This window comes from Macaca fascicularis, chromosome 4, assembly GCF_037993035.2.
Source record: "Macaca fascicularis isolate 582-1 chromosome 4, T2T-MFA8v1.1".
In the NCBI taxonomy this organism is placed as follows: Eukaryota; Metazoa; Chordata; class Mammalia; order Primates; family Cercopithecidae; genus Macaca; species Macaca fascicularis.
In genome coordinates, this window is record NC_088378.1 from 2,664,517 (window position 1) to 2,807,734 (window position 143,218).

Consider the following 143,218-nt stretch of genomic DNA (forward strand, 5'->3'; position numbering starts at 1 on the left):
GTGCAGGACACGGGGAGGAAAAGACGTGGCTGCTTCCCACCGTGGTGTGGGGAGCAGGGCGGGGTGCAGGGTTGAGCAGTACACACAGAAGGAGGCAGGCCATGCTGGAATTTGCACAGGTGGGCACTCGAAAGGAGTGTGGGCAGTGACCAGGATGGGACAGAAGGGGCCACAGGAGGTAAGACCTTCAGGACAGCAGAAAGAGCAACGCTGGGCGAGGCAGGATGAATCCTGGGGTGGTCGGAAGGCTGAGAAGCACAGCTACAGAAGGCAGGCGGCAGGGTAAGCTGTGTGGTCTCACATCTGTTTGGCTGTGCATTCGTCGGTCCTGGAAGCAAGATCACACTTGGCCAGGTGGCCTCACTCCTATGCCCGTTACTGCTGTTACCTTCTCCTGTGTTTTGGTCCTGACCTAGGTATTGCAATTAGCATGTAAGCAAGGAGAGGACCAAAATAAGGAGGCCGGGGTGGGGGTGGGGGCGGGATACTTACAGTCTGTATCTCTCAGGGGAATTTCCTGAGGCCTCCTTTCTGCTTGGTTTCCCCAAAAGAGCTTCCTGGATAGACCCGTCCTCATAAGGGCCTTCAGCTCCTTCTAAGCAGAGAAACAGGCCACCTCTGCCTTCCCCTGGCATGGATTCTCTGATTTTCGGATTCTCTGTGAGTCTGTTGATGTCCCAGAAAGCGAGGCCAGAAGTGACCTTCTTCTTGGGAAATTCTCCCTCCTAAAGCCTCTACTGACTTGAACACACGGCCAGGTTTGCACAACACCGTGAGTAAGACTTGCCAAAGGAGGTTGTACATTCCTGCCTCCAGGAAAGACCCTGCTATCCCAAAGAAAGGAGTATTTCACTGCATTACAGTTTAAACTCTTGAATAATTACTGTATTTTCCAATTCTCATTTGAAATTCAAAGAGAGAGGGTAGAAGGAACAAATTCATGGCTTCCGGGCGCCTCCTCCATCTCCAGCGTCACAGCCTCTCCTCTTTGCTAAACTTTTCGTTTAAACGCAACACTCTTTCCTCATTTTGTCATGGCATTTGTCAGAACCTTGAAAAAAATTAAAATGCAGTTGCAGAACACTGAGAGATTCAAGGAGAGCTAGGGAATCTGCAAATAATTTTTAAGATGAAAAATGAAAATAATAATGCTTTGAGTGTCAGTGGAATTTGACGGTAAGTACAGTTTTACTAAGGCCAGGTTTTCACCTAGAGGCTTCAACTAAGAACATAATTTTAAGATGCCCAGCGCTGGGTTTTTTTGGACTGCCTAATAGTAAAAGGTATTAGCGATATCAGAGAGCTGTTTGCAATTTCTTGGGGCCGTATTTGCATTGATCATCTCTGATGTTACTCACTGTGTTTGCAGATGGAAGACATGAGGTTAAAAGATGTCCAGATCCATTTTAGAGATGATCGAAGTGAAGCAGTGAGATCATCTATCATCTGACAGGAATTGGGCCAAAACCAGATATCCCCCATCCAGCCAAGCTGCAGAGCCTTCCAGCACAAATGCATCCAACCACAGCTCACCTGGGACTGTGGCCAGGAGCCAGTTAGCCGGGATGGGAGAGCAAGTATGACAAAGTGCAGAGGCTCTCAGCCCTGGCAGGATATTCAGAACAACCTGGGGAGCTTTAAAGTCCTGATGGCCAGGCCACACCCCAGGCTGAGTGAATCAGAAGCCCCGTGGGACCGTGCAGTCGCGTTTTTAAAGTTTCCAGGTGATTCTCAGGTGCAGCCAGGACTGGAACCCACCAGTGTCAGGAGAGCCCTGAGGTCTGGCCCTGCCACCAATGGGCAAGGCGGCCCGGGGAGCGGTTTCCTCTGTGGGCAGTGCGTGAGCCTCAGACCTGCTTGGCCTGACTTCCTTTCCTCTACAGGATAAGAATATCAGACACGGGCACTTCTGTGCACATTTTCTTTGAGAGCCCGACTTCCAAAGTTGATCAGTGTGAATGTTTTGTGAGTAGGGCTCAGGAAACAGCCTTCTTGTGATTTTTTTTTTCTTTCTCCATGAAACTGGAGTAATACTTTCTTCTTAAAATAATATTTATGGAGCAGTGCTTCAATATATTTTAAACATTGAAATAGATTTACTTGATTTTTTTCTAAATATGAAAGATATATGGGTGTTTTGTAATAAATATAATCAATATTGAACGTGTAAAATAAAAGATAAAAATAACCCAAAGTTCCTCTATCCAAGGGTAGTAGAAGTGATACATATCCACCACTCAAAATTGTCCTTCCAAAATTTTTATTACATATGATTCTACCAAAATAAAATGATGGTGTGCTTTTATTTGTGAGCAGTTTTTCTCTCCTATTGATATGCATGCAGTCAGATTTATTTCTCTCTTAATGGCTGCACCTAAGTGACAGGAAACAGTAGCGCACCACACAGCCAGCTCTCTAGGTCCTAATAAACGTTTTCCAAATGAGTGACTGAACGAGACCCAGGAAGGGAGGAGGAAATGTGGCCAGATATGGCTCAGGCGATGCTGTTAGAAATGCTTGTTCCCCGGTGCCATAAAGAAATAGCACTTGAACATAAATTTAATCTCCTCAGCAAGGCCATTTGTATTTTCTGCAGAAAGGGTACACTCGCCAGCAGCTTTGCCCTGAGAGTACACTGAACAAAGGGGACAGGGTCATTTATTACCTGACATGTCCACCCTCCTGCTGCGTCCAGTTTCCATTGGCTGGAACAGGACCTCACATTCTGTGTTTGTCCCTACTGGCTAGCAACTTAGAACTTTTTAACAGAGGCAAAGGCAGAGGAGAACAAAGGAAGGAGGAAGTAACTTGTGGAATGCTGAGAAAGGTAAAAACACCTCCGAATAAGGAAGAGGAACAGGCTATGACCTAATGCCCCCTCGGACCAGCATAAGCATGCCAGGGTGGATATTTAGGCTACATTGTGGGAGCTAAGAACGTAAAGTACATTGATTTATTACGGCTAGCAGATATTTAAGAATGTTAGCACAGGTCTTTGAATCCATTTTGCTTCTAAGAGAAGTTACTATTTATTTCTAATTAGACGGGGAGGAGATTCTCTTTGAAAAGGAACCTCTACTTTACTTTTTACAGCACCATTGGTTTTAGCTGCTCCTAATTCCAGCAGTGACTCTATGGGGACTTGGAGCCCCAGCCCTGGTAGGTCAGGTGGGGTCAGCGTGGAGACGTGCCCTGTGCTGCCATCAGTCGCACTGACCCTGGGAAACCAGAATGCAAAGGTGGCAGCTCCGGGTCACATGCCAAGATTACGTTATACAAACAAAAATACTTTTATTATATAAATAATGAGTTCCAAAAATGCTGCTGTCATCACCCACACCTAGCCTCATTTCCAGCACTAGTTCCAATCAGAGCCATCAACTTTTCAAAGGAAGAAAAGCTTGACTGACGTTTTTCATCCTGGGAAAGGGGGGTGGCTCTTGATGGCTCTCAAAGAGTGTCTTTTAATAATGTGCACATTTAGAAACACACTTTAAATAGCAAATAATAAGCAATAAAGCATTTTTGATAGTATGTGAGGCGCCCACTTGAGAACCGCTCATTCTCTGTTCTTCTCATCTCCCTCCCTCTCTCCATCTCAATCTCCCCTCCCCATCCGTCTCCCTCACCCTCTCCCCATCCCTCTCCCCCTCCATCTCCCTCTCCCTCTCCCCATCCCTCGCCCCTTCCATCTCCCTCTCCCTCTCCCCATCCCTCACCCCTTCCATCTCCCTCTCCCCATTCCTCTCCCCCTCCATCTCCCTCTCCCTCTCCCCATCCCTCTCCCTTTCCATCTCCCTCTCCCTCTCCCCATCCCTCTCCCCCTTCATCTCTCTCTCCCTCTCCCCCTCCATCTCCCTCTCCCCATCCCTCTCCCCCTCCATCTCCCTCTCCCCATTCCTCTCCCCCTCCATCTCCCTCTCCCCCTCCCCCTCCCTCTCCACCTCCCTCTCCCTCTCTCTCTCCCCCTCCCTGTCTCTCTCCATCTCCCTCTGTCTCTGTCTCATACACACTGCATATCTATTGATAGATGAGATAGATAGAGAGAGAGAGAGAGAGAGAGATAGATAGATAGATAGATGGATAATCTTCTGAACCTCCTCTGCTTCAGCCATTTTTGTGGGAGGAATATTATGCTAAAAGTTCTAAAATGGCAGACTTGGTTTCTCATTGGAAATGTATAACATTTTCTTGAATGATTCTGGGAACACAGGTGTTATCATGGGGGTGGACATGCATTTCCTGTAAGCTATTAGGTAGAAATGTACCAGTGGCAGTCACCTACAGTTAGATACTAATGTGGTAAATGTGTTTCCTTTTAAAAACTGAGTCGGTTTTCCACACTTCACACCATTCTGGCTTCTTAGGAGTAGAAATGAGGCTCCCAAAGCCTCTAAGAAAATCCCTTAGGTCTCAAGGCAGAGCCGTGACCAACAGTGGCATGATCCCCGCATTCGCTCTAAGCCTTGGGTGGGCAAGCATGGACTCTGGCTCCAGCCAAGGTGCGGCACAGCCCGCCTGCAGGGCAGTTCTCCAGCCATGCCCTGCCACACGGATGCACCTGCTTTGACCAGGAACCGCCTAGATCTGGGCAGAGATCCTGGTTTTGGAGGAATCCAAGCAGAAGTTCCTAGTGAGGTCTTTATAACCCACGGGTCTGAAGCGTAGCTAGGCTGTGAAGCGGTGAAACTAGGTGCGAAGCTCTGTTTCTATTCCTAAACAATGGGGACTAGCCGGACCTGGTGACCCCAGGCAGCTCCAGACTTCGGCAGTGCCTTCCAGATCACAAGGGGCTCCTCTCAGTCATCACCTGGACAGCAGATTCGTGTGCAATGGCCCTGCCTTGATTGAAAAAGAGAGAGGGGGATGTGTGCGTGTGTGTGTGTGTGTGTGTGTGTGTGTGTGTACCATTCACTCCTATTTTTGAAAAAGAATGGAAAAGCAAACCAAGACAATTTTTATTTTGTCAGAGGGAAGGAAGTGGGTGCAGGTGATGAGGACAGAAGTCAGGCTTCTCTCAGAGTTCCCTGCTTCATGGCTTTGATTTGGGAAACATACATATTTAAATTCAAAATGAAATGAGAAAGAAAATAGGCACCAAAATGGAAAACAAACAAAATTGATTATGTTTCAAACTCTGACTGCCGGTAACTTTAGTTTTTTTTTTTAACATCTTAACAACTTTACTGAGGAAGTATCATTGGCATACAATTAACAGCATATCCACAGTGCAGCTTGATGCCCTCTGGTGTTTGGACACCCATGAGCCCATCGGTTAGGACGGGCAGCGTCGCCCTCTCCATGGCCATGGTGTCTCCCCCAGCAGCCCCTTCCTCCCCAGGCCCCTCATTGCAGGACTGCGGCTGCTCTGCCTCCTGCCACTATAGATGACTCTGCCTTTTCCAGAGTTTTATGCTCACGGAATCACACAGCAAATTCCCTAGAGTGGTCCAGCTCCTTTTGCTCTGTCATGATTCTGGAACTGCCTGTGCTGCTTTATGGATCAACAGTGCCTTCCTTTTCATCGCTGAGTAGTATTCCATTTTGTCAATATACCAGAATTTGCTTACTACCTACGACCTTATTGATGGCAATTTGAGTTGTTTCTAGTTTTTAGCTATTACAGATAAACCTACTGTGAATATCTGTGTGCAGATGTTGTAGTTTATTTTCTCTTGGGTACACACCCAGGGGTGAGACAGCTAAATCACATGGTGGGTGTGTTTATCTTTTAAAAACCCCCACACCATTTTCCACAGCTGCATCATTTTGCTTTCTCACCTGCAGTGCATGAGAACCACAGTTTTTCCACATTCTCACCAACACCTGGCATGGCCGTTCTTTATCATTTATCCATGTTAAAGTGTATATTGAGGTCTCATTGTGGTTTAAATTTGCATTTTCTCAATCTCTAGTAATGTTGAACATCTTTTCAGGTCCTTATTTGCCATCTACCTATCTTCTATGGGGAAATGTCTGTTCAAATATTTTGCCCATTTTTTAAAAATCAAGTTGTCTGTTTTCTTATTGAGTTTTTAGAGTTCTTGATGTTCTCTGGATGTAAATCCATCATTATCAAATATGTAATTTGCAATTATTTTCTCTCAATTTGTGGCTTATCTTTTCATTCTCCTAACATCATCTTTTAAAGAGCAGAAGTTTTTAATTTACGTAATTTATGTTTACAGTATGGGTTTTGTATGGGGGTTGGGTTTTGTTTTGTTTGAGATCATGCTTTTGGTGTCATATTTAGGAAGGCTTTTCTTAATCCAATGTCATAATGATTTTGCCTATGCTTTTCTCTAGGAGTTTTCATAGTTTTAGTTTTACATTTAGTTTTATGATCCATTTTAAGTTTTATAAAAATATAGTGCATGGTATGGACAGCAGTTTTGTTTGCTTGTTAGTTTGGAGCACATAGGTATACAACAGTTTCAGCATCATTGGTTGAAAAGATAATCCTTTTCCACCGAATTGTCTCTAAACACTTTCTGAAAGTCCAATGTCCACATATGTGTGGATCCACTTCCAGACACTCTAATCTGTCTTGTTGATTGGTCTACCTTTATGCCAATGATACACTGTGGTATATAATATGTTGTACACCACAGGCTTATAATACATCTTATTTATTATGGTAATCTAAATATTATCATGCATTTATAATAAATCTTGAAATTAGGTAGCATTGGTCTTACAATAATGTCATTATTTTTCAAAAGGCAATTTCAATCAGAACCCCTGAAGGTATTTATTTTTTGGTGGCAACCGACAAGCTGATCCTGAAATTTATCTGGAAATGAAAAGGTTCTTGAACAGCAGAACATCATCTAGTTCTTCATCCTGTGCTACCAACTCTTCGGTAGGTCTGTGATTATTTGAAAAATAAACGTAGTTTTTAAAAAATTAATTAATTATATTTCCCAAAAAGTTGAGATCCCTGAGTTCAGCTCTCTTTCATTCTAGAAAACAGCCCTTCAACCTTCTCGTTCAGAAATAGAAAAGCGAACTTCACTCCTCATGTATCCTCATCATGGGTCTCTTTAGTCTTCATGGTTTCACCTTCTCTGTTCAGCTGTGACCTGCATACTGATTTTAAACAGGATTAAAACATCATTTCGTTTTCTTACCTCTCTAAAATTCTGATGTCCTCGAGAGTTTCCCACAGTTGTTAGTGATTCTCCATTTCTAAATATGGGATCGCCTCTCCCACAGTCCTCTCAGGCTGTGATTGTGCACACACATTAAAGTAATTACGGGACACTGAGAGGACAGCAGTGACTGCGTTTGCTTGTGCTGATGTGCTTCCTCAGGGTAGCTGTGAAATTACACGCAATTAGTTGAAGATTCTCCTCCTGAACAAAAAAATAACGCCATCCACTTACGAGGTAGTATTGTCCTCCCTGAAAATCCAGGCCCTTAGAATGAGCAGCGTATGAAGACGTGTTGTTTCCTTCCACCCACACGTGAAGGGGAAAAGGTCCTCGTTACCAGCCAGTGTGTGCCAAACACATCCCTGATGTGAACTGCACACCAATGCCCCTGTTAAAAGAAAAACTTTAGCAGAATTAAGTTTAACAGAGTTTAATTGAGCAACGAACCATTCACGAATCAGGCAGCCTCCCCAGCCAGAATAGGTTCAGAGAGACTCCAGTACAGCCACGTGGTGGAAGAATATTTAGGACAGAAAAAGGAAAGAGATGCACAGAAGACGGAAGTGAGGTGCAGAAACAGCCGATTGGTTACATCTCGGCGTTTGTGGTATTTGAACATGGCTTGAACAGTTGACCGCTTTTGGCCAAAACTCGGTGACTGATGCAAGAGTAGGCTACGGTCTGTTTACACCTCTACTCGTCATAGTTCTCCGTGTACACAGAACCTGTAGGTTGAATTTAAAATATGTAGGTAGTGTAGCTGTAGGCTACACTTGATTTAAGAGATCGCAAAAGCTTCCCAAACGCTCAGCTCTCAAATGTGCCCGTTCTGCCAGCTGCTCAAAGATGCCTTCCACCTCTGCATGCAAAATGTTCTGTGTGTTGGATAATCAATAGTGCAAGCAAGAACCCTGCTGCACCAGTAAACTGGTGTTTGTTAGCTGGGAGACCAAAGCCATTTAATAGTAATAACGATAATTAAACATTCAGATTGGTGTCTGACAGGAGCGTCCTGAGGTGAGGACAGATGCAGCTGAGACAAGGAGCAAGAGGATTGGCAGGAGGAAGCACCGGAGCACGGGGTGCTCACATCCACCGAGGGCTGCCCCTGCCAGGCACCATCCTGGGTCCGCTGCGGTGCTCACACCTGCCTAGGGCCGACCCTGCCAGGCACCGTCCTGGGTCCGCTGCGGTGCTAACACGCTTGATCTTCTCAGCGTTTCTAGAAGTGGATGCTTTTGCACATTCATCTCACAGGTGAGGAACGTGCAGCCTGGGGAGTTTCCAAAGTCAGGGAAAAATATGTCACTGTTGGAGCCCGAATTTGAACCCTGGTCTCCCTGAGTCCACACCTGAAGGAAAGAAAGGAGCAGTTTAAAAAGAGGCAGAAAGATGGTGCCAAGGGAGGCACGAAAGCAAAGGGAAGGGGCTGGGTGTGGCCCCCGGCAGCTTCTGCAGACCGCATGTCACTGCGTGGTGGCTGGGACCGCTGGACGTGACATGTGGAGACCTCGCGCCCTTTGTCCTGGAGGTGAGATGTGGGGACCTCGCGCCCTTTGTCCTGGAGGTGAGATGTGGAGACCTCGCGCCCTTTGTCCTGGAGGTGAGATGTGGGGACCTCACGCCGTTCCTAGAGGTGAGAGGTGGGAACCTCGCGCCCTTTGTCCTGGAGGTGAGATGTGGGGACCTCACGCCGTTCCTAGAGGTGAGATGTGGGGACCTCGCGCCCTTTGTCCTGGAGGTGAGATGTGGGGACCTCGCGCCCTTTGTCCTGGAGGTGAGATGTGGGGACCTCGCGCCCTTTGCCCTGGAGGTGAGATGTGGGGACCTCGCGCCCTTTGCCCTGGAGGTGAGATGTGGGGACCTCGCGCCCTTTGCCCTGGAGGTGAGATGTGGGGACCTCGCGCCCTTTGTCCTGGAGGTGAGATGTGGGGACCTCGCGCCCTTTGCCCTGGAGGTGAGATGTGGGGACCTCGCGCCCTTTGTCCTGGAGGTGAGATGTGGAGACCTCGCGCCCTTTGTCCTGGAGGTGAGATGTGGGGACCTCACGCCGTTCCTAGAGGTGAGAGGTGGGGACCTCGCGCCCTTTGTCCTGGAGGTGAGATGTGGGGACCTCGCGCCCTTTGTCCTGGAGGTGAGATGTGGGGACCTCGCGCCCTTTGCCCTGGAGGTGAGATGTGGGGACCTCGCGCCCTTTGCCCTGGAGGTGAGATGTGGGGACCTCGCGCCCTTTGCCCTGGAGGTGAGATGTGGGGACCTCGCGCCCTTTGTCCTGGAGGTGAGATGTGGGGACCTCACGCCGTTCCTAGAGGTGAGAGGTGGGGACCTCGCGCCCTTTGTCCTGGAGGTGAGAGGTGGGGACCTCGCGCCCTTTGTCCTGGAGGTGAGATGTGGGGACCTCGCGCCCTTTGTCCTGGAGGTGAGATGTGGGGACCTCGCGCCCTTTGTCCTGGAGGTGAGATGTGGGGACCTCGCGCCCTTTGTCCTGGAGGTGAGATGTGGGGACCTCGCGCCCTTTGCCCTGGAGGTGAGATGTGGGGACCTCGCGCCCTTTGTCCTGGAGGTGAGATGTGGGGACCTCGCGCAGTTTGTCACTTGCTCCAAGCGCTCGAGATTTCCCTGTAATTCTCATAAGGAAAGAGGGCGCCTTTTGCTGCGTCTTGGGGAGGATTTGCCGCAGCTGCCTCTTTCTGGAGCCCTGGGTCAGGCTGAAGATCCCCGCGTCCCCCCGCGTGGACACCAGGGGGCGCCCCACCCACACCAAGGAGGCGCAGGCTCCCACGGCCGGAACAGGGAGGAAGAGTCCAACCCACCCACGCGGCTCACACTCAGTGTCCACTGGAAGCAAAGCGTTCAGAGTTTCCGTGTGCTGTGACTGTGGGGAGCCAGGCTGTGCGGGGACCGAGTCCGTGAGTGCGGAGTTCAGCAGTGACCGGGCTGACAGTGACGCTGCTGTCTGTCCAACACCCAGGGCAGGAGGGTCCTTCCAGAAGCTGCTGCAGTCCGCAGAGCACGGTGGCCCCGAGGGCGCCCCGGGGTCCAGTGCAGGGCGGCACGAGGCCGGGTCAGCTCCAGAGAGATGCGGGCGGCACTGCCCACGGGGCCCCACTGCCACCCTCAAGGCAAAAGTTCCTGTGTTTGTCTCTTTGCAGACACCGGGGCTTTTTATTAAAACGCAACATCCCAAATCAAGCGGTAAAGATAGAATCTGAATCCTATCTCTGACATCAATTGTCTTTTTTTTCTTTCGTGTTTTTTTGTTTTTGTTTTGTTTTGTTTTGTTTTTTTAATACGGAGTCTCGCTCTCTCACCCAGGCTGGAGTGCAATGGCGTGATCTTGGCTCACTGCAACCTCCGCCTCCCAGGTTCAAGCGATTCTCCTGCCTCAGCCTCCCGAGTAGTTGGGACTACAGGTGCCCCCCACCACATCCGGCTAATTTTTGGTATTTTTAGTAGAGATGGGGTTTCACCATGTTGGCCAGGCTGGTCTTGAACTCCTGACCTCAGGTGATCCGCCTGCCTCGGTCTCCCAAAGTGCTGGGATTAGAGATGACATCAATTTTCAATGAACTGGGTTGGAATATTTTTTAAGACATCGCAGGCTGTTCTCTAGGCAAGGGTACAGGGAAACTGTATTCTTAATCCGCGCCGGTTGTAATTACAGTGGTCTAACAATTGCTCTAGGAAAACTACCCAGCCACAGATGGCAAAAGCTACAGAAATACCATGTCCTTTACCTGTTAAATCCACACAGAGGCTCTCAGCTAAGAAAAAATCCTAAGTATGGAACATCATTACACACAAAATATGTTCATAAAAATCCCATTTCTAATAAAAATCATTCAAAAACTCTTTGAAAACCTTAAAGTAGGGGTAATGCAACTCTATTGAGTACCTCCACTCAATAGAATATGGTCCAGGCCTTAAGATCTGTAGTCACCATTGTATATAACATACAAAATATCCTTTATTGCATTTGTGACTATGTAAAATATAGGCATAAGAAAACAAAACTAGAAGAAACTGAGCCAAAATATTAGTGTATTTGTGTTCCAATAATGAGATTCTAGCTCTTCTTTTCTGGGCTTTTGAAATGGTATGTGATATGGATTTATTTTAATTGACAATTGGAAAATAAATAAAATGTATTTATTTTTAAAAATATATTTTAAATTGTATTATTATGAGAATATTGAATGTTGCTCAATAGAAAGCCAAGATCTACCGTGACTAAGTCTACACCTCCAAGAATGCCTGAGCCAGAGTGCTCCCCAGAAATGACAGCTTACAGGCCTGGCACTAAAATAATGGTAGCCAAGGCTGGGGAGAGCCTGTGGTCCTGCTTTGCAGCCCAGAGGAGGGAGGCGGCATCAGGGTCGGCAGCCAGCAGAGGACTCCTGGACAAGCTACTTCCCTCCACTCTGTATCAGTTTATCTGCCTATAAAAGGGGTGTGAAAATATGCCACACCTTGCAAGCTTTTTGTTAAGATTCAAATGAAATAATTCATATTGGGCCAGGTGCAGTGGGTCATGCCTATAATCCCAACATTTTGGGAGGCTGAGGTGGGTAGATCACGAGGTCAGCAATTTCAGACCAGCGTGACCAACATGGTGGAACCCCATCTCCACTAAAAGATACAAAGAAATTAGCCAGGCGTGGTGGTGCATGCCTGTAATCCCAGTTACTCCAGTGGCTGAGGAAGGAGAATCGCTGGAACCCAGGAGGCGGAGGTTGTAGTGAGCTGAGATCACACCATTGCACTTCAGCCTGGGCAACAGGGCGTGACTCCATCTCAAAATAAATAAATAAATAAATAAATAAATAAATAAATAAATAAATAATAAATAAAATAAAAAGAAAGAATTCATATTAAAACTCTTGTATAAAAGATGATTACAAAAAAAAAATCCATAGCAATAGATGTGCATCAGGTTTCCCCTTCCGGGTGACACAATACTAATTCATTCATTCACAAAAAACGTCTTGGTCTCATCTAACATGCAAAGCATCCGTCAACGTGCTTGGCACTGAGGACCTGAAGATGTCTTGGTCTCTTCTAACATGAAAAGCATCCGTCAACGTGCTCGGCACTGAGGACCTGAAGACGGAGAAGACGTGATTTCTTCCCTTGACCATTTTACAAAATCCATATGGAAAAGCCAAGAAGACCTTCAACAACTAAGTCTAATGCCGTGCTTCTCTTGTTGGGGATATGCTCTACATGTTTGCATTAGCGGAAGTAACCTCGGAGTAACTTTATGTCACCCCATACTGCGGTAATTTTTTGATTTTTAAATTAGTGTGGATTTTTGTTACTTCCTGGATTGTTCTATAATAACCCTTGTTCTCTGGGAAAATAAGCACTTTCCATTTTAAAGAGGAAAACAATTTTGAAATTTTGTTTACGTGATTTAAGTGGCAAATAAGAAACACAAATGAATTTCCATATTTCCAGATAACCTCAAGTAAAGGTGAAATGCTTGAGCGTCATTCCTCCTCCAGTGTGGTTAGTCTGTGGATATCATTTGCCTCTGTCTGCCTTGACTAGATGCTCCCAGGGGTCCCACCCTTTCTCCAGTGTCCGAAGGGCTTTTTCTCCTGGTCTTCATTCATTTTGGCATATTAAGAAATTGGGTTTCATGTTCCACCTAAAACCACAGGTGAGGTAGCTCTCTCGCGTTGCAAAGCCGCACACACTGGGGCTCTCCTCGGGAGCCCGGGTGGCTTCGGGTTTGAATTGCACTCCGGGCTTCTCTCCAGAGTAAAGATGACTTCATGGTGGCAGGAGGGACTTCACAGTCATTTGGAAAATTCTACCAAGAAAATTGTTTTATTCATCCCGCAAACCTTGTTATTCCATTTTTAAGTGCATTATCCTCTTCTGAAACCTCACAGTTGCCCACAATAATCCACACAAAAAACCTCGTGTGTGTGCTTGATCATTGGGCAGTTATGCCAGTTCTATCAGTGATAAGTAGAGGCGTGTGTTCACACTTTAGAACGCTTTGCTCTCTGTGTACCTGATGACGAAAACAGAAAAGCAAGGAGCATGTTTCTGTCATTTATTATAGCAGAAGAAAAGCATTCAGCCAACATTTGCTATCTTTCCACTTCCGGATAACAGCCCTTCTAAGGGATGTGAGGTGATCCCTCATAGTGGTTTTGATTTGCAATTCCCTGATGGTCAGTGATGTTGAACACCTCTTCCTATACCTGTTGGACATTTTTATGTCTTCTTGGGAGAAAATGGCTGTTCAGATCTTTTGCCCATTTTTTAATGGGGTTTTCTACTATTGAGTTGCATGAAGGTTTTATACATTTTGGATATTAACCCTTGATATGGTTTGGCTCTGTGTGCCACCCAAATCTCATGTTAAATTGTAATCCCCAAAGTTGGAGGTGAATAGATCATGGGGGCAGAGTTCCCATGAATGGGTAGCATCATCCCTCAGTGTGGTTCTGGTGATGGTGAGTGAGTGAGTTTTCATGAGCTCTGGTTGTTTGAAAGTGTATGGCACCTCCCCCACCTCTTTCTCCTGCTCCAGACATGCCATGTGCTGGCTCCCTGTTGGCCTTCCACCATAACTGTAAGTTTCCTGAGGCCTCCCCAGAAGCTGAGCAGATGCCAGCACTGCTCCAGCCATGCCATGTGCTGGCATTCTCCTGCTTCAGTCATGCCATGTGCTCGCTCCCTGTTGGCCTTCTGCCATGACTGTAAATTTCCTGCAGCCTCTCCAGAAGCTGAGCAGATGCCAGCACCAAGCCTCCTGCACAGCCTGCAGAACCAGGAGCCAATTAAATCTCTTTTCCTTATAAATTACTTAGTCTCAGGTATTTCTTTATATTCGTGTGAGAATGGACTCATACAGCCCTTTATCAGGTCTACGGTTTCCCAATTCATGGGCTGCCATTTTATTTTGTTGATTATTTCCCTTGCTTTGCAGAAGCTTTTTAGTTTGATGTAGTCCCCATTTATGCATTTATTTATTTATTGCTTTTGTAGCCTGAGGTTTTGATGTGACATCCAAGAATCACTGCCAAGGCCAATGTTAAAGAGCTTTTAGTCTCTGTTTTTTTCTTGTAATTTTGTGGTTTCAGGTTTTACATTAAAGTCTTTAATCCATTTTGAGTTGATTTTTGTGTTTGTTGTAAGATAAGGGTCCAATTTCATTCTTTTTCACATGGAAATCCAGTTTTCCCATTACCATTTGTTGAAGAGACTGACTTTCTCCATTGTGTCCTCTTGGTGCTCTTGTCAAAAACTAGTGGACCATCCATGTTTGGATTTATTCCTGGGTTCTCTCTTCTGTTTCATTGGTATATAAGCCTGCTTTTATGAAAGTACTGTACTGTTTTGATTACTATAGCTTTGTAATATAATTTTAAATCAGGAAGTGTGATGTCTCCAACTTTGTTTTTCTTTCTCATTCTTGTCATGGCTATTTGGAGTCTCTTATGTTCCATATACATTGTAGTTTGTTTTTTTTTCTATTTCTGTAAAGAATGCCACTAGGATTTTGATAGGGGTTGAATTAAATCTATCCTTTGCCTTGGGCAGCGAGGACATTTTTGCAACATTAACCATTTCAAATCATGAACACAAGATCCTTCCATTTATTTTTGTCTTCTTCAAATTTCTTTCATCAATGTTTCATAGTTTTCTGGATACAGATCTTTCACCTCTTTGGTTAAATTTATTCCTCGGCATTGTATTTTTTTCTTCGCTGTTGTAAATGGAATTGTTTTCTTGATTTCTTTTTCAGTTAGGTTATTATTTATATATCCTACAACTTAACTGGATTCATTTATTAGTTCTAACACTGGTTTCCTTTTGTGGAACTCTGGGGTGTTTTACACAAAGGATCATGTTCTCTACAGATGAAGATAATGTTACTTCCTCGTTTCTGCAGATGCCTTTTCTTTTATTTATTTATTTATTTATTTATTTATTTTTCTTGTTTGATTGCCCTTGCTAGGACTTCCATGCTGTGTTGAACAGAAGTGGCAAGAGTGGGCATCCCTGCCTCATAGCAGATCTCGGTGGAAAAGTTTTTAATTTTCCCTCTTGGACACAGTTGGTGGAAATGTAGATTGGTACAGTCATTATGAAAAACAATATAAGCTTCCTCAAAAAATTCAAAATAAGAACCACCATATGACTCAGCATTTCCTCTGCTGGATATAGATTCAAAATCCATGAAACCAGTATCTCAAAGAGACGTCTGCACCCGCATGTTTATTGCAGCGCTGTTCACAACAGCCAACATGTTAGGGGAGGGGAACCTTATGTGTCTATTGGCAGACAAATGGCTAAAAAAAACTGTGGTACATACATATCATGGAATATTATTTAGCCCTAAAAAGGAGTGAGATCTTGTCATTTTGCCACAGCATGGATGAACCTACAGGACATCCTTCTGCTGGGTGAAATAAGCCAGACACAGAAAGAAACATATTGTGTAATCTCACATGTGGAAACTAAACAAATATTTTAAATCAAATATACATAAAGAACAAAACAGTGGTTACAGGGACGTGGTGGGCGAAGGGAATGGGGAGATGCAGCAAATGTGTAGGTGTCTGGAGATCTCATGCACAACATGGAGAGATGTAGATGTGTAACTGTCTGGAGGTCTCGTGTACAACATGGGGAGACGTAGATGTGTAGGTATCTGGAGATCTTGTGTACAACATGGAGAGATGTAGATGTGTAGGTGTCTGAAGGTCTCGTTTTCAACATGGGGAGATGTAGATGTGTAGGTGTCTGGAAGTCTCATGTACAACATGGAGAGATGTAGATGTGTAACTGTCTGGAGGTCTCATGTACAACATGGGGAGATGTAGATGTGTAGGTATCTGGAGATCTTGTGTACAGCTTGGAGAGATGTAGATGTGTAGGTGTCTGGAGATCTTGTGTACAACATGAGGACTGTGGGGAAGGAAGCATTTGGAATTCATGCTGAGTAGGTTCTAGCCACTACTGTGGTCAGGCTGTGTGTCCCCACCCAAACCTCATCTTGAATTGTAATCTCCAAGTATTCAGGGAGGGACCTGGTGGGAAGTGATTGGATAAAGGGACTCTTTCCCCCGTGCTATTCCTGTGATAGTGAGTTCTCATGAGATCTAGAGGTTATATAAGACAGTTTTCCCTGCTCTTGCTCTCTCTCTTTCCTGCTGCTGTGTGAAGAAGGTCTGCTTCCTCTTCAGCTTCCACCATCACTGTAAGTTTCCTGAGGCCTCATCAGCTATGCAAAACTGTGAGTCAATTAAACCTCCTTTGTTGATAAATTACCCAGTCTCAAGTAGTATCTTTATAGCAATGTGAAAACAGACTAAGACAGCCACCTTGTCACAAAATCAAACAAAATGAGTAACTAAGTGAGATAACGGATATGTACTTTGGATCACCATAGTAACCTTTTTACTGTCTATGTGTACCCCATAATATCATGTTGTATATTTTAAATATACACAACACACACACATTATATATATATATTTTTTAAAAAGCATTTGGGTCTAAAATAGGCAGGGTTATCTGGGAACCTGAACCCCTAATGTTTCTCTTCCGCTCTCCACTCATCTCCACACCTGGAGAAATAAATTCTGATGACATTGAACGTCAGAACTCAGCTCAAGCCCAGCACAACTTTGCCCTAAGAAACAAGTTTATGGAATGATTCATGAGGACGTACTTGCAGACCAGCTGAGCATAACCTCCATGTCTCTCTCCCTTGGAGGTCTCCACGATAAACACAGGAGGGACCTTTTCTGTAGGTGAACGTCTGCCTTCTGCAGTGGCTGCCATCTGGGCCCTGGGCTGGAAACTGCCTTGAGTTATTCTCTGCGTAGATCCTTCCTGAGAACAAGGGCATGGACCTACACTCCATAAAGGGTAGGCAGCTGCAGTGGTTTTGATCAGCCCCGTTAGAGTGTTTAACTGGGGCTTGCAACAAGAAAAGAAACTATTTTTTTTGAGATGGAGTTTCACTCTTGTCACCCAGGCTGGAGTACCATGGTGCGATCTCGGCTCACTGCAACCTCTGCCTCAGGTTCAAGCTATTCTCCTGCCTAAGCCTCCCGAGTAGCTGGGATTACAGGTGCCCACTACCACGCCCTACTAACTTTTGTATCTTTAGTAGAGATGGGATTTCACCATGTTGGCCAGGCTGGTCTCGAACTCCTGACCTCAGGTGATCTGCCCACCTCGGCCTCCCACACTGCTGGGATTACAGGGTGAGCCACCGCGCCCAGCCAAGGAAAGAAAATTTCCAAGAGTCATTTATAATAGAAGAGACCGATCTATAAGCAAAAATCACCACAGCCTCAAGTGTGCTGGCAGCATCTAATGGTGCCCGCACCTTCCAGGGTGAGTGTGGGGCACTGCAGCACCTGAGGCTGGCAGTGGGCAGCCTTCCCAGAGGCCTAACCCAAGCCTGCATCCCTCTCTCCAGACCCGCTCTGCTCTGCACCTGCTTTTCAAGCCAGGGTCAGCAAAGTGTAGCCCACCAACCGTCCTTGTAGTGTCTGTGAGCTGAGGATAGTTTTATATTTCAAAACATTTGAAAAAATAATCAGAAGAAGGAGAAGATTTCATGAGGTGGAAATTATATGACAGCTAAATAAACATCCATGTATAAAGCTTTGAATGTCATCTTTGCTTTCTCTCCTGCCACCTAAGTACCTACATCGTACCCTCAGTTTTACCTACTGTCCCACAATGGCTGAAACACTTGCTCCCTGGCCCTTTGTGGGATAAGCTCCCACCCTGTTCTGTGTGGGAGTGGCTACTCTCCCCCAGCATGAGGCTGCTGCTGCCCCACGAGACAAACCCAGGACAAAGTGTTGACTCTCTTAATTCTGGCCTCAGCGCCATGCTCCAAATCCTGGTCACTTCTTTCTGGGCCAATTCTGAACCGCCCCCCCTGCCATGAGGTGAGGGAGCTGCTTATTTGTGCCCGGTTTGCTTATCTTCATGAGCAATGAGTTCATGTTACGTGGAAGAAATGGGTGGAGGAGATGGGACCTGTGAGCTGGGTGGGCGGGTGCCCATGGTCAGGAGAGGGGGCCTGTGAGCTGGACAGGTGGGTGCCTGTGGTCAGCCAGTGCCTCTCTACCTGTGGGTGTTTCTCTCTCCATCTCAAACCTTAGGAAGAAGCCGACAGTGGCCTAGTGTTGTCTTCATGCCACATTCTTTCAAGTGGATTGAGGTATTCCAATAAAACATAACAATTCTATTGGAGCTGTGTTTTGCTTTGTGTTTTCCCAGTTGTCAGGGGAAAAATGATCATCCATCGGGAAGCTGAGGCTAGGACCTCACACCGCTTCTGAGTATCAGAGCTGAGACTGGAAGCCAGGCGCCTGGAGGGCTCTTCACAGCAATGCTATAATCAGAAAAAAACACAATGTGATTCCCTTAATATAAAGTTCAAAACCAGACCAAACCACAGAGGGGGAAAATCTTTAAAGATAAAAATGGGTGAGTGACAACCCCAGCCCCCGAGTACCCCCTCCCGCTGTGCAGGACGAGCCTGTGCCCTGGGCGGGTCCTCGGGAATCTTTCATTTTTAAGCAGGGCAGTGGGTGTTGTCAGTGCTCCTCTTACTAATTAATATTCTCTAGATGTCTGTGTTCATTCCACACGCTCCTGTACCGAGCCCCGCTCAGCCGCAATAACACCTGCTCCATCTCCCTTCAACACTCTGACCCAAACGTGGGTCTGTGGTCAACCCAAAGCCAAGGCAGGGTGACAGCACGGAACTCAACAGAGATAAAAAGGTGACGTGGACCTGGGGGTCACCATCAGACAATGCGGCTTCCACAGCCTCTCTCATCAGGACCTGGTGGGGCCCAGAAGTCTGCAAGGTCAACAAGCCTCCTGCTCTGTCACCCGCACGCAATGCTCAGGGTCTCCAGGACCAGAATTTGGGAACCACCAATCTAGAAAATGCAGCCCACAGCTGAGCTCTTCCCTTCACAGTTTCACCTGCACCTGTGCCTTCCGGAATTCAAGTATTGCTGAGCACCTACTATTGCCTGGGCTCTCTTCTAGGAGAGGTGAGCACAGTATTTATACAGCCTGACTGTGCTGGCTGCAAAGAAAACAGCGGGGTGCAGGAGGCCGGGGGCAAGGAGGCCCCGGGCAGGCCCTTGCTGGACACTTGGGCCTGGAATGGACACCCACTGCCTGGAAACCTCAAGGTCCCCACGAGCCAGAGCAACCCAGCGTTTTTCACGTCTTGCCTAGTCTCACCCCTATAAATGCTCCTCCCTGTTGGGGAGGTCTGAGGAGCGCCCTTCCCTAGGGGGATGGCCTCCCTTCCCTGTGCAGGGCTCCCAGGTACCTGGACCGGGCAGTATCCACCAGGTCAACAAGCAGCCAGGCAAGGAGCCCTCTGTCCATCTGGCTCCAGAGGATGCAGTTGTTCCTTCAGCCTCTGAAGCCAGAGTCAGTTTCGGGTGGGGTGTTCTGGCCCTCTGGGGTCACGTCCTTCTCTGCATCCCTGACTGCTGCCAGGCATGGACTGGAGCCCCAGCAGGACTCACCCCATCCCCTTGTGCCTCCTCCACACCCTGCTGGCTCCCGTGGAAGTGAATGCGTACACAGGTGCCTCTGCATCCGGCTCTAACATGGTTGGTGACTCCATGCCCTCCCTCTCCAGCCTGGCTCTGGGGGCTGAGCCTGGGCAGCAGGTGCCCTCCACACCCATACTCCCTCCACACCCATACTCCCTCCTCTCCCATACTCCCTCCTCTTCCATACTCCCTCCTCTCCACACTCTCTCCTCTCCATACTCCCTCCTCTCCATACTCCCTCCTCTCCATACTCCCTCCTCTCCCATACTCCCTACTCTCCCATACTCCCTCCTCTCCATACTCCCTCCACACCCATACTCCCTCCTCTCCCATACTCCCTCCTCTTCCATACTCCCTCCTCTCCACACTCTCTCCTCTCCCATACTCCCTCCTCTCCCATACTCCCTCCTCTCCATACTCCCTCCTCTCCATACTCCTTCTTCTCCCATACTCCCTCCTCTCCACACTCTCTCCTCTCCATACTCCCTCCTCTCCATACTCCCTCCTCTCCATACTCCCTCCTCTCCACACTCTCTCCTCTCCCATACTCCCTCCTCTCCCATACTCCCTCCTCTCCACACTCTCTCCTCTCCCATACTCCCTACTCTCTCATACTCCCTCCTCTCCATACTCCCTCCACACCCATACTCCTTCCTCTCCCATACTCCCTCCTCTTCCATACTCCCTCCTCTCCACACTCTCTCCTCTCCATACTCCCTCCTCTCCATACTCCCTCCTCTCCATACTCCCTCCTCTCCCATACTCCCTCCTCTTCCATACTCCCTCCTCTCCACACTCTCTCCTCTCCATACTCCCTCCTCTCCATACTCCCTCCTCTCAATACCCCCTCCTCTCCATACTCCCTCCTCTCCCATACTCCCTACTCTCCCATATTCCCTCCTCTCCATACTCCCTCCTCTCCATACTCCTTCTCCCATACTCCCTCCTCTCCCATACTCCCTCCTCTCCCATACTCCCTCCTCTTCCATACTCCCTCCTCTCCACACTCCCTCCTCTCCATACTGCCTCCTCTCCATACTCCCTCCTCTCCATACTCCCTCCTCTCCCATACTCCCTCCTCTCCCATACTCCCTCCTCTCCATACTCCCTGCTCTCCATACTCCTTCTTCTCCCATACTCCTTCTTCTCCCATACTCCCTCCTCTCCCATACTCCCTCCTCTGCCATACTCCCTCCTCTCCCATACTCCGTCCACACCCATACTCCCTCCTCTCCATACTCCCTCCTCTCCCATACTCCCTCCTCTCCATACTCCCTCCTCTCCCATACTCCTTCTTCTCCCATACTCCCTCCTCTCCCATACTCCCTCCTCTCCCATACTCCCTCCTCTCCCATACTCCCTCCTCTCCATACTCCCTCCTCTCCATACTCCTTCTTCTCCCGTACTCCCTCCTCTCCCATACTCCCTCCTCTCCATACTCCCTCCTCTGCCATACTCCTTTCTCTCCCATACTCCGTCCATACCCATACACCCTCCATGCCCATACTCCCTCCTCTCCATACTCCCTCCTCTCCCATACTCCCTCCTCTCCCATACTCACTCCTCTCCCAAGGGGACCCCTGGCTCCTCATGCTCACAGCTTCCCTCGGCTGCCCCCCAGCTTCCCCCAGCTGCCCCACCGGCCGGGGGTCTGTGCTCACCCCTCCCTCAAGGCCCAGCATAGACGTGCAGGGAAGGGGTGAGGTCCTCACTCCAGTGGTCAGTGGCCACGGTGTCCATGCTCAGAGCTTCCCCACAAGCACGGGGACTCAGCCCAGGCTTCTTCCTCCCCGAGGGTGTGAGGGTCCTGAGGGTCCCTGCAGCCCCACCCCCAGCAGAGGCGGCGCAGCCCAGAATGTTCCACGGCCAGGATGAGGCGCCCGCGCTGGTGACTGACTCGCTGGACGTCCTGCTTAGGAAGCCGTGTCGCTGGCATGGGCCTCGCCTCGCCAAGGTTTTCACACAAGCCCAGACCAGCCCGTGCAGGGACTGCCCTAGTGGTTCCTGCTCCTTACCTCTGAAAATCCAGCCTGAGGGAGGATGCTCTGTAAATATTTCACTCCCTCCCCCTCGCCAGCAGGTTCACACCGCAGGACCCTCTCCCCGCAGGGGGGGAAAACATTCTGCTTTAAAAGACACCTAGGAAAGGGATTCCCCCACCATCGCAGAGGAAACGTCCTCTGCTGTTGTTTGCAGTCGACTCGCTCCTCGCACCTGCTCATCTGAGCTCTGCCGTCTCTTCTCACAACTGGGCGAAGTGGGCTCTCAGGGAACCTTTGCCGATACCCTGTGTTCTGAGTGCATGTAGATCTGGCCTCTCCTGGCTGCACAGTTTCTGTCACAGTTTCCTTCTCTGTTTCCACCTGGATTTGTATTTACTTGAGATATTTGCTCAGTGTGCTAGTCTGCTGCCCCGCGTACAGGGGAAATTCAAATGATGGCTGCTGTTATTATTTCTCATTCCATCTAGGTTCCAATCCTCTCAGGGACAAAACAGCACCCTTCACTATTGTAGCCTGACCCTAATATTGCTAATAATAACTGATATTTATTGAGTGCTGGCAAAGGGGAAGGCCTGTTCTAAGAGCTTCATGCATATGAGTCATTAACTCCTTACAACCACTCCATGGTGGTCAGCACCATTTAGAGACCCAGTGTACAGATGTGGAAACTGAGGCACTGAGGGCCTAGCACCCCTCACCCAGGCAGTGTCATGGCTGGGCTCACAGATGTGGAAACTCAGGCACTGGGGGCTACGCCCTCACCCAGGCAGTGTCAGAGCTGGGTTTACAGAGCACTGACAGCCTAGCACCCCGTACCCAGGCAGTGTCAGAGCTGGGCTTACTGAGCACTGACTGCCTAGCACCCCGCACCCAGGCAGTGTCAGAGCTGGGCTTACAGAGCACTGAGGGCCTAGCACCCCACACCCAAGCAGTGTCAGAGCTGGGCTTACAGAGCACTGAGGGCTTAGCACCCCGCATCCAGGCAGTGTCAGAGCTGGGCTCATAGCCAGCAAGAGCTACTTAACCCGTTGTTTAATGCCTAGGGCTATTCATGGTACAATTATGGGCTCGGCCATTTTGGTCCTTAAAATAATGTATTCGTATTCTTGGAGGCAGAGGAAGAAGATGGTCATTATTCTTCTCTCCCTGAAGGACCAACGCTTTACCCAATGGTGTGCAGTTTCCTGGAAATGTACATTTTCCCACAACTAGTAGGCGTAGCACTAAGTGGGTGGTGCCAGGACTCGCTATACGTGGAAATGCACAAATCTCTGCTGTTTCTTCTTACTCACGGGAACTCCATCAACAGCTTCACCACCAGATTAAGCCGCAACAATGGGAAACACCCTCTGAGGAGTGGCTGCCAGGACCTTAAGATTTTATGTGATTAAGAAAATAGCACTCTCTTTGCTAGAAAGCCTCTGGGTGCTTGCACAACACTTTAAGACCAAAACTCATAAATAACATTGGCAGTTTAATTACCCAGGCCAGCCTGAGAAGCTAAATTGCATCTCCCCACCTCAAGCTCTCAGACATCTGTCAATGACGCCCAGAGTTAACACATGATCTAAGTGCCTCAAGTTCCTGTTAACACTTTCCACAGGCAAACGAGGGTCCCTCCCTGTGCCCCTGGTTTCTCGTGTTCACCAGGGTGTGCGGGACATAGGACCAGGTGTCTGACCTCAGCAAGCACCAGGTTTCCAGCTGAGGGGCTCGGCAGGGACGGGTTCTCCGGGCATGCACATCAGGTCACCTGCAGAGCTGCACGTAGACCAACCGTGGAGAGGCTGGCTACACCATGTTGGGAGGGATGGGGAGGGCCGGCATGAGGGACTTTTCATAGTTGCCCCGTAGTTCACAGGCAGCCAGGGTGAAGGCAAGCACACGGGGAGGCTCTCCTCATGGTGGCCGGAGACCACGCGGGACACCTGGCAAGCACGTTCACGTCAGACACAGAATCTGCACGTGGTCCTCCCGACTCCACAGGTGGCTCCCTGCGCCCTTCCTGGTCTCCACCCAGCATCCCGATTTCTCCACAGCCCTTCCCCTTCAGTATGTTAAGATTGAAAAGGGGTGCGAAGGAAAGGAAGTCACCACACCGTGTGATCCGGCGTGAGTCTTGCTCTGCTGCGATTTTTATCCTGTGTCTGGAGTGGCAAGTTGGTCCTGTCCCCCTTTCGGAGAACTTTGCAGGCAGCACCAGGGCTATTTGAGCCACTGGGAGCTTCCCCTCCTGAGCACAGAGCATTTGGAAGCAAGCTGGGGTTCACCTGCGGCGAGCTCTCAGCTGGGGCAGCCACAGTCCCTTGAGGAACCTGTTTCGGCTGCAAATCAGACCTTTCTCACAGCCACTCACAGCACGGCCGAAAACACACCTTTTTCCTGGAAAGTCTATCTGATTTCTTAGCATCTGAGATTCTAACTCAGGCCAGTTCCACCTAAAAGACATATTTCTTCTGACAGAAGCGTAAGTTTTCCTGAGCTGTCAACACACCAAGCAATTCACGTCCCCCAGTGCACTCCCAAGCCGTCCCCAGAAGGAGGCAGTGGGCTCCCCGCTTCTCACCACAGGCTACTTCTCCACCAAACACGGAATGCGTGCGCACCGCCCGCCCAGAAACAGGACGAGCCCGTCCAGCCAAGGTGCTGTGCCTTTCCATCAGTCTGTCATTCCTTACACCTCTTCTGGATGCATGCCCAGCAGAGAATTAGTGTCTGAAACCTGCAGACTTCCTGACAAAGAGGAGCTCTTCTGGCTCCGGCCAGGGGAGCCAAGTAGGGCCTGGGTGCCGCCAGGGCTTGTCTGGACTTAGTGGTTCCCTTGTGCCAACTCATTGGACGTCAATTCAAATGAGTGGCATTAAAATGTGAGGAGAAAATAATAAACCCACACGTCAAGAACGCCCCCTTGATGGAGAGGAAAGTGGCCCAAACCACCTGTTAGAGACCCAACTTTCAGAAGGCTTTTTGATGAATGATTAATTAGGCAGCCGGTGGCACCTGCCAGAGCTCTGCAATCTGATCAATCTGTTCTGAAATCAATCAACGGCAAAGTATTGAGTGCTTACTGCAGCCTTCCACAAATGATGTGCGACAAATGAAGTCCAAGCATGTAGCCACCTTCCAGTACCTTGCAGTTTCATACAGCACGTAAACGTAACTCATGGGAAGAGAGGTTTGAAAATAGCCACACAGACGTTTTCCACCTACACAGCAACACACACCGTTACTGTTTTCTAGGAAACGTCCACCGCTCTGCCACCTACAACACTCCCCATTGCCTTAGACACTCTTTCCAAATTAGAAAACAAAACAAAAGAGCCAAAGTTGCTGAATGAAAATCCGAGCTGAGCATGAGAGTGCACATGAGAGGCTGGAGACAGTAAGCGTTCATGGGGCCGAGTTCTGTTGGGGAAGGTGAATAGGGTCTGGAGGTGGACGGTGGTGATGCTCACACCGCAGTGTGAATGTACTTAATGCCACTGAACTGCACACTTAAAAATGGGTAAGACATTGAATTTTATGTTACATGTGTGTGACCAAAATAAAAAATATGTATTAGTTGGAAACAGGGAGAAGATGAGAAATCACTGTTATAATCTTTTGGCCACATAAAATGATCTCAGTCAATTCATTCGACTGCTGCTAAAGAGAAAAAGCAACAACATATTATTTCTCTCATTAAGAATTTTCTTTTGGAAATTGACATCGAAGTCCTGCTTGTTTCAAGTCTTTGGTGATGCAACAGAAACTGACCCACAATTTATTCAGGGACACTCACGAGGCGACCACAGACTTCACGACGACCTAGAATTCCTCCCTTCCGTGTTCTAGCTGGACACGCTGCTGACAAAATGTCCCTATGTCATACTGCATTTACTCAAGCTCAGAGAACCCTCAATTTCGGATGCGATCAGTTTCTGGACACGTTGCCTGGAAGACTGAAGCGATCCTGCCACTCGCTTGCATTTAGGTCTGAGCACCTGACCTGAGTGCCTGCTTGCCGAGTGCATTCCTGACATGGGCTAGACACAAAGAGAACGAAATGGCAGGCTGGGAATTCAAGCAGAAAGCATCCCGAGGTTGTCTGGGTTCTGTAAGAGTAAAGAATGGGCAAAATTAGCCTCCAAACCCTGCCAGCTCCCCTCCACCACGAAACCAGTTGTTAAGGAGGAACCAGTGGTGGGACACATCCTCCACAAAGAGGAAGACGTGGATGTGCCTTCACACCGATTCTAAGACAGGCGACCCGAGCCCATAGAGGGAGACGAGGCCCTGGGTGGCGTCAGGGAGGACGTCTGGTAGGACGGACATGGGAGAGGTCTGGGGGGAGGGCAGGTGCATGCCCCAGCACCTCAGGGGCGGCATTTACAGCCAAGGGCACCCTACAAGCAAAGGGGCAGCACAGCTGAGGGCAGTCTAGACTGGACCTCGGCAGGCCGTGAGCTTGAGAACAGGAGGGACCGGACCAGGCAGAGCCCTCCAGGGACCATCTGGATTTCCTCCATGGAGCCTGCCAGGACCACATGGATGTACCTGCATCCACCCGGAGACCACACTGGGTACCAGTGCTTTACCACTAGCCACAAATGCCAAAGGCAGGGTGCTGTGGGAGAGGTGTTTCTCCAGAGAATCTTGAGCAGCGGAGGCATTCTATGTGATTTCTGTGTGCCCATTTCTTCGTAGACAATGGGATTCACAGTGTGGTCAGTCTCAAGGTCCCTAGGAGGTCCGCCTTCAGAGCCCGTGCTCTGAAACCACAGGATCCCCTCCTCTGATGGTTACTATGAAGTCTGACATCCTCAGGCCACAGGCTGGCCTAATACGGGGCTCGAGTCAGTTACTGGGATCCAGTTTCTCCATTGTATAATGGGAAGGCTAATGTATATTATATATACATTATGAGGAATATATACATTATGAGGAATAAACTAATGAGGAATAAACAGACCAATGTTTCTAAAACACATTGCCTTATATAGTAAATGCCTTATAAGAGAAAAACGGTCTAAAAGTTAGACTATGCATAGAATTTAATTCCCTTTAATTCCTTGCCTTTCAGGATTATCTAATTAGTTATAAATATTTATATTTTGTTGATTTCCTATTATTTAAACAGGTTATACTTATTTGAAATTAATGCAATTAAAAAGTAATAATCAGTCTAGCAAAATTGTGTGAGAACACAGTGCCTAGGCGTGGCTGTTGAAAGTGTGAATCAGTACAACTTTCTGAGGAGCAACCTTTTCAATGTACATAAGCCATTCACCTTTTGTGTCTGTTTTCTAAAGATATTAAATGGAGATGGACACGTATTTAGCTGCCTGTGAACGTGTGGTAGCAGGTGTGTCCATCGAGGTCGAGTCGGGAGATGACACAGACCCAACGACTTAACAAAGAGAATTCGACATAAATAATCACTAGCCGTGTATTCAAGACTGAAAAGAAAACACTGAGGTGCTCACCGGGTGAGCTGCAGGAAGTAGAAGGAGCAGGCTGGTGTTCCCAGGGACTTCCTGGCAGGAAAGACACAGGTGGCCAAATGCAGGCCCAGACCTACAGAACCAGCACTGTGGGAGATGAGGGCTGAGCAAGGAGTCACTCCGTAGGCAGCACAGCAGGGACTGGGGACCTGCATCCAAGCTGCAGATTCATAAACTGTTACATGCACCAACAAAGATTGAACATCCATGTAACCATGAGCCAGGGCAGGTGACACAGACAGAGGACAGCACTCATCCAATGCCAAGCAAAGAGCACAGGTTACCCATGTGGTGTGGTGTGGCTCTGTGTCCCCACCCAAATCTCAGCTCGAATTGTAATCCCCCCGTGTTGAGGGAGGAAGGTGACTGGGTCATGGGGGCAGTCTCCCCCATGGTGGTCTCGTGATAATGAGTAAGTTCTCACAAGATCTGATGGTTTTATAAGCATCTGGCATTTCCCCTGCTTGTACTTCTCTCTCCTGCTGCCATGTGAAGAAGCTCCTTGCTTCCCCCTCATCTTCCACCATAATTGTAAGTTTCCTGAGGCCTCCCCAGCCATGTAGAACTGTGAGTCAATTGAACCTCTCTGCTTCATAAATTACCCAGTCTCCGGTATTTCTTTATAGCAGTGTGAAAACACACCTATGGTAGGTGTGACTGCACTGTGTGCACTATGTAATTTCATTTTTAGCATAAAATATAAGGCCCCCAAAAGATAGAAATGCACCCTAAACAGAGTTGTAGAAATGTGACTCTGGAAGGTGAGATTTTGAAAACTGTTTCTTTTTCTTTCGTTTGCTTTTTTCCAATTGTTCTATAATAAGCATGTATTACTTTTGTAATGGCAAGAGAACAGTATGCTTTTTGTTGTAACAGATTAAATGTATGAACAAATAGGCGAGTCTAGTTCACATTTAGGTTTAGGGCTGGGGAATCCTGTCTGTTCACACCACAAAGAAATGACAAACCCGGTTCCCAACACTCATCCCACCCCAGTTCCGGGCTGACGCTCCCAGAAAATACCTTCCTGTGGAGAGTTTTGCAAATAGAAATCTTTCTAGTGATGGTAAATATTGGTAAACATACAAAAACGCTTCTTCCTCTGGAGGCTGTTTGCTTACTTTCCTGGTCACCGTTAGTTTCTGCCAACCATTCTTTGAAACCTCAATGGATTTTGTTTAAATTTCCCGCTTTCTCTTTGCTTAAGAAAACGTTATTTTTTTTTTTCATTTACTAAGTATTTGTTATTGACCCAGTTATTTATTTATACCCCTCCTCGTTTTATGAGGAACTTAATAAAGTTGGCATTGATGTGTAAGTTTACCAATATACAATTAAATTACATGAAATGGTCAATATTCAACTTCTTTTTTTTTTTTTTTTTTTTGAGACAGTCTCACGTCTCACTCTGTTGCCCAGGCTGGAGTGCAATGGCACAGTCTCAGCTCACTGCAACCTCTGCCTCCTTGGCTCAAGCGACTCTCCTGCCTCAGCCCCCTGAGTAGTTGAGATTATAGGCGCCCATCACCGCACCTGGATAATTTTTGTATTTTTAGTAGAGATGGGGGTTCCCCGTGTTGGACAGGCTGGTCTTGAACTCCTGACCTCAGGTGATCTGCCTGCCTTGGCCTCCCAAAGTGCTGGGATTCAGGTGTAAGCCACCACACCTGGTCTATTCAACCTTGTTAAAATAAAAAAACAAACAAACAAACAAAAAAACCCAGCAACTTCACCTGGTTCAATCCAATGTAAAACACGTATCTGATACTGAAACACACTCTGTAAAATTAATTTGGATTTTATTTTCCATTCAACTTTTGTTTAATTGTCAGATCATATACAATTGCATATGGCCATGTACAAGGTGGTGTGTGGATACATGTTTACATTGTGGGATAATTAAATCAAGCTAATTAACATATTCACCACCTCACATACTTGCTGTTTTTGTGGTAAGAAGATTTAAAATCTACTCTTTTAGCAATTGTGAAATATATGTTATTCCTAGATGGAATTTTACTACGCATTGGGCAGATTCTGGTTATAACACTGAAATGGATTTAGGTTTTACATGGCTAACTTTTAGATCATGTTTACCTATAAAACCTATGCCTTTCTTCTAAATTCTTTTCCTTTCCCCTGATCCTCCAAAAAAAAAAAAAGATGACTCTGACAGGCTTTCTTCACATCAGAAAGTATTTTACTCACATCTCTATTTACACTCTACAATGGTTGTAATTACAAAATCTATTAAAATGTTTTTAAATACTTTAAAATATCATACAAACACAACCATATATGTGTACAATATAATTTAAAAAGGAAAATAATCATATTTCCCCAACGAAACCTAAAATCTGTATTTCCTAAAATATTCTTATATAATTTATATTTTTTAAAATATAATTCACTAAAATAATGTGCTATTATTTTATTGTGTACTGAATTACTACATATTTGGATATCCTCTTTTATCTCATCATTCTAACTAAAACTGGTTAGTAATTGTGAATCTTGTTTTTTCTATTAGCTCCACGTTCCTTCCGGCATATGCTAGAAATTTTCCGTTATCTTCAGCATCTTTGATCTTTGTGGACAGAATGCTGAATGTAGGTGTGAAACTTAAATGCAAATGAAACTTAACTGAAATGCTACATGCTTTCTGTTTTCCTCAGTAAGAAGCATGCACATAACTAGCACTAGCTAATGCAATCTGAGTACTTACAAGATATCTCACATTGTTCTAGTTGCTTCATGTCTGAGCTCCTGTATTTCTGCGATTTTTGTTGGCGATAACTGCTGTTAGTACCCTCATTCTGCAAATAATGAAACTGATGCAGACACAGCCAGTAAGTGGCCAGAGGTCACACATAATCTTTGTGTTTAACTGGTAAAGTGGAGAAAAAAAGCAAGATTCACCTCACTCTCATTACTGAGGATGCGGCAGTGTGAGTGTGTGTGGGGTACTGGTGCAGAAAAGGATGGCGGCCACTGGAACTAGATCCCCACTCACATCCCGGGAAAACCAGGTGGCAAAGGAACACAGAGGGCCACAGTTCCTCTGCCTGGACCCTCAGACCAGCAGGCCAGTTCAACCTGAGGCTCAGCTGCACACTCCGGCTCACAAAAAGAATATGCCACTTCATATGCCTTCTAGAATGGCTACAACAAAACAGACAGACAACACCAGGTGCTGACGCGATGTGGACTGATAGGGGCTCCTGCACACTGCTGGTTGGATATGCAATGCACAGCCACTCTGATAACTGGCAGTTTCTTAAAAGGTTAAGCATCTGTCTACCCTAAGACCCAGCCACTCCACCCCAAGATATCCACCCTCTTCCAAGAGAAATGAAAACACATGTCCACAAAACGTCTCATCCAAGAAGAATCAGGGAAGTTCATCTATAACAGCCACAGACTAGAAATAACCCAAACGCCCATCCACTGGTCAAGAGACAAGAGAGGTTGCAGTATCACCATCAAGCGGAGGGAAGGATGATTCCTGTAAGATGGACAAATGTCAAAGGTTCTGGAACAAGCAGGGCTAACTTAGGGTGCTAGAAATCCCAACAGTGAATGCTTGGACACCAGGCCAAAGAAAATGCATGAGTTATAGAAAGGCTCTTCCCTGATTCGATGTGTGTGTGAGTTACACGGGTGTATACAACAGTCAAAACTCATTAGACTGTATCCTTATGATCTGTCCATTTCGCCATGTGCTTAAATAAAGAAACAAACAAATGATAAATATGGATAATCTATGATCCAGCAATTCCACTTCCTTGTATATCCAACCAAAAGAAATGCCCAAGTGTCAGGGCAACAACAGCGGAAAGAGGAAACTGGATCCTATGTTAGTAGCAGAGTGGATAAACTCTAACTATGTTCATGGGGATATATTATTATTCATTCTGCTACTAAACTGTAACTGTATCCCCAGGGATATAGTTACATCCTGCTACTACATACAGTGTAAAAATGAAGGAACTGGCTTGGCACACTGGCCAAGTAATCCCAGTGGCTCACCCGTAATCCCAGCACTTTAGGAGGCTGAGGCGGGCGGATCACAAGGTCAGGAGTTCAAGACCAGCCTGGCCAACATAGTGAAACCCCGTTTCTACTAAAAATGCAATAAATTAGCCGGGCATGGTGGCACCTGCCTGTAATCCAGCTACTCAGGAAGCTGAGGCAGGAGAATAACTTGAACCCGGGAGGTGGAGGTTGCTGTGAGCCGAGATCTCACCACTGCACTCCAGCCTGGGCGACAGAGCGAGACTCCGTCACACACACACAAAAAATGAATGAACTGTTGCTATGTGGCATACCATGGGTGTGGTTCAAACATAATATTGAACAAAAGAGGCTAGACACAAAAGACAGCATGGTGCCATTTATAGAAAACTCACCAAGAGACCAAATAACCTAGGACATTGCACGGCAGGACATGTTAGGAGGTGGTGGGGGTGGTGACAGGAAGGAATGCACCAGAAACATGTGGGTGACAGGTCTGTGCCTACTTCCTAGCGGGTGTCTCCACGTGTCAGAATTCTGTCTGCAGCCTGGTAAAAGTAAGTTGTGGAAAGATGCGATACCTGTCCCCTCCCTCTCGTTCTTGGAACTGACGTCTCCTGGACAGAGCCTAGCAAATGGTAATAATCAGATGGGTCGGCTCCATGTACAACATCAACCTGCTGTTTGTTTGCCTGTTTTGTTTATGCTTGTGAGTTCTCTGTCTAGGCTGTACCTTGGACACTTGGGGACTCACTGCTGGGGGAAATGAAGAGGTGAAAACGCTCTGAGTCCTCCTTTGCTATCAGGTCAAGAACTAAATTACAGAAAGATCCTAAGAAAATCAATGTCATCCAGGCTCATTTGAATAGTTTGCCACAGAGGATAAGTAAAAAACAAACATAAAAAGACCCACAAGTCCTCTTTTGAAGTCTTTCTTTTCATTTTATATTATTTTTTTTCAGGTAATTTGCAGATTGCAATCTCACCTTTTCAAAGCAATGGGACACGCGTCTTCATACCAAATTTCACTCAAGTGTCCACATCTGCAATGCACTCTGGGCAGAGAACCTGTGTGCACATCTGCAGTGCACTCTGGACAGGGAACCTGCGTGCACATCTGCAGTGCACTCTGGGCAGGGAACCTGCGTGCACGTCTGCAGTGCACTCTGGGCAGGGAACCTGCGTGCACGTCTGCAGTGCACTCTGGGCAGGGAACCTGCGTGCACGTCTGCAGTGCACTCTGGGCAGGGAATCTGCGTGCTCGTCTGCAGTGCACTCTGGGCAGGGAACCTGTGTGCACCTCTGCAGTGCACTCTGGGCAGGGAATCTGCGTGCTCGTCTGCAGTGCACTCTGGGCAGGGAACCTGCGTGCACGTCTGCAGTGCACTCTGGGCAGGGAATCTGCGTGCTCGTCTGCAGTGCACTCTGGGCAGGGAACCTGTGTGCACGTCTGCAGTGCACTCTGGGCAGGGAACCTGCGTGCTCGTCTGCAGTGCACTCTGGGCAGGGAACCTGTGTGCACGTCTGCAGTGCACTCTGGGCAGGGAACCTGTGTGCACGTCTGCAGTGCCCTCTGGGCAGGGAACCTGTGCACTTGTCTGCAATGCACTCTGGGCAGGGAACCTGTGTGCACGTCTGCAATGCACTCTGGGTTTATGTCTAAAGGTATGGTGCTTTGCTTTATTCTTTACCTTGCCCTAAGAGATAAGCATTGCTTGGAGCCGTTCCATAGCAATTATCATTAATCTTGTTGTGTAATCATAGACAGGTCTCCTAACCTCTAAATCATCTTGTTTCTTCAGTCAATCAGCAGGGTTTGTTGCAAGCGGAATGCAGAAGCCATGTAGGGCCACAGAACAGTTACAGACGATGAGGAACAGCGAGCGTCCCCCTCCCACTCAATGGGAGCCACCTGCACCAGCCCACGCCACAGACCACAGCAAGGATGCGCACCTAAGAACGGTGGCGGTTAGAGCTAAGGTATGGGGACTATACACCATAAATATTCCTGAATTACTTAGTTCAGAGGTAGGGATAACATAACTGCTTCTTTTAATTATATGATCTAAAGCATACATGAGAATAATCGCCAAACTCCCATACTAGGCGATATGGTGTGGGTCTCTGTCCCCGCCCAAATCTCACATTCTAGTGTAACCCCCAGTGTTGGAGGTGGGGCTGGTGGGAGGAGCCGGATCATGGGGGTGGGTCCTCCATGAAGTCCTTAGCACCCTCCCCTCCATGCTGTTCTCTTGAGGGAGTTCTCAGGAGATCTGGCTGTTTAAAGGGTGTGGCACCTCCTGCCTCTCTTCTAGGTCCTGATCCAGCTTTGCCTTCTGCCATGAGTGAAAGCTCCCTAAAGCCTCCCCAGAAGCAGATGCCACCATGCCTCCTGCTTAGCCTGTGGAGGAAACCTCTTCTTCTCCTTATAAACTAAACCTCTTTTCTTTATAATTACCCAGCCTCACGTATTTCTTCATAGCAAGGCGAAAATGGACTAATACACCAGGTATACGCCAACAGTTGAATAAATATTCATTTAATTTAATTTAACACAAAATTATTTAACAATTACACTTATACAATTATATATATTTCCCCCAAAAGTTTATTTCTCAAAGATTAAGGTGTATCCTTCCTTTGTAGTCATAACTGAGTGTCTGCTGGTTAATGGTATTGCAGTTTATATAAAATAAAAATGGTGGAAACACCGTGTGCCACTTTCCGGGACTTGCTGCCCCCTGCAGGGTGTGTGTGCATCTGCAAGTGAACCTGTGCACTGCCCTCCCTGGTCTAAGCATCAACACTCGTTTTTATTTCCACGAACTTCAATAAGCTTCTTTCTAAAATACATAATTCACATGTAAAGAAATTATTCCTTCTGTAATTTAATTTCCTCTCAATTACTTAGGGTCCTCATGATGAACAAGATTTTCGTGCTAATTTTTTATTGCTAGTGACCTCACACATTACTGAGCTCTACCCCTTGCATTGAGTGACCACAGATTTCTTCTGTTTCGTGTTTTTTTTGACATCCTCTCCTGTAACTGTAATATGGAGCTGTTACATACCAATAATAAACATCTCCAGTAAATTTTTGACAAATATTTAAACAGATAATATTTAATATCTCCAGTAAATATTTGATAAATATTTAAGCAGATAATACCAGAGAAGGTGTACAAATATATAACATGCGTCAAAAAAATTCAATCTTAATATTAATCCATGAGACTGACCCCTCCTTTCTTGGGGGAAGTTTCTTTGAAGTTCAGTGGAACTTCCTGTGCAAATGTCCCATCTTTTTGCTGCTCTCTAGAGACAGGACAATGGCAAGTTTTACTCCCAAATCTTTAAATCTACAGTTTATGCTGAAAAACTAAACTATGTAAAATTCATCAGTCACCTCATAAACATTAAGATACATTAGGAAGCTCATACAAAAGTAATGGTTTAAATATGACTTCAGACTTAGTAAACCATCCTTTCAGTTTTGCAAAACAAAGGAAAACAGCATTAAAATCTCTATTATATCAAATGTGGTGCACAACAGACAACTGAAATGTCACCAGCCACAAGCAGCCCGTGAAGAAGCATGCTTGCTGGGCATCCTGCTGGCAGAGGTGCATGGCGGCTCCTTCTCTGAGTACGTTTCACAGCTTGTACAATTTACATGTCATCGCCTTAAGGCAGAGCTCTCATTCCCCTTCTTTTTTTTTTTTTTTTTGAGACGGAGTCTAGCTCTGTCGCCCAGGCTGGAGTGCAGTGGCCGGGTCTCAGCTCACTGCAAGCTCCGCCTCCCGGGTTCACGCCATTCTCCTGCCTCAGCCTCCGGAGTAGCTGGGACTACAGGCGCCCGCCACCTCGCCCGGCTAGTTTTTTGTATTTTTAGTAGAGACGGGGTTTCACCATGTTAGCCAGGATGGTCTCTTGATCCCCTGACCTTGTGATCCGCCCGTCTCGGCCTCCCAAAGTGCTGGGATTACAGGCTTGAGCCACCGCGCCCGGCCCCCTCATTCCCCTTCTTAAGCAGGTAGTTGGAATCACATGGAGCTGTGAATTACACAATCCATTAGCAGCTTCTCCTCGCCCTACAGGGAGGCGACTCCCATTGTTCTCAAGGAACAGCTGCATGCAACAGAACTCCATGCCCAGGAACCAAATGAAGATGGAGCCAAATGAAAGTAACTGCCACCACCTGAGCCGCAGTCACCTGAGCCACAGACACGCAGAAGTCCTAAGAAGTCTGGGCGGGGAGGGAAGGGAATTATGAGCTTCTGATAACATTTTATGAGATTCTTTTATAGATCAAGGAAAGTCATCTGCTGACTGATGAACTTAGGCAGCACCTACCAGCATAATCCCAATTTGCCTTTAGCAGTAATGTAATTATGAACTTCATATGGTTGCTTCGTCATGCAGAGAAGTCGGATGTATTTGCTGTGACTTTATTAACAGCCATTCCCTTTAATAAAACTAAATAAGCTGCTATAGTCTTTACCAAGTTTTAGATGAGGAACACCTGTAACTTCTCCCACTTTAAAATTTCTCTTGACTACTCATAGAAGTGAGGCCTGAAGACTAGATGAAGTTGGTAGTTTTATTTTATACTTCAAGGAGAGTCACCAGTTTTTAAACTTTTGATTTAATGACACAGGTAATTCTTATAGAAAAATAAAAATACAATAAATAAGAAAGCAGTTTACCTCTAATTCCTTTACCCATATGTAACTAGTATTAACATTGTAAATGTGTAATATTTCACACCTTTCTATGCACAAAACACCCATGTCCACCACAAGCACACACACGCGCACACATGCACAATTTTCAATTAAGCCAATGTTTTCTAATCTGGATTTTTGTCCTAAATAATATTATGAACAATTTTCCATGTCAACAATATCCGTGTACTCTAGTGAATGCCATCCTGAGATGCCAGAGTGAGTGATCAGTGTGAGGAGAGATGAAACAGGTCAGCAGCAGAGGCTGCAGAATCCAAGGACAGTGCCAGGCGTGCAAGCGTCGTCCAATATTGAGAGCAGGTCAAAGCAGCAGGGACAGGGAGTCCATTTAGCCAGTGGCCATGGTGCCAGAATAATCAACCACATGGGAAAGATGCTAGACTCCTACATCACACCACACGCAAAAAGAAATTCTGGGTGAATGAGAGATACACATTGAATATTAGAACCTGTGTAATATCAGAATGAAATGGTTCAAAGTATTGCCTTCATGTTGAAATGGGAGAAAACTTTACGATGCGACAGGAGTCATGAAACACATTTAAAAAAGGAAAAGAATTACGTGCTGATATGTCAAAGTTACCACAAAGCTGTGAAAAAAAGAGATTGGGGGAAATATGTGTAGCACACATGGCAGACAACTGGTAGTAACCTGAATATATAATGAGATCACACAAATTAATAAGATTTAAACAATGAAAAAAACAATATATGTACATGATCCCCAGTGAAAGACACAGAACTCGCTGATGTACACACAGAAAGGTGCTCAAACTCACTGTAAGTCACGGCACTGCATGCTGAATAAATACTGAGATGCCATTTATTTATGACTCAAATCCAGGGGAAAAAAGTTGTAAACTGATGACATTGGTGTCAGCAATATATTGGGTTTGGAGTTAGCCCTGTAACACATTGCTTGTTATGGCAACAATGAGAAATAATTGTACAATAATAAAACAAAACTACACATGCCCACTGACATCAAGAATCCCATCTTAGAGAATACAGCCTATGGCAGTAAAACCAATGGCAATAAGGCGATACCTATGAGGTTGGTAGTATTGCTACACACAGTGGGAAGAAACCAACAACTGAACGTTCATCAGTAGAAAAATGATTGAAGTATATCCACGTAAGGAAACACTTTTTATTAAATGTTTATGATTTTTTATTAAAATGCTTATTTTTTATTAAAAGATGATGAAACTACAGAGTTATATGTGCAGTATGAGTGTATAGTATGAGTACGGAAGTGAGATGATAGATAGATTTGTGAAAGACTACACAATAAAACATGTAAGGAAGGCTTGACTTGAGGAGGATGGAGAGAAGAGGAGGATGGAGAGAATTTTCCTTAATATCTATTGCATATCGTATATTATTTTTGTAATAAAACAATTCATAATATTTAAAAAATTATACGATACAGGAGATTATTTAAAAGACCATGGTGCAGTTTTTAAAATGTTCTTTGAGCTCAATGATGAACCAATTACAATGACTTTACACAGCAAATATTACTAGACAGCTACCACAGACCAGGTACATTGTTCTAAGTGTCTAAAATACACCAGTAAAAAACCAAAGGTCTCTAATCTCACCACTCTTACAGTCTAGTGGGGAAGGACAAACAAAGAGTTATCATCATTTTAAGAAGCCAAACTATGAAGTATGAGAGGAGATAATGTGCTATGAAAACAACACTGTAGGTCAGTGCTCAGGAGGCTGCAAGGTGGATGGGAGCCCTCCCAGAAGAGGGCACAGCATGGAGGTGAGAGGGCACAGCATGGAGGGAGGGCTCAGGAGGCTGCAGGGTGGACGGGAGCCCTCCCAGAAGAGGGCACAGCATGTGCAAAGGTCTTGGGCATCTGAGAAACAGCAGATGCAGGGAGTGAGATGAGAGAAGGGGAGGGGAAGGGGTCCAAAGGAAGAGGGTCTCAAGGGCCATCATAACCTACAGCTTTCCTCTGTGTGAAGCTGGGGGCCATGCCAGGGTTTTGAGCAGAGCAGTGACAAGGTCTGACACCCACTGTTGTGTTCAAAACAGGCCACGTGGGGGAAAGTGCAGGAGCAGGAGGGCCCACTGGGGATCCCTGCAGTGGAGCAGGCAGAACAAGGGTTCCTGGTGACCGAGGGCTGAGAGGTCATGGGATAATTCCAGTACATAGCACACTGCTTAGTTGGAGCTCGGTATTTTCAAGAAGTTTGCTATTGGTGTTGTATTAGTCTGTTTGTACACTGCTATAAAGATACTACCCAAGATGGTAATCTATAAACAAAAGAGGTGTAATTGACTCACAGTTTCCTATGGCTGGGGAGGCCTCAGGAGGTGTAATTGACTCACAGTTCCGCATGGCTGGGGAGGCCTCAGGAAACTTACCATCATGGTGGAAGCAGTATCTTCTTCACAAGGTGGCAGGGGAGAGAAGAGTGAATGAAGAAGGAGCTTCCAGCCACTTATAAAACCATCAGCTCTTGCGAGAACCCACTCATTATCACGAGAACAGCATGGGGGAAACCGCCCCCATGATCCAATCACCTCCCACCAACGCCTGGGGATTACAATTCAAGATGAGGTTTGGGTGGGGACACAAAGCCTAAAATGCATCAGGTGTTTAATGGCTAATATTTAAACAAAGGTAATGTTTATTTATTTATTTAATGAGGTTGCATCCTTATAAACAGTGGTTAAAGACCAAACATCACTTTCTGGAGCATCAGTTTTAATAACCTCATTTATTCTCCATATATATCATGATTTATTCAACCAAGTGCTTACATAGATTGCTTCCACAGTGTGCAATTACAAAGAGTGTTGAAATAAGCAGCCTTATAGAGTCATCTTAGAATGTTCTGCTGATCAGTTCTTAAGAATCCATTGCTAGAAGTGAATCAAGGAGCATGTTCATTTTAAGGCTTTTGACTGTTCTGCCGAATTGCCCTCCAGGAATTTTCTCCTGATTTGCAGGCCCACCAGCAGTCTGTGGCAAGAGGGTGCGTTTCCTCCCCAGCAATGGGTGTTATTATTATGGTTATTCTTTTTGATCTCTGCCAATCTGACTGGGGAAAAGGAAGTTTTCTAATTTGATAAATGGTGTGTGTATTAATGTCGGCTTACTACAGAAGTAAATTAATCAACAAGAAAGTAAATTAATCCAATAGAGAAAGTGACCCACAGCCACAGCAAACGTACAACAACATGTTTTAATTATGTTATGCCTCTAAATGGACCCTGCTGACAGGCATGCATGCTTTACCTGTACTTATAGTCATAATGTAGTTACAATTTTACATGCAGTTTTTTCTTCCTGGCACTTGGCATCTTATAAACCTTTTCTTCATTGCTATTTAGTATTCCAAATTATAACTGTAACAGTTATGTGATACATAAAAATTGACTAAATTGTGTACTTTAGGAAACTCTAATGATCATAAAAGAAAAGGAGGGGAGAAGGCCTGTCCCTCAGAGCTGGACTTGCTGTCTCCTCTGTGGAGTTTAAGGGGGATATGAGGAGGAGATGCACGCCTGACTATGTGAGCCCCGAAGAGAAAGTCAAAGGTAGAGAAACAGAAAAGCAGACATCACGCAACATGGGTAATTTAGAAAATACAAACGAAAAATTAGTATTCAAGAAGTGAATGCATCCACAAAATAAAAATTGTAAAATATGAACATGACCCAGAGGCTAACAAAGACCTATTAGAAATTAAAAGTATGATCAATAAAATAATAGAAGTGCTGGAAGCCAAAACTGAACAAAACATTCAAAAACAAAAAGATAGTAAGGTAGGAAATATGACCAAAAAAATAAACTCAGAAAGACTTACTCATGGAAGTCCAAATGAGAATTAAAATACTGCTATAAGGAGACAGAAGAGATAAATAAAAAGGAGAAATTGTCAAAGAGATAGAGAAAAATTTTTCTAGAGTCAAAGAACAAAGCTCCCTTCATGTTGAAGTTTACCAAATGCTGAATGTGATGATTAATTTTATGTGTCAACCTAATGCCTGCTGAGCCACAGGCCTTTGGTCAAATGTTATTCCGGATGTTTCCGTGAGGGTGTTTTCAGATAAGATTAACATTTACATCGGTGGACCCTGAGTAAAGCAAATTGTCCTCCCTGATGTGGGAGGCCCTCGTCCAATCAGCTGAAGTCATGAAGAGAAAAAATCCAACCACCTTTCAGCAAGAGGGATTCTTTATCAATGTAGGGAGAGAAAAACAAAGCTCTGATAAAATGGGTAAGGATTCCAAGTTTATGGTAAGTAAATGCTAGGACCAGTGAAACAGGAGGTGGGGTGAAGGAGTCGGAAAGCTGGTAAAATTGTAAAATTGCCAACAATCTGGAAGTGAGGTGGGGCCTTCGTACAAATCACTGTGAAGACCCTTAGTCCTCCTTGTGGAGGCCTCAAAAATGTTCCCTGAGCCCAAACTCTTTCTCAGAAGCACCTGTGATAGTGAATGGCATCTTGTATGTGCGTGAGAGAGAGAGAAAAGGAAAGAGAGAGAGAGTGCAAAAACCCCAGCATATCCTACAATCAACATAAATTTCTATGACAGAAGGGGAGAGTATGATTGAAACAAATAAACCAAGTCTAACTTTTCCAGACCTGTTTTTTTTTTTTTTTTTTTTTTGCCTGTGACCTTCTGAACAGGGGACAACGGCAGAACAAAGGACTATGCAATCACTGGAATTCCTAACAGAGCTCACATTCTAGGACTCAAACTGAGATTGCATCAGTGCCTTTCCTCTGGAGGCTGTGCTAGAAGACCTGGTTACATCCTTCACCCCAGACAGCTCTGGATGAGACACAGTTCACGCAGGCAGTGACCCCATGGTTCTCCTCAAAATCAATGCTATGACACAATCCAAGACACAGAGGACCCCATATTTATCCAGTAACAAGCTCCTGACTACCACCAATGAGGGCTGAGCTGAGCCCACACGGGAGAGAGAAGCCAGCAAGCCAAAAACTCATTGTAAGAAATTAGAGGAAATAATCCAGTGAAGCACACCCACAGAAAATAGGCAGAAGGAAGTTGAGAAGGAAAACAACTCGTGTGGATGAGTTAGAAAGCAGACACCAACAGAGAGGACCACCAAAGCCAATAGTTGTTTCTTTGCGAAACTGATAAAACTGTGAAACCATTGCCAAAATGTAGCGAGAACACAAATAACCAATGACAGAAAACACGTGAGGAGGCATCATGGCAGATTACAAGACACCTGAAGATACTAGCTCAGGTCGCGGTGCCAGCACACTTGAAAACGTGGACAAAAGGAACAAAAACCTATGGAATAATACATCTGCAACAAATTGACATGAGAAAAATAGAAAGTCTGAATAATTAAATGACTATTTAAAAGCTTGTATTCAAAATTAAAATTTTTACACACAAAAATCCCAGGTAGAAATGGCTTCATTAACAAATTCTGCAAAATACTTAAGAATAAAATGGCATGGGCCTTACACACATTCTCGCATAGACTATCAACAGAGGGAATACTTTCACTCCAGAAGGTCAGCATACTATTGATTCTGAAAACTTGAAAAAGAATAGACAAGAAAGGAGAATTATGAGCTAATCTCCTTGGGAATATAGATGCAAAACTTTAAAACCAAATACTATCCAACTAAATCTAGCAATATATAAGTGGGACAATATGTCATAACCAGGTTGATTGATTCCAGAAATGCAGGGCTGGCTTTATATTTGCAAATCAATCAACGTAATTAATGAAATAAATAGGGAAAAAGGAGAAAAATATTTTAATCCCCTCAATATCTTAGAAAATACCTTTGAAAAAATTCAACATTATTCTAGGAACAGATGGTTATTTCATTAAACTCATACAGGATATCTTCAAAGCACACACTCCATCGTCTTAGTGATGAAATACTGAAAACCTTCCCACTGTCCTTGCAAGTGACACATGGACAAGGAAGCTTGACAGCATCACCATACAACATTCTCCTTGAGGCACTAGCCACTAAAATAAGGCAAGGAAAATGAGTAAAAGATTTAAGGGTCAGAGATAAAGACATAAAACTGCCATTAATCTCAGATGATATGAATGTATATGGAAAAGAATCCCAAAGAATCGCTGGATAAATGATTCAAATGAATAAATGAGTTTAGCAAAGTTGTTAGATTTTTTGTTGGTATTTTTATCTATCATCAACCAAAATAAAATGAATTTTAAAAAGGTAATTGGCAATAGCATTAGGGAAGCAGGAGTCCAGGAGAGCCAGTGTAACTCAATTTTAAAACCAACTCCTGTCCTGCCTTACAGTGCTAAGATGTTTACAGCCAAGGAAACAGCTCGGTCATGCCTGCAAGACAAACTCCTACCACAACAGAAAGTCCAGGTGTCCCAATACCTGTACCAACATATGCCTTCAAGATAATTATAGTAATGCTCCAATGTACTGACACACTGAAATGTCAAGAATAGTTTTCTTTAAATCAACAGAATAATTCTGTCATGCTGTCAGCCCACCCACATATAGTCACGGCTTAATATAGACTTTACATAGCAAGACCCCATATAAAAAAAACTTAAAATGAAGAGGTGCATTCCTCCACTTGCTTTCTGAGGACATCAAACTCAAACTCCGCAATGGAGTAGTATCTAAGAAACTTGCTGCTTTCACTGCACTCTACCAGTCACCTTGAATTCCTTCCTACATGGGATCCAAGAAGTGTCTCTTGGGGTCTGAATCAAGACCGCTTTCTGGTAACAATAGCGTCAGAAAAAAAGAAGAGGAGGAGGGGGGGGGGGAGGAGGAGGAGGAGGAGGAGGAGAAAGTAGAGACAAATCTAATGAGAGCTCTACAAGACCGCCACATCTTTCTATATAGAAAGTTGTAAAATAATAATTAGAGACATTAAAAGAAATCTCTGTATACATATATACCATGAAACACTACGCAGACATAAAAAAGAACTAGGTCATGTCCTTTGCAACAACATGGATAGAGCTGGAGGCCATTATCCTAAGTGAATTAATACAGGAACAGAAAACCAAATACCACATGTTCTCACTTATAAGTGAGAGCTAAACATTGGGTTCACATGTACATAAAGAAGAGAACAGTCCCCAAGGCCTATTTGAGAGTAGAGGGTGGGAGAAGGGGTGAGGAAGGAAAAACTTTATATCCAGTGCTATGCTTATTACCTGGGTGACAAAATAATCTGTATGCCAAATCCCTGTGGCATGCAATGCACCTATACAACAAATCTGCCTATGTACCCCGAACCTAAAAGTATTAAGAAAAAGAAGAAAACTTTTATAAATAAAGGGGTATTCCTTGTCTGTGGATTAGTAATAGAATGTTCAAGATTCTAAAGATGTAATTTCTCCCCGGATAGACTACAGAGGCAATGGAGTCCTATCAAAATATAGTAGACTTCTGGTATTTATTTCCTTGCTGATTCTAAAATTTATGTAATATAGCAAAGTACCAAAGATATTCAAGACACCCTTGAAAAATATGGTGGGAGAACTTGCTCTACAAAATATCAGCACTTCTTTTAAAGACAAAATAATTATGACAAGTGCAAGAATAGACAGATGCACTAGCCATTCAGAGACGAAGACCCAGAACATTCCCGAATACACACAAACATTTTACTCAGGACAAAGGTGGCAGCAACATGCAAGGGTTCAAAAAGGACAAGACTTTTCAATAGACATTGCACTGGAATATGTGTTTAAAAACAAGTAAATTGTGACACTCCCTCCAAATACAGCACATGAAAAGCCATTCTGGGTGGATTCTAGATCTAGATAAGAAAGGCAAAATGATAAGGTTTCTAGAAGATGCCATTAAGTAATGTCTACAGTAACCTGGGTGAGTAAACATTTCTTCAAAAGGGCACAAAAGGATTAATAATAAATAAGACTATGTAAAAATTACGAACATCTGTACCTCCAGTCTCTCTCTCTCTCACTATCTTCATCTCTATCTTTAAAAGACATCTAAGACAAACCCAGAGCTTACGTCATACTTAACAGGAAAGACTGAATGTTTTCTTTTGCCCTTTCTGTTCAACATGGCGTTAGATGTTGTAGCCAGAACAATTAGGCAGGTAAAAGAAGTAAAAGGTACCCATCCTGGAAAGAAAGCAGTAAAACTATCTCTATTTGCAGATGACACGAGCTTCTAGGTAGAAAGTACAAAGAAATTCACACACACACAAAAAAACCCCAACTATTGGAACTAATAAACAAGTTCAGCAAAGTTACAGGAATCAATATACAAGAATCTTTTCTCTTTTCTTCTTGAGACAGGGTCTCACTCTGTTGTCTGGCTGGAGTTCAGTGGTGCAAACACAGCTCACTATAGCCTTGACCTCCAGGGTTCAATGGATCCTCTGACCTCAGCCTCCCTCCTGAGTAGCTGAAACTATAGGCGCATGCCACCATACCCTTGCTATTTTTTATATTTTTGGTAGAGACAGGGTTTCATCATGGTGCCCAGGCTGCTCTGGAACGCCTGAGCTCAAGTGATACACGTGCCTCAGTCTCCCAAAGTGCTGGGATTACAGGTGTGTGCCACTATGCCTGGCCTTCCAATCAATATTTAATTTTTATACACTAACAATGAATGTTCTGAAAATAAAATTAGAAAACAATTCCATCTACAATTGTGTCAAAAATAATAAAATACTTAGAAAGTGCAAGACTTCTATGCGGAAACTACAAAGCACTGTCAAAAGAAATTAATGAAGACCTAAATAAATGGAAAGACATCCTATGTTTATGGTTCAGAAGATTTAACCTTAAGGTAGCAATACCTGCAATAGGTAAACAGATTTAGTTGCAATTCACATCCAAATCCCAGATGGCTTCTTTGCTGAAATTGACAATCTGATCCTAAAATTCATACAGAAATCGAAAGACGCTGGCCAGGAATAGAGGCTCACACCTGTAATCCCAGGACTTTGGGAGGCTAGGCAGGCAGATCACCTGAGGTCGGCAGTTAGAGACCAGCCTGGACATCATGGCAAAGCCCTGTCTCTACTAAAAATACAAAAAGTAGCCAGCTGTGGTGGCATGTGCTTGTAATCACAGCTACTCAGGAGGCTGAGGCACGAGAATTGCTTGAACCTGGGAGGTGGAGGAAACAGTGAGCTGAGACCGTGCCACTGCACTCCAGCCTGGGTAACACAGCAAGGCCCTGTCTTAAAAAGAAGAAGAAGAAGAGAAAAGAATCAAAAGATACAGATCAGCCAAAACAATCTTGGAAAAGAAAAAATTGGAGGACTCACATTTCCTGACCTCAAAACTTATTACAAAGCTACAATGATTGAAACAGTGTGGTACTGGCATAAGAATACACATATATTCCAACGCAATGGAACTGAGAAACCAGAAACTGATTTCTGGATCAACTGATTTTCAACAAGTGTCCCAAGACAATTCAATAGGGAAAGAATTGTCATTTCAACAAATGGTACTGGGACAACTGGGTATCTAAATGTAAAAGAAGGGGCCCCTACCTCACACCATATACAGAAATTAATGCAAAATAGAACAAAGGCTTAAATGTAAGTGCTAAGACTACAGCAAAATCTTAGAAATCATAGCTGTAAACTTTGTCTTTGGATTAGACAATGGTTTGTTAGGACACCCAAAGCATAAGCAACAACAAAGTAGATAAACCAGACTTCATCAAAATTACAAACATTTTTTGTTGCAAGGGACACTATCAAGAACAAGGAAAACACTCACAACATGGAAAAATTATTTGCCAATCTTGTATTTCATAAGGGAAGTGCAAATCACGTCTGATAAGGGAATTGTATATTGAATACTCACATCTCAATAACGAAAACACAACCTAAATTTTAAAATGGGCCAAGGATCTGAATAGACAGTTCTCCAAAGGAAGTATACAACAAGCACATGAAAAGATGCTCAACGTCCTTAACCATTAGGGAAACACAAATCAAAACCACAGGGAGATACCACTTCACATCTGCTGGACTAAAGACAGAGGTTGGTGTGCACACGGAGAAAATGGAACCCTCATACCCCACTGGCTGGTGGGATTCCACTTGGGAAGCAGTCTGGCAGTTCCTCACAAGGTTAAGCACAGTAGTCACCTACGATCCAGCCATTCCACTCTTAGGTACAGTGAAAACATTGCCACACAAAAACTCATACAGGAATGTCCTTGCAGCATTATTCATGATCGCTAAAAAATGGAACAACTCACATGTCATCAACAGATGAATGGATAAACAATATTTGGCACTGCCATGCAGTGGAATATTATTTAGACACACAAAGGAATAAAGTTCTGATGCAATCTGCAGCACAGACGCACCTTGAAAACACCTACCGAAAGGAGCCCCCACAGAGACCACCTGGCGTGTGACTCCATTTCCATGAACTTCCAGAAACCGCAGGGTGGTGGTTCTATGTGTGGGGGTGCGGGAGAGGGAATGGGGGTAGCTACCGATGAGAACAGGGTTTCTTTTTAGGGTAGTGAACACAACTTCGTTAATATACTAAAAAACTGTGGAACTGTACACCTTAAATAATGTGAGTTTTATGGTATGTGAACTGCATCTTAAGCTATTATTTTAAAAATTTAAAAAGCAAGCTGAGCAGCCTGGCCAACATGGTGAAACTCCGTCTGTGCTGAAAATACAAAAATTAGCCGAGTATAGTCGTGCGTGCCTGTAGTCCCATCTACTCGGGAGGCTGAAGCAGAAGAATCGCTTGAACCCGGGAGGTGGAGGTTGCAGTGAGATGAGATCATGCCACTGCACTCCAGCCTGGGCGACAGAGCAAGAAAAAAAAAAAAAAGCAAGGTGCGGTTTCCAAACTGCAAGGTTTTGAAATCTCTACTGCGATTGTAATGGTAACACGGTCCTTGCAATGTGATAATGTCCCAATAATTTATCTTTATAAACATTTTAAAACCTTAACAAGTCCTTTCTCCGCCTTTGTTCCACTTGCGCCTCCTTGCCCCTCTCCCCCGGGCTCCTCCTCCCGGCTGGCCCTCCCCGCTGAAGTCACGGACGCGCTCAGCTGGCCCCGGGGTCTGGGTGCGCCCGCCCTGCCCGCAGTCGGCGAGGGACCCTGGGGGGTCTGCGGGGCGGGCCCAGGGGCAGCCGCGGGGACCTCGGGGCGCGTGCAGACCCCGCCCTCAGCGACCGGCCGCAGATTCCAGCCCACCTTGGAGACCTGTGGAGCCAGGGGCGGAGAGAGGAGGCGCAGGAGGACCCGCGACACAGCTCGGGATCCGCGCGCGCTGGGCCTCCGGCGCAGCTGGTGGGGTTCGGGAGGCTGGGACCCTGCCCGGGAGATGTGGACGCCGGGCGGACCCCCGGGGCCCGCGAGCTGGGACCGCCGTAGGTTGGGCGCGAGGTTGCGCGCAGCGTTCGCGGGGCTGCAGGAGCTCCAGGGGCTGCGCGCCACGCAGCAGGAGCGGGTACGGGGCGCCCTGGCCCTGCAGCCCCCGCCCGCGCCCGCCGCGCCCTGCGGTCCCCACGGTCCCCACGGCCCCGAGCAGCAGCTGGAGGCGGCGCTGGCCGCGCTGCAGGAACAGCTGGTAAGGACCGGGCGCCGGGACTCGGGGCTGCGGGGTTTGTGGGCCACAGGCGCTGCTCCCTCCCGGTGCCGGCCGAGACTGTGTGTTAGTGGGAGGGGGGCGTCTGATGGATGGAGGGGACGTCCTTTGGGATTTGATTGGAATGCAGTTGGGTCTCCAAGGAGGGGGACGCGGAGGCCCCGCGCGCAGGTGCCTAGAGGTGAGGCACACAGATGAGGACCCTGAAAACTGCCCGGGGCTGCAGCCCGCGCTCCACCCTGCGGGGATGTGCGCCCACCCACGCCAGGATCCCGAAACTGGCAGATTTGGGGGAGACACCCTGTTGGTTAGTTACAGCATTGTTCTGACCTACGGGTACTGACCGGCTTTCCCCGGGCGGAGGTGGGCTCGGGACCCTGGCATCACTTCCCTGGGTACCAGGTCCCCCCTGCCGTCTTGGGTTAGGGGCAACAGTGTCCGCGTGGTAAAGCGCACCCCGACTTGTCCTCAGGAATGTGCTGACGTTTCTTACAGGTCGCGTCGCTGTAATAAAGTATTGGGGGAAAGCACGTCGCTGACAAAGGCCTCTTCAACTTTAAAATGTGACCTGACCTGTAAGAAGAGGCGTGTCCTCTGATCCAGAGGAAAGACTCTTTGATTTCCTTGCCAGGGGCCCTCCTCAGCACTACCTGGACGCTCTGAACCCCTCCTTTCACACAATGAAAGAAACTCCAGTCATTACCCCTCTGCTTATTATGTTATTGTATGATTTTGTAAAATTTACTGGAAACAACGCACAAGAGTTTTCATAGTTGCTGTATTTTCTTAAAGACAAACTAAAAAGGCTAGAGAAAGATATCTGTTTACTCGTGTTACCTCTATTACACTAAGTGAAATTTCTTTTACATTAGAAATTTAAGTCTGTCCTGTTAAAAGTTGCTGCCTCTGAACGTTGCCCACGTGAAGCTGTGGCATGACCGTCAGCCTAGCTGGCTCAGCCAGGTTGTTAAAGTAGCAAACCCTTCTGGATTAAAGAATCCCAGTGTCTGGGATGCCTCCCAGGATCCCGGTTATCTCCTGACCTTGTGGAAGACGGAGGTGGCAGACTGTGTGGGATTAACCTGGGCTCCCGGGCTCCCAACTCTGCCCCTGATGCCTCCTGAGAGGAAAGTAGCTGGTGTACAGACTTTGTTTACTCACCCAGTGACCAAATCCTGACCGTGTGTTTAGGTCATTTGTGTGTTTGCACCCAGACACAATCTCAGCTTCTGCTCAGCACGCGACAGCCACAGATGTGTTAGACGCATGTGATGGGAAGGGGGTGCTGCTGAGATGCTGGCTTCAACTGCTCCGTCGAGGGGGTGCGAGTGCAGGTGATGATTAACTTGGCTTAAGAAATATACAAATCAAACTTGCAAGTGCTCAGCCTCTAATTACAAGTAGCCTTTTGGAAGAGAAGATCAAACAGGTTTTTTGTTTATTTTATTATTATTTTTTTAATGTGGGGACCAGAAGGAACATGCAGACTTTGTCTTGAAACTTTGTTCTCGGGATGGATTATGTGATCAAAAGAGAAGAATAATTGAATTTGTGTGACATCAGCCCAGGGCTTAACACTTTCACATTTTTCTTACAGGGAAAAACATTAGAAGTGATAGCAGTTCTATAGTGTTGAATACAATGAAAAGCCTTGCTTGCTGGAGCAGTTACACACTCCAGCAACTCCCACCTAACTCAGGGTCCCCTCCGCCCACCCTGGTGCTCACCTGGCCATTGGTCATCATTCAGGTGTGAAGGCAGGAAGAACATTTATCAGGCCCTGAGCAGCTTTAGCCTACGGGAATTCTCAGGTGAGAATGATTGTTGGCATTTCCAGGGATTTAAACAGTCAGGAAAATAGCAGCACTCATCACTTCAAGGCTTATCGCAATGTGCTGCACCTTTTTAATTGCTGTGTCACAAAGGAGAGTGCAGTAGGCGGTGCTTAGTAGGATTCTGTTGAATAAATAAATGAGTGGCTTTTATTGCTGCAACAAAAGGGAAAATGATTTCAGAATTTGGGATCCTCCTGTTCTGAGTTTCTAAGCTGATGAGATCCCCATGCCCTCCGACCCAAGTGGGTTTGCTGCTGCGTGGCCAATCCAGAGAGGGTCCTCATGTATGTTTGTGAGGAAGGTTGTCCTTCCCAAGAAGTGCCGGCCATTCCCATATTCATAAGGGTTGGGTTCCCCAACAAGCCCTAGATAGAAAGACTGCATCCACTTCCTGGAACTCGAAGCCCACGTGGAGACCAAAAACCCCATCCTTCACCAGTGGGTACTGTCTCCACAAGGGGAGAGATGCAGAAGAGCTCCGGGAGTCTGCAATGAAATCTTATCCGGAAGAATTTCCCCATCTTGACATTGCTGGTCGTGACTTGTTCTAAAAGTGGCAGCTTGCAACGATTCCTTTTCCCTGGCAGCTTCCCACATTCCATGCTGCAGGAGCAAGCTGTACGTCTGATTCTGCAGCATAAACTTGATGCCCGGCATTTTCCTTGGGCCGACTGTGCTTGCTTTGTGAACACACAGGGGAACCAAGGGAGGCAGGGTGAGAACTTGCTCAAGGCCACGCATTAGGGCCAGCCATCCCCAGAAACCTGCAAGGCTTCGGTGGTGCTTTTTAATCCGTGAGTCCAGTCTGTGAACCAGGGACCCCTTTGCTGTTGATTGACAGGCCTCTTTTAAACTTAGGTAATAGCATTTACCTCTCTCCAGAATGGAGGGCATAGCCTTGGCATTCAGGCATAGAACGTTTCCTTTGTGCGTTCTAGCTCTCAGGGATAGAAAGGAGGTGTTTCAGATCCCATCTCCGTATCCTGAACAGTAAGGCCTTTTTCATGTTGATCCTCCGCATGTGCCATACAGGTGTTGCGATGGCTGGACTGTTGACTTGCACACGGAAAAGGCACAGCACGTGGAAATCAGGTCATTCTCTTGCAGTGCATAAAGAATGCATTTCAAAGAAAGGGATTAGCCTTTTTTTTTTTTTTTTTAAAGCACCCCCTGGAATAGAAGTCCTCAAACTTTTTGTTGTCATAAGGAACTTTTGTGGTCCCTGGGAAGCTTGTTAAAATGCAGGTTTCCAGGCTTACCGGGTAGGGTCTCAGGAAATGAGTGGGGCCTGGAGCCTGGGGTCTGCAGGTATGCCCAGCTGATCCCACTGCCTGGAGAGGCTTGGTATGAGCGCCTTTATACCAGGCCCTCCTGCCCTTTCCCCAGGCCCAGGGCTTTGGCACAGATGCCCCCAGAGCACACTTTGGCCAAGGTTGCCTGGAGTTAGCCTGAACGCTTGCAGAGGGCCGCCTGGAGTTAGCCTGAACGCTTGCAGAGGGCCGCCTGGAGTTAGCCTGAACGCTTGCAGAGGGAAGTAGGCACGGAGGCCACCCAGGGCTCGCTTGCTGCTGTGGAGTGAGTCAGTCCAATCGTGGACATGCGTGGAGATCACACTCTGGGGCTGGCCTTGCAGTGGACTTTCCTCCTGCCTGGCCGCATATATTTTGTGACGTGAGCACAAAGTCTAACCCTAAGAAAGAGTTAATGTAAAGCACAGTCATACAAACCCCAAGTTAGGGACAGCAGTCGGGGTTAGGGACAGTGGTCAGGGTTACAGGCAGGGAGTAAATCCTGAATGGTGGAGTCCTGCAGACGCAGAGGGGACCTGAGGACGTAATAAATAACCTGTGAGTGCCTGAGAGCTCTGTGCGTCCTGCAGCCCCTAGACCATTAATCAGAAACCAGCAACTGAAGGCCTGGCTGGCCAAACATTAATCACAAAGCAATTAACCCAGCACAGACACGGGGGCGGGAAGGGGGCTGGAGGAGGAGGAGGACAAAGCTGGCTGGGGTGCAGGAGAGTGTGATTTGGAAGAGGAGAAGGCACATAGATCCTTTTAAACGTTGAGGTGTGGCCTCACCAAGGAACTTGATTTTCTGTCGGTACCTTGGGTTTTGTTTTACGACAGGAAAAAGAAAAATCATGGGCTATGAGAATCCACGCCGGCCCCTTTGTTTGGATCCAGGCTTCCTCTTTGCATAACTGGTGTGGGAGAGCCCGCCTGTGTGTGCTGCGCAGGCTTGGTTGATGGTGCTGTTCACTTGGATAGCGGTTTACCTGTGTGAAAATGTGCAGGGTCAGAAACCAGTATGTTTACATGAAGCTGGGTGATGCTGGAAGCATAACGTTTTGATTAAATTCAAGATTGGTTTTTGCCATGTTCACATTCACAGATAATATTATGGCTTCAGATTCTGTCACTGTGCAAACTTTGGAGGTTTTTGGGAGGCCCCGGAGTTGGGTCCTGGAGGAGGAGGTCTGCTCCTGGCACAGAAGCTGTGCGCTGGGTCGAGCCCGGCCTCCATTCCCTCATCCATGCTGATAGTGGGCACTTGCGTTTGGAAAATCGGAGAAGTCTTTCTCTCATCAGAACAGGAAAGCATTGCAACCTGCCTCTGTCTTGTAATGATTTCTCATATTGTGGAAATTACTGAAGTAATTCCCCGAGGCCCAGGTTATGGGACTCAGGGGAACTGCTCCTTTCCCACGTAAAATTTGAAATAGAATTAATCATTTTCTTTTTTTTTTTTTGAAACGGAGTCTGGCTCTGTTGCCCAGGCTGGACTGCAGTAGCCGGATCTCAGCTCACTGCAAGCTCCGCCTCCCGGGTTCACGCCATTCTCCTGCCTCAGCCTCCCGAGTAGCTGGGACTACAGGCGCCCGCCACCTCGCCCGGCTAGTTTTTTGTATTTTTTAGTAGAGACGGGGGTTTCACTGTGTTAGCCAGGATGGTCTCGATCTCCTGACCTCATGATCCACCCGTCTTGGCCTCCCAAAGTGCTGGGATTACAGGCTTGAGCCACCGCGCCCAGCCAGAATTAATCATTTTCTTAAGAGAACCAACCACATAATTACATTCATTAATTATTTGCCTTAATCGTGATTGTTCATCAAAACAAGAAATGTTTTAGAATTGAAAGAAAAACACACACACATGCTCATAATAAGCTTTTTAGAGTTGGGGAAGTTGAGGCCGGGAGAAGGCACAGCCTCTCAGGGCAGGGCTGTGATAGAAACTTCTAAATACACAGTCCCTTGGCCAGGCACATGCCTGTAATCCCAGCACCTTGGGAGGCCAAGGCAGGTAGACCACTTAAGCCTAGGAGTTGGAGGCCAGCCTGGGCAACATGGCAAGACCCCATCTCTACAAAAAATACATAATTAGCAGGGCATGTTGGTGCATGCCTGTAGTCCCAGAGACTTGGGAGGCTAAGGAGGAAGGATCACCTGAGCCTGGGGAGGTGGATGCTGCAGTGAGCAGTGATCGCACCACTGCACTCCAGCCTGGGCAACAGCGCAAGACCCTGTCTCCAAAACAAAACAAAACAAAAGATCCTGAAGGCTGATTTTCACACTGCATTTACTCCAGGTAAAGCTGACAGTTTCCATGTTTTGCTGAGAACCTTCTCCCCTGGTAGCTCTGCCAAAGCCTGTAACAGTTCAAAATGTTACTTATTCTATCAGGGAAGGGGAAGGGACTTATTAGTGAAGGAGGAGCTTTTCTTTCTTTCCAAGGGACTTTCTTACCTTCTTGAAAAGTCAAAAGGTTTGTGCTCTGCAGGCACCAGGAGCCCAGAGGCGGCCGAGTAAAAGGACGCCACCGCACCCAGGCACAAGATGCGTAAAGCATTACCACAGGAGGGTAAACCCTTATGCTGGCTGAAAAACGCAGCCAAATAGACGGTGCAGGTAGTTCCTGTCTGCCAAAAGGAGGTGTTGCTTTTGATCCTGATTTCAGTCTCATAAGCTGTAGTATACTGTATCCTTATAAAGAAATGTAATTTGGAAAGTGCGGATAAGTGAAGCAGCCTGAACTGGAGAAAACCCGTGTGCGTGTGTGTGTGGGGGGGGAATGGGTCAGTAGACCTTTCTTTTTCTGACGGTGGAGCAAGGAAATGGCTTCAGAATGAGCAGGCGCAGCAGCCAGATTTAGAAGATGTGTTTCGTGTGGACTCGGGGAGTTCAAATTACATTCACAATGCATGGTTCACCCCTTTGAGCCTTAAGTTTTGGTTTCCGTAGGTACAATAGTTCCCTTTCTCTTCTTTCCCTTCTCAGTCCCGGCTGAGACAGCAGGACATCGGCCTGAAGACCCACCTGGACCAGCTGGACCTGCAGATCAGCAAGCTGCAGCTGGATGTGGGCACAGCCTCAGGGGAGGCCCTGGACAGCGACAGCAGGCCCAGCTCAGGTACCAGGGTGCCCTGACCTCCTGGACACAGGGGCAGGCATGCAGCCCAGGCAGAGGTGAAGCCTGTCCCGCCAGTCCCTCTCGGGCTGAAATTCCGTTCCACTGCTCTCCCGGTGTCCGTGCAGGGAGGCGGCCGCTTCATCAGGCCGATCTGAAAGTCAGGAGGCGACACCGAAGCCTTTCTCAGGGCATATATATTAATTGGCTACCTCGCTCTTATTTTTTTAATTTGCAAAAATCACACTGTGGTCTAAGTGACATTGTTGGACTCAGGAGGCCTGGGGCTGAAGCACCTCCCCAGCCTGGTCTCCTTCTCAACTTGGCAGGCGCCAGGGAAGAGAGAGAGACAGGGGCCAGGGGCCTGTCCTAAACAGGCTGAAATCCAGAGGAAGAGGCCACCCCTTAGGCAGGCATCGACCACCCAGGACTAAAGGGACCACTTGCCAGGAAAAGGGAGGGCCAGTGCTGCTGAGTGGGGGTGGAGCGGGCTCTCATCAACTCACTGACAGCCCCCGAGAATAATCCTGAACATCTTCACCTGAGCCACACTCTCCCAGGCCGGCCGTGTGGACGACGGCCCACAGCCTCTGGTAGCCTCAGCTCAGGGGTTCCCCTGGGCCCCCCTGTGCCGTGACAAGCTCAGGAGCAAAGGGGTCCCTGGGCTCTTCTGGATGGGAGTCACTGACCTGCCTTGTCTGCTGTGTCCAGGCTTTTACGAGATGAGTGACGGTGGATCCTGCTCCCTGTCCACGTCCTGTGCCTCTGTCTGCAGTGACCACATCTCCCCCTCGCTGGGCAGTTTGTTGCCTATGGCCCAGGCCCCCAAGGCCAGGCCCAGCATGGGGGACTGGAGGCCCCGGTCGGTTGATGAGACTACTGTGCCAGCGTGGAGACCCCAGGCTACCGAGGAGGGCACCAGGCCCCGGGGCAGCATGGAGAATGCAGGCCAGCCGTGGGGCACATTCTGGCCCAGGCCGGTGTCTACAGGTAAGAAACCGCCAGGGAAGGTGGGGGTCTCATCTCAGGCACAGGGGAGGACGGAGTGCAGTCCCCAGCTGTTGAGGGCAGAGCCAGGGACCCCACATGGGCGCACCCCAGGCTCTAACGGATGCTGGAAGGCCTCCGTGGGCCCTGTGGTGGTTTGGATGGAGGCAGGAATCAAACGTGGCCATGTGCATCACCACTGGCTCTTCTAACACACAGCACTTTTCCCTGTATTTAAAATGGACATCAGCAAGCTTAAAAACAATCCTTCAAAAACCCTAGATCCACTGGTGTTTGCAGGGAGAGTGGGGTTGAAGGCGCTGGTGGGGAGAAAACAGGGCTCATGCCTGGATCCCACCCCCTGGCGCGGGAGGGGCTGTAGTTGTCTTCAGACTGTCTCCAAAGGCACAGATGTCATTTTTGGCCTTGTTTTATTTCTAATACAAGGCCTGGTTTAGTAACAACCATTTGGTCTTTTCTTACCGAGAAGCCCCGTGGTTTCCTCCAGGGCATCTGCAGGGACTAGCTTCATGCCTCTGGCCTCCCTCCAGGCTCCATCCACCGCTGCGGGGCCTCTTCAGCCTCCAAACCTTCAGGGAAATGAGGGCGCTGAACTGAGGACTCTTACTCCCCATGCGTCCTCCTTCAAGGGGAAGGATGAGAATGAGCTGAGGGGGCTGTGCCGCAGGCACAAACAGTGCCCCGCACCCTGTGTCTAGATGCAGACGGGGCCCTGCGCCCTCTGTCTAGATGCAGATGGGGCCCCGCCGTGCCTAGATGCGGACCCCGGTGACTGGAGTCGCCGTCTCCCATGGGACCCAGGAGTTCCTCCAAGCAGTGAAGGAGCAGCGCTTCCTTCCTGGCTGCATTTCATGCATGAAGTGAAATCAACAGCACACGAAATCCTCTCTGTGTCACGTGTTTGTTCATTTTTCTCGTTCCTAGGTGATCTTGACAGAGCCCTGCTGGCAGACACGGGGCTCCAGAAAGCCAGCGCCGATGCTGAGCTCCTCGGGCTCCTCTGCCAGGGGGTGGACATCCCGCTGCACATGCCAGACCCCAAGTATCGGCAAGACCTGGTGTCCCAGGGCGGCAGGGAGATGTACCCGTACCCCAGCCCCTTGCACGCCGTGGCTCTGCAGAGCCCCCTGTTTGCCCTGGCTAAGGAAACCCCACAGAGCGGTGGTCCCTCGTACCCCAGGAAGACCCCCCCAGGCCCCGCAGGTCTGAACACCATCCAGACTGGGCCGGTCCTCGAGGCTGGTCCGGCCAGAGCCAGAGCCTATATCGACAGGCTGCTGCATCTGTGGGGCCGGGAGACCCCAGCAAAGGGTAGCGGGGGAGAACAGGGACCTCTAAGGCATGCAGCGTCCCCATCCCCACAGAGGCAGGGTGGCTGGAGTACAGATGGTGGAGGGCGACTATTGGTCTTCGCCCCAGGGAGGGAGGATGAAGGAGGGCCAGCTCAGAGCAGAGGTGCCGGCAGGGGCCCCCAGCAGCAGGGATCCATGCCTCTTGAGGGTCCCCAGCACCCTGGCAACCTTCCAGAGGAGGGCTCCAAGCCCTCGAACAGCTGCGTCCTCAGGGAGACCATGGCGTGGCCCTCTCCCAGCTTGAAGGCCCAGCAGACACCCCCAGCTCAGGACTGTGGACGAGGCAACGTCATATCCCCATCCAGGATGCTGGACAAGAGCCCCTCACCGGCCTCTGGGCACTTTGCCCACCCGTCCTTTGCTGCCAGTCTGAAAATGGGTCCCCCCAAGAGCAAGGCCGAAAAAATCAAGAGAAGGCCCACGGACAAGGTGCTGAGGTTTGCAAGGCAGCCGCCGCTTCTACTGGAGAGGCCTGAGGGAGCCCATGCAGCCCCCCAGCCGTCCCTGGAGTGGGACCCGGCCCACTGGTCCCCAGGGAGGGGTGGGCTCCCGCGGAGGCCGGCCCTGGCCTGGGAGGCACCCGGGCGCTCCTGTTCCGAGTCTACCCTCTACCCCATGCCTGTCCTCGTCCCCGTGGCGGTGGCCCCGCAGGAGGGCCACCAGACCTCAGCCCAAGCCCTGTTCCCCTTTGAGGCAGCACTGCTCACCTCAGTGGCCAGGAGGAAGCATCGCCGCTGGCAGTCCACCATGGAGATCTCAGCCCGGGCCCGCCTGGCCAGCTGTCCCGAGTCTAACCTGGGGCCCCCCAGGCCAGTGGCCAGAAGAGCAGGTGGCCCACAGGCCCGGGGCCGGCCCTTGCTGGTCCGCCAGGATGCCCAGACCAGGAGCAACTCAGAGCCCTCCAAGCACTCGGCCGAGTGTGACCCGAGGTTCCCCTCAGTCATCCCGGAGACCAGCGAGGGGGAGTCCAGTGACCACACCACCAACCGATTCGGAGATCATGAATCCAGCAGCAGCGACGAGGAGGGCAGCGCCCAGAGCAGGGACTGTGACCTGGCACTGGGCTATGTGGCGGCCGGGCACACGGAGCTGACCTGGACCCAGGAGGTCCCGGTCAGCTCGGGGCCACTCCTGTCCCCCGTGCCCAAGCTGTGCCGTATTAAGGCCTCCAAGGCCCTGAAGAAGAAGATCCGTAGGTTCCAGCCGACGGCCCTGAAGGTCATGACCATGGTGTGAGGCGCAGTGACTGCATCAGGAGAAGCCTGCTGCACACCGGAGCCCTTTTCCCGCAGCGTCCTGTGCATGTCTGGGTTTCAGTGTCATCTCGCCAAGCCGCTTTATCTTCCGAGGCCACCATTTAACAGGAGTCCCCTCCTGTTACATGCTCTGCCCGTGGAGTACGCCGTGAGTCCCCGCCCCAGCAAAGACTTCCATGCAGAGCTCTGGTTTCAGATGCCAGCAGCCTCCCCGGCCGACCTAGCGTCTCTTTTCAACGTCTGCCCAGGATACTGCTTCCCGGCAGGCATCTTGTTTCCACCTTGTCATCCTCCCATGGCCTTCCCCTGCCCTCACTCCCCTCTGGCTGGGGACGCGTTTCCCAATCCTTTGACCATTCCTCCCCAAAGGCGTTTTAAAGAGGCGGTTGCAGGACTCCGTGCTGGAAATTGAATTGGAGTTTAAACTCCACATTACGCTGTCAGCGTACACAGACACCCAAATTATGCCATGATCTCAAATAAAAGGAACTTTTTTTTCCCTCTTAACTTCCTCCTCCCTGTTTCCTTGGGTGGCACATGGTAGGGGCACCATCATCTTCATGCCTGCCCATCACAGGGCACACACCAGCTTTGGGCGGGGAGGGCACCTTATGAGTGAGTAGAGACTAAACTCTGGTTTTAGTATAAAAAGTAGGGCATAGGCCGGGCGCAGTGGCTCATGCCTGTAATCCCAGCACTTTGGGAGTCTAAGGCAGGCGGATCATAAGGTCAGAAGATCAAGACCATCCTGGCCGGGCGCGGTGGCTCAAGCCTGTAATCCCAGCACTTTGGGAGGCCGAGATGGGCGGATCATGAGGTCAGGAGATCACGAGACGATCCCAGCTAACACGGTGAAACCCCGTCTCTACTAAAAAATACAAAAAAAAAAATAGCTGGGCGAGGTGGCGGGCGCCTGTAGTCGCAGCTACTCGGGAGGCTGAGGCAGGAGAATGGCGTAAACCCAGGAGGCGGAGCTTGCAGTGAGCTGAGATCCGGCCACTGCACTCCAGCCTGGGTGACAGAGCAAGACTCCGTCTCAAAAAAAAAAAAAAAAAAAAAAAAAGACCATCCTGGCCAACATGGTGAAACCCCCATCTCTACTAAAAATACAAAAAACAGAAATAAAAAAAATTAGCTGGGTTTGGTGGCACGTACCTGTAATTCCACCTACTCGGGAGGCTGAGGCAGGAGAATCACTTGAACCTGGGAGGTGGAGATTGCAGTGTGAGGAGATTGCGCCACTGCACTCCAGCCTGGGTGACAAGAGCGAAACTCCATCTCAAAAAAAAAAAAAAAAAAAAAAAGTAGGGCATAAAAGTTTTTTTTTTTTTTTTTTTTTGGTGTTTACTTTTCCAAATGGAATTTTCCTCAACTCTTCAAGAAGAAAGATAGCAGTGCTTTCAGGTAAGCTGCCTGGTGAGGGTCACAGTATTTTCACATCAGAAAGCAGCTTTCTCCTGAAAGATAAGAATTTGACATGAAGGTGGAGAAGGCCATTGAAGCCCCCCATGGACATCCTGGGCCCCTTAGGGCAGATGCAGCTGGGCAGGATCGTGGAAGGAAGCCAGTCAGAAAACCAGCGGAAGACGGGAGTAGATTTGGAAGGAGGCGTGAAATATTCCTGGAACAAGGAGTTGGTTTTAGATGCCTATAGGGAACTTCACATCTAGAACAAAGTGGAGGTGAGGGGGAGGCTGCTGCTGAGCTCCCTGACAGTGAAGACAGTGGGGGCAGGGTCTGTTCTCTGTGCAAAACGCAAGGAAATGCAAGCATTTCCAGGGGCCAGAGCAGACAGATTCAAACACCCATTGAGTTCGTCTGTGTGCAGTTTCACCTGCCCTTCCTGAAATCTGCTTCCGAACAGAAGGCCAGAATCTTCCTCAAGCTTTCTAAAAACCTGCATTGAAATTTCAAAGGATGATTCAAACCCACTCACGGATGGGGGTTTTACTGTAAAAGTTAATTCACAGGGTATTTTATTAAAATGGCAACATTTTTAGAATGAAGCGTGGCTTCTCCAGGACCACTGAGCAGGTGAGGTTGTGACGACTGCCCCGTAGCCTGAGTCCCCGTCCTCACTCAGGACTGTGGGCCCAGCCTCAGTCCACGCATTTTTTTGTAGCTGACCATGCTGAAGACATGGCTAGGAAGTTCATATAAGTCATACATTCTGGTCATTCACTGGGGCTTTCCGCAGGAGCTCTGAGTGCACTATCCAGAAAGAGCAAACTTCCTTTTCATCCGCTATGGTGACCTAGCTTGTATCACAGCTCTTGGTTGCTCAGACTCCACGTTGCAAGCTACGATGACAGGGAATCAGCCCAGAAGGGGAGTGAGTGCAGTGGGTCTGGGCTTCTCAGGGTTTTCTGACAGTGCCTGTCTGTTTTAGAAAGCTGGGCGTGGTTTCCTAACCATTCAGATTCCAACGTGCAGCCTGAGGGGTGCATTCCAGCCGGAGGGGTGCATTCCAGCCAATCAAATCCAAATCCCGGCCTGCTCCACACAGCCCTGCAAACTGACCAGGAGAACCATGCAGACTCCAGACAAAATGCAGCCATCACATCGGGGGCGGGAAGGGTCCTCAGTAATCTGACAGTCCAAATCAATCAATCAATAGTTCTCTCCCTTCTCTATCCATCCTCTCTTTCTCAATAATGTGCTCTCTGGCTCTTACTTTCTCTCTCTCTCCCTCTCTCAAGCTCTCTCTGTCTCTCCCCCTTTTTAACTGTGGAGGCCCAAACATGCATTTCAGTTTGTCCCAGGCCCAAGGCCTTGCCAGGGCTCTTCTACTCTCCAGTAGGTTTGGAGTAAATAAGTAGAATTCTCACAGATTCCATGGGGGTCCTCGGAGGGTCCCCCAGCCCTCCTGCCCCGTCTGCCCAGCACCCCGACTCCTTGGCTCTGCTCAGTACTCTGCAGGACCAGGCAGCCCAGGACTTGAGGACTGCTCTGGCTCCAGTTCCCATCCCGCTTGGCCCTGGTCATAGCCTGGCTGAGTCAGCATCCCCCTTCATCGAACGAAGCTGATCGCGCCTCAGGGTTTGGAAGGAGGCGTAAGCTGGCAGTTTGAAAAGGGACCCACGTCTGTCTGTGCTCCCCAAAGTAGGGACAAGGGGTGAGTCGGCCCAGGTTGTGGCCTCCCTGTAGTGTGCAGAGTTGGTGAGGCTCCCTGACCCCTCTGCAAACATCGCCCAGGCACCACCAGGAAGACCGAGCAGATGCCACATGCAGGCCTAGGGCAGATAGCAGCCTGGGGAAAAGCTGTAAAACACAGAGCTAACCATTAGAACGCCGGTCATAAGAAGCCCGTTTTTTGAGAGGGCTGACAACAGGGTGCTGCTGGGTGTGGCAGAGTCTTAAGCACCGTGAATTCAGAGAACAGGGATTTGCAAGAAGTCTGGGTGGCCAAGGCAGACGCGCAGAAAGAGGATGGATGGATTCGCCCCGTGGTGAACATTCATCTCCTGAATGTCTTATGTTCTGTGCATATTTTTCCTCTAAACCAACATGATGGAAACCACTCACACGGAAGCAGAAATGAACCAGGAAGCCCACCGAGGCAGAGCGTGGCCTGTCATATGAGGGGGTGTGATTGATTAGATGACGGGGGCAGCTTTCAAGTGCATTGGAAGACGGAGGAGCTGTTTCCTTCTCTCTCAAGGGATTAAAAAGTAGACAATGTAGAATTTGACTTCCGGGGCCTTTAGGACTAACTTCTAGCATGCTTACGATAAAAATATTTTAACAAAAATAAAAATAACAGGATAAAATTGCTCTTTATCCGTTCTATCATAAAATATCCTCTTCTACAATAAAAGGATAAAGAATTAAAGTTAAGCTAAAGTAAAAAATATGTCAGGAATTCTAAATTATAAGGATGTGTGAAAGATTTAATTATAATATTAGGGAAAATGTCCCAACCTACTTTAGCAAATCATACGTTATCACTGAAGAAAACAGAGCATATCATTACTGATTAAATTCAGGAAGGTAAGTGGGTGCCCTAGCAAAGCTTTCTCTCTGCATCCTCCTGCATCCTCCTGCATCCTCCTGCTCCAGCTTGTAGGATAATAAAAGCCTGTCTTGGTCCATTTTGTGTTGCTGTAACAGAACTGAGTAATTGAAAAAGAAAAAAAGGCCTATTTGGCTCATGATATGGGTGACTGGGAAGTTTGAGACAGGCAGCTGCATCTGATAAGGCGTTTATGCTGCTTCTACCCATGGCAGAAAGCAGAAGGGGACCGGGCGTGTGCAAAGAGACACACGGTAAGAGAAGAAGCAAGAGAGAGAAGCCGAGGAAGCCATTCTTTTAACCACCTGCTCTCTTGGGAACCAGGCCATTCCCCCAGAGCGAGAACTCACTTAGCTCTGAAGGACTGTGTTGGTCTATTAATGAGGCCCCCATGGCCCAGACACCTCCAGGCCCCACCTCCCAACACCACCACACTGGGGATCAAATTTAAAATTTTGGCAGAGGTTTTGGTGGGGACAAACCACATGCAAACTACAGCAGAGCCCTCTTAGGATAGAATCCGAGGTTCTGTACAGTTACTGGATCCTAAACATGAAATACATAAAGTCTGATGAAAAACAGTAGTGCATCTGGAATGGATTTAACGCAGTCCCACTTTACAGGTCAAGTATTTATTTAATATCTGTGAATAAATGAAAGATCAGTGAAAAAAGGGAAAATTATTATATCTACAGATTCTATGTGGCTTTAAGGTGATGGTGCCTAGTTTATAAATGGTTGATAAAAAACATACTTATTTTTAAAGATTAAAGTCCGCAGGAATTTGTTGACTGTCTTTTTCAATCACTTGCGTAGTTGACCCTCCCTGCTAGGCTTCGAAATGATGCTGTAAACCAGACCTGTTCACACACCGGGGCCCTCAATCTTGTCACTTGGGCCCCGCCACTATCCAGCAGACACAGCCCTTTTCAAAGGGGGCTTGGCCGGTGAAAGCCACACACAGGGTCGGTTCTTTCATTCACTCAGTTACCAAACGTGCTGAGTTCACTGGGTGACTGCCTGTGCAGTCAGGGTTGGGAGGTGCCGACAGGAAGGGGCTCCTCCCCTCCTCTCCTGAGCACTGGGGCTCCTCCTTCCTTTCCTGAGCACTGGGGCTCCTCCCCTCCTCTCCTGAGCACTGGGGCTCCTCCCCTCCTCTCCTGAGCACTGGGGCTCCTCCCCTCCTCTCCTGAGCATCAGGGTTCCTCCCCTCCCCTCCTCCCCTGAGCACTGGGGCTCCTCCCTCCTCTCCTGAGCACTGGGGCTCCTCCCCTGAGCACTGGGGCTCCTCCCCTCCTCTCCTGAGCACTGGGGCTCCTCCCTCCTCCCCTGAGCACTGGGGCTCCTCCCCTGAGCACTGGGGCTCCTCCCCTCCTCTCCTGAGCACTGGGGCTCCTCCCTCCTCCCCTGAGCACTGGGGCTCCTCCCTCCTCTCCTGAGCGCTGGGACTCCTCCCCTCCTCCCCTGAGCACTGGGGCTCCTCTCCTGAGCACTGGGGCTCCTCCCTCCTCTCCTGAGCACTGGGGCTCCTCCCTCCTCTCCTGAGCACTGGGGCTCCTTAAGGCAGACTCATCCCTCCCTCCTGTTACAAACTCTTCCCTCACATAGCCATGGGCTCCTGAATCCCACTGAGTAAAATCAAGCTATTGCATAGTTGAAATGTTTGCTGGTGCAACTATCCAAATTATTTTTACCTCGATTGAGTTAAATGCTGCTGCAGCTTTTATGGCGTGGAGTAGAAAATGCAATCACATGAAAAGGTGCCCTGGAAATGAGAAAGAATGATGAAAACAGTCCTGTCTGAAAACAGGTTATGTATACAGCAAGAGCAGTGGCAGGTAAACGGTCCCAAAAACACGGCTAAGAGGACAGGACCACAGTTCAACATTCCTTACACATTTGGGGACGGCATTGCATTTGGGGTCCCAGCTGGAGCAGAATTTTGGCTCTCTGCTCGTGGAAGTAGAGCGTGGCTGTAATACCACAGCTGCTGACTCAGCCCCTGCTGCCAACCGCTGGGGGAACAGACCCAGGAAAGGATAGACAAGCTGGCTAATCAGTAACCTAAGGACAGCAGAGTCCTATCTGACACTGGGCCTTCCTAAGGAGACGGAAAGCAGTGAACCTCTGTAAAAGCTTAGAGGTAAGCAGTGGTGAAGCCGGGCAGTGAGGGGCTGGATGGGGGGCTGGGAAGAGGCAGGCAGAGGGAGTCGGGAGAGGAAGGCAGTCAAATGGAGGGAAGAGAGAGAGATGGTGCAGGAGCAATCCAGGGAGGGGAGCGGGCCCGGAGCTGGGAAAGAAGCTGGACCGTCACCAGGTGTGGACTTGTGGGTCCTCCTACAGCTCCCAGTTCTACCTGGGACAAGGGGAACAGCCACTGCAGGCTTTGAAGTGTGGAATAAACAAAGGCCTCCGGGTGTGGACAGGCAAAGGTTGTTTATTCAGGGCTTGCTGCAGTGAGTGGGCTGGGCAGGCAGAGGTGCTCACAACAAGAAAGCTTCCCGGTGAACACACAGAGCCCCAGCTGTGCCCTGTTGGAGGCCAGGCTCTGGGGACACCAGAGCTCTAATGAGAGGCAGGCATCCTGGGGGCCTATCTGGCTTTCTGGTTGGTCCTGAGTTGGAAGCAGGGACAAAAATTAGGAAGCTGTCAGCACCGATCAAGTCTTGGCCCTCCGGAGCTGACTGTCACAGGGGTTACTGTTGAGCTTCCGGGGCTGTCACTAAAGATGGCAATCTGGCTCCCTGCAAGCCTGACACGGCCACTGGCCTCCTGGGCTATGTATTGCAGATAAAGAGTTGGCTTTCTGGGCAGGTGTGGGTCAGAGTTCTGCTTTTATATACGATCCAGTCTTGGACCCTTGCGTGTTCAATTCCTCAGAAGCAGAGGTGTTGGACGTAATTGCATTTGTGTTTTAGAAAGACCCATTCTCTGCTTGGCTGAAGTTCCAGAGAAGGGGCCTGGCCCAGGGTCTGGGCATGGGGACTCCGTGCCTGGGGAGAGGCCCACGCAGGCGGCTGCCACAGGAGGATGCAGAACGCAGGGCTGCTCTGCCTCTGGAGGACCCAGCCGCTGACCGCTGTCACAGGCCACAGCAACACTGGGCTCCAAGAAAACCGGAGACTCTTCCATGGCGTTTCTTCGTCCCCAGCAAGAAATGAGAGTTCTTTTTTTTTTGAGACGGAGTCTCACTCTGTCTCCCAGGCTGGAGTGCAGTGGCGTGATCTTGCCTCATGGTAACCTCCACCTCCCGGGTTCAAGCTATTCTCCTGCCTCAGCCTCCCAAGTTGCTGGGACTGCAGGCACATGCCACCATGCCCCGCTAATTTTTTGTATTTTTAGTAGAGACGAAGTTTCACCATGTTGGCCAGGATGGTCCCAATCTCCTGACGTCGTGATCTGCCCGCCTCGGCCTCCCAAAGTGCTGGGATTACAGGTGTGAGCCACTGCGCCCCGTTAAGAGTTCTTATTGAAATCAGAATACCTTATAGAAATAGGGCTCTAATCAGTCTTTTAATTTCTATTTTTGAATTTTTAATTCCATTTTATTTCTATTTTTCTTTCGGCTACCGTCTCCTAATCAAGGGCAGGGCGCACAGCAGGACAGGACAGCAAATCACTGACTTCAGTCGCTAAAGCTTCATCCTCCTTAACAGTGACTCTCCTCCGTCCCACCCCTCACCCCACTTGAGGACATATTCTGGAATTTCCAATGTTTGCTCCTGCAATGCATTTTCCATCCTGGGTGACAGGAAGTGTCTGGTTCCAGGGCAATGAAGCAGCCACAAGGCCTCTGTGTCAGCACTGGAGAGAAACAGCTTCCGTCCTCCTGTCCCGGACCCTCCTGGAGGGATGCTCCCAAGGCTGAATGAGACGACACAGCCATTTCCCGCATGCTGCCAGGCACTGACCCGCCCGTAGCACTTGTCCCGGTGCTGGTCTGCAGCAGTGAGGGGGACCCCTTTGTGTGAGGGTTGCACTGGCCATCGTTCAGGAAAAAGCAGTAGAGCCTCTGCAGTCTTTGAAGGCCCTCCGTGCCTCCAGCGCATCGGCCTTAGGACAACGCTCCTCACGGGGGTCTCTGAGGTCTGCCTGGAAGACACTCTTCCAGCCCACCGGGTCCTGCAGCCAAAGTGCGTGGTGTCCCCTGGCCCTGGAACGAGTATCTGTGTGACCCCGCAGGTCCCTGTAGAAACAGCGCCTCCCTCACGGAGCCTCGCATTCCTTGTTGCTTTTCGGCTTTCTTACCTGGCCTCCACTGTCAATCCTTGAGGTGGGCTGGTGCTCTAGGGACTTCCTACATTGACGGGTGTGTGTTGGGTTTAGAAAGAAGCTATTGTAGAACCGTCCAACGATGGAGCCTTCAGGGGCGCCGTGGCCCCGGAGCACATGGCGGCAAGCTGGAGAAGCTGGGCAGTGCCCAGGAGTTGGCACGTGGGGACTCGGTTCGCTAAGAGTTCGCTGAAAGCAAATCCATGTTTTGCATGAGCAGCCTGTGTGTCTCCTGGCTCTAAATGGTGCCTTGTTTTGTCTGGCTGTGGCCGGGATCTGTGATTCCCTGGGAGGCATTTCACCTCACTCAGAGTCACAACGTTCAAGCAATGACAAGAACAGTGCCTAGAGTAGAATACCATCTAAATTTTATTTATGTTCATTTATTCACTGTCAATTGTCCTTTTTATTTCACCAAATTTCAAACTATTAGAAACAGCGGAGGTTATGGAACCCAGAGTCAGGCAGATCCTCAGAGTTTGTCTTTATTGGCAACGGTGAGCACAGAACTCACGTATGTTTGTCTCAGAAAGATCACAGATGCACAGGTGCTTAGGAGAACTGACACCAAGCATGTGGAAGGAATTTAACTTCTTCATGTGTTGGTGCAACTGAAACAAATTCACGCCTAATCTGGGGAGGCCTGCATGAGCTACTGGATTGGTTGAGGAAGATGAGATAATGTGAGACCCTATTTAATAGAAAGATTTTTTTACGTATAATTCTCCACATATAATTTAGGGAAAATAGTCATTTATTAAAGGACTCTCAGGGACTTGTAGTTGAGAAAATGTCAACGATTTGGGTTAAGGGACATGTTCATTAACTCTTGAGATTTATAGAATAGTTGTGAGTGGCTGACATTTACTGTCTACTATTTATTTTTCACAAGTATGTATGATTAATAATTAATATTTACAAAGTACTTCCTCAAAAATCTTCTGGTGCTCATGACAATCCTGTAAGGTAGATATCATGGGTATTTTATATCTACACTATATTTTAAAGCTAAAAGAACTAAAGCCAAAATGAGTAGTTGGCTTGCTCAGGGCACCCACCCAGCCAGCATGTGGAGGTGTCTGAAATTAACCTCAGGCCTCTGATTTCCAAAACCCATCTCTTGCCCAAGGTCCCAGCTCACGACTGGAGCGTAAGCCTCTTTGAACAGATCATGGCTTATGTATGTATTCACGTGTAATCTCCACAGTAGCTATGCTAGGCCGTTGCATGTACATGAAGGTACGTGAAGGAATGGATGGAATTCTCTTACATTAGGGAAGAAGCTAACCTCCCAGCTGAATTTTGGCGTTAGCACGACACTTAGCGTTTTTCTTGGCTGTTAAAATAAAGTGTAACAGGGTGGCAGGAGAGGATGACATACCACCACTAAATAAAAGAAATCAGACCCCCAAAGGTGTGTACTTGGCCTCTCTGTTTCTATTGGTTCATTGTCTTTTTCTGATTCAAAAACATATTTAAATTTTTGAAGTACTTAAAACAAAAAAAACAAATGCGAATACCACATACCCATTCCTCATGCCCTCACCAAAGGGATCTGGTGCAAATTAGAATGTTGCTCCATTTCCTTCAAATATTTAATTTTCAAACAATAAGTAATGTGTAAAAACTGCAGCTAAACCCCTCCCTCCATCACAGAGTTAGCCACAGTTCTGAAGTCAGGGCAGATGTCTGTTAAGTTTTCCTATATTTACGTATATTTACAGGTACATGCATGTACCCGTAACACCACCAAGCATCCTTTCACGTTTTCACGTTTTGAATAAACATCATCATTTTTCCAATGTGCATATTCACTCAGTGGTACCTCAGGATATGTGACAATTACTAGGAGAATATTTACTGAGCTCTTTGATAAGACAGACTTGGTGTCCTTCACTCACGCAGGTCCTCCCACAGACGTGCGAGGAGTAATCACTCCTCACCAGGGGCTGGGACACGGACCCACCGGGGCTGTGCCCACACCTCCACATGCCCGTGTCTGCCCCGTGCTGCCCTCGACCGGGCCATACCCCCACTGACCAGGCCAAAGTTCATCTGCCCATTCCTCTAATGATGGACTCTTATGTTGCCGTCTCAAGCAATGTTGCAGCAAACATCCATTTCTCTGTCTTTCTGTCCACCCAAGCAAGACTCTGCATAGATACCCCCATGTCTCTCCCAGGTGGCTGTATGTGTTTCTTCTGTCACAAACTACCATAGACTTGGGGGCTTAAAACACAGCAAATTTATCCTCTTACTGTTCTGGAGGGCGGAGGTCCACAGTCATTCTCCCTGGGCTGAGGTCCGGGTGTTGGCAGGGCTGACTCCTGGAGATTCTAGCGAAGAAACTGTTTCCATGCCTTTTGCAGCTTCTAGAAGCCAGTGGCTCTGGGCCTCCTCTTCCACCGTGAAAGCCGGGAACATCGGTGAGTCCTTCTCAAGCTGCACTCTCTTATCTTCTCCCTTCTGCTTCCCCCTTCCTCTCATGAGGACTCCCGTGACTATCACACTGGGTCCACCCGGACAATCAGGGATAGTTTCCCGTCTCGGGTCAGTTGATAGCCACCTAATTCCCTCAGCAAACTTCATCCACCTTTGCCACATCACCTAACATATCCACAAATTCTAGGGATTAGGACATGGACATCTCTCGGGGACCATTGTTCTTCTGACCACACACCCACCTGCCATGCCCAAGACTTCCAACTTTCTCACTTCCAAACCTTGGTATTGTCAGGCCGTTGTAATGGTGCCAAATGGAACAGATATCAAATGGTGTTTCATTATGGTTTTAATGTGCATTTATCGGTTTATAATGAGGTTGAACACTTTCCATGTTTTTCTTGGTCTTCTAGTTTCCCTTGTGAATTAACCTCTACATATCCTTTTCCCCATTTTTCTCATTTTTTTCATTGATGTGTAGGAGTCCTCAAATGTGGACACTAGTTTTTGGTGAGTGGTAAGTTACAGGGTTTGCGAGTATCACTTCCCCAGCTGAGGCTTGTCTATAAATTTGTTGATGGTGTTTTGGCTGAGCGCAGGGTTTTGGGTCAATGTCATCAAATTTAGGGATCTTTTCATTTATGATTTGTGGGTTTTAAAAAATCATATTTGGAGAGCTCCTATATAGTCTACTATTATACAGCTATTCCTTATTGTTATTAGCAGTTTAGCATCTTTGCCTTTTGCCTCGAGGTGCCCGTGATACTTGCCCTTGTGTGGGAGGAGAGCTCTGCTGCTGATTCCGGGTGCCTGTCCCCCATGACCATCTTCTCACCGCTGTGGATGGATCTGCTCTTTCCCACTGGCCTGTGCTGACTCCGGCTCTCTGGGCATCAGGTATGTGTGGTCTCCACCTGGGGACAGAGCAATTCTCTTTCACGGTTTATTTCTTCATCCTCTGTGCCACGTTAGTCAATTCTGCAGCTTTTGAAAAAGGCTTGATAATGACTCTCAGCCAAATATCGCAGCTTTTCTTCTTCGATGCTGTCTCGGCCATTCCGGCTCTTTATACTTGTGTGTGAATCACAGCATCATCTTGTCCAGTGAAAAGCCTCTGCTTGGTTTCAATGGAATTGCATTTAAATTTATGGGCTGACTTGGGGAATTATGACTATCTTCATGACAAGTCTTCATGTCAGTTAACCTAGTTCTATTCTAGGCAACTCAGCAAGTTTTTAATTTTTTTTCTTAAAATTATGCCCATATTTTCTTACATGTATCCCTATATGCCTTTTCTGTATAATAAATAAAATTGGAGTTTTAAGTGAGGTGCATGCACCTGTATGTATGTTACTGTGTTTATTTTGTATCCTGCAACCTTCTTAAAGCCTCTCATTCGTTTTAGGAGTTTGCCTGTGGGTTCTGTTGGATTTTCAGTGCCTGCAGTCAAACCAGGCAGAGTGGCTGTTTGAACCCAGTACATAACACTCCTCTTTCCTACCCAGGTTCTGAAGCAAAAGCAAAGTCAAAATTTAAGCAGCCAAAGGTTATACCATCAGTTCTATTTGAGAAAATACTGGTATTATATCTGCGGAAAAGTGGGCTACCCAATATTGAGCCGTGAATTCACAGATTTGCCCACCTGATCCTCACAAGATCCTGCTGGGATGAGGGCCTTGTCACTCAGCTGCCCACACGGCTCAGGAGAACAGTTTGAGTGGCTCCCAACAGCAGAGGAGAAGGAAAGGGCAGGGTTGCTGCCAGGGCCCGAGCACACGCTTGGGACTCAGTGCCAAAGGGCAGATGCTGAGCTCCTTGTTCCACAAGCAGGGCCCGGTGCTGTGAAAGGCACTTGAGTATAAAGCGTCTTCCTTTCATTCTGCGGTTTCTTCCTCAACTTGTCAGGATGTGTATTGGCTATTTAATGTCATTCAAAGTATAGAAAATTAAAATTTTAAATTACGGGCATGAATTTTGCTGTTTGTCTTTATACTGCGGGCCAGTGTTACAAAATTATAAGTTGCGTGCAGAATCATTGAAGCTGCAGAATCGCAGAATCATTGAGGCTGCACGGTGTGTCTGTAGCTCTCACGTGCATTTGCATTTTATTCTTACCAGAACCGTGCAATGCTCCAGGTGAACCTGGCATGCACGCCCCACCTGCAGGCTGCACCTCCAGCTCGCTGACAGGTAGGGAACGACTAGGAGCGGAGAAGCGTGGTCATCCTCTTCCCTTTCCTCTGTGTCCTCATACCCAGTCCAAGTGAAAAGGCGAGCATTTGGGGACAGATGTGCTGGGACTCCTGGCACTCATGTTTCTCAGGATGGCATTGCCTTCTCTAGTGTTAGATGTAGGTTCTGGTTTGAGAGGAAAGTGTGGCCTCTGAGGCTGTTCTGCTCAGTGGTAAATGCTACACGCTCACTGTGTGGGTGCTTCAGGTCTGGCCGCACAGCTGCCATCGCAGGTCTGTGCTCATGGGCATCGTGGCTGCTCTGTGGGGACCAGGAGGCAAGGAGCAGTAGCAGACGTGCGTGTTAGATGAACCTCCCCTACTCACAAGCAATCTCTGTCAGCCTTGGGGGCATCACTTACAGAACACAATTCAAAGACAAAATTATCAAGATTTTCAAGACAGCAATGACAGAGCACTACACTAAGCTGGCGGCTAAACTGACTGACCAGTCACAGGCTGGAAGTTGGGCCCTGGCCACAGGCCCAGCTTCTTCTCCCGACATCATCGGCCCCCCCTCCGCCCCCCGAGTCACTCTGCTTTCCCCACAGTGAGCAGGTGGGAGCTGCAGAGAAGTGTCCAGAAAAGACTGCTGGTCAGTGGAATTTCCTTTACGTGGAAAGTCGAAGTCAGGGAGGAATGGACGTTTTGACTGGAAATTCCAATCCTACTTTCTGTGCGTTTTTCTAGCATGACTGTAAGTGCTGGAGCCACCACCACCATGCTCAGCAGCACCCAGGAAGCAAGAGCAGTTGACAGAATGTTCGTGAGGATTCCTTTTGGTTTTTACTTTTTTAAAGCCCCTTCTAATCTCATAATTTCTGTGACTTTGGGTAAATACACTATGATCATAAGGTAAGGAAAAGTTCACCTTTTTAGGTTAGGAAAAGTTCTAATTCACATGCATATATATTATTGCAAAATGGTGTGAACATTTAATATTTTTTGAGATCATTGATATTTTTCATTTACTATGTTAATAAGATGAATCCCATTAACAAAATGTCCATTGCTAAACCAATTGTGCATTCATGGGATGAACAATGTTTGGTGATGGGGTTTTTGTTTGTACTTTTAAATGATACTTAAACGTAACTAGGGAGAAGATAAGCTCCAGAGCACCCGGCACAGCACCAGCAGGCTCAGTCAATTGCCCGTCTTCTCATTTACCAAACCCACGTAGCCACCCCCACCTCAGATGGATTTTTTTTGCAAAGTCCAGACATTCAATTATTTATAATGTGTCTTTTTAGGACACTGCCGAAATTAGGTTGTAAATGTTTTTTAGGATTGTATCTTATGTTCATAGAAGAAATTGGCTTATGAAATTTCTTTCCTATAATACTCACATCTGGTTTTCATCCCAAAGCTAAACCAGCCCATAAAAGCAGCTGTGATGGTTTTCTTCTTCTTATATTTCAATAAATGGTATGTAAAAGACAGGAATCATATGTTCACTCAAAATTTGTGGACCTGATTGTATAACCATCTGGGCCTTGGAGGGTTTTTGTGAATTTTTAAACATTTACTCTCTTAAATGCTTACGTCTCACCAAGTTTCTCTTTATATTTTTAAGTCGGCTTGCAAATGTATGCTTTACTAGGAAATCTTCTATTTCATCTAAATTTTTAAGTTTAGTAAAATAAAGTTGCACATGCGTTTCTCTTAAGATTTGAAACATCATTACCACGGATGCGACTATATTGTTTTCATCTGTAGCATTGCTTTTTTCCTGCTTTCCCCATTTTCTGCCTCTGATCAGTTTCAGCCCAGGGTGTACCAATATTATTCCTTTCACTAAAGGAATTGTTTCTGTCTTTTTCTAACTTTATTTTTTTAGATGATCTTGCCAGCAGTGCATTAATATTGCCCATTTTTCCAAAGAACCAGGTCTCATTTGCACTGGTGTCTCTATTTTTCCTTCATATCCTATTTCACTAATTTCTGCTCTTGCTTTCATTATCCCCTTCTTTTGGTTTTCTTTGGAATTACTCTGTGTTTCCAAATTGTTTGCTCAGCTAATGGGTTTTCAGTCTTAGTACCATGTTAGCTAGCTCCGACAACTTTAGTATGGAGTGTTTTTGTTGGTATTAATTAGTAAATTGTTTTTCGTTTTCATTATTCTTTCTAATTTGACCATAAATTATTTAAAAGGTCTTTGTAAACTTCCAAACCGAAGAAGTTTTGGTGAATTGTCTTTTTGTTATTATTTTCTAAATCACTGTGAGGTCAAACACTCTAGACTAGATGCTGATGAGTCCTGTAGTTTTGTGGTTCTTGTGTTTGTTGAGACTTCCCTTGTGATCTCCTGGGGTAAGTTCTCAGAGATTCTCCCTGTGTGCTTGTTGCTGACAGGATTTCAACCGCATTGATGAAAAAGGGAGCCCTTCACTTCCTCTGTGTGTGTACATATTTATTATCTGCTTGCAGGTATGATGAAATATGTTGCTATGACTCTAGATTTGTGCGTTTTTCTTTGAATGTTATCCCTTTGTGCTTTATATAGTTGAATACTGTCTTGGTCTGTACTTTAGAAGTGTTTTTTTTTTTTTTTTTTTTTTCCCTGAATGGCTCTTTTTATCATTACACGTTGGCGGTTTATGTCCCTAATAATGCTTCTTTCTCTAAATCCAGTCCAGCCTGTCATGTTGTTATAACGCCTTCTCTTTGGTCTTTGCATTTTCCTGTTAGCTCTGCTCATATCCCTTTACATTCTGCCTTTCCGTGATACTGTGTTTTAAGTGTGTCTCTCTCTCACACTTTAATAGCTAGTTAGATTCATTTACAATCATTTAATTTATTTAAATTTATTTCCAATACCTATTTTATGTTTGCTCATGATCATACTTTTTCTTTGTTTTGTCCACATGAGTTTGATTATAATTTCTTAAATTCTTTTTATTCTCTCTACTAGTTGGAAAAGTATGTATTTTATTTCAGGAGTTGTTTTTACATATTTTGACACACATATTTGTCTCAAGAAAGTTTAAATTTATGACAATTTTTTTTCTTCTTTCATGCAATGCAAATACCACAGAATGCTATCAATCCATGGACACCTTGTCCAGCCTCCTATGCTATTACTCTCTGTGCTTTAGTTCCATCATGCCTCATTGCTTCCATGGACAGCATCACTCTTGGAGTGATCATTCAGTCTTCCTTGAATCAGCCCTCCATGGATGACATAGTTATTGGAATAACTATGTCATCTAAGCGAATGATCGCTTAGTCTTCCCTGGATCAGCCCTCCATGGATGGCATCTCTCTTGGAGTGATCGCTCAGTCTTCCCTAGAATCAGCCCTCCATGGAGGACATGACTGTTGAAGTGATCGCTCAGTCTTCCCTGGATCAGTCCTCCATGGATGGCATCGCTGTTGAAGTGATCACTCAGTCTTCCCTGGATCAGCCCTCCATGGATGGCATCGCTGTTGAAGTGATCGCTCAGTCTTCCCTGGATCAGCCCTCCATGGATGGCATCGCTGTTGAAGTGATCGCTCAGTATTCCCTGGATCAGCCCTCCATGGATGGCATCGCTGTTGAAGTGATCGCTCAGTCTTCCCTGGATCAGCTCTCCATGGATGACATTGCCCTTGGAGTGGTTGCTCAGTCTTCCCTAGAATCAGCTCTTTAATCGGCTTTTGATGATTTACTAGATGATCAAAAACAAGGATATAGGAAGTGAAAATTAGATTAAGATGAACAAGCATGTTATAACTAAAATGAAGAAGAAAATAAATAATGGGAGAAAAAGAAAAACTTAGAAGCAAATTATCCTGTCTATCTATCTATCTATCTATCTATCTATCTATCTATCTATCTGTCTATCTATCTATCCATCTTTCTATCTATCAGCTTTGAATAGAAAGGGGAGAACTTTAATGCTTCATTTGAGACCCTTTTGGGGGTTAACAGCACCAATCCCCTCAGTTCAAAGGTCAACATCAGGGAGTTGCTGGATTCAGAAACTCCACTGCTGAGTCGGGACAATCTGTGCTTACTGCAAACACAGAGGGGCGAAGCCAGGCATCTGCAGAGCTGCGATGGCATCACAGTGGCCAGGGAGGAGTGACAGTTGTGCTCCCAGTCCAGCCAGCAGATAACCTCCTGTCCCTGAGGAATCATAAGCCACAGCTGTGGATGGGGTTTCTAAGTCCCTTCCTTCCAGATGAGCACTCCTCTCCCTTCCCCACCCACGTCACATCATCTCCTGGCTCTGTTTGTGCTGAGAAGTCTCTCAGGGCCAAGCATGTGGTAAGGCCAGAGGATTTGGACATTCATCCGTGCTCGAGGTCATCAGGTCTCAGGCTATGGGCACAGGGCGATCCTCTCCCCTCAGCTGCTGAAATACAGCCAGAGGTAAAGCAGGCATGAGTTTCCGCCTTCAAGAATGAATGTCCCTGGGCAGAAGTGGGCAGTCAAGGGAGAAAGGCCAGGGAGAGGAGGGGGCCACCAGGTCCCAGGAGGGACTGACCTGCTCAGAACAGAGGTTGTCAGTGTGGGGCTGCGTCCTGGCCATTCTCAGGGCCTCCCACATTTCCTCCCACCCTCCACACCACCAGTGAACACCTCTAATGGCCCCAGGCTGTGCAAACAGCCAAGACGTCAGAGTCCCCTCGGTGCAAAGACGGGGACAGGCAGGTCCACATGGGGGCAGGGAGACCACGGCCGCCTCCATGTAGACGCTCTGCCCATTCCACGGGTCATCTCCTAAGTGCCACGTGGGGAGACCAGGTCCTGCCATGAGGGAAGCAGAGGCATGTGTCCCCTGGGATGGCCGCCATGTGGTCAAATGTGAGTCTGCCGGGGCTGCGAGGACCGAGTCCACAGACAGGGCCTTAACACTGTTGCTGGCTGAGCACCCAATATCCAAATGCTGGCAGCACTGGCTGCTCCTGGGGCCTTTCTCTGTGGCTTGTGGTTGCTCATATATTCCCTTGCTCTGTCAGCGGAGAGGGCCTAGAACCATCGCCCTGGTCAAAGCAAGCACAGCCAACATCCACACCTTGGTCCCTAAACCACTCTCCTGCAAAGGGAAGAATGGCTGGTTCCAGGAGAGAGGCAGGAAGACACAAGATGGACCTGAAACGTTTCACCTCCCTCCCTCCTCAACATCCAATAAGGACCGTGGGCGTGGCTGCACAACAAGGAAATAAGTGTACTTAATGCCACTGAGTGGTGCACTTAAAAAGTCCCAAAACGAGATTGCAGTGAGTCAAGATTGCACCACTGCACTCCAGCCTGGGCAATAAAGCGAGACTCAGTCTAAAAAAAAAAGAAGAAAAAGAGCCAAACTGCCAGTCTAGTTAAGTAGATTGCATTAGCATTCTCCAGAGAAACAGACAGCAGGATGTGAGTGTGTGAGTGTGTGAGCCTGTGTGGTGGGGGAGGGGATGTGCAGAGAGAGAGCTGGTAAGGAATCAGTTCACATGGCTGTGGAGGCTGGCAGGTCCATATTCTTATTTATGTACTTACTTATTTTGAGACAGAGTCTAACTGCTGGAGTGCAGTGGCTTGATCTCAGCTCACTGCAACCTCAACCTCCTGAGTTCAGGTGATTCTTGTGCCTCAGCCTCCCAAGTAGCTGTGATACAGGCATGAGCCACCACACCTGGCTAATTTTTGTATTCGTATTTTTAGTAGAGATGGAGTTTCACCATGTTGGCCAGGCTGGTCTTGAATTCCTGGCCTCAAGTGATCTGCCTGCCTCGGCCTCCCAAAGTGCTGGGACTACAGATGTGAGCCACCGTGCCTGGCAGTATTCTCCTGGGTGGACTGGGAGGCTGGAGGCCCAGGGCAGCATTGATGTGTCTCATATTAAAAGGGCATCTGGAGGCAGAATGCCTCATTCCTCTTTCCTTACTCAGGGGACCGCAGTCTTTTTTTTAAGGCCATCAACTGATTGGATGAGGCCCACCTACATTACAAGGAAATCTGCTTTTCCGAGTCCACAGACCTACATGTTAATCTCATCTAACTATACCTTCCTAGAAATATTTTGAATAACATTTGACCAAATATCTAGGCACCATGGCCTAGCTAATTGGTTACATAAAATTAACCATCACATATATTTTACCACAATAAAAAAAATCAAATATATTTCCCTGATATTTTTGAATGATAGTTATCCTAATAAAACTTCTAGTCTGCTCAAGGTGGGAAAACTAAACCAGCTATACAGAGATAAGCAGCTGGTATGGACTAATTCATACTAAGATGTAAATGACTTTCTGTTCCAGTTCCAGTGATTTGTCTCCCCGACACCCCCAGGGTGGCCGCCTAACTTAGTTTTGTACATCTGGGCCTTACTCTTCCATCTCTGAATTTTCTCTTCCCAAGGACATTCTCATTTTTAAAAGAGAAGCCTCTTTACTCCCCAAATAAAATTATCCTAGGAAAATTTTAGCATAAAATATACTGGGGCTGGGAAGTTGATCCAGCACTCCCCAGGAACCCCTCCGGGCCAGCCACCCAATCCACTGCATGGAAGGGTGAGCGCGGCCACCTTGTCCCTGAGCAGAGGTGCGGCCTCCTCTCACCCTCATAGACATGTACTGGTAATTCCCAGGCAGCGGGTCAGCTAGCCACCCCACAGATGGGGAAGGGCTGTCCTCCCTCTCTTTGGAGAGTATTTATCCCTGGGCGGGAGAGCTTGTCTGTGATGAAAGGGTTATCCTAGCTGCTGGATACAGAAACTCCGTATCTCTGGGGATTCCAGGAGCTTCCCACACGCCACACGTCGGGGTGGCCTATGAATATTCGGTACCTCACAAAATTCCCAACATTGAAACGCACACCTTCAAAACACATGGCCTTTCAGGGACCATGTCACCGCTTACCGTAAATATGCGTGGAGTAGCAGAAAGAAGATGATTTGTTTAAAACTTCAGAATAACTTAAATACCCCACTGCTGATAACAGAGACGGAAGACTAGAGAGCTTTTCACGGCTAGTCCTTCAAATGTCACAAACAAGCGTTGTTACTTAGAGAGCTTTCACCAGCCTCTTCTCCAGGCTAGTTCAAATATGTGCAAAATGGCTGTGAGGCTCTGACTTGTGTGTCAGTGCAAGGGGTGCTTGGAAACCTTCTGCTAAGTCGATGATACTGCAGGGCACAGGCAGTTTACAAAAATCTTTAGCAAATTTCATTTGATCCAGAAGGGGTGGGAGTCATCATCCCCTCCCCACACATGCCTCTTTGTTTGCTTTTGTTTTTGTTTTAACAGATGAGGGAATTAGGGCTTAGAAGGATGACTGATTTTTCTGGGATTGCATAGGAACCAGCGCCAGCGGAGCCCCACCTCCCGGCCTCTCGTCCGGGCCACCTCCAAGCTCCTGGAACTCAAAGACTCCTGACAACAAACTTCCCAGCCCATTTATGTTCTGCCCAACTGGAAAGGGTCTACGTGCAATCTGAGACCTCTGTGCTATTTTCCTTTATTTGATTCCAGGCAACACAGACGTTGAGTGCCGGCTGTGGGTGGCCCCGGCATGGTGATAATTTATGCAATCACGTTAAGGAGGACGGATTGCCTCCTGCGGTTCCAGCTCTTGGCTTTAGGAGGTGCTCAGGAGATGCGTGGAAACTCTTTCAGGAAGGTCATGGTCCCGCACGTGCGTGGCCAGTGTGGGCGCCGTGGTGGTGGAGAAACGTGCGCGAATGCTGCAGGCAGGTGGTTCTGGAAGCTGACTCAGTGGCCATCCCTCTAATGACCTGTCCTGAAGGAGAGGCAGCGTCCCCGCCCCCTGAGAGAAGGGGTTTGCGGAACTGAGTAACAGAGTTACACCCACAATCCTAAGAGCCCTTATCTGCCCAGGTTTTCCTGCTCTGTCTAATTGGCTTGGTCAGTCACCATGGGAGGGAGCTGGGCCCCAGGGGCCCATGCTTGGCCTTCCCTCCTACTTGGATCCCAGTTCCCTGACGGCAGGTTCAGAATACCTGCCGCTGAGAGACAGGGCAGCTGCGCTCAGACTGCGTTTGTGAGGGGTGTGGCCCGAGGTCTTAGGCTGGGGCTGATCCTGTGGCCCACCCCTCCTGCATCCACCCAGGAGTAAAGGGGGCGGGGACCAGACCCATGTGAGCTTGGATTTCTCCACACCTGCAGGGTCTCACCTAGGGCTTGGCCCAAACCCAGAAGGTGCCATTCCGCTGTGCCCAAGAATGGGACTGACCTGCCGCTTCAGACGCAGGCTCTGCATGGCCAAAGGCCAGGGGCACAGCTTAAGATGGTCATGAGGTGACAGGAATCCCTGGCCTTCCCGCTTCCTGGAGAAGTTCTGCAGGGTCAGGCAATATCTCCTTGGGTTCCCCTGGGTTCCTGTATTTGCTTCTCCCCACCCAGAGAGCTGTTTTCTCAAAGACCTTGCCTCTTCATTCAGCCAATTCCAGAATGGGGTCACAGGTCGCCCACGTGACAGTCAGCAAGCTGTGAGCACCCCAGTCTTTTTCTCTCCTTCTCTGCATCCTGCCGGCACCTGCGCAGATGAAGCACCGAAGCATGCAGCTCACCTTCCTCCCCGCCTCCCCCGCTGCCAGCCCCCCACCACATCTCACAGGCCCTGCCCCTCTGCCGCTGGGCAAGACAGGATGGGGAGCTGGCACGGCGCACGCGCTCCCACCGCCTGCACCCCAGGGGACGTGTTAATCCCTCTCGACACCTTCCTTCTACTTAATGACTTGTAAACTGCTTACATTTGGCCATGTTTCACTTTTCTTTCCCTCCCCTTGTCCTTCGCCACAACAGGAAGAAATGGCTCCCATAGGCCTCCGTTGGTGCTGTGTTCCTGCAAAGGGGAGCTCAGTCTTCTGTGGGCAGGCAGCACTTTCCCACCTGAAAACCATGCTGCCTTAAAACAGGCTTCCTGAAAAGATGGTGTAGAGATCCTGATATTTCCAGCAAGAAGGAAAATGTCACCTGGAGAGGTTTCACTGTAGGGAATTAGGATCACAAGACTAAGGACTTGGCTGCTGACTCAGAGTCACACCAAGACCCTAGACCCCCAGGACCACAGCCTTACACTGCTGTCTCCACTGCGCTGTCTGGCAAGGTGGCAAGGACAGAGGCGTCCCTAAGGCAGGCCGTGCTCACATCCCCCCGTCCTCCGTGGGCCCCAATGCTACACTCTCCAACCCAGGGCTGTCTTTTACTCCTGCCCCCAACTCACACATCTACCCCAGAGCCTCTTCCAGGCATGAAGCCAGGGACCTGCAGCTGCTGTGCCTGGGGCATCCCCATGGCAGGTGTGGATGCTTTGTGCAGGATTCAGAGGCCATGTCCAGCCCCACAACGGCCTTAGGATTTCCTCCAAGTAGAGTAGACAAGGGAGATGAGGAAGATGGCGGCTGGTGCAGGGAGCTGGTGCTGGCGCAGGTTGTTGAGATGCAGCCTCCCAGACCTTCTCTGTGCTGATTGGAAACCGCAAATGGCTCAGGCGCAACGGCTTAACCATTTTTAGCAATGTCAGTGACGCTATGACAGATCATGAGATGAAAGGACAGATGGCCATCCTGGTGGCTATTGACAGATGAGAACATTGCAAGTGTGGTATCTTGGTGTGGGGTGCCCCATCCTCTGTAGCTGCTGATGACGGCTATCGCAGACGCTGTCAAGCAGGAGACCACCCTGGCTGTGCACACGCTTCAAAGCATAGGTGTGGATGTGGTTTAGAGCACGGGGGACAACCGGAGCACGGTGGCCAGAGCCATTGCCACCCACGTTGGCATCAACAAAGTCTTTGCAGAGGTGCTGCCTTCGCACAAGGTGGCCAAGGTTCAGGAGCTCCCGCACAAAGGGAAGAAAGTCACCATGGTGGAGGATGATGGGGTGAATGACGCTCCGGCTTTGGCCCAGGCAGACATGGGCATTGCCATTGGCACCAGCACGGATGTGGCCATCGAGGCAGCCGACATCATCCTCATCAGAAATGGCTGGCTAGACGTGGTAGCTGGCATTCATCTTTCCAAGAGGACCGTCCAGAGAAGATGCACATCAGCCTGGTCTGGCACTGATTTATAAGCTGGCTGGGATACCCATCGCGACGTGGTGGCTGGCATTCACCTTTCCAAGAGGACTGTCTGGAGGATACGCATCAGCCTGGTCCTGGTGCTGATTTACAAGCTGGCTGGGATACCCATCATGGCAGGTAGTTGGTTCCTCTCCTGAAGGAGTGAGCTTTCCAGATGAGTTGAAGATACGTGCGTGCACGGGAGATGACGGCTCACTGCAGGGCAAGGCATCATCCGTGTTGAAGGAGTGCCAGTGTTTCGGAAATGGACACAGAGCAGGTACATTTGATGGAGAGGTAAGAGGATCACTGTCTACGTGCCAGTGCTGTTCTAAGTGCCCTGGATCTTCCGGGAACAAGGTTAGCCTTTTTCAGTTGTACATGGGACGATTGAGGATCATGCTAGGCAGAGGTGAGCCCTTTCGTGGAAGGAGTTAATCTAAAAACCATAATCTGTCTCATTTGGGAGGAGCTAAATAAATATCTCTTCAATGAAGTAAAAGTCAATCAGAAAATGTGTATTTTAGCTATAAAATTACCTACCAGAATTTACCATGGGGCATAATCTTAGTCAAGCACCCAAATTGATGATTTCAGACCACAGATACTGAAACACCAATGGGATAAGGTGGCAGGTATTTCAGTTAGCTACTGCTGCATAACAAATGACCCCAAAGCTTAGTGACTTAAAACCATGGTTTGTTATTCTTTATCATTCTGTCAGCTGGGAGGTTCTTCTGCTGGCCTCATGCACAAGGCTACATTTAGCTAGGATGTCAGCTTGTGGATGGGCATAGCTGGGATGCTGGGTCACCTGAGTCTTTCTCCCCATGTGGTATTGTTTTAAAATACAGGTTTTAGAGCTGCCTCAGGATGTAAAGTGTAACGAGGTGGCCGGGGTGGGCCGGGTGCCTGCGTCCCCAGCTCCCCCCGCAGCTGGCTCCGCAGTGGTCCGCTCCACTTGCCAGGTGGGGATCCGGGTTCCAGATGGAATGCTGCGCGTTCTCCACCGTTTGTTGTGGCTACGGTTACTGCAGCAACCGCCAGAGCAGCCTTGGCGCTACGGAGGAGCCAGGGGCTACCGCTCAGCCGTAGTTGAAGCTGATCCTGGAGTGCGGAGGAACCAGGGGCTACCCCTCAGCGGTACCTGGGACTGATCCCGGAGTGCGGAGGAGCCAGGGGCTACCCCTCAGCGGTACCTGGGACTGATCGTGGAGTGCGGAGGAGCCAGGGGTTACCCCTCAGCGGTACCTGGGACTGATCGTGGAGTGCGGAGGAACCAGGGGCTACCCCTCAGCCATACTCGGGGCTAATCCTGGAGTATGGAGGAGCCAGGGGCTACCCCTCAGCCGTACCTGGGACCGATCCCGCAGTTGCCACACAGGGTTGTGGCAGCACTGACTGAAGGTATGAGAACAGATTCTCATCCTTACGGTTTTCCATGGGAATTGGTGATACATGCAGCTGTTGTTGGATTTTTTGCTATTCTCCTTTTTCTGTGGCGAACTTTTAGATCGGTTAGGAGTCGGCTTTATGTGAGAAGAGAGAAAAAACTTGCTGTGGAGCTTTCTGGACTAATTGAAGAAAAATGTAAACTACTCGAAATATTTAGCCTTGTTGAAAAAGAGTATGAAGACTATGAAGTAGAGTCATCTTTAGAGGATGCCAGCTTTGAGAAGGCGGCAGCAGAAGCACGAAGTTTGGAGGCAACCTGTGAAAAGCTGAACAGGGCAAATTCTGAGCTTGAGCATGAAATACTCTGTCTAGAAAAAGAGTTAAAAGAAGAGAAATCTAAACATTCTGAACGAGATGAATTGATGGCAGATATTTCCAAAAGCATACAGTCGCTGGAATATGAGTCAAAATCCCTCAAATCACAAGTAGCTGAAGCCAAAATGACCTTCACGACATGTCAAATGAACGAAGAACGACTGAAGATAGCAACAAAAGATGCTTTGAATGAAAATTCTCAACTTCAACAAAGCCAGAAGCAGCTTTTGCAAGAAGGTGAAGTATGGAAAGAACAAGTGAGTGAACTTAATAAACAGAAAATAACATTTGAAGACTCCAAAGTACATGCAGAACAAGTTCTAAATGACAAAGCAAATCACATCAAGACTCTGACTGAACGCTTGCTAAAGATGAAAGATTGGGCTGGGAGGCTTGAAGAAGACATAACGGATGATGATAACTTAGAATCGGAAGATGGTGCTCACTTAGATGATCCTTCAAAAGGAGCTTTGAAGAAGCTGATCCATGTAGAGTTAAATGCTTCTTTAAAAACCTTAGAAAGAGAAAGAAACCAAATTTATATTCAGTTATCTGAAGTTGATAAAACAAAGGAAGAGCTTACAGAGCGTATTAAACATCTTCAGACTGAACAAGCATCTTTGCAGTCAGAAAACACACATTTTGAAAGTGAGAATCAGAAGCTTCAACAGAATCTTAAAGTAATGACTGAATTATATCAAGAAAACGAAATGAGCCTCTACAGGAAATTAATTGTAGAGGAAAAAAGGCGGTTAGAGAAAGAAGAGAAACTTTCTAAAGTAGACGAAATGATGAGCCATGCCACTAAAGAGCTGGAGACCTATAGACAGCGAGCCAAAGATCTTAAAGAATTTGAGAAAACTATTCCTTTTTATCAAAGGAAGACTATTTCCCATGAGGAAAAAGCACGTCATAATTGGTTGGCAGCTCGGGCTGCTGAAAGAAACCTCAACAATTTAAGGAAAGAAAATGCCCACAACAGACAAAAATTAGCTGAAACAGAGTATAAAATAAAGCTTCTAGAAAAGGATCCGTATGCACTTGATGTGCCAAATACGGCATTTGGCAGAGAGCGTTCCCCATATGGTCCCTCACCATTGGGTCGGCCTTCACCTGAAACGAGAGCTTTTCTCTATCCTCCAACCCTGCTGGAGGGTCCACTCAGACTCTCACCTCTGCCTCCAAGGGAAGAAAGAAGAGGCTCAAGAGGCCCAGGGAATCCTCCGGACCATCAGATTGCCAATGAAAGAGGAGAATCAAGCTGTGAGAGGTTAACCCGTCCTCACAGGGCTCCTTCTGACACTGGGCCCCTGCCATCTCCGTGGGAACAGGACCGTAGGATGATGTTTCCTCCACCAGGACAATCATATCCTGATTCAGCTCCTCCTCCCCAAAGGGAAGACAGATTTTATTCCAACTCTGCTAGGCGCTCTGGACCAGCAGAACTCAGAAGTATAAATATGCCTTCTTTGGATAAAATGGATGGGTCAATGCCTTCAGAAATGGAATCCAGTAGAAATGATGCCAAAGATCATCCTGGGAATTTAAATGTGCCTGATTCATCTCTGCCCACTGAAAAAGAAGCAACTGGCCCTGGCTTTATTCGTCCACCTCTTGCTCCAATCAGAGGTCCATTGTTTCCAGTGGATACAAGAGGCCCGTTCATGAGAAGAGGACCTCCTTTCCCCCCACCTCCTCCAGGAACCAGGTTTGGAGCTCCTCGAGATTATTTTCCACCAAGGTATTTCCCAGGTCCACGGCACGCTCCATTTGCAACGAGAAACGTCTATCCACCGAGGGGTTTTCCTCCTTACCTTCCCCCAAGACCTGGATTTCTCCCCCAACCCCCACATTCTGAAGGTTGAAGTGAGTTCCCTTCAGGGCTGAGTCTGCCTTCAAATGAGCCTGCTACTGAACATCCAGAACCACAGCAAGAAACCTGACAATATTTTTGCCCTCTTCAAAAGTCATTTTGACTGATCTCATTTTCAATTTTAAGTAACGGCTGTTACTTAAGTGATTACACTTTTGCTCAAATTGAAACTTAATGGAATTATAATTCTCAGGATAGTATTTTGTAAATAAGGATGATTTACATATGAATCTTATGAATAAATTGTTTTCATTTTATTTTATTCTAAATAGTATAATTATTTTAATTTGACTAATCTACTGTTATATAAAAATAGTGGGAGTTTTATATACGTAATCTTGCAGGTGGGGAGGCTTTACATTCTAAAGGCCTTGTCTTTTGCCAAGAACTGTATTTACTGTGACTGTAGACAAGTGTGTAAGTAACTTTATACTTAATTAAATAAATTTTAGTTGATTTAATGAATTAAAAAAAAAGAAAGAAAGAAAAGGGAGGTGAGAAGACAGAGGCCAAGCACCGTGTGGACTTAGGTGCTGGACGCATAGTGTGCTCATGCTCAGGGCTGGGGCCACTCTCTCATTCTTGTGCCCCGGGTTGAAGCACACTGCAAGGACAGACCCAGACACCAGGCATTGAGTCAGCTCATGGGAGGGGCCGACCGTTCCGACCTCAGGCTATGCTGAAGGTCCCCAGAGTCCCGGGCCCTTCTGTCCACAGCCTCATCAGTGTGGGCTCTTGGCTTCAGTTCCCACACAAGCATAGATGCCGACAGCAGTGTTGTGTGGGATCCCGGAAAACGGGCCCAGCTTGCGGATCTGTAGGTGAAGACTCACCAAATTCTGAGTTGTTGCAGCTTAGAATATAGTGCAGACATCAGGATAATCGTTTGGATCTCTCAACAAGAAAGGGATTTTATAAGATGGCAAATACTATAAAATGTGTTAAATAGCAGAGTAAAAAGGCTGAATAGAGAACAGGAGATTGAGATTAGAGAAGAACGGGGAATAGCAGTTATAGGAGGCGCCAGACATATAAAAATGCGAGCACGTGAGAAGCCGTCATAACTTTATTCTTTTAATCACTGAGGGGAAGTGTTTTTTGTCCAATTTTCCTATCAAGTTTTCATACCACTTTTATAACCGAACAGCATTTTCTAGTGATGGAAGGAAACAGTCCCCAAGCCAGTCCCAGGCAGTGGCGTCTTGCGTGGTTAATCCTGAGTGGGGTGGCTTGGCTGGACCCCGGTTTTAGGCTGACATTCTGCATGAATCCAGATGACCTCCTGGCTCCTGGCAGTCTGGCCTGCTCGGCGTGGATTGGGGGTGTCCTTTCCTGGCCCTCGGAGGGATGTGATAATGCTGAGGTGTCTGCATGAGCGGAGGCAGAGGGCATGCATCATAAACGGTCACTATGGTCAAGAACACGATCAGGTGCTGGGGTTGCTGGCAGCATTAGTTCCATGGGTGTACTCCTTATCTGAGGTGCATCGTTTTTTTGTTAAGTTAAAATATATTGTCTTTATATAAGTTTTCGAGGGCTGCCATTATTAAGAACCACAGCCTGGGTGACCTAAACAGCAGGAGTTTGTCGTCTCCGTGGCCTGGATGTCCGACGTCCGAGATCAAGGTGCTGCAGGGCTGTGAGTTCTCTGAAGAAGCCGGGAAAGGGTGTGCTCCAGGCCTCTCTCCGTAGCCTGCAGACGGCCATCTTCCCCTCTGTGCCTGTCTGTCTCTACGTCCAGATTGCTCCTTCTTATGAGAACACCAGTCATATTGGTTTAGGGCCATCCTAATGATCAATCTCTAACACAATCACCACTGTAGCAACCCTATTTTCAAATAGAATCACATTCCAAGATACTGGGGGTTAGGACGCCAACATATCCTTTTTGGGGGCAGACACAGTTCAACCCATAACAGGTCAAAGACTTTGAAGATGCTTGCAAATTAGGAAAAGGTACATCCAGTTCCCCAGTATAATATACATTTGGGATGAGGAAGGCAGCAGGCAAGAATGGAAAATGGGTTCTGGTTGGGAGGCTACTGCACCAGTCCAAGCACAAGGTGATGACAGTGTCGATGAGGGCGTTAGAGGTGGAGGTACAGCAAGTGGCCTAAGTTAGGGTATATTTTGCAGGCAGGCAGAGCCCATGAGACTCGTGATGGAGTGTGAAGCAGCAACTCAAAGAGGACTCCAAGACTTTGTCCTGCATATTTGGAAGGATGGAGTTGCTGCCTCCTGAAATGGGGAAGGGGAATGGGAATGTTTAGGAGGGAGAGCAGGCGTCCATTTTCAGGCTCGTTTTGAGGGGCCAGACATGCACGTGAGGGTTCCAGGACACACGGGGACAGGAGACGCCCTTCCATCCAAGTCAGCCCCTCCTCTTCTCTACAAAGGCATATTCACAGGCAGTGGGATGGGCAAGTTGGTGGCCTGAGTGGGAGCACGGGGGAGGAAACAGCTGGCAAGGGAGATGGAGTTCATGATGGCTGTCATCCAGGAAGCCTTGGAATTGTGCCTCAAGGAATGTAAGTCAAAGGCAGAGACATACAGAGAATGAGTTGGGCGGGACCAGAGGGAGAAGGAGGAGCGTGAGCTGAATGGAAGGTGTTGGAGGCACCTGCCTGGGAGGCTGTGGCTCTGTGAGGAAGAAGGGCTGGCTGCATCTGCATGACTCTAGACCTCACCCCGGCTCTCCCCAGCCGTGCCCCTCGGGTGAACATGGTGCACCCTGCAGCCAGCACACGCTCCTACCATCCATGCTCAGGCTTGCTGCTCAGGGGTCTACACGCACACCACTGGCTCCATCGGGATCTGGGATTGCCGAGCGGCTGGATGAGCTGGTGGGTCTCCCTGGTGACTGGTTCATCTGGCACTGCTGTCTCCTCCATGTAGGCTTGCAGGTGTATCTTCAGTGACGCATTTCCAAACCCCAAACCAAGCATCAGGCCATAGCCAATCGACGTGAGTAGCCAAGGGTCTAGCAAGCATCTGTGGGTTCCTCTCTCCATGCATGCTAGGTGCACCTCCACGAGCACCTGCAGAGCCCTGGAGGGCCCCTCACCGCAGCCTTGCAGGAGCCCCCACTCCCGGGGCTGTGTGGGCCTGTCTGTCTTTCAGAACGTGTGTTCCCAGCTGTGTGTCCTGGGCTGCTGCAGAGGACACAACCTGGGGCTTCAAGCAGGAGACTCACTGCCCGCAGCGCTGGAGCTAGAAGCTCAGAACCTAGGTGGTGGCAGAGCTTTCTCTCTCTCTCATCTTCTGGGGTGCAATACACTGAGAGTTTGTGTCTCTCCAAATTACTGTGTTGAAATCCTCCCCCCTGACAAGGTGATGGTATTAGGAGGGGCCTTCGGGAGGGGCTGGTTTCTTGAGGGTGGAGCCTCTTGGGCAGGGTGAGTGCCCCTTATGTAACGTCCTGCAGGAGGCCAGAGGGCTCCTCACCCCTTCTACCACGTTAGGGCACTGCGGGAAGATGACACCAGGAAGCAGCCCTCGCCACACGCTGAACCTGTCCTGACCTTGGGCTGCCAGCCTCCAGAACCGTGGGGGATCAATGTCTGCTGCTGATCCGCCACGGAGTCTATTCTCAGAGCCGCCTGAGCAGACTGAGACGGGGTGGTCTCTGGCTCTTTGTGGCATTTCTGGCTTCTATGGAGACAGGCCCTGCAGTCTCTGCCCCCATCAGGACCTGGCTGTCCTCCCTCTGCGTGTCCCACAGTGCTCCCCTCTCAGGTCTGTCCTCTTATTATAAGGACACTCTCATATTGCACTAAGAGCCACCTACCTCACTGTGACCTCATCTTATATGTTTTTTTTGTTTGTTTGTTTTGAGACAGAGTCTTGCTCTGTCACCCAGGCTGAAGTTCAGTGGAACAATCTCGGCTCACTGCAACCTCCACCTCCCGGGTTCAAGCAATCAGTTCTCCTGCCTGAGCCTCCTGAGTAGCTGGGATCACAGGTGACCACCACCATGCCTGGCTAAATTTTGGATTTTTTTTTTTTTTTTAAGACGGAGTCTCGCTCTGTCGCCCAGGCTGGAGTGCAGTGGCCAGATCTCAGCTCACTGCAAGCTCTGCCTCCCGGGTTTATGCCATTCTCCTGCCTCAGCCTCCCGAGTAGCTGGGACTACAGGCGCCCGCCACCTCGCCCGGCTAGTTTTTTGTATTTTTTAATAGAGACGGGGTTTCACCGGGTTAGCCAGGATGGTCTCGATCTCCTGACCTCGTGACCAACCCGTCTCGGCCTCCCAAAGTGCTGGGATTACAGGCTTGAGCCACCACGCCGGGCCAATTTTTTGGATTTTTAGTAGCGACAGGGTTTCATCATGTTGGCCAGGCTGGTCTCAAACTCCTGACCTCAGGTGATCCACCCACCTTGGCCTCCCAAAGTGCTGGGATTGCAGGTGTGAGCCACCATGCTGGACTTAATTTGCATCTCAATTGTAATTGCAATGACCATATTTACAAATAAGAACACACTGACAGGTCTCAGGGGCTAGGAATTCAGCATATGGATGGTATGAGGAACAATTCATTCCACCGCAACAGGCAAGGTTCTCTGACCCCCTGGGTTGGACAGACCTGCAGTCCTTGCACCTCTGCCCTTCTCATTCCCGATGTCACACCGTCCATGGATAAACCTCCCTGTGGGCCGCAAGCACCTGTCATTTAAGAGTGTACAAATCGGAGGAAGTTCTATGTAGGGCATTGAAGTACTGGGCCTTGTTTCCAGGGGAATGCTAGTGAAGCCACGTTCTGGAACTTTCCGAGCACTTAGGATTTGCAGTCAAATGAGCGCCTCATAGTGTTTTCATGTAGAGAAGAGAAAACCAACGCTAAGAAAGTATTTATCTTAAATGCACAGCCACACAAAGAACCCTGCTAGATGCAATGGACTGGTTTCCATGAATGTGCCCTGCGCCCTGTGTGGGCTGACTCATGCCTGGGCACACTGACCTCCACATCCCAACCACAGCACACGCTGACCCACAGAGCCCTTCAACTGAGCCTCACTGAAGCTACCTCCAGACAAGAGAACACCACATAGTCATGAATCATGTTAGCAGAAGAAAAATAAAGTGCAAAGTTGAGGCCAACACATTAAGTTAAAAAGTAGATTAAAAAACAGATTTTACTGAGCCAGGTGTGCGATGTATTCAGAAAAACGTTGGCGGTGGTGACGATATGATGTGGGAAGATGATTGGTGTCCCACCTGCTTTCACATTTCCCAGCACAGGGAGGTGTTTCTCAGAGAGATGAACGTGCTTTTCCTTTTCAAACTTCCCTTAAGACCAGCTGCAACCTAGCCTGAGGCATTCCCTGAAATTTCCAAAATAGGATTGTAAAACTTACAGAGAAACAATGATATTGCAAGTCAGGCTTTGCTAAGGAAGAAAAGTGACTTCTAAACCCCAGAAGGCCCAGAGGAAAGGAAGCCGGGACTCAGGCCCCAGGACACAGCTCTGGCTCGGCAGGGGGTGGTTAGGGAGCTCTTGCTGCTAATAGAAAGCTTTGGAATGACTGAGTGAGGGTTGACCAGGCTTTGTAGTGGGAGAGCATCATTTCCCATGAGACCGCCTTCCGTCCACACCTGTAGATGACAGAGAGGCACGGAAGTGGGCACCCATGGAGCGGGTGGAAAGGTGTGGCCGCCGGGCTCAACCTGCTGGGCTGGACAGGACCGTGTGCAGCCAACGGACCCTGCATTGACCCTCCCTGACACCTGTGTTCCTGGTTCGTAAATGAGGGCAACTGTCGTGTTCATGTGACTTGAAGAGGAAACTCGGGGATCCGGCGTTGTGCCTGCTGCTCTGAAAATGAGGCACTACTGTCGGGAGGCTTGGTCTCCGTGTGCAACCCCTCGAGTTTCCAGCTCTGAATATAGACTTGCTTCGCCTGTTTCTCATGTGTACACGAAATGATGAAATGCTTGCAACTGGTTTACCCTTCAGAAGAAGGATTTTCCCAACGCTGAGTCAACGATATGGATGAGGTTTCTAGAAATTCCACATTGACCGTCGACATCAAACGACAAGGTGGTGCTCATGTTTTCAGTGCCAGGTTCCCCTGTGTGTCTTGTGCTGAGCTTGGTGTCGCTTGTGTGCCAACGTTAAAGGCATCAGTTGGCAGCCGTGAGGCGTCTGTTCCACTTTCACAATCAGTGCTGGGAATCCTGGGAATCTTTGAAGCTGCAGAAGATGCCTCCGAGGGCTTCACTGAAAGGCCCAGTTGTATTCAGGGCGGTTATTTTTGGAGCTGGCTGGAAGAAAGGTCTGTATAGATACAGTGCCTAGAAATCTGCGTACATCACGGCTCCCGCTTCTTCATTAATTCCAAATGAATTAATTCACATTTCCATCATCATGAGGCGCTCGGAGTGAAGGATGATTGACGTTCAGTCCCAGCTCCAGCCCCCACAGGAGCACACAGCAGCTTTGAGGATGCCCTTCCCATCTCCTGACCTCTGTGGGAGGGATGTGCACAGGACAGGGCTAGGCCGGGGGCCAAGGACTCTGAGGGGAGGACGGGAGTGACACTGGATGCTGGCAGAGTCTCTACATCCTGGGGCTGCCCCACAGCTGGGCCTCACTCTCTGTGACATCCCCCACCCCAAGCACCCAGCCTGGGAGGAGAGAAGGAGAGAGCCCAGGGATCCTCTGACCCTACCTGAGCCCCTGGTGCCGCTTTTCGCTATTGCCCTGACGAGGGAGCCCAGTTCTCAAGCTTCCTTCTCTGTGGCAGTAGAATAAGGGGCCAAGTGTGGCGGATGGGATTGAGGCTAGGGGAGCCCAGCCTGGGACCTGTGGGGCATGGAGACTCCACCCAGTGCAAACCTCGGCTGTGTGTACAACAGACAGTGCAGCCCAGATTCCCAGGCTCATTCAGCACGATGGGTCAAGGACTGTAGACCCTGCTCAGCCTAGGAGGCAGGAGTCCGGCAGGTGAGTTTGCACAACCCCAGCAGATGGTGAGCGTGTGGGGTGAGAGGCTGCCCCGTGGGGAGGGTCCTGTCCTCGCAAGTGGACACCCGGGGGGCTCACGGCACCATCCTCTCTCTCCTCAGTGGCTGTTGCAACACCACGGGGGCTGCTGAGCTGTTCCTGACACTGCCCGTTCCATCTCCATGAGTGGCACCTGCTTTCGAGGTGGCAGAGGAGATTCGCCACCACACAAACGTAACTTTCCTGACAAGTGATGCTCCCTGCCTTCTGCAAACGTCTTCTGGTCCCTGGGAAAGCCCAAGAAAGGGATTCCACTGTTGGCATTTCTGGGTCCCACTAACAGAGACTCAAAACTTGGACGTTTCTAACTATGCTCTGTGGTGGGCGAGCCAGAACCTATCCACTCACACGAGGAGGCCTCTGAGATGTTGGGAACCTCCCTCTCATTCCATTTCCGGCCCTCACAAGCTCTTACTCCCTGCAGTGAGCTCAGAAGCAGACACGTGCCCTTCTCCTCCTTCCCATTCTCTCTGGGGAGTACACAGCAGGGTGTGGTCTGGACGGCAGTGCCCGTGTGCCACTTGCGGACAGCGGGAACTCACAGGTGACCTCGGCTTGCTAATTAGATGCTCCTCGCCAGGACGGGAGCAAGGGCCCCAAGAGACATGAAATCACATCAATGTTTGTGGTGACTGGAGAGACCGACCCCCTGCAGGAGCGGAGCAGGGCCGCTCAGTGGCTCACCCTGTCCTAGATAAACCATGGTGGTGCCTGGACAGACCCCCGGCAGGAGAGGAGCAGGGTCACTCAGTGGCTCACCCTGTCCTAGATAAACCATGGTGGTGCCTGGACAGACCCCCGGCAGGAGAGGAGCAGGGCCGCTCAGTGGCTCACCCTGTCCTAGATAAACCATGGTTGCTCTGCCTCCACTTCTGGGCTAATGAATAACAAACAAATAAAACAGACAAGGACACTTGGTCACAATAAGTGTTACTGAGATTTAAAATGAAGTGGGATGACAGCAAGTGACCAGACACCTGGCCCCTCCTGCTGGAGAGGAGTGTGGGGTCCCCCACTCCTGCCTGGTTCACAATGCAGCTGCGGGAGCAGCACCCCCAGAGCTGCCGTCTATCACCTGCACAGCCTCAGTCCTGCACAGCACTGTATCATGCGGTTTTGCAAGATGGTGGTAGGGGTTTGGTTTTATTCTAAGTGTGTCCATCAATCAATGGACAGATTTTGAGCAGAGAGAGGCATCATCTAATTTAATTTTGCTTTTCAGATGCTCCTATTTTCTGTATAGAGGACAGATTATCATTGAGAAGAGTGGAATCAGGGAAACCAAGATGCAGCCGAGGCTATGGCCATGGTCCAGGTGACAGGTGATGGAGACATGGGCCAGAGGGGAAGGAGCAGGGACAAGAGAGCTGGATGGGCATGGTGCACGTGATGCCATAGAATAAGGTGGTGCATACAATGCAGAATAACAGAACATGTGATGATAAAGTAGAATGAGCAGGCCCATGGGTGTTGACAGAGAAGAGCATGGTGCATGTGACATGGGGTGAAAGTGGCCAATGTGATGTTGTAGAATAGTGTGGCTCATGTGGTGTAGAATAGCGTGGCTCACGTGGTATAGAATAGTGTGGCTCACATGGTGTAGAATAGCATGACTCGCGTGGTATGGAGTGGCTTGGCTCACATGGTGTAGAGTGGCATGGCTCATGTGGTGTAGAATAGTGTGGCTCACGTGGTATAGAATAGCATGGTTCATGTGGTGTAGAATAGCATGGCTCACGTGGCACAGAATGGCTTGGCTCACGTGGTGTAGAGTGGCATGGCTCATGTTGTATAGAATAGTGTGGCTCATACAGTGTAGAGTGGCATGGCTCACGTGGTGTAGAATAGCATGGCTCACGTGGTGTAGAATAGCGTGGCTCACATGGTGTAGAATAGCGTGGCTCATGTGGTATAGAATAGCGTGGCTCAGGTGGTGTAGAATAATGTGGCTCACGTGTAGAAAAGCATGGCCCATGTGATGTAGAATAACATGTATTTTTTGGAATCGCATTAAGTTTACATTGCCTGTAAGTCTATCCATTGGAAATGCTGAGTAGGCAGTTGGAATTCTTAATTGGAAGCTCCTTGGAGTAGGAAGCACTAGAGAGAAAGTTTGGGGAGTCACTGGCACTTGGGTAGAACTGGCTGAGGTCACCCAGGGAGATGGCATAAAGAGGGGAAACGGGGACCCAGGACTGAGCCCTGAGTCACTGCACTCTCTGTGGGTTTAACAGAGGAGGAAATGCCGCTAAGGAGCGTGAGGAGCTGAGAGTGAAGGGGTGGGAACCCTGGACACTGCTGTCCCAGACAGGAGAAAGATGCTGCTCTCAGGAAGGCAGCGGCCGCTGGTGAAATGCTGCTGGAAGGCAGCCCAACTAAGGCGACCCATGGACTCCTGAGGAAGGATGCCTGCTAGACTGGGTGGGGGAGGAAGTGGGACCGTCACTCCTGCCAGCTCTCCCAGGAGCTGCTGCTGCTCAGGGCTGGGGAGAAGGGAACATTGTGTGGCGTGCGGTTTGGAGTCCAGCTACCGTCCTGTTCTTGCAGGTGCGGCTCCTGGGGCCAACACGTGCTGGTGGGTGTCATCATCCAGCCCTACCGGGAACACTGAGGAGAAGATAGACCAGGCCCGCAGAGGAGGGTCTGCTTTGAGGACGCCGGACAGCAGCCGCAGAGCTACCTTGACGGGGCCTCGTCCTCACCCAGCGAGGAAGAGACGAGGAGCTCCCCTCCGGCGGCCCTGCTGGTTGAGACGTGCGGGGTTAGCGCATCAGTTAAAAGTGAGGAGGGGAAAGGTGCGTGTCTGAGGGCAGAGGAGAGCGGTGCATGGATCGTCCTGGGAAGGGGAAGTCGCCCGCGGAGCTGTGCGGCTTTCTGGGCAGCTGCATGGCCGGGACCGAGTGCGAGGCTTGCTCCTCTTGGATGGGTGGAGACTTAGAACCGAATGTCTCCAAATGGCAACCAGCACACATTGTAGCCAAAATTATGCGATATTAGAAGTCTGAATTCCTATAATGGAAGACAATAAAACGTTCTGCGGATGGTCCTGTGTCAGGCACATGCTAACAGGCCCGGCCTCGAGGGCCCTGGAGCCCCTGCGCTCCGCTGGGATATTGCAAACCGATCCACGGAGGGGGCGAAGGGCCCAGGGCAGACGTGGGCGGTCACAGCGAAGTAACAGTCACGCATCACGGAGCATGAACTGCTGCTTCCTGTGCCCCCAGCATATGTCAACCTTGAGTCCTCCTCGTGGTTTTAAAAGCAAATTTAATAATCATCTTAAAGACTTTGGTGGGATATACGGGAGTCGAGGCGTTGGCAGTTCTTTTGTTCAAAAGCAGAGAAAAATTGGAGCGAATAATTCAAATACAGCAGGAATTCAGTTCTCCACGGGAATTATTTTTCATCCTTTCAGTGAGAATTAATCCTGATTACATAATCTTTCAGAATTAGGATTCAGTCTATTGTGATAAAAGAAGGCTTTGGAATCGCTCCGAGCATCCTGCCACTGGACACGGGAGAGCCAGCCCTCAGCTTGGTCCACCTCCTCCAGCTCACATGCCGCCCAGTCACGTCTCCCTCCTCCTGTCCCCTCAGCCCTGGGCCTCTCTGAGCTAAAGGAAAATGTCCCTCACTGTTTTCCTGTGGTGTGACTCTCAGACCTTGCAGAGAACGAGACGGAGTCCCATTATTTTTCCTCTGGTGTGACTCTCAGACCTCGCAGAGAACAAGACGGAGTCCCGTGCACGATGGAGGAATCTGGGACCTGTAGGGGATCCTGGGGACTGTCATGCACACCAGAAACTTTAGGGGACCCTGTGGGCTGTAGGGGACCCAGTGACTATAGGGGACTGCCAGACTTTAGGGAACCCCAGGGACTGTATGTAGGGAGCCCTGCAGACTACAGGGGGCCCCCAGACTGCAGGGACATTGGAGACTGGAGCAGCCAGGAGGGGCCCCTTCTCCCTGGGACTCGTGCTGTCACAGAGTTGGTCCTTCCAGGCTTGGGAGCGTGGCAACCTGGTCCCAGCACACAGACAAGCTCCCCTGGCTCTCAGAGGAGTCTGGTTAGTACCGTGGTGGCACCTCTAGAAGAAGGAATCAGGCAGGGGTGCAGAGACGAGAGGAAGGACAGTGTTCAGGAAATGCTCTGAAGGAAAGACGCTCTGAACATCAGAGAGAAGCTCTTAACTCTAACAGGAACTGCAGTTACACGGAGAACAGACACTCCTCCGCCCCAAGCTGAAACGCTGTCTGCACTTCCCAGCGCAACCTGGAGAAAGTTACCCATCCCTGGAAACGCAGGTGTCCCCCTGTAAGTCCAACTGAGGCTGCCTTGGCTCACTGAGGGCCAGGCTGAGATGGGAGGACGCTGGCCCAGGCGGCCCTGCAGGCAGCACCTCTGGAGTCTGAAGCCCTGGGTTTAAATCCACACTTCCACCTGCTTGTCTTGGGCAAAGGATGTGAGCCTGTCCGCCCCCAGTTCCTTCTCTGAAACAGGATGTTCACCATGACTCGAAAACAGGCCTTTCGAGAGGAAGGAGGGAATGCCAGCGTCGGTGGGATGCAGAGTTCCTGGCAAGCAGGATGCCCTCAGAAAGCAGTTATAGGACCAGGAGGCCCGGCTGGTAATTCTGATGCAAGTTCCCTTTGCCGTAGTTTCTCTGTGCACAAAGTGGAGGATCTGGACAAGTGGATCCATGCAATCCTCCCCGCTGTGGGGAGGTCCCTAAGCTGTGCAGCTCAGGCCCGGGGCATGTTCTTAACGAGAAAATACAACGGAAGCGACACAACTATGCACAAGACAGAGAAAGAAGAAAGAAAGACAGGGAAGAAGGAAGGGCAGGAGGGAGGGAGGATTAGAAAGAAAAAAAGTTTGTTAATGAAATCAGCAATTGCCATCCTGTAGTGGCAATCTGCAGTGCCTGCCTCTCTGCAAACCATCTGCGGCCTCGGCCTTGCCTTTCCTGTTCCAGCTGCACCGCTCCCTCCTGCTCCCCCGTTGCCTGGGGTGCAAGGGATGTGGGAAGCTGATTCATGCTTTCCCATTGTCTCTGAGGTGCGAATGCTGCTTGCTCCTGCAGGCCTCAGGCTGGAGAGGCCGTGCAGAGGCCATTGCAGGGAGGGCAGGGGCCTGTGTCCCTGGGAGGGGCCGGTGCAAAGGGCAGCTTCAGCTTCAGGTACCAGAACGTAACTTTCTGCCCCTGTTTGCAGACCTGTCCGATTCAGACCCTTGCTGAGACTGAGATTTCTCAAGTTACACAGTCAATTAAACAGGATTGCATTTAGCCAGTCCTGTGTGTTAAACATTAAACCAGCCCAGAGGAAAAGCAATCCACAATGAGACATTCTTCCCCCGTCAGGACCCGCCCCCACTGTACCACGTCCTGTGGGAGCTGTGGACACATTTATAGCAGAAGACGGAGACCTGGTGGCCATCCTGTCCATCCAGACTGGGACAATGGGACGGGGTGTTGCATTGACTTAGGGAGAGCAACCAGGTGCTCTCTGAGGACGGCCACCTCGTTTCCCTGTCTTCCTGTCCTTGTGTCCTGGGGAAAGGCAGCAGCAGAGTTGGGGGCAGGGCAGGGATGGGACCTGTTGTTGTGCCAGGATGGGGGGCTCTTTGATCCACCCCTGGGCATTGTAAATGGTGGGAGGGGAGTCTCTGGGCTTGGGTAAGAATACCCCCGTGGGGAATCTGTGCCGGGGTTTCAGGAGACTGGTGGCAGCTCGGGTGGGGACCAGGGCGCTGTGTGCTGTGAAGGGAACCCGGCCCACCCCCTGTACCCAGCGGCTGTAACTGTGGTACTTCCCATGGTGCTGGGCTAGGGTGGAGCCAAGACCACCGACGGTGTGGAGAGAATGGAGAGGCTCCCTTAGCAAGCCTGGTTTCTCCTTTCTTTAGGCTCTCGGGGGCACTAGGACAGTTGACGTTGAAACACAATGCCAGGGTGTGTCTCCCCAGGCAGTCTGATGGCCGCCTGCTCTTCTCAGGGTGGCAACTTCTGCTGAGTCCCGTGTCCCACTCCACACCCCCACCCAGGGCCCTGGCCCGGGGACACAGCCAGTGTGGACAGAGACACGGGTGAGGACCCTGCATGCTGGCCCAGTTACCTCTCATTCTGATGCAGCATTAAAGAAAACTCTTGTTCCTGCTTTTGGATGGGAGAAGCAAAAGCAGTTGTCACCGTCCCCATGAAACGTGAACGGGAAGCATGAACCATGAACCTGAAACATGCAGCAATTGCCACCGTCCCCATGACACATGAACTTGACTCTGAGCTGCAGGAGAGCGCTCGGTGGAGACTTTCCTTCTCCCAGAAGCCGGGGGGTCCCCAATGCCCAGGCCTAGCTCCTCAGGCATCAGCCCAAAGGCAGCTGTGGGGGTGGTGCCTCACACGGAAGTCCAGACCCCCCCTTCTGTGGGCTGCAGAAATCTTTAAACCCATCCCAGTGTAGGACTCAGTCACACAAAGGACCGGGGGCGTTGGCTCAGGCATTTTGGTGGAAGAGGAGAACTGGAGCAAACGCCTTGCAAATCACACCACAGTTCCTCACTTACAGGAAAGTCCTTGAAGAAGAAACGATGTCATTGCAGGAATGTCAAAACTGTTGTTATATAAATAAGAGATTTAGTGGAACTATCTTCCTCCTCTTAAGCCACTGCACAGACTTGCTAATTTGACAGACAAGCCAAGCGTGAGGACTTCCTGGATGCTTAGTAGAGGGTCACAGCTCTCCTGGAAATGGAACAGGAACCTTCTCAGCACCATATTCTATTTTGACGTGTAATATGCCACTTAAATCTCCCGTGCCGTGCTGTGAGACGAATTTCTGTAGGCTTTTTGTGTAAGGAGGGTTTCCTACATCACTTTTCTTTTTAAAAACACATTTACTATATATGTGAGATTTTGATACTAAAGAAAACAGGATTTACTGTGCTTTGTCCATTCCCAAACTAATTTTGCGTGTTTGCTCCAGCAGCCAAGCAGTTAAGTTGCCCCATAAAAGGCAGCGAGATGCACCTGCTGACGTTTATCTCTTATCGGCTTCAACAGGGCGGCACGGACATGAATAAGCTGGTTTCTGTGGCTTTTAAACTGAGACGACTATGAAATATTCTCTAGAATGGCAAAGAGTTGCAGGAGACAATTGGCTGGACTTTCAGTCAAAGGTTTTCCAGCCTCTAAAAGGAAGCAGAGACTAGTTTTCAGCTTGTAGAATAGTGCCTTTGTAGGGCTGCTCCCAGTCAAACCGCATCACACGCCTTCCCGGCACTTCCTGTCAATCAGGGATCGCCTCCAGCAGGAGTGGTGGGTGCCCACAGGCAGAGCCAGGAGCCCTCAGAGCGTCTCTCAGGGGTTTCCTCTAGGGCTTTTCCTGTGGTCGTGTGTTTTGTTTTAGGGGCGAGGCATTTAAATGTTTAAGAATGCTTGGGGAGGGAAGTGCACAGGCTGGGGCTGGAGTGTGCAGTAAAAATGCACATGCAGGCCTCATGTGTGTGAAGTCCAGTATTTTATTCCATTCAGCAAACAATAAAGTAAGAGACCTGCTCTGTCTGCTAGAGCGGTGGCTCCACTGAGAGGCATCGATATGAACAGACATCAATGGCATGTCAATGAAAGGAGCAGAGCCACGTCCTTTTACTGCCTTCGCGTTCAGCCCACCCGAGCCAGCCCAGGCCTGCCTGCATTCGCTGCACCCCTGTGGAGCTGGGTCATGGCCGCTGGGGCTGTTTCTGTGCCGCTTCCGTGTTGCTGCTGTGAGTGTCCAGACACTGCGGGATTCTGAGCGCTGGCGTTGGCCTCTGCTGGGCCTGTGAGTGAAATTCCTCCTGGGCCAGCTGGGACCCCGTCCCGGAGGTGGGGGGCGGACAGTTCTGAGCTTTGTTTAGACGGGTGATAGGACAGCATTTCCACATTATGTGGATGTGCTCGGATTGTCTCTCAAGACACCGTCCTCCGGGGTTCCCACAGCCTGGCTCCCTCTGCCTGCACCGGAAGCGTGTGGCTGCCCAGGCAGATTTCAGCGGGAATGAGGATTCCAGTGTGTGTGCGTGGCCCTGTGTGCCTACCTGGTCAGGAAGCGTGTGGCCGCCCTGGGATTTCAGAGGCAACGAGGATTCCAGCGTGTGTGCGTGGCCCTGTGTGCATACCTGGTCCTCCAACACCTGAGTCTCACCTGCTTTGTCTGGCTGCTTGGTCAGCCCAACCAGAGCACAGGCCCTCTCAGTAGAAGGACTGGCAAGGTGAGGGCAGACATGGACAAAGCGTCTTGCACCTCCCAGAGGGTGTGCAGGGCCTCCTCCCTTTACAAAGTACAGAGAAAATGTCAGCTTTCTACTTAGGAAAGCCCCGCTCGATGGGGACAGGCGACTCTAAATCCCCTCACCCTGGAATCAAGGGCAAGCCCCAGGCGCCTGGCAGGAGGGAGCAGCCTCGTTGGTCTGGGTTCTGTATCCCATCGTGAGCACAGTCCCTTGGGCACGTGGACGGGGTGTGTGGGAGCCTGAGCTCTGGATAGCGAGGTTTGCTTTTTCCTGTAGGGCTAATGGCAGGAACCTCTGTTTGACCAGACCTGTGATGCCGGCTTGCGTTTTGTGTTGTTCGGCAGGATTCCCACCCGTAGCTTGTCAGGCAGGGCTGGCCGGTGGGGGGCTTTGCAACTGCAGTTGATGGGAGTTGTGGGGTGCCCGCTCCTCAGAAGAGCCAGGGAGGCAGGAGGCACCTCCATCGCTCAGATGGGGCCTCCAGAGACAGGACAGCTTCCCCTCCTGGGAGAGCCAGAACCCACTCAGGAGGCTATGAGATCGGGGACCACTCGCTGGTCCCCCACAGCGGCCATGCCCTGCAACGACGCGTGTGTATGTGAGACAACATGGGGTGTACAGTGTGTATGGTGTGTGCATTGTGTGCATCTGTGGTGTGTGCGTATGGTGTATGTGTGGTGTGGTATACATGCTGTGTGTGGGGTATGTAGTGTGTGTACATGGTGTGCATATTATGTGTATTTACAGTGTGGTGTATATGGTGTGTGTAGTGTGTGTGGTGTAGCTTATATGTTGTGCGAGAGGAGTGTGGCATGTGTGTGGCGTGTGTATTATGTATGTGTGGTGTGATGTATATGATGTGTATGGGGGTATGTGTGTGTGGTGTGTATATGATGTGTGTGAGGAGTGTGATATGTGTGGAGTTGTGTATTATGTTTGTGGTGTGTGTATATGTTGTGTGTGTGGTTCATGGTGTGTGTGTGGTATGATGTGTATGCTGTGTGTGGTGTGTGTATATGATGTGTGGGGTGTGGTGCATTATGTGTATATGGTGTGTATATGGTGTGCTGTGTGCGGTGTGGTGTGTATGTGTGTGTGTGGTGTGTGTATATGGTGTGTGGGGTGTGGTGTATTTTGTATATATGGTGTGTGTGTGTGTATAGTATGGGGTGTGTGTGTGGTGTGTGTATATGGTGTGTGCCTGGTGTGGCGTATTATGTGTATATGTGTGTGTGTGGTGTACATGTGTGTGGGGTGTGTATATGGTGTGTGCATGGTGTGGTGTGTGTATATGGTGTGTGTGTGGTGTGTATATGGTGTGTGTGGTGTACGTGTGTGTGGTGTGTGTATAATGATGTGTGGGGTGTGGTGTATTATGTATATATGTTGTGTGTGTGTGTATAGTATGGTGTGTGTGTGGTGTGTGTATATAGGGTGTAGGGTGTGTCTATGGTGTGTATGGTGTACATGTGTCTGTGGTGTGTGTATATGGTGTGTGGGGTGTGGTGTATTACATATATACGGGGTGTGTGTGTGTGTATAGTATGATGTGTGTGTGGTGTGTGTATATGGTGTGTGTGGTGTGTATATGGTGTGTGTGGTGTACGTGTGTGCAGTGTGTGTATATGATGTGTGGAGTGTGGTGTATTATGTATATATGGTGTGTGTGTGTGTACGATATAGTGTGTGTGTGGTGTGTGTATATGGTGTGTGTGTGGTGTGTATATAGTGTGTGTGGTGTACGTGTGTGTGGTGTGTGTATATGATGTGTGGGGTGTGGTGTATTATGTATATATGGTGTGTGTGTGTGTGTATGGTATGGTGTGTGTGTGTGTGGTGTGTGTATATGGTGTGTGTGGTGTGTATATGGTGTGTGTGGTGTACGTGTGTGGTGTGTGTATGTGATGTGTGGGGTGTGGTGTATGTATATACTGTGTGTGTGTGTATATGGTATGTGTGTGGTGTGTGTATATGGTGTGTGTGGTGTACGTGTGTGTGGTGTGTGTATATGGTGTGTGTTTGGTGTGTGTATATGGTGTGTGCGGTGTGCAGGGTGTGTGCACATGGTGTGTGTGGTGTGTGTATATGGTGTGTGTGTGATGTGTATATGGTGTGTGTGGTGTACGTGTGTGTGGTGTGTGTATATGGTGTGTGCGTGGTGTGGTGTGTGTGGTGTGCAGGGTGTGTGCACATGGTGTGTGTGGTGTGTGTGTGTGTGGTGTGTGTATATGGTGTGTGTGTGTGGTGTGTGTATACGGTGTGTGTGTGATGTGTATATGGTGTGTGTGTGTGGTGTGTGTATATGGTGTGTGTGTGATGTGTATATGGTGTGTGTGTGTGGTGTGTGTATACGGTGTGTGTGTGATGTGTATATGGTGTGTGTGTGTGGTGTGTGTATATGGTGTGTGTGTGATGTGTATATGGTGTGTGTGTGTGGTGTGTGTATATGGTGTGTGTGGTGTGTATATGGTGTGTGTGGTGTACTTGTGTGTGGTGTGTGTATATGGTGTGTGCGTGGTGTGGTGTGTGTGGTGTGCAGGGTGTGTGCACATGGTGTGTGTGTGTGATCCTGTGGTGTGCTAAGCAGAGCGGCCAGCTCCAGGACGCGGTGACCGCATCTCTCCGGGTCCAGGAGGGCAGGTCCTGCGACTGCCCCAGTGAAGCTGCCCACGGAGCCAGCCGTGACCCCCAGCACAGTCCCGAGCTCAGCACAGTCACTCCCCTCCTTCCTGAGATGAAAACTAGCATGGCTGCTCTTTTATTTAAAGAACTCCAGGAGGAAATCCCTGGAAATGTCCTTTTTGTTTTGCTGGAAATGCAAATATTCTCCCTGGAAATAAATCTGTTCTTCAGAGCAGAGGGGATGTGTTAGTTGCCGGGTGAGATACCCCAAGGAGAGACAGACGGGAGGAGCGATGGGATCCCTCGAATTCTCCCCAAATCCTTCTGCTCCTGGTGCCACCCCAACCAAGTACGGGGCACCTGCAGCCCTCTACTCAGCACAGAGTGGCCCAGAGTGGCCTGGCGTTCCCGTGGCGTTGGCTTTCTGCGAATTATTTCTATTGTAGGAATTATCGCCCATTTCCCAACATATTTGCTCTTATGCTGGGGCATGCGTGGGCTCCGCCAGTCACCGATTCTTGCCTACTAAGGTTCCCGGTGGCATCAGTGAGTACCTGGCCCTGGCTAGTCATCGGGGTTACCTGGCATCTAAGCACCAAGTGGCTTCACCTCCCATGTGGGTTGAAATGGAACAGATTCTAAAATAACTGAGCCGAGGGTCTAGTCTTCAGAAGATTGACAGCAGAATGCGACCGTGTGCCCCGTTGGTTCTGACACAGTGATGCGTGGGTTCCAGGCTTGGTCTGGCCTTGCAGTGACAAACAGCAGCTTTATGCAGGTTCCTGTTTCACCTCCAGATGGTGGAAGTGGGGTACCTGCTGCTCACGCCCAGAAATTAGAGCGGGGTCCAAAAGCCTACCTCTCATTATGGTGTCAGGGAAACCCAGCAGGCAGTTTACGCTTTTCCGAGTAGAAAGACGCCTACGTCTTCCTTTCCCTGTGGGCTCCTGAGTGCTCTGTGGGGCCCGTGTTCTCTCCAAGCCTCCCCAGCATTAGGACTGAGCATCGGTTCCCTGGAACCCAAGCAAAGCTGGGCCATCTTTGGCCCATCTCAGCACAGCTCGGCCTTCGAAGCAACAAGTGACAAGTCTGCCGCTCCTGCAGGTGATTTACACCTTGACTCAAGCCCCTTAAAGAAATGCTGCAGAGGGGCTGCCTCCCTAGCACACTGCCTGCCTTTTGGGGTCCACCCCTCTGCTCCTCTTCTGTCTCAGCTCACGTGGCAGCGGCTCCTCAAGTCCCAGACCCTGCACCCTCACCTCCCCAGGGGCTCCTCAAGTCCCAGACCCTGCACCCTGCCTCACCTCCCCAGGGGCTCCTCAAGTCCTAGATCCTGCACCCTCACCTCCCGCCGTGTCCTTCCACACAGTCTGTGCTGGCCCCTCCACCCTTCCTAGTGTCAGTGGATTTAGACTTCCGGGGCTTCCTACAGTCCTCCTCTCACCCCTGTACCCTGATGGATGCTGCAGATGGCCCTGGACAGGCCCGCACAGACCCGGGCTTAAAAGATGGGGGTGGGGAGTGAGGACTGCACGGTAACTATGTCCACTGACGTTCACATGCTTAAGGCACAAAACAGATGGCCTGAGGAGTTGGCCCCTGAGTTCTTAAGTAAGAGAACAAGGGAACAGATAGGGCAATTTATTAGGACAATGTTTTTCCTAGTGAGGGAAAACAGGACCCAAGGAAAAAGAATCACAGACCGTCACATGTGCTGCCATACGGCTGACAAGGCTCCCTTCAAGAGGCACGGCACAGGTGCCAGTGTGGACACGGCTCTGGCTTCTCAGGACCGCAACCTGCTGCCCCCAGCCTGCCAGGGAGAAGTGGCACTGAGGGAGGCCTGACACAAAATACCTCGCTGGTGTCGCTGGATCTGTGGTCACGGCTGGTTGTGCGGGTCCTTCCCTACTCTACTGTTAGCTGTAATCGGCTCTGAGCTGCCAATTTCCTGCCCCATGCCAGCAATTCCTCATGTCCCCCTAACCCTCATGTCCCCCTAACCCTCATGTCCCCCTAACCCTCATGTCCCCCTAACCCTCATGTCCCCTAACCCTCATGTCCCCCTAACCCTCATGTCCCCCTGACCCTCATGTCCCCCTGACCCTCATGTCCCCCTAACCCTCATGTCCCCTAACCCTCATGTCCCCCTAACCCTCATGTCCCCCTAACCCTCATGTCCCCCTAACCATCATGTCCCCCTAACCCTCATGTCCCCTAACCCTCATGTCCCCCTAACCCTCATGTCCCCTAACCCTCATGTCCCCCTAACCCTCATGTCCCCCTAACCCTCATGTCCCCCTAACCCTCATGTCCCCTAACCCTCATGTCCCCTAACCCTCATGTCCTCCCTAACCCTCATGTCCCCTAACCCTCATGTCCCCTAACCCTCATGTCCTCCCTAACCCATCACTCTAGTATTCGGCCACATGATTGACAAACCTCTCCTCCTCAAGTGCTTCCTGAGAGCCCAGCACATCCCGGGGACCTAGCACATCCTGGGGACCCTCTCCCAAGGCCCTCCTGGGAGACCCAGCTCTCCTTTCCTGTATCACAGTCACCAGAGGGGCTGGGGGTCCCTCACCCTCCTGGGGCTTGGGTCCCTCTCACTGTCCCTGGGGCTGGGTTCTCTGTCACCATCTTCAGAACTGGGGTGTCTCTCACCATACTTGGGGCTAGGGTCTCCCTCACTGTCCTTGAAACCTTGAAACCTCCATCAGCTCCACCTCCCCCCTTCTCTTTGTGTGTCCCCAGGCAAACCCCTTAAAAATTGTGTCATTTTCACAGCCACGTTTCCTCCCTCCCATTCACTCTTTGGTTTTTGCCTTTGTTTAATGAGTTTTAACCAAATAAGCTACGCATAAACATCGTGACTCTACCGCTAGAAATGGCTTCAAGTGTGGCAGGAGACCAGGAATCCAGCACCTTGTCATCCCACATAAGAAGTGCTTGGACCCTGTGGGTCCTTCTCCCCACCCCCAGTCCTGGCTGCTCAACTTCCCATTGATCTTATTGCTCTTCCCCAGCCCAAGCCCTGCCCTTCTAGGCCTAGGACCGGACACTCCCGTTGGCCACGCACACATCTGTTGATCAGCATTTCTCGCACTTGTAAATTTGGTCTTTTCATGTTCGACATTCTGGTGTCTCCTTTTGGTTTTAACTTGCGTTTCCCTAATGACTGCTGACGTTGAGCTCCTTTTCATATATTTGCAGGCCATGTGACCGCCTCTCTCGTGCTGTGTCTGCTCAGGTTCTCTGCTGAGTTTTTCTTTTGGTTTGTCTTCTTACCAGTTTGCAGGAAATCTTGTTACATTCTCGTGTGCGGGTATTTATTTAATGCATGGATTGCAAGTTGCCTTCACCATATGGAGCTTGCCTTTTTCTCTCCTAATGGTGTATTTTGCTGAACAAAAATTATTAATTTTTCATAAAGTTCCTTTTTTTCAAACTTATTTATGATTAGTGCTTTCTTGGTTCCATTTAAAAAATCTTTGCCGAATACTTTCACACTATTGGTGGGAATGTAAATTAGTTCAATCATTGTGGAAGACAGTGTGGCGATTCCTCAGAGACCTAGAACCAGAAATACCATTTGACCAAAGCAATCCCATTACTAGGTATATACCCAAAAGAATATAAATTATTCTATTATAAAGATGCATGCAAATATACGGTAATTGCAGCACTATTCCCAATAGCAAAGGCATGGAATCAACCCAAATGCCCATCAGTGATAGACTGGATAAAGAAAATGTGGCACATATACACCATGGAATACTATGCAGCCATAAAAAGGATGAGATCATGTCCTTTGCAAGGGCTGGGTGGAGCTAGAAGCCATCATCCTTAGCAAACTAACACAGGGGCAAAAACCAAACACCGCATGTTCTGCTTATTAAGTAGGAGCTGAACAGTGAGAACACGTGGACACAAGGAGGGGAACATCCTACACTGAGGCCTGTCAGAGGGGACAGAGGGAGGGAGAGCATCAGGAAAAACAGCTAATGGATGCTGGGCTTAATATCTAGGTGGGGTGATAGGTGCATCAAACCACCGTGGCACACGTTTATTTATGTAACAAACCTCCACATTCAGCACCTGTACCCTGGAACTTAAAATAAAATAAAAAATAATTTTTAAAAATCTTTGCCTGCCCATCTTGAAGACAGGCCTGTGTTTTCTTCCTGATTCTTTAGTGTTTTACCCTCCACATTTAGATCTTCAATCTGCCTGAAATCAACTTTTGGAATGGTGGTTTGAGGCAAAAGAAAATATTTACTTTTCCCCTAAAAATACACAACGGATCCAGCCCTAGTGTTTTTGAAACAGTCTTTCCCTCAATGTGTTGCAGGGATCACTTTGTCTTATATTAGGGGATGTGGGGGGTCTGTTTCTGGAGCCCTGGTTCCCTGCCTCGGATCTGTTTGTCTTCTAGCCTGCATCATGGAAGAGTCTGACTTCCAACCTTGTTGTCTAAGATCGTTTATTGTCTGTAACTAGCCCTGTACATTTCAACATACTTCTTAAAATCTTGGCGTCACAGTGTCAATTTTAACACATGTGTCCCTCTCCCTGCCCCCTCCAAAAAATGTCACTTGTGGATTCTTTGGAGGGATTCCATTGAATCTGAAGGTCTGTTTCTGGAGAATTGGCCCTGTCAGGCGGTCGAGGGTCCAGTTCTGGAGAGCTGGTCCTGTCAAGTGGGTGAGCATCCCGCAGCAGCAGCAGCTAGGCTGGGCGCACACACTTCCAGAGATGTGCCCGGCCTGGACACGAGAACACGCGTGGTTTTAACATTTATTGCACACCCTGTGCACAGGGAAGACGGCGTGCTGCAAGCTCTTTGTCTCTGGCCCCACAAGACAACACTGCACCAGAGGCCCCATTGTGACCAAAACCAGGTGAGTTGCTTGCCGCAAGCAGAGTTCAATCAACAAGAGTGAGCTCTGATACAAAAACAGTGAATTTATTCCGAAGCCATAACTTGGGGAAGGGGCACAACGCGTCCTGCCTTTAAATGTGCTGCTTCACCTTTACAGCAGAAAGTGAAATCTTTTTGAAGGCAAGGGCAGGGGCCCTCTGCTAGCCTGGTGCCTTATCTCCCAGACATCTCAGGTGGCACCTTCCTGGTGCCTTGGGCAGAAATAAGTTGTAAAAGTGGCCAAACGGGCATGCTTTCTTGATGCCTTTCTGGTGGAGGAGAGTCCGGGGCAGCTTGCTGGAGGATATGCTTTCCTCTGCAAATCCGGAGAGATCTGTCTGGGCGCACAGGGTTAGAAGAACTTGCCCACGGGGAATGTCTGGTGAGGAGGAGGTGAAAGGCTAGATTTGCATTTCTGAAGGGCTTAGTGGGAAGTGAGCAACCAAGGAAAAGAAGAGAGAGGGAAAAAAATAATAAACCATTTCTTAGAAAAAGGGGGATACTCGGTTACCCCACGACTGCATGAGCAGCCAGAGGCTCTGCTGTTGGGAAGTCCCCCCATTCTCCAGCAGCGGGTTGGAAGCCTGTGGCTGTCCCCTGCAGGGGTGAGATGGAGACTCCCACCCTCATTAAAAGCAGGAGGCTGCTCCTCCCACAATCTCCAAGGGTCACAGGCCACTCGCTAAGACCAGCCAGACAGCAGCAAGCCTGACCTGTGGCCGGTGTGGGTTCCCGCAAGGGTGTCAGGTGCCATGGCAGAGCCAATCCCCTACAGAGACCCTTCTGCACTGGTGAGGCTTCCAGCCTCTCCGTCTCACCTGTCCCCGACTCACGGCGACCTTCTAAAGTTTGCTGACAGCGGGTCAGTCCCCAGACACAAAACATCTTTAAAGTGCAACTCCTAACCCCATCAAGTCTCCAACAAACCATCACTTCTGATCCGTGGAGAATGTTAAATCCTAGTACGGATTTGAACCCCCTGAGGTCGTGTCTATTCCAGGACAATGGAAAGAAGGGCGGGAAGGAGAGTGAAGAATGAATTCCAGATGTAGTTTTCACGCATCCACAACCACCAGCCCGCATGCTTTTGCCTTTAGATTTGGGGCATTTGGGAAAGAGCCTTGCTCTTCTGCTCTCCATCTCCTCTCAAACCACAGAGAGCAGGTGGGAGCGGAATGCTGGGATGCACTGACCTGGGGTGCCACAGAGGCTCTGGTATATGATGGGGGCGGGGGGGGCGCCCCAGCATTTCCTTATGTGCCCACATGTTCCTCGCGGTGCCCAGCATTGTCTCGGGTCAACACCTTTCATGATCCACGTGGGACAGTCGCAGCCAGAGCCCCTTTCATAACATGGAGCCTAAGCTCCCATCCCTGAGTTGAGGCGGCCACCTAGCGACGTCTCTAGCCCTGGTCTGCTGATGCCCAGGGAGTCTTCGTGTTAGGAAGGGAGAATTCTTCCAGAATCACAGTTCTCTGCCTTCAGGAAAAAGGGACTGAGAAGGTAACAAAGCATAAAACGCAGTGTCAAGGTGCAGGAAAGCTTCGGGATTTAAAACAGAGGGAGAATTGGAGGACGGATGTGAGCCAGGGTGTCAGATCAGTGCCTCCCAGGAGGACAGTCGCTCGGCCTGGGGCGTGAGCTGGGAACCTCGGGCTCCTCATCTGGGTCAGGTGGGCCCATCCCTAATCCCCTAATCAATCGGTGTTTGGAGAGAAAGACAGTTTTCCTGCATGGTGTCTTCCCAAATGCCTTCCGTTCCACAGCACTTCGGTAAATGTGTTTAGCAATCCTCTCATCCAACCAGTATGTCAGGGCTCGGTGCACGGGGGCAGCGGCTGCCCGGAGTACGAGGAACCTTTTTACATGGCCTGTCATGTAGATTTTAAAAAATCACATGAGGTGGAACGTGCTATATGGTTTCCAAAGACAAGTCCCAACGCCTGACCCTTTCAGGAGCTGGAGGCGGAGCTGTCAGGGCACCGGTGGTTAGGAGGCGAGGAGGGAACGGAGGCTTCTTCTCCGACTGTCTGCATGTGCCACCAACAGCTGAGTTAGTCAAAATAGACAACAGTCAGGGAAACAAAGGCAGACCCACAGTTTTGCAACTGGCCAGAAGCCAGCGGTGGACTTTGGATAGCGTTATGCGTTCTGGGGCCTGTTGCATCACATTTTTTTCAGTTATCCCTCATGTTTTTAGGATGTTTCCCCTCCTTTACAGTATTCTAAGTGAGGAAGAATGTTTGTGTTCTTTCTTGGTGGTGAATGCACACGTCTCAAGTAATTTACAACTTAAAATCCTGGAGGCTGGGGAGGGAGAGCTGAGGACAGGTGGGCTGCTGTGGGACAGGTGGGTGAGGGGTGTCTGCTCACGTGGGAGCCTTTAGGAGAATCCCAACAGCACTAAGCTAAAGTGTCTGCATAATTAAATTAGTGACTTTAAAACCACTGGGGAATATATTGCTTATTACAGGTTTTTTCTCACTTTAACAGTTGTAGAGACTCCAACCCTCTTCTTAAGAAAGTTAGTTTGGCTTCTCTGTAATAATATTTAATATCCAAACCAGATAAATACAGTTTATAAATGTAATGGAAAATTTCACAACTTTGTAAGTCTAAGGAACTTAAAGAATCACAAAGTAAAAAGCACTCGGATAATAAAAATGGAGTAAAACACAAATTTACATTTAATTATGTTCACATCTAAAGAGAAATATTAGAAGGGAACAGGTAGGAAAAATACGTTTTTAAATATATTTTGTTATTTAAAAAAATACACATGCGTATTTAATTACAGCACTGTTCTCAAAGTGTGGCTCAGCAGAGCCTGGTCTTAGATCCTGGGAGGATGCTCAGGTCCCACAGATTGTTTTTAACAGGGAGATGGCGAGTGGGGGACGGAAGAGGAGGTTCAGCTATTCTGAAGCTAAACATACACCCGTTTGGGAATAAGAGACGCAGAAAAACAAGAGCTTGTGTTGGGCTTTATTTTTCACCTGGCAGTAATCATCTGCAGTAGCCCACAGAAAGGCATCAGGCCGCAGACAGACTTGAGGCTCTATCCCACCCGTCCCAATGCCCCAGGCACCTGCGTCTGTGCTGTTCCACACGGGCTCCTGCTGCCAGCCAAGCCCTGCGGTGGTGTGGCCTCTGCAGGCACCAGGCTAAGGGACTGGAAACCAGTGTCCAGTGCCCACTCTCCGTGCCTCTCCTCAGCTTTTCAGGGGAGACTGTGCCCACAGCCCCACCTAACTGGAAGCATTAGGCAGTTAGAAATCAGCCTTCGGGAAGGCTTCGTGGATTTCCTTCACGGACAGAACCCAGGAGCCTGGCGCGCCTCCCCTCTGAGGCTGCGGGGGGCTTTGCCTCTGAATTCCTTCTCCAGCGTGAGATAAACCGCCCGCTCTGTGCTACTTGAAGGATACTTTTCAAAGTGAGGAACCCAAGGACACGCACCATGGTGTCCTAATCCACCAAACACATTTGTCGGATGATTTTCCTTTTCATCTTACATCTCAAGGAACGCATATTTACAGCTCACGTACAGAGCTGAGCCTGAAATGCAGGCAACACCCGTGTGAGGCTCAGGACTGCTAAAATATTGACACTGCTTTGCACTTTGTTCATTGTAAGAAGTCTCTTTCTAGAAAATAATACACTTTTATTTGCAAATTCAGAGAAAAGGGCACTTTGGGCTTTAAGATGCTGGTAAGTTTTAGCAGCAGAGGATGGATTTGCCCCAGTCTGGTGATTCCAGACTCTGGGGTCAGGAATCAGGAGGCCCTCCCTTCCTGCAAGGTGAGTCCCTCTGGGCCTGGGGGCCAGGACCCGGCAAAGTGTCAGCCCATGTGACCGAGGACTCTGAGGAGAGCCCAGCAGAGCCCACGGCTGGTCTGAGCCCAGGCTAATTTTTTTTTTTTTTTTTTTTGAGACAGAGTCTCACTCTGTCGCCCAGGCTGGAGTGCAGTGGCGCGATCTTGGCTCACTGCAACCTCCGACTCCTGAGTTCAAGCAATTCTCCTGCCTCAGCCTCCCGAGTAGCTGGGATTACAGGTGCCTGCCACCACGCCCAGCTAATCTTTTGTATGTTTAGTAGAGACACAGTTTCACCATGTTGGCCAGGCTGGTCTTGAACTCCTGACCTCAGGTGATCAGCCTGCCTCAGCCTCCCAAAGTGCTGGGATTACAGGCTTGAGCCACCATGCCTGGCCTCTGTTTCCTACTTCTTAATTTATTTATTTATTTTTTTTGGAGACAGTCTCACTCCGTCGCCCAGGCTGGAGGGCAGTGGCATGACATCGGTTCACTTCAAGCTCCACCTCCCGGGTTCAAACAATTCTCCTGCCTCAGCCTCCTGAGTAGCTGGGACTACAGGCGCCCACCACCATGCCTGACTACTTTTTGTATTTTTAGTAGAGACGTGGTTTCACTATGTTGGCCAGGCTGGTCTTGAACTCCTGACCTCAGGTGATCCGGCTGTGCCTGGGCCCCCCAGAATGCTAGGATTACCGGTATGAGCCACCGCACGCCACCGCACCTGGCCCCAGGTTAATTTTTAAAATGACTGTGAACTCTCGGAGACTCCTGAAGAATAAACAAAAGCCTCTCCCGCTCTCATTGTCCCTGAGGGAAAGAGCCTGGTGCCCTGTGAGGGAGAGGCTGAGGGTCTGGAGGAAGCTGGAGGCTTTCCACAGCCACTGCAAGTGTTTGCTTTAAACAAATATTTCAAAAGTCAAGATCCCGAGAGCAGCCATATGCCTCCTTCTGGGGATCCATGAGTCTCTTTGATCCGCAGTTTATTCAGTGGTGCGTTGGCCTGCTCAGACTTCTGAAGGCCAACCGGCCGAAGCCAGCACACCCTCTTCAAATTGACTCACAGCGCAGGCCAAGTCCGCCTGAGTGGAACATGCTCCTGAGACTGGGTTACCTGGAAGAACATGGGAAAAAGAGAATTTAAAGGGGAAATTTTGATTTTCTCTTCAGTGTTTGAGCCCAAGTAAATATCCACAATTATAGGATAATTTAAGTTTATTGTTATCTTTTCTTACGTAAAAATCTACTTTCATAACATAAAAGTTATAATAAATTAACTTCTTATTTGAATGCACTTTGTGTTTTGAGATCTAGTGGTTTTTTAAAAAGGCTTCAAAGCTTGTTCCCGCTCAGCCTCCCTCGCTGTCCCATGGGGACTCTGGTTATTGGGATGCCTGGGGTATTGTGGGACACACGTGGCTCAGCCCACGGGGCCTTCTTATGTCCAGAAGGGACACGGCCCAAGGCAGCCTCTGTGGTCAGAGGAAGGATCCCACTCTTCTTCTGTGGACGTCCCCTTTTGGGGCGCATGGGAGCAGCTTCGACACAGCGGCCGTTCCTGGCACTCTCCTCCCCTCCCACCTGGCGGTCTCCCCAGAGCTCCGTATCACCTGCCTCCACGGGGCATCACCTCCTCACCTGCCCTGGCAGAATCAGGTGCTCCTGCACAGAAGAGTTTGCTCCCAGTGATGGCAGGTGTCACATGCTGTCCTGAGAGCTGAGATGGTCGATACAGTGTTTGAACTTCACAGAGCACATCAGACCCACAGGAGTAAAAGGAAGAACTTTATTTTCCAAAGCATCCCCCCTGGAGCTTGACCCTCTGTAAATGAGAACAATTGGCTCTTTCCAGTGTAAATCAAAGTGCGCGTTTACAGATGTCCCTGTGAAAATGAAACTATCTGGGCCCTGCCTTTCATAAGCAGGAAAAAACAAAAGGAAGTGTCTGGTGAAGGCCATTCCCTGGGTTTCATTCAGCACCCACGAGGCTCTGGGAAGAGCCCATCCATGCGAGAGCTATTATTACCAATGGACCCCAACAATAATTGGTGGATGATGGGGTGGATAACATGAAATAGACAAACCAGCACCGGAGGAGTGCCCCTGGCCGTGCCCCCTGCCCTGCATACCCTCCCCAACGGCCGTACGAGGTCAGCCTGTGCAACGTTGGCCCCACACAGGTGGCCTCTCCAGGTCGAGGGGTTTCCGTCGCTGCTCAGAGTCATGTAACTATCCTTCCAGAGGTGGACAGGCTCCAGTGGTGCCGGTCAGCCCTATGCAGGCCCGAGAGGGCCATGGAGGCAGGTTCCAATGCATGTTTTTTGGGGCTCTCTAAGCTTTGGAAGGAAACGCCCAGCGATTTAAGCCAAGTGAGGGGAGGGCTGGGGCTTTACAGGCAGTGCCGGGGTTCCCGCAGAGACCCAGAGGGAGAACTGGGAGCCAAAAGCCACAGGACCTAAGCCTGAAGCCTCCACCACAGCCCACAGCTTTCCTGTGTTTCCTGGACAGCCGTTCCTGAGAGCATTGTGTGGGTTCTGCTGTGCACGCGGTCAGCTGCGGTGGACACAGGATCAAACGACCTCCCTGATCTCATCTGAGTTGGTCAGGGAGCTGTGCAGGGCACGAGAGGCTCTGGGAAAAAGTACGATACCAACATTAAGATACCAGCCAAGTCCAGGCGCGGTGGCTCATGCCTGCAATTGCAGCATTTTGGGAGGCCAAGGTGGGCAGATCACCTGCGGTCAGGAGTTCCAGACCAGCCTGGCCAACACGGTGAAATCCCGTCTCTACTATAAATACAAAAATTAGCTGGGCGTGGTGGCGGGTGCCTGTAATCCCAGCTACTCGGGAGGCTGAGGCAGGAAAATTGCTTGAACCCGGGAGGCGGAGGTTACAGTGAGCCCAGATTGCGCCACTGCACTCCAGCCTGGGCAACAGAGTGAGACTCTGTCTCAAAAAAAAAAAAAAAAAAAAATTGCAGCTAAAATGAGATGCACAAGGTGGTAGTCACTGATCTCATGGAGGGTAGAGGAGGAATCTGAAGGTGTCGGACTGCTATTTAATAGAGCTCTAACCTGAAGCTGAACAGGCACTTAAGTACTTAAGGAGCTGAGCCAAGTCCTCACCTTCTCCTAGGGAAGCCAGGACCACAAGGGACAGTGTAAAGAATACAGCAACCTTTTACCCGCACTAGGACGGCGTTCGAGGCCTCGTGACCCACAGACCCGGGCCGCACTCTGCTTCCTCGGCTGGTCTGTAGGGTGGAAATGCTCCTGACAGGCAGGCTTGATGGACTGTGAGTATTTCTTACATGACAATAATATTTGAAGTTCAAAGAAAAATCACAAGTACTGGAAAAAAAAGAAACACTATGAAGTAGAAAAAGAGCTCCATGTTTCCATAAATATTTATTTATTTATCACTTAATTGTAAGTCCCGGGACACATGTGCAGGATGTGCAGGTTGTTACACAGGTAAACGTGTGCCCTGGTGGTTTTCCGCACAGATCAACCCATCACCTGGGTATTAAGCCCCACATGCATTAGCTCTTTATCCTGATGCTCTCCCTCCCCCACGCCCCTGAAAATACTTATAAAATTAAACAAATAAGTTATCGTATGTTAGGACATTAGGAGTGCTTTTGGGGCAGGCATATTATAATTAAGTGGTTATGTAAAACTTTAAAAAACATGATGAGTTTCCACCGTTTCTGTTCTTGTTTTCATCTCTAGCAGAAAAGCAATTCAGAGTCAGTCTCAGGGAGCAGACAGAAGGCTGGGAATCTCAGCTTTGCTGAAGGTAATTGTGGGGCCTTGAGGAAGTCATTTAATTTCTTGACACGCCGTTTGTGCATGGGACTGACCCCAGTGGGTTCCTCGTACGACTGTCCCGGGTAGCAAAGGCATCCGCACGCATGAGCCGTGGTGGGTATGGCGATGCCTGGTGAGGCTCGTGCTCCATGCACCACAGATGCTATCTTCTTTAGGTACGTTCTGAAAGACTTGACTTCCCTATGTTTTAGGATGCGCTTACTTTCTATTTGAAGGATGGTCAATTGGACACACTGCAATTTTGGGCACCTATTTGCACAGAAATGAGCTCACAGGGCCATAGAGCACACACAGCGAGGCCGGAAGTACCTTAAGTTAAAGACATCCATTTCATTTACTTGTGTTTGCTGTCATCCCCCTGCAGCCTTTGCATTTAGTCAGTTTTATTTTTTCGCATTGGCTGCTTCCCACAGCTGTGGGTGACTCGATGGGGGCTGTGTCACGTGGACGTTCTCTCCTTTGTGCAGTGTCATGGGGAAGAGGGTCACGTGGACAGGGAGGGGCCGGGGTCGCCACGTACATCTCTTGTCCAGCGAGGGTTCTGGGCAGCTGAAAGTCTCCGATTGTCCTACAGCCTGGGCCACACTGAGAACCATCATCTGATGTCCTAACTACCAAGCGATTTGCCCTGCTATGAGCTCATACCCTTATAAAATGAAAATTCCCCGTAGGGAAAGGTCATTTGTTTACCTAAACAGAACTTAAATTGTGACTGATGTTCTGCACTGAAGGGATAGTCAGAGAACACCAATTCCCTCCGTGGGTCAGTGTCCACGTGCATGCCTGCAGGGCCTCACCATGCGTCTGAGTGACACAAACCGGCTGTGTTGGGTGGACTCTTTTCCTCACCTTTTCCGTCCCCCCCAACAAGCACAGCCCCCTAAAACCACCCCATGTTTAGACCTTGGTCTACCATGGAACAATGTTCCACAACTGTATAGATCACCCCGACAGGTAAGCTTGTGATTCTGGCAGAATTAAGGATTCTTTAAACAGACATTTCTAGATGAAAAAAGAATTGTCTTTTCCTGGGGTTACTAACCTGAGAGCACGCTAATCTGGGTGGGTCATCCAGGGACGTGGAAATTGTCTGAAGAATGAAGCCAAGAAGAAAATGACAGCATGAGAGACAAATGGGGAAGGGGGAGAGGAGAAAGGGAGAGAGACAGAGATAGAGAGAGAGATAGAGACAGAGACAGAGGCAGAGAGAGACAGGTACAGAGGGGGAGAGACAGAGAGAGACAGAGGGAGAGAGACAGAGACAGAGGGAGAGAGACACAGAGAAAGGCGGAGGGAGAGAGAAAGACGGGGGAGAGACTGAGACAGAGGGAGAGAAACAAAGAGAGGAAGAAAGACAGAGAGGGGGGCAGAGGGAGAGAGACAGAAAGAGAGGCAGAGGGAGAGAGAGATAGGGGAGAGATTGAGACAGAGGGAGAGAGACACAGAGAGAGGCAGAGGGAGAGAGAAAGACGGGGGAGAGACTGAGACGGAGAGAGAGAAACAGAGAGAGACAGAGGCAGAAAGAGAGAGGGGCAGAGGGAGAGAAACAGAAAGAGAGGCAGAGGGAGAGGGAGATGGGAGAGAGATTGAGACAGAGGGAGAGAGACAGAGAGACAGAGGCAGAGGGAGAGACAGAGACAGAGGGAGAGAGACAGAGAGAGGCAGAGGGAGAGAGAGAGATGGGGGAGAGATTGAGAGAGAGGGAGAGAGAGAAAAACAGGGAGAAAGAGAGAGAGGCAGAGATTGGGAGAAACAAAGAGAGAGGGAGAGATTAATACAAAGAGAGAGAGAGAGACAGAGAGAGTTGGGGGAGAGATAGAGACAGAGGGAGACAGAGACAGAGAGAGAGACAGAGAGGGAGACAGGGAGAGGGAGCCTGACTCTGCACCGTTAATGGTGCTGGCTCAAGACCCTGACTCTGCGCCCCTTCCTCTGGTTCTGTGATCCACCTATGATCCTGTTCAGCTGCAAGCCCATATCACCCCTGGGTGCTTAGCCTGTTTCCAGATGAGCTCCCATCACTTTGAACTGAGAGATTCTGTCCACTGAACCATGACCACATTCATAAGTTTGGAGAGGAAAGCTTTATTTCTCATAAAGGGCTGCAGCCGGCAGGTGGCCATTCTGACCACCTGGGAAAGGTAGCCTCCAGCCAGAAGCCAGAAACAGACATGTAGAAGGTGGGAAGAATAAGACGGATTGATTGAGCAAGGTGGCCAAATATACATATTCAATAAGCTATGGGGGGAGTCATGAATATTCATGAAAGGAGAAATACATCTGTGTGCAATTGAGCTTCATGCCCCTTCACAGGTCCCATGTTCAAAAATGGCCACATTAGCATAAACCAAAGGTGGAGTTTTGTCCCTGTGATGTCAAAAAGTGAAGGAGAGGACATGGAAACTCATTGTGCATCCTCAGTAGGCTGGCCAGAGCCACTCTGAGGTCAGTGGTCTCCATCAGGAAGGTACAGCAGTCTGGGTTTCTACCCAGCCCTTAGGGAAGGAAGCCTAATGGCGGTGAGGCATGTCTGATCTCCCGTCCTATCATGGTCTCCCAGGAACTCAGTTTCAAGTTTTCTCTGGGGTCCTCTTGACCAAGAGATGATCTATTCAGTTGGTTGGGGGCTTAAGATTTTATTTTTATTTATCAATCCTGACTGATACATGGCCCTTGACTTGCACTACAGCCATGCCTCTATTTGTATGTAGAGGGCTGTGACTGAGCTGTCTGACTGTTCAGGAGAAGCAAAATGGGGGTGCAGTGCCAGGACAGCAACTCCAGGGGTCTTTGCATGCACATGGAGCAGGCCAGTGAGACCTTGAACAACAGCTTTCCTCAAGTCTGAGGAAGAATATGTAGAAAACAAGCCAGATGCCAGAAAAGCACATGAATTAAGAGTATGAGAGCAAACAACCCAAAGTCATCCTTCTGAAGAGGATGGAGCTCATTGTCCTTGGTCACTCAATGCATGAGGATGGGTCAGCTGGCTTGGGTAGACATCAGGGTTCCCCAGAAAAACAGAACCAGTAAGATGTATACATAATGTAAACAGAGAAAGGATTGGCTCATTCATTACAAGGACTATGGGGGCTGGCAAGTCCAAAACCTGCAGTGTGTACTGCAGGCTGGGGATCTGGGAGAGCCCACGGTGCAGATCGGCCTGAAGGCCATTCACTGGAAAATCCCCTCTTGCCTGGGGGGGCCGCCCTCTTGTTCTGTTCAGGCCTTCAGCTGACTGAAGAAGGCCCACCCATATTACAGAGGGCAACCTGATTTACCCAAAGTTCGCAATGTAACATCAATCTCACCAAAATCACCCTCCAAGTTAACACATAAGATTGTACTGTCACAAGTCCATCCCACATCAACTTGGCACCAGACACCCTTCCTTACACCATACCCAATCTCCAGGTAAAAACAATAACAAGGCTACACTTTTGCCTAAAATGGTACAACCATCCTACATGCAACCAAGTGTGCACAAACTCCCTCCCCAGAAGAGGAGGCAAAGTCCTTTAGTGGCATTTAATCATCTCCCTGATATCCTGTAACTTACATGCTATGACAAAAAGGGGACAAAAGAGGGAAGGAAACAAAGATATTTGATACACCCACATATTCATCACAAAATAGAGAGGAAATACTCAAGACAGTGGCAGCCCTTGATTCTGTAACTGGTCTGATGGGCAGAGCTGGTACTCACAATGACCTTCTATGTTCCATTTGCTTGCAGCAAGACCTCAGCTGGTCGCAGTTCTGTATTTGCTGGGGTGACCCAAACCTTCGTATGTGAAGGGTCTGGGCCATTCGCAGTCTGCCTGGATTGGGTTGAGGTGGTTTTCCATTGGCGTTAATCACAGGCGTGGTAATACCAGGAGGCACCCTAAGGGCTCTCCTGTATTCCAGACACGACCTTCCTTACCTTTACTCTAAAGTAGCAGCCCAATTTCCCCCTGGTAGTCAGGGTCAGGCACCCAGCCAGCACCGTAACCCTCTTCTTACTTAGCCTGTTGACTCAGAGACATGAGAATCCTTAAGTGGCAGGGTAGCATCTTAATTTCCAGTTCAGTGGATCATCACTGTGTCTCCTGGTTCCAGCGTGCCTCCCTCTGGAACTCAGTCCTTTTGTAACTAAGTAGTCCTCCCCTTGGCACCTAGGCTCTAGGCCAGCAGATAATAAGTTTGCAGGACAGGAAGCAAACGTGGTGCTCCTGGGTCTCTAGTGGGTGACAGTGAGTGGTGCTACTCCCACTTCCACCCAACATCAAGCCTTCTGTTAGAGAAACCCTCCCTCCACCAAACAGGCTCTGAAAATAAAGGCTGAGCATCTAAGACAGAGATGTCATCCTTCATTCCCCTCCCACTGGGGAAATGTAGGGAACATCTTAGAGCACCGGGGAAATTAACTTTGAGCTTTGATATGGTTTGCTGTGTCCCCACCCAAACTGCATCTTGAATTGTAGTTCCCCTAATCTGCACATGTCACGGGAGGGACCCACTGGGAGACCATTTAATCATGGGGAAGTTACCCTCATGCTGCTCTCATGATTGTGAGTGAGTTCTCAGGAGATCTGATGGTTTTATAAGGGCCTTTCTCTTTGCTCAGCCCTCACTCTCTCTCCTGCCACCCTGTGAAGAGATGCCGTCTGCCATGATTGTAAGTTTCCTGAGGGCTCCCCAGTCCTGCGGAACCGTAAGTAAACTAAACCTTCTTCCTTTATAAATTATCCAATCTCAAAAAGTTATTTATAGCATCATGAGAACAGACTAATACAAGCTTCTTTGCAGGAAAGTAAGAAGACTTCACTTTTCTAAATTATGTCTAGATTTGGCTGGGCATGGCAGCTCATGCTTGTAATTCCAGAACTTTGGAAGGCTGAGATGGGAGGATCACTTGAGAAAAATAAGTAGGACAATGATTTCCCACTGACTCCAGGCCAGGGTCGTGGGTGGCTGGAGCCTGTCCTGGCAATTCAGCCCATCCCACAAGGCAGGCCCGGTCCTGGGCAGGTCTCACTATGTTAAGCCTGGTCAACATAGTGAGACCCCATCTCATTTAAAAAAAAACTAAAAATTTTTTTAAAAGTCTGTTTTAATTTTATAAACCAAGACCATAAACCTACCCTTAAACACTTCAGACTGAGAGAAGCAATTGGTCCTATTACCTTGGTTTACAGGTGGAGAAACCAGAGAGAACCATCTAGTTGAGCATCACATTGGATTAATATTGGTGCCAGCTTGAACTCAATTTTTCTCATTCCTGGTAAAATGCCCTTTGCATCACACACAATGAAAAGCATCTAATCACGTTCATCATGCTTGATACTCCTTATTAGTAAGGTTCAAAAGCCCATAAGAAAGCGAGACATGGCTTTCATTTACAATTTGTTTGTTGAGGAGATGTCTCAGAGTCATTGTTCAGAGGTGACAGTGGTTGTGAGACCTGGGGCCCTGATCACACCCTAACTTGTATTATCACAACAGGGGTACACTGCTCCTGATCCATGCTTTCCAAGTTGGCCGATCATGCCCATTCACAGCCCCTGGGGGAGAGGGAGACACAGCTTTTCCTTACATTTGGGAACTTGTGCTTCCTGACACGATGCTAGAAATTGGTCATCACATTGCTTGTGGGAACAGAGATGGACAAGGGAGACCCAGAAGGCCCATCCATGGTCTGCAGTGTAGACGCAGCAGGTCCTCAGATGATGTCATTTTGTTCAACGTCATTTTGGTATAATGTTGATATGAAAAAAAATTAAATTACCATCGGGGCCACTCTCTGGGTGGAGCTCAGGGCCCTCCAGGTTCCTCCCACATCCCACAGATGTGCACGTGAGGGTCCTCGGCATTTCCCAGTGAGAGTGAGTGTGGGTGGGTGAGTCACTTGCGATGGGACCACGTCCTGCCCAGGATGGGGCCTGCCTTGTGGGATGGGCTGAGCTGCCGGGACAGACTCCAGCCACCCATGACCCTGGCCTGGAGTCAGTGGGAAATCATCATCCTACTTGTTTTTCTCAGTCTTTCTTAAATGTCTGTATAGCTCACATTGATTTCCATGTTTCACATGAGGAATGTTTTGGTCTTTGTTTCGAGGTATGGTGATAATGTTTTTGGGCCAGAAACACGTTGTAGGAAGGAACGTAACTCTTGTCTTTATCAGTTAACCGATGGCAAATTGGTTTTGTTTTATGTCGTTTCTCCTCAAGTTGCCATTTCCGAGTGTCAGAGCATGAGTACCGTCATCTCGGACAAACCCCGCCCCTTTCAGTTCCAGCTCCCTTTTCAGCCTCCTGCATTTCAAGGAAATCACTTCTCTTCTAACTACAGTCAGAAAGAGCCGACAGTAAAACACAGATAAAGCAGCTCGGAGACCCGGAGGGCGGGGGGGAGTGAAGTATCTTGGTTAATGGCCAAACTTCACCCTCATACAATGGGCCCCAGTAAAACAGTGGGCCTTAATAAGCACGTTCCTTTCCCTTCTAAAGGCAGACTCAGGGGTATGCCTGCAGCTGCAGAAAGGCACAACTCTCCCTCCCAAATAAGCACAACAAAGAAACACAGAAGCAGCCCAAGCCTCTGATAAACTCTCCCACCCTAAATCCTTTAAAACTCTTAGTCTGTAAAGGAGTGCGGCTTGTAACCTAACTTGGTCAGAGGGCCCCCCCGGGTTTGAAACATTGACTGTTAAGCCACCATTCGTGTTTCTCTCCTCTCTCTTTAATTCTTCCACTGAGAGCCTATCCTCGATGTCCAGTGAGGACCTACTGTCCCGAAGCTCTGTCTCTCCAGCACCTCCTCCAGCAGCATCCACACTGGCAGAAGGACCCAGAGCCAACTGGTGAGGGGTTGTCCTCTCTGAAGATGACCTCATGTGGCTCTGGAGCCTTGAGTGTGAGACCAAAGGAAGGGCCTAAGGTCATGGCTCCCAAGAGGAAGAAGCTCACGTCCAGCAGCCTGTGGTGTGTGTCCCCAGTCAGGCCACACAGGCAGTGGTTTAGCGGGAAGTGGTTCTCACTGGCACCAGGTGAGGGCACCTTGCACAGAGGCCACTGTGCCAGCTGTGTGGGCACGTCCCCATCTCTACTTCTCTACCCTACACGTCAGCAAGAGTGACTCTGGAAGAAATCAAGACACCGAGGTGAAGGGCTACCCAAGCTTTCCCACAAGCTCGCATTCAAATCCAGTTCTCAATTTAAAGCTAGAAACCTTAATGATCACCCCGTCATACAGCCTCTAAGGTGTGGGTCAGTGAATGACAGCATACACCTATTTCAGGTTTCCTCTATATGATTCCAGGCTTTCCACTAAAACCAAGAAGTTCTAGGCCTTCTGGAGAAGGAATTTTCATAGTAAGAAGCCCACCTCTAGTCTCTGGACGCTTGTTAGAGCGAAGCGTGGTCCACCGGCCAGCATTGCTCAGGATCTTGTTAGAATGCAGAATCCTAGGCCCACTGCAGACCTTCCAAATCAGAGCCTGCATCTTAGCAAGAGCCCAGGTGGCTCAAACACGCATGAGAGTTTGGGAAGTCTTATGTCGGATCATGAAGGGCAAAACCTTTGGTGATATCGGAAGATCGAATGCCTACTATAAAATGTTTGATGGGAAGGCAATGCCCAGAACCCTGAGTGTCCTTTTTAATTTGCTCTCTCAATTTTGTCCACAAAAGATTGAAAGAGAACTCAAAGAATTGAGGTCGTGCTTTGTCACTTCAGGTGCAATCTAGTTTTGTAAGTTTGCTAAGAGATTAAACAATTAAATAGTTACAGCTACAAAACATTAAGATGATGATGATCAACAGAAAGAATGAGAGAAGGTACATGATTAAAAGGGAAGCGCCACTTCCTTCAAGTCCTGGATATTTTGATTCTCTTTATCTGTTTTCCAATTCAGAGTCAACATTCTCTTCAGTTTGATTTTTTATTATTATAGAAGAATATGTAATCGTTGTAGAAGATTTAGAAAGTACAGGTAAGCAAAGAAGGAGGGGGAGAAGGGAAGGAGGAGAAGAGAATGGAAAGGGAGAGAAGGGAGGGAAAGGAAAACCTCTGTGGTCTTATTAGCCGGAGAAGACACAGCAGCTCCCCTTTTGCTCTAGGTACTAATCCTCACACACTGAAGTGTGTGCATATTTACAAATGAGGAACTGGATGATGAAACTATTGTTAAATACATTTTTAACTTAATAAATGCATCAAGGACTTCTTCCCAAAGAACTTTTGCTTTTGATCTGATGATACATAATAGAGCTACTGATATAATAGTAATAAAACTATAGCAATGTTTAAGGTATTAAGAGCAGAGAAAACAATTAAGGTCAGAAAGGGTAAGGCATTTTTTGGAAACTTGTCAAAATACACAGTCATTCTGGGAACCCATGTTCAAAACTACTTATTGACAGCAATGAACATTCTTTACGATGATTTCGAGCAGTGAAGTATGGAGGGAAAACTCAGAAACGCACATTTCTCGGCAAAATGCCTTTTCCAAGGGAGGGCACGGTGCAGCCCCCTTCTCTTTTAGGATAACTTGGTTACTGCTCAGGTTGGGAATTCCTGGATTCCAGGATCTGTGTTCTGGCGGGAGCTCCCATCTGCAGGAGGGGTCCAGGACGGGCTGACCGATGAGATGAGCGAAGGCCGGCCTGGCCTTTGGTACAGAGCTCTGGACCAGTGAGATTTTGAGGTGGATGGGACATGTGCCCGTGTCCCCATGTCTGGGATCTCCAGGCTACCTCCGAGACAGCCCAAGGTTAGGGCCAGTGATGGCCTGTTTACTGCCCTTCTTTTCTAAATTTGAAAGAAAAAAAAAACCCTCCAAGATGTGTTATGTTCTGGCCATAAAACCACAAGCTTTTGTCTCCTGGCTGGTGTGTCCGTCCCCTTTAGCAGCGAGTCTGTGCCTTCGTGCTGTGGAAGAGCCAACGCAGATTCTCAGGCTGCGAGCAAAGCCCTCCGTGCAGACAGAGCTCTAGCCGTGGCAGGCGGCTTCTCATCACTGCCCACCGGTTCCTCCTGGGCCTTGCCCAGCCCGGGTGCTGGGAGGTCCTCAGACAGCACTTGCTGAGGGAAGCTGAAGCCTGGGGAGGTTTCAGCAGTGGCCGCCTCCAGACTGCCCAGGCTTCTTGCCCTCACCTCCCAGACCGCGAACCAACCCACAGACCTTGCCAACTGACAGTCCTTCCTAACCCACAGTCCTCCCTAACCGCCGCCCCAGGTGCTTCTCATCTGTCACCCTTGTGTTTGGTCTGGAAAAATTCCGGAGCTGCATGGAAAATTGAAAAATTCAAATTGGTCTGGAAAAATTCCCGAGCAGGTCCTGGGAGGGAAACAAGCCCAGGAGATGTAAGTGACCCAGACGGTGGCTTGCACTGATCTGGGGCCCCGCACACCCCTCCCTCCCTGGGCAAGAGTCCTTGAGTTGGGAAAGGCTCTGAGACGGGAAAGCTGCTGGCGGCTCCTGTCTTCCGGAAGTGCAGGCGTCCCCCACAGGACTGAGCTGTGCCAGAGGAACTGCGCTGTGCAGAGGTGGTTCCCATCACACTGCCACAGCCAACGCCGGCTCCCCTGGATTTCCGTGGGAGCGACTTCCCACCCCTGAACTAAGAGAGCACAGGCCTCATGATGTTTGGATACCTCCTGTTCACAACAAACATACTTCATGGACAGATGCACTGTGGCACCCATGTGGCACCCACATTTTATTCATTCATTTGTTCACGAGAATAGTTTCCCACCTACCAAGCGCCGTGCACTGCACCAGCCTCACACAGTTGGGAGAGGACGTCCTGCCCAGGAGAAGCTTAGGCTTAGAGCAGAAATGGCACTGTGCATCTAGGGCCATTAAAATGGACAGGGGCAGGAATCCAACTGTACGTGGATGATTAGTTACAATGGAGAGTATGACCTGGACCCAGGCCCTGCCCCACCAGAACAGGAGAACCCTCACTGTGTGTTGATCAAATGACTTAATAAAATCATGAAATCATGTATAAATATTTATAGTAATTCAATAAATCATTAGATTGATAGGTTCAGATTCTGTGTGGCAATGAACCAGCTTTATTTTTCAAAGCAATGATCTGTGTATTCTAATCTTGTCTTCATGCTTTATTTCATTAAGTTGATCTTCAATCTCTGATATCCTTTCTTCTGCTTGATCGATTTGGCTATTGAGACTCGTGTATGCTTCATGAAGTTCTCGTGTGGCGTTTTTCAGCTCCATCAGGTCATTCGTGTTCTTCTCCAAGCTGGTTATTCCAGACAGCAATTCCTCTAACCTTTTTCCAAGGTTCTTAGTTTCCTTGCATTGGGTTAGAACATGCTCCTTTAGCTTGGAGGAGTTTGTTATTACCCACCTTCTGAAGCCTAATTCTGTCAGTTCGTCACTCTCATTCTCCGCCCGTTTTGTTCCCTTGCTGGCGAGGAGTTGTGATCCTTTGGAGGAGAAAAGGCGTTCTGGTTTTTGAAATTTTCAACCTTTTGCACTGGTTTCTCCCCATCTTCGTGGATTTATCTACCTTTGGTCTTTGCTGTTGCTGGCTTTTGGATGAGTTTCTGAGTGGACCTCCTTTTTGTTGATGTTGATGCTCTTCCTTTCCATTTGTTAGTTTCCCTTCTAACAGTCAGGGCCCTCTGCTGCAGGTCTGCTGGAGTTTGCTGGGGATCCACTCCAGACCCTGTCTGCCTGGGTATCACCAGTCGGGGCTGCAGAACAGCAAAGATTGCTGTATATTCTTTTCCTCATAAAAATGTGGTCCAGGGAAAAAGATCATCCTCCAACTAGTCAGTAATCATCCTTCTAAAAGCCACCACAAAGCCCTGGGAAAAGCCGCCAGTCATCAAAGAGGCCAGTTCAAATCAATGGCCTTTGGGGTCTGCGGGAGTCATAGGGCGCCTGGGCATCAGACCTCCAGACAGTGTCAATAAGAACACAGTCACCCCCGACACAGGCGCCAAGGCAGCCGGTTTCACCACTGCCCAGGACACACAGGCCCCCCAGGAAACACAGTCAGTGGGTCAAAGCCCACCCCAAGGACCTACTTAGCTCCAGGCTGGTGGGACTTCTAAGAATGTTTTTCTTTGTTTGTTGGTTGAATGCGGCAATTATTTCTAGCCTAAAACCACAAACTATGTGAGGTTTGCTTATTCTAACTTAACAACAATGTGAGGTTTCCAGTTTAAACATTGTTATCTAGAAATTTACGATCTAAGCACTGCAATATAAATTTTTATTTCTATTTGTTATCATATTGATTTCATTACCCAATGGCATTTTCCAAACTTTACGTATTTGACACCGAAGATACTCTATGGACTTTGTAGTATGTATTTACATAGCAATGGCAATGCTAGGTGCAAGCCCCACATCTGCGAGGAGCAAGGGGTTGCTTGGCAGCCAGTTTTCTCTGGGACGAGGGCTGTTCGCAGTGACGTGGCAGGGTGGGGTCGGGGGAATCCTGAATTCCCTCTTCCTGGGCGTCAGGTGGCTCTGCTGAAGCCGGCAGCAAGGACTGAAAAGCTCCCTTTCCACAATTGTGCTTCAGGCCTTTATTGCCCTAACATGGCAGCCATCTCTGTGGCATTATCAAAGCCCTCACAACCTCCCTTTGCAATGCAACACTGGCGTGAGGGCGGTGCCCAGAGAGCTGATGTGGATCCCTGGATACCGTCCAGCCCTGGAATTAATTTCCTGAGCTTGCAGAGAAATGGCAGCGCGAGAGCCGCTGACCTCCCTGGCCCTCACCCTCCATCTGTCCCGTGGACACCAGGATTTGTTCTCCTCTGAGAGCCATTAAGGTGGCTAAAAATAATTACAGAGCTCATCGTAAATGCACACTGTTCTGTAAACAGTGCAGGAAATCCCCCATTGAGCAAACGAAACACTAAGATAGTCTTTATGAGCCAGTGATGGGTGAGAAACAGACGTCAGGTTTTCTAGCATCGGGCCTTTACTTCAAAACTAAGTTGTAATAGTGACAACTCTAATAAAAGTTATTCTTGTTTTGATCATTCTCACCTCATTCATCAGTGGAAAAATAGAGAGTTGGCACGATTCGGTGTATATCACTGGAGCTGTGCTTTTCAGAGCAGCACTGCATTTCACAAGTTAATAACTTTCCCAAAGACTCTTAAATGCAATAGAATGTTCGGCTCTTAAGCAACATCTCTCCAGTCTGTGAATTATAGAATCTTAAGATAAAGTAACAGGACTTTCTGTATGGAATGTCTTCCTCTGAATACTTATCAAAAATATTTTTACAGCATCAATTACTCCTCACACACCACCCAGGGCTGAGGACACAAATGTGTGCATATTTTACAGGAGCCGTTTTCACAGATAGAGTGGAGTGCAAATTTACACACACCCAGTGTATATGCACTGCTTTCCCTATGCATCTCTTGGATGTGTCCCTATAACGATGCAACGTGAAAAACTCTGATGCTTGGACATGAGAATTACCAACTCCCTAGAAGTAATTCTGATTTAATTGGGAAGCAACATGGTCTATTAAAACTTAACACAGACTTTGGAGACATCCATTTCTGGATTCAGTTCTCTGTCACCCTTTGAGCCTGTGTTTTCTCCTCTGTGAAATGGGGCTCGCCCTCCTCCACCTCTGTGTTTCTGGCTGAAGGTTGGATTCAGGGTTGTATTTGAGGTGAAGGCTCAGGGAGCCTGGGAGTCTAAGCCAGTTGCATTTCTGCTTTTATGGTTTACAGATAATAATGGGAACGTTAAGTGTAGTGCTTGTGCTGTGCGTGTCTTAAGTGGTCATAGCTGCCATACGAATAAGGAAGTGGTGTGTTTCTGTGATTTTGGGTATCTGAGAGCTGAGGTGTGATGTCCTCAATCCACACAGCTCCTCAGATTCAAAAGAAATCCACCTTCTTGCCCCAACCCTCCCACACTGCCTTGGTTGTAGGAAAATCACTCAGTGGTCATTCAAGGCTACAAGTGGCATTCAGCTGCTTAAGTGAATATTGGATTACATCTTTGATAAACTGTTTTTCCTACCGCTCAAATACACAGTGTGCTTTAAATAGAAAAACAGTGTGTGGCAGATTAGATTCAGCTCATGAAAGGAGTCATAAAAATTCAGTTCACACCCAACTGTGTATTTTTTAAAAAATCATTCGATAACTGCCACTTTGGGAGTTGCTTCTGATGATTGAAAATTCCTGAAAGTTGCTTTGAACATCCCAAAGAAGGCTGCTCTAACCAGAAATTTCTGGTGCAGGTTAGAACACCCCAAACACAGCTACTCTATCCAGAAATTTTGGGTGCAGGTTAGAACACCCCAAAGACGGCTACTGTATCCAGAAATTTCGGGTGCAGGTTAGTCTGACAGCCGGCTTCCCCTGGGCTTTCTCGTTTTGGGGTGAATTGGCTTCAGGTTCTTTTTTTCTGAGCCATGTACTTTTGCTGAAAGCCTTGCAGCTTTGAAGGGCTCTGAGCTTACCCCACGCTGGAGCCAGCGTTGTTTGAACTGGGTGTGGACATGGTAACAGACAAGGTTTTGTTTTCAAGCTGCACTGAATTTTTCAAGTGGTGTAAACCAACTTCAGTCCATCAGCTGTTATTTCCATTTCGGTAACAGCACATACAGCCAGGCCTACGGACAGCATCCTGTGAACTAAGGTCAAAGCTCAACCATGAAACTGTGAACTGAGTCCACGCTAAGGGGCCTTAAACAGTGAGCGGTTGTACAGTGGCAAGAGTGGGGAGGGGGCCGCATGATGGGATCCGTCCGCTTTTGGGGATGGCCCAGAGGGGAGGGGGTAAATAATTGAGAAACCACGAAATATTGGCACTGTCCTGTTTCTATATGGAGGGTATCATCCCCCATAACTCAGGCGTTGTCCTGCTGAAGCAGACACCCCTGGCCCTGTGAGCCCTTCAACCACGAGTGCGTCGGCAGCATTGGCTGCTGCACTTGGCGTCCCGGAGCTGGACGCAGTCTCCTTGAGAATCTTTGGAGAACTACTCAGGGAAAATGGAGTTTCTGTTGAAGGGGTAAAGCATTTGTACTGACTTGCTGGGGGTGTGAGTGTATAAAGCTGTAGCATTTCAACCTCTTCAATATAAAAAATACCACCTGTTCCTTTAAGAACTAATCTTTTCTTCAAAATCAGAAAAACAATAGGCAAATCTGTCTCACCGTGCAGAAAGTCATAGAATCTATTAACACCACCCCGACTCGCTTCTTTTTTCATAAATTCCTCCAACCCTGGGATTAACTAAGGCTTTCTCACAATCTTACAAAGCCAGAGAATGTCATCTTTTGCCCAAAGTGAAGCTCAGCTGAGACAGGACCATCCCAGTAATGGAAGCGTTCGCATGTATGTTCAGAATAGACTGACCATCCCAGTAATGGAAGCGTTCGCATGTATGTTCAGAATAGACTGACCATCCCAGTAACGGAAGCGTTCGCATGTATGTTCAGAATAGACTGACCATCCCAGTAACGGAAGCGTTTGCATGTATGTTCAGAATAGACGGGACCATCCCAGTAACGGAAGCATTTGCATGTGTGTTCAGAATAGACGGGACCATCCCAGTAACGGAAGCATTCACATGTGTGTTCAGAATAGACAGGACCATCCCAGTGATGGAAGCGTTCACATGTATGTTCAGAATAGACAGGACCATCCCAGTAATGGAAGCGTTCGCATGTATGTTCAGAATAGACGGGACCATCCCACGTGTATGGTCGGAATAGAAACGGTAGTTTACAGACACTGAAAAGGTGCCTGTGTTGTGTTCATATGAGTGAGAATGAAAAAGAAAACCTCTGATGGTGCAGCAGGTGCCCCCCCTTCCCCACGACGGCCTTTGCCTCCAGGAACCCCCTTCCCCACGACGGTCTGTGCCTCCAGGAACCCCCTTCCCTCTGAGGGTGAAATGAGGGCCTGTGCCTCCAGGAACCCCCTTCCCCACGACGGCCTGTGCCTCCAGGAACCCCCTTCCCTCTGAGGGTGAGATGAGGGCCTGTGCCTCCAGGAACCCCCTTCCCTCTGAGGGTGAGATGAGGGCCTGTGCCTCCAGGAACCCCCTTCCCTCTGAGGGTGAAATGACGGCCTGTGCCTCCAGGAACCCCCTTCCCTCTGAGGGTGAGATGACAAGGGCCCTGTGCTTCCAGGAACCTCACCTTCAGCTACAGAGAAGGGGCCCTGTCCATGACAATGGTTACACTTTCATCTTCACTTGCAAAGGCTCAGGTCAAGGGCTCAGATTCAGGTTAAAAATCTACCCAAAGCATGAATTATTCACAGCAAAACTGGTATAGGAGGTGGGGTGGGGGACAGAGTGAATGCTTTGTGCAATCTTTAATGAGTTTGATTCCTTTCGTTAGTGCCATTGTTTGCTGCTGTGCACTGTTTCTGGTTGGGATGGAGAGGAAGGCTGGGCGGAGAGAGGGAGAGAGAGAGGATGGAGAGGAAGGCTGGGCAGAGAGGGAGAGAGAGAGAATTGTTTCTTGATGAGAACTGATGCACAGGTAGGCAAAGGGGTAAAAGGTGCCCGTGTTGCACATTTTCAGAGGAGCCTGTATGTTTGATCATAAATAAAAGATTTTTTTCCTTCATCTCCTTACCTAAGCTGAACTTGCTCCTCTTCTCCTTTCTATTTTTGTTTATGTATTTGTTTCTCGAGAGCACAGCTTTCTTTGTGATCCTCAGGGTTTCTTTTATGTTTCTTGGGATTCACATTTTCCAGAGCTGGTGTTGCTGGGAGACCTCAGGTTGGGGCGGTGGCCGGGCCACCCAGGTTGCCTCTGGCCTCTGGCCTCTGCCCTCTGCTCTGCCCTGGGCAGCCTCACGGAGCTGGATCCTGGGACCCAGCTGTGAGTGCTCGGCGCAGTTCTCCACTCTCACCAGGCCTGAGGAGGCCAGGAAGGCATGAGTGAGAGGCAGACGCCCACCCTTGCAGGCCCCGTCGGGGGGTGGCCCTGAGCTCCACATGGAGGGTATCCTCCAAGTCACTCGCCCTGTGAGAGCCCCGAGGGTGGGACGGCCGTGGCCTCCTGCTTGCTGGTCACGGAGCCAACTACACTCCAAGGCAGGGTTCCTGGAAGCTGAGGCCTGCGCAGGAACCTGGGGGGATGCTGGGGTTGAAGAGGAACGGCCAGGGCTTGGTGGATGAAGGGCGAAGGCCTGAGAGGAGAGGAAAATCTCACCATAATTAGAATAATTAATTAGAATGCTGACTCCAGAGCCCGAGGAAGTGAACTTAGCCCGAGCCCTGTTTTTGAGCAGGCTCTAGGGAATGTCACCAAAAGGCCACGGTTCTTCAGCAGAACATATCTTGGACCTGCTTGTTGAGGAAACCTGGAATCCGAGGAAAGGGAAGCTGGCCTGAGAACGGAGGTATCGATGCAGTAACCACACATGTATACGGTGGATTTGTGTTTGGTTTTTGTCCTCCACAAAACCTCACATCCTCCTCAGGAGGCTGCCTTGGGAACAAGCAGCCATGGCTGTTGCGGGAGAGCCGGGCTTCCTGCAGAACTAGCCCCTTCGAACGTGTGTGCACACTGGAGCTCCACACAGGTCTCCTTTACAGAAGCCGAGCGATGAAAGCCGCCTGCCCAGCTTCATTTTACAGTGGGAGACCCGGGACCCGGCACAAGCAGGGACTTGGTGACCTCCTGAAACCCCCACGGCTACATCACCACACTGAGGGCCTTGCCTGGGTGCTGCACTGTGGGGGCCCAGCCTGGAGCCCTCTGGCTGCTGCCCTCTCCATGGGCGCAGGCTCCACAGGGCAGAGGGACTGACCACCCACCCAGCCCCATGCCCACTCTCTAGGCCAAGCCAACACCTGGGACTTGGAATTCCTGCCCCATGTCTTGGGCTGGCAGGGTCTGTGCCAGCCTACCCCTGCTTAGACAGCCAAGGCCCACCCGTGCTGCCAGCGTGCACCCCAAGTCCCAACAGGAGGCTCTGGTGGAGGGGTGCTTGGAAGTGAGAGTGGGGGTGTTGATATGCACGCATGCATTCGAGACCCTCTGCAGCGTCGCTGGAGGGAGGGGGAAACCGAATGCAGAAATGGACAACAGGGCCATGTGCAAAGACAGAACTCCGACCCGCAGCCCAGAAATGGACAACAAGGCCATGTGCAAAGATGGAACCCCAACCCACAGCCCAGGATGCCAAGCAGGAACCCCTGTGACAACTGACCCAAGACGGCCAGGACTGGATGAATAGCTGACAGCTGCCTAGGTTTTGTCCCTGCTTCCAACTCAGGACCAACCAGAGAAAGCCAAGTGTGCACCACACCCTGCAGAGTGCCCTGATGCCAGTTCCCTGCCTCCATCTTCCCCAACCAGCAGCCTCCATAGGGTGCAGCTGGCACCTTCCACTTTTGCACCATGAGCCCCCCCCCCTTCTGGCTGCCTTTGAGGCTGTCGAACACGGGTGATGGTGGCCGACTCTCCTGATACTTCAACTCAGACACGTTGCGTGCTCCCATTTCTGCAGGAGGAAAGGAGCAGGCTGCAAGCTGAGGGGCTGCTGTGTGTAATCTGGGTCTGCAGATATTGGGGAAACCCAATTCCTGAGAATTGGGTTTCACTCTGCTGCTTTAGCTGACCTTGTTTCCATCTCTTGGACGCTCCTCTCTCCTACTGCAGATTTGCATAGACATTGGGACATCCTCCCCGACACACCCTCTTTATCCAGCTGATTCTGGTCATTCTCAGGTCTCAGGCAAGACCATATTTCCTCCTGACCCTTCCTTGATCACAGGAGGCTCAGATGGACACGGCCGTGCTGCACCTTCCCCGTTAACACCTGCACACTTATTGGAAGGGCTGCTTTAACCTGTGTCTCCTCCACTAAACAGCAGGCTCCATGGATCACAGACAAGACCCAACCCCAGCACAAAATGGCACAGTTTGTGCCTGGCACAAAATCCACAAACGCTGTGGGTAAGACTTGTTGAGAGTAGCTGGGATCTCATGATTTTACTGTATTCATATTTGAATTGTGCTTGAATGTGACCCTGTGGGAACAGGGAGCCTTTCACTTCACTGAATTTCACATTGCCGGTGATACTTGAGTGAAAATTCACCATCAGCTCCTTTAATGCCAGGAAACCCCCAGACGCAGCCCTCGAGGCTGGAACTCTGTGATCCTCCTTTGCTTTGTCAAAGGAGGCTCTTCTTTTCCTGTTCCAAAGGTTTTCTTTCTGTGTCAGTCCTTGTAAAAGCAAACAGAGAAAGTCTTTTGCAGTATTCATGGAACTTGAAACCGGCATGTACAGAGGGCACAGTTTTTGTATATTCAGGTTCGTCAGAGCTGATTTTGGGATGCGTGTGCAGATTCGGTTCATGAAGGGGTCCTGCCACCAATGCCCCGCCCCCTCCAGAAGATGACTGCCCTTCAAACTGAGCTACACTGTGCCCAGCACCTGCAGGGCAGCTGCAGAGGAAGCTTCACAACGTCTCCACAGAATCCCTGGGCTTCCCGCACGGCTGTCCTGCGATGGTGCCTGCCGACGGCTGCCATCGGAACGGGCAGCTGGGGCTAGAGCCGTGTTTGCCCTCAGATACTGCGTGCAGCCTGACACGGGCTGTCCTCTGTCTAAATGCCTTATTATCCACATTCTGAAAAGAACCCATCATGTTACCTATTTTAGAGACAATTGCACCACACACTTATCAGTGACATTATTAAGGGCTTTGATAATTTTTTTCAAAAATCCGACCAACGCTGCAAACCTTTGTCAGTGGCCCTGCAGACTTGGTCTCGTTTTCCCTTGGCGATGATGGTTTGACATATGTTTGCTATGGGAAAAACAGCCCAGGCTCCCGAGGCGTCCGGATGGAGTTGAGGGAGCCATACCCATGCGTTGGCCTCAACACCAACCCTGGCAAAAGGGTGCCCAGAGGCAGCCGGTGCAGCCCCGAGAAGCGTGCCCTTCACAGCCCCCCGCCTCCTACTCAGAAGCAGGGCCTCAGGCTGCGTTCCCTGCTGAGCCTCCTTTGTGGTGAGGACTTTTCCGCATCAAACTCTGCTTCCAGCCGTTCCTTCATCGCTTTGCACCTGGGGAGCCCTTCAAGGTAATGCTTCAGCTGAAGAAACACCAGGAGGACTGGCTTCCTGATTGTGGGCTCCAGGGTGGAGTCCAGGTCCAGCTGGGTGCAAACCCGGCTTTCTTGAGATTTGTTCTAGCGTCGATCACAGGAGACACCCTCCTGACCCCCACCACTGTCATCCTGTCCCAAACCGGCCTCCCCACCTTGCCCACCGCAGCCCCCAGTCCCAAGGCATCTGTTTTATTCCTGAACCAAGGCTGTCGGAGAAGCACCTGTTTCCCAATAGACCCAATGCGAGGTGGAGGGTGCGGGCCACGCCTCACCCACCCTTCAACCCGAATGTCCAAGGAGATGTGAACTGACTTGGGAGGAGGGGTTCTTGGCTGATCATTAGTCCATGGCAATTTAAAAACCAGTCTACCCTGGCCGGGCGCAGTGGCTCACACCTGTAATCCCAGCACTTTGGGAGGCCGAGGGGGACAGATCGTGAGGTCAGGAAATCAAAACTATCCTGGCCAACACGGTGAAACCCCGTCTCTACTGAAAATACAAAACAATTAGCCGGGCGCGGTGGCGGGCGCCTGTCGTCCCAGCTACTTGGGAGGCTGAGGCAGGAGAATGGTGTGAACTCAGGAGGCAGAGCTTGCAGTGAGCCAAGATCGCGCTACTGCACTCTAGCCTGAGCGACAGAGCAAGACTCCATCTTAAAAAAAGAATAAAATAAAATAAAATAAAATAAATAAATACCCAGGCGACCAGTAACGCAGTCCTCCATTTGGTGGTTCTCAGCCCTTGGGTGGGCTGACCGCAGGCCCCTCTGCTGACCACAGATCCTCGGTTCTTATCACAGACCCTCCGCAGTTCACAGGCCCCTCTGCTGACCGCAGGCCCCTCTGCTGACCACAGATCCTCGGTTCTTATCACAGACCCTCCGCAGTTCACAGGCCCCTCTGCTGACCACAGGCCCCTGGCTGTTCAGGGCCCTGCCTCCGGCCACTCACTCAGTGCTCTCCTTTCCCTGCCACACGGGCTAAGGGCAGGATGACTCACTCTCCCCTCCGCCTTCAGGCCGCTGAGGCCTGGAGAAGGTGGCTGAGAGCCCATGCGGACCCCTTCAAGCCCGCCCAGACTTTGCAGCCTGCTGCCAGCCGGGCCTGCAGGTGGGAGCAGGGCTGCCCTGACCAGCCTTCCTCTCAGCCCCCGCCCCAATGATTTCCTCTCAATGGGGCAGCTGGGCCCTGCCTTCTCCCCCATGTCTCTATCCCTTCCTTTACCGGTGACTCCCTGGAATGCGAAGGTGGCTTCCCTGCCCAGCCCTTCTCTCCTTACTGCCAGCACCTCCATGATAGGGACCTCACAGCCTTTCCACCGAGCTGGCCTCGATGCTAACACAGGCGGTGAAATCATTGTGTGTGAAATCATCGCTGACTAGCATCGATGCATTTACCTGGTTTGTATGTCTGAAGGGACTGTCCACTCTGACTCTTTGCATTTACCTGGCTAGCGTGTCTGAAGGGACCGTCCACTCTGACTCTTTGCATTTACCTGGTTTGTATGTCTGAAGGGACTGTCCACTCTGACTCTTTGCATTTACCTGGTTTGTATGTCTGAAGGGACCGTCCACTCTGACTCTTTGCATTTACCTGGTTTGTATGTCTGAAGGGACTGTCCACTATGACTCTTTGCATTTACCTGGTTTGTATGTCTGAAGGGACCGTCCACTCTGACTCTTTGCATTTACCTGGTTTGTATGTCTGAAGGGACTGTCCACTCTGACTCTTTGCAATTACCTGGTTTGTATGTCTGAAGGGACTGTCCACTCTGACTCTTTGCATTTACCTGGTTTGTATGTCTGAAGGGACTGTCCACTCTGACTCTTTGCATTTACCTGGTTTGTATGTCTGAAGGGACTGTCCACTCTGACTCTTTGCATTTACCTGGTTTGTATGTCTGAAGGGACCGTCCACTCTGACTCTTTGCATTTACCTGGTTTGTATGTCTGAAGGGACCGTCCACTCTGACTCTTTGCATTTACCTGGCTAGCGTGTCTGAAGGGACTGTCCACTCTGACTCTTTGCATTTACCTGGTTTGTATGTCTGAAGGGACTGTCCACTCTGACTCTTTGCATTTACCTGGTTTGTATGTCTGAAGGGACTGTCCACTATGACTCTTTGCATTTACCTGGTTTGTATGTCTGAAGGGACCGTCCACTCTGACTCTTTGCATTTACCTGGTTTGTATGTCTGAAGGGACTGTCCACTCTGACTCTTTGCAATTACCTGGTTTGTATGTCTGAAGGGACTGTCCACTCTGACTCTTTGCATTTACCTGGTTTGTATGTCTGAAGGGACTGTCCACTCTGACTCTTTGCATTTACCTGGTTTGTATGTCTGAAGGGACTGTGCACTCTGACTCTTTGCATTTACCTGGTTTGTATGTCTGAAGGGACTGTCCACTATGACTCTTTGCATTTACCTGGTTTGTATGTCTGAAGGGACCGTCCACTCTGACTCTTTGCATTTACCTGGTTTGTATGTCTGAAGGGACTGTCCACTCTGACTCTTTGCAATTACCTGGTTTGTATGTCTGAAGGGACTGTCCACTCTGACTCTTTGCATTTACCTGGTTTGTATGTCTGAAGGGACTGTCCACTCTGACTCTTTGCATTTACCTGGTTTGTATGTCTGAAGGGACCGTCCACTCTGACTCTTTGCATTTACCTGGTTTGTATGTCTGAAGGGACTGTCCACTCTGACTCTTTGCATTTACCTGGTTTGTATGTCTGAAGGGACTGTCCACTCTGACTCTTTGCATTTACCTGGTTTGTATGTCTGAAGGGACTGTCCACTCTGACTCTTTGCATTTACCTGGTTTGTATGTCTGAAGGGACTGTCCACTCTGACTCTTTGCATTTACCTGGTTTGAATGTCTGAAGGGACTGTCCACTCTGACTCTTTGCATTTACCTGGTTTGTATGTCTGAAGGGACCGTCCACTCTGACTCTTTGCATTTACCTGGTTTGTATGTCTGAAGGGACCGTCCACTCTGACTCTTTGCATTTACCTGGTTTGTATGTCTGAAGGGACTGTCCACTCTGACTCTTTGCATTTACCTGGTTTGTATGTCTGAAGGGACCGTCCACTCTGACTCTTTGCATTTACCTGGTTTGTATGTCTGAAGGGACTGTCCACTCTGACTCTTTGCATTTACCTGGTTTGTATGTCTGAAGGGACTGTCCACTCTGACTCTTTGCATTTACCTGGCTAGCGTGTCTGAAGGGACTGTCCACTCCATCACTCTGCATTATTTTGTAATGATCTTCATTCCACCAAGGCTGCTGTCTGCTAAGCAGGTTGTATGTAGAAAATGCAAAATAGAAATGCTCATTAATATTTCTAAAAAATATCAGCCTTGTCATAAAAAGTAGAGAAGAAATAGGACCTGCCCCCGAGTCTCAAGGCTCCCTATGAAGTAGGTGGAGAGGGTTGTGGGGGTGACCCCTGGGGCTTTGGAAGGGACTTCACCCTCACTCCCTCATCTCAACAGTGCACCCCAAATTTCTTTCTACGGAACAAAGTTTTATTCCAGTAAGAGATAAAGCACAAATGCCCCAGGGAGACATAATGCAACATTTAAATACATCCTAAAACGCTTCTTTCTGTCAACCACAAGAGGCAGTTTTGACTCACTCTGGGAAGTCCTCAAACTTGGCATTTCGGAGAGTTTCCCGAAAGATGCTGCATGTGTATAAAAGATACTATTCCCTTTATATACCCTTCACCTCCCGCCAGTGCTTCTGATTCTAATGCTAAGTACATCTTTGCTGTTAAGATTTTAAAGTCTAATTCAGCCTACGGACTCTATGAAAGCAATATTATTTATATGATTCAGTCCTCCAAGCATGGAAATGGTTCCACATTTGTAAGAATCACTAAAATTTCCATCAAAGATCTCCACCCAGTGCCACGCCGAGATGTTAGACACTGATGGTAAATTCTGAGTAAGTCAGGCCCGTCGGCATCTGCCACAGGGTGTCAGGTTGTGACTCGTCCTAGTAAACACACTTGCCTTTCAAAGATTATGCTTGGCTGGATTTTAGTGACATTAACATGCAAGTAAAATGACTGTTTTTGCAGCGGATGATTCTGTAGGCTCAACCCCCAACCAGGTCCAAGGGAAAAAATAAACCAAAGGAGAAAATGAGACTTAAACCCTCTCCATACAGAGAATCCGTTGTATAAACTCACTCAGTTCCTCAACTCTCCTGATACTTGAAACCAATACACATTTTGGCAAAAAGATACCAGAAATTTGGAAAAGTTAGGTCATTCATCTAGATGCTGCTTGTAAAATCTCTGACTCCTGGAATCGTTGCTCCTCCTCCCCTAGTTGCCTCACTGAAAGCTGGTGTTGGCCGTCAGAGGCCTTTGCATGACAGCACGTACTGGTGGCTGTTCTCAATGGGAAAGAGGAGGAACTGAACTATTTTTCCTCAGGGTACAGTTGGAGACAACTAAGGGGTGGTGGGTGTCCATTCAGTAAGTCCCCCAGGGGAGCCCCCCAGGGCCCCCAGGTCTGGCCCATGCAAGAAGGCACTTCTTCCCCAGGGTCCTGCCCCAAGAAGGCCTCAGCCAGCTTAGAGAGATGCCTGTCGTTGGAACTGAGGACCGAATTGATTTCCACGCTGAGCATGTGTGGATGTTTTCTTATTTCTTACATCTGTCTGCAATGACAGTGATGCTTTTTAGGTGCCTGGAAGCTTGGTGAGGGTGAAGCATCAGTGAGAAATAACTTTATCACAACAGAGCTCTCTGCGTGAATTTAACATCTGGAAAAGCAGTTGTTTCTCAACTTACAGTAATCTGTGTCTCAAAAGGAGCGTTGAAAGATGTGGATTTCCACAAAGACGTGATAACACAATGATAGTTATTTCAGGTATGAAGCTGCGACAAAATTCATAGGGAGGATTGTGACTGCACTTGTGCTCAGGTGACAGCGACAGGCTGTGGCACTGTGCCTTGCCGCCTGAAAGTAAAGTCAAAACGAAGATGACCGTGCTGCAGCCCTGTGACAGATGCAGTCGGCGACAAGGGAGGCAAGGGCAGCCCCAGGGAGCCAGTTCTGGTTTCGCCACTTTCTGCATGTGCGTCCAGTGCTCGCCACATCTTCTCCAGCCTCTCCGTTCCAGTGTTCACAATATCCAGCCTCTCCATTCCATTGTTAACAAATAATGGAGTTATTATTGCTGTTTTAAAATATTTAAAATTTTTCTGTTTTAATTCCTAATATGGTAAATCTTGACATACATAATTTACATATATAAATTTTTCTTGGAGAAATCTTTCAAAACCAAACAATTCAATGGGGGTTGGAGCTGAGAGAAGGCTGGGTGCGCTCGCCTCCCTTTGTGCCCTGAAGGTCGGGCTGGACGGGCCCGTGCTCTGCTGAGGAAGTGGCTCTGACAGCATCAGGCACTGTGGATTCGTGGATTTGGGGCCTTGGTTTGTCTCCCGGAGCTGCCTTTGTGGCTGGAACAGGACAGCCTCTCCTAAGCAACGCCCCTGCAGGAGCTCCCTCGGGCTGTTTTCCCTGCAGGACTTTTCAGCTCAAGGACAAAAACCGAATTTAAGTAGCAACGCCTAATTTACCCATTTATAGGTTTTATTAGAATGCCAGATGGGCTAAGAATCTCCTCTTGGAACTCAATACATTAATGATAAACCCCTGTATGTTCTGAAATCCGAGATAGCCCGTGAGTATTCTCAAGTAATTCAGAAATTGCAGTTTATTTTTATTTTTATTATTATACTTTAAGTTCTAGGGTACATGTGCACAACATGCAGGTTTAAATGAGGACTCTCAAGAGCGTTAGAAATTCCTCTCTTCGCGGTACTAAATGCAGATGAATTGGCCTTATGTTTGGGTTGCCTGGGAAAGGAGACAAGGAGAGGAAGATAGGACATAGGACTCCCAGAAAGTGCTGGTTGGCCAGAATTTCACTGCAGCCGTGGCTAGTGGCTGACCTTGGAGCCGGTCAGTCCTATTCACACGACAACTGTCACCCTTTAGTATTTCCGATGCTGTCCCCTAAACTGATGCCTCTTCACTTCTGTTTCTCCTTCATTGATCACAGTTCTCAGATGTCTCATAGAAATTTTAGTCATTTTGCCTTATGGACCAAACTACCCCCACAAACTGAAACTTGAAGAAAAGCATTTAAAGCTTAAAACTGCATGAGGGCTTTGGGACTCCTTCACATTACGCTCAGGTTGCAACAGAGGGTTAACCCAAACCCTCCTGCCAGGTCCCCGAGTCTGCTATCCACACTGCTGGGATCCCAAGACCCTTCAGGGGGCCCACAAAGGGAAAACTATTTTTATCATAATGCTAAGTCTTTTTTTTTAACTGTGTGGATATCCCATTGCTGGTATATAAAGGCAGTGGTGGGTAAAACTACCGAATCTTTAACCCGAAGCAAGCTGAGGACCAACCACACAAACAGCTGGGATCTTCTTCACCTCCGCCCACCTGCGGGGAAAAGAAAAGCCATTTTCACCCAAGAGTGTCCAGAATCAAGCAGTGAGGCTCAGTATTAACTATTTAGTCTCAACCCGTGCAAGCTTGTCTTTTTAATATTCTGTGCCATGAAGTGGGGATTGGATGAAGCATTTCTCCACGCTGGAGTAACATGATCACTGTTGTGGGAAAAGCACTGAGGCCGTCGTTCCAGTTACCTGCTGAACTCGCTGTTTTGGTTATGTTTTTTTTTCTTTAAATGGAACACAGTTTTTACTCGAAAGAACAACCAATAGACAAACTGTGGTACTCAGACCTAGCTAATTAACAACATGTTCCTCCAAGGGAAAGAATTAGTAGTATTTGTGGCTCATGATAAAATCTGAGCTTTTGAGAAACATTAGAATTTTGGGTCACTTCTATTTATCACCTTGAGCTTGACAGTTTTACAATATAGAGAGGCTTTTTTGTGAGATGGGTGGCAATATTAACAACTATGGTTTTTTTATAGTGTATAATTTAAGTGTGAAAATAAACAGACCAACTCAGCGGGAACACGCAGAGGCTGTGTATTCGGGGCTTGCTGTGGCGGGGGCGTCGGTCACTACTGTGAGTGTCCACCAGAGACTCAAAGGCAGGGGTACGGGGACTTACGATGAGAAAACTGAAGGCCCCAGGTGAGCCCTGCTGGAGGCTGCTGTCTGGGGACACTGGGGGTGAGTAGCCGCAATCGGAGCATCCTATGGGACTTACCAGGGAGTGTATTTGGCTTTCTCTGGTTGGTGCTAAGTGGGAAGCAGGGAAACGGTAAAGAAAGCGGTTAGTCGCTGATCAAGCCCTGCCATATAGGGTCAGCTGTGGTGGGGTCCGTGTCCCACCTCCTGCAGTCCTGACGCCCAGATAGCAGGCCAGGCTCTGGGGCTGGCGTTCGCAGGTGCTAGGTCAGGTCAGGTTTCCTGGGCAGGCTGCTGCAGGTGTGGGTCGGAGTTCAGGCCTTTCTGTGGTCTTCCCAGCATCCCTTCATATATATTCGGTCTCTCGGACAGGTCTGCATTTGGAATTTCCGCACATCTCAGTAAACCGATATTTTCCAAATGGTGAACACGTGAAGTTACGAAATTAGGCCTGGGTAAAAGGCCCATTCAAAGGGCAAGATAGACACACAAATATCAGCGTAGGAGAGAAGGAAATGTTCACCACGTGGCTTCGGATTCTACGTGGACACACGAATATCAGCGCAGGAGACAAGGAAACGTTCACCCACGTGGCTTCGGATAGACACACGAATATCAGCGTAGGAGACAAGGAAACGTTCACCCACGTGGCTTCGGATTCTACGTGGCCATTAATCACTTTAAAAACTATCACTTTGCCACTGCGCTCCAGCCTGGGCAACAGAGTGAGACTCCGTCTCAAAAAACAAACAAACAAAACAAAAAAACAAAACAAAACAAAAAAACTATCACTTTTCAGGTTTTTGTAAAGATTAAAATAAGAATATCCATAATAATCCAAAAAAATTCTTAAAATATTCCTTTCTCCCCCTACATATATGTATGTACACACACGCACACACACACACGCACACACACACACACAGAGGTCTGGATTTTCCTCATATATTCCCCAAAACTCACCATAACAGGTGGAATGCAGCAGCAGCTGTGTGAGTCCAGCTGTCTTCCATTAAAGCAAGACAGATATTGACACACATGTAGATTAATGCCACGCTTCTCACTGATTTTCCCTTTTGAAAAATATAGTTGGTTTTAACAAAAATGTTATGTTAACACATAATGGATTTATTATTGTTATTTTAAAATGAATTAGAATATTTAAAACATTTTCTGTTTTAATTCCTAATATGTTAGATACTGACATATAATTTACATAAATAATTTGGGGTCCTCAATGACTGTTGGACCATGGAGGGCACTGAAACCGAAGTCCAGACCCACTGTGGGCTCCGCACAGCCTGAGGTTCCAACCCAGTCATTTCATTTTTCGTCTTAGACCAGCGTTACTGAACTGTGGCTGAAAAACCGAGTCATTTAGGAAGATTTTTAGGAAAATGCAAGTACCTAGAGTCTCCTCCCGAAGTTCTTATTCAATTAACCTGTGTTGTGTCCTAGGCACTGACACTTTTTAAAAGCTCCTTGAGTAAATTTTTAGTGGTTAGCCCCGGTTGAGAATCAGTGCCCGAGACCAGTGTTACTTGAGGTGGGTGCCATGGGCTGGTTGAGACCGGAGTCTCTGGAGGGCTCCAGGAGCCTGCATTGTGAGTCGTGCCCCCAGCAAGCCTCAGGCGCAGGCGGTTTGGGAACCTGTGAGTCTCCTGCGCAGGTGGTTTGGGAACTCTTGGCTCCATATGAATCCACTCATCCGCTCTGTGCCTCTCACCTGTCAAACAAGTTCCTCATCAGACACAAGCAGCTCAGACGCCTTTTCCATCCTGGGAAGAAGCGAGTGAGCTTCCAGGATCCTGCCCAAGATAGGACCCTAGTGCGGGGGCAGGTGAAGAGGAGCCATGAGGGAGGGCCTCTGACTTTGATCCACGTGCCCAGGACAGACTGAAATTACCAGATGGCAGCTTCTGCAGAGATGCTCAGATGCAGAGATGTCGGCCATTGAGGCTCGCCCAGGTGGCCACTCATGATTTTCCCATTTCACAATCATTGCATCTAAGAGCACTTCATGGAAACACTGAAGCAGGGTGATTACTGTCAATGTCGTTCCTTGACTTGCTCCTCCACTGTCCACTGTCCCCAGGCCCATTTGACAACCGCAACTCCCGGTGCCCAGGCACAGACCACTTAACACAGTGTGGAAGAGCACGTACTTCGCAGACAATGAAATGAATCTCTTAAATCTTTGAAAATGTGCACCTCCTGAGGCTTCAGCTGTGGTTTTAACTTCTATATGCCTTAAATTTCCCAATAAACGAATAAAATTATGAATATAAAAATAAATGGAAAAGCGCTAGAAGTGCAGACACTGGTCTTCCTGTCTATGATATTACAGAGGGGCTTTGAGGATTAAGGTTTGTAAGAGATTTTTAAAGTGAAGTGTTGGCAATTACAGGTCTCTGGGGCAAAAGCAAAGCAAGGGACATGTTCATTGCTTTAACCAAGATTCTAGAGAGAATATAGGACCTTGTGAT

At 48.7% G+C, this 143,218-nt stretch overlaps 2 protein-coding genes, 2 long non-coding RNA genes and 1 pseudogene across 5 annotated transcripts; 4 read left to right on the forward strand and 1 right to left on the reverse strand.

The window, feature by feature from the left end:
- Positions 1 to 16,635: 16,635 nt before the first annotated feature.
- On the reverse strand, positions 16,636 to 48,101 carry LOC141410203 (uncharacterized). The gene is made up of 2 exons (XR_012434374.1): positions 47,915 to 48,101; positions 16,636 to 18,540 (listed from the first exon to the last, which is right to left on the reverse strand). It is a non-coding gene; the product is annotated as an uncharacterized lncRNA (long non-coding RNA).
- On the forward strand, positions 47,010 to 57,937 carry DACT2 (dishevelled binding antagonist of beta catenin 2). Of its 2 annotated transcripts, XM_065543148.2 has the most exons (5): positions 47,010 to 47,552; positions 49,168 to 49,381; positions 53,685 to 53,817; positions 54,526 to 54,804; positions 55,747 to 57,937. In XM_065543148.2, exons 4-5 carry the CDS (start codon positions 54,537 to 54,539, stop codon positions 57,408 to 57,410), a joined length of 1,932 nt encoding a protein of 643 aa, XP_065399220.1. In that variant the 5' UTR covers positions 47,010 to 47,552; positions 49,168 to 49,381; positions 53,685 to 53,817; positions 54,526 to 54,536; the 3' UTR covers positions 57,411 to 57,937. The 2 variants fall into 2 exon arrangements, with proteins under 2 accessions (XP_065399220.1, XP_005551468.3); XM_005551411.4 differs by lacking the exon at positions 49,168 to 49,381.
- Positions 57,938 to 63,548: 5,611 nt separating this feature from the next.
- LOC141410202 (uncharacterized) lies at positions 63,549 to 67,127 on the forward strand. Its single transcript, XR_012434373.1, has 3 exons — positions 63,549 to 63,585; positions 64,361 to 64,878; positions 65,028 to 67,127. It is a non-coding gene; the product is annotated as an uncharacterized lncRNA (long non-coding RNA).
- A 12,123-nt stretch (positions 67,128 to 79,250) lies between these two features.
- On the forward strand, positions 79,251 to 80,560 carry LOC102127374 (copper-transporting ATPase 2 pseudogene; annotated as a pseudogene).
- A 690-nt stretch (positions 80,561 to 81,250) lies between these two features.
- On the forward strand, positions 81,251 to 84,291 carry LOC102127739 (cTAGE family member 2-like). Its single transcript, XM_005551414.5, has one exon. It carries the CDS (start codon positions 81,716 to 81,718, stop codon positions 84,026 to 84,028), a length of 2,313 nt encoding a protein of 770 aa, XP_005551471.3. The 5' UTR covers positions 81,251 to 81,715; the 3' UTR covers positions 84,029 to 84,291.
- Positions 84,292 to 143,218: the final 58,927 nt, after the last annotated feature.

Coding starts and splice junctions, on each gene's coding strand:
- LOC102127739 (XM_005551414.5), top strand. CDS start 81,716: ATGGAGGAGCCAGGGGCTACCCCTCAGCCGTACCTGGGACCGATCCCG.
- DACT2 (XM_005551411.4), top strand. CDS start 47,307: ATGTGGACGCCGGGCGGACCCCCGGGGCCCGCGAGCTGGGACCGCCGT. Junction 53,818..54,525: donor CGACAGCAGGCCCAGCTCAG/GTACCAGGGTGC, acceptor TGCTGTGTCCAG/GCTTTTACGAGATGAGTGAC. Junction 54,805..55,746: donor GCCCAGGCCGGTGTCTACAG/GTAAGAAACCGC, acceptor TCTCGTTCCTAG/GTGATCTTGACAGAGCCCTG.